This window comes from Trachinotus anak, unplaced genomic scaffold (genome assembly GCF_046630095.1).
Source record: "Trachinotus anak isolate AG129_WGS33_773 ecotype Australia unplaced genomic scaffold, CSIRO_AGI_Tana_v1 ptg000013l, whole genome shotgun sequence".
In the NCBI taxonomy this organism is placed as follows: Eukaryota; Metazoa; Chordata; class Actinopteri; order Carangiformes; family Carangidae; genus Trachinotus; species Trachinotus anak.
Window position 1 is genome coordinate 22,523,849 of NW_027273864.1, and position 144,179 is coordinate 22,668,027.

Sequence of the window (144,179 nt, forward strand, 5' to 3'; positions counted from 1 at the left end):
ATAAGCTATACTTTATTTTGAAATTGGCTATTTACTTTTGGTACTTTAAGTATTTTGATGTTAATACTTTTTTACTTTTCCTAAAGAATAACATTTTGAATTCAGGCCTTTACATGTAACCCCATTTCTTACAGTATGTTATTTAAAATATCTGAGTAAATCTTCCACTGGTGGTTTTATGACATTTCGAGGTATAATTTATCCAATAATCCTGGACCAATTCCTCATTCCTCACTCATCATCATCATTATCATCATCATCATCATCATCATCACCCCCACTGCAGAACCACAACCATCCAGCAGAGGTCACCGAGGCTTCGGCACCACCACCCGAAAGTCTGTTCTCGCTCTCGCGTTAGCTCCGTGCCTGCACCGGCGGCGACATTCAGAGAGGAGATGGCGGCTAGAGGGGGGTTTCAGACAGCACCGACGGGCGGTGGTGGCGGAGCAATGGGACCTGGACCACCAGTACCGGGCGCAGGACCAGGCATGGGGCCCGGGACTCCCTCTGGAAGGATGGGACCGTCGTCGGCCGCGCAGAACCACATGTACCGCTCCCCGATGCCCGGGCCTGGGTACCCGGTGAGATATCGCTCCATCTTGGCTTCTGACGCGTTAGCTTGTCCGCTAGAACAAAGCCTCTTACCGTTGCTTTGTCACTGGGGGGCTAATGTTAACTACCGCCTCCAGTGGGGGCCTCGGCTCGGACAAACTGCAGCCCGGCTGAAAAGTAGTTACCTTTGGGAAACGTTTTAAGTGTCCACTTTGACCGACTATGAGAGTTTGTTCGTTGTTTGAATTCGCTAACCCTCCCGCCCGCTAACAGCAAGAATGGCTGGTTAGTCACGGTAGCCAATTAGCTTAGCCTGCTAACGCCGCTAGCTGGTAGGACCGGTCACTCCTCTCGCTGAAAACACAATATGAGGGCTTCGAGTAGTTTACAAAAGCGTTAAAAAAAAGTAAACATTTAAAAATACTTGTGTTACTAAGAGAGTACAAGCTTTTGCTTAACTAAAAAGTTTGATAGCTGTAAAAGACTGGCAGTCTGTGAATGAACAGGCTGCAATTTGAATCAATGCAAATTCAAAGCAAAGGTGTAAGCAGGGATCACAGGAGAGGCTGAAACTGGGACCAGGCTGCACCGTGTGTTCAACAGATAGGCTTGTTGCACACCAGCTGGTTGTTACCCAACTCGCAGAGCCAACCTCAGTCCCTGCATCTGGTAAACACGCAGTCATCTCGCTGGTAAAGCTGGCACACAACAAAACAAGTGGACCAAGATGGTAACTCCACAGAAAGTTTCAGCTTTCGTTGTACAAACAGGTGCTGCAGCTGTTCTCACGTCGATTACATTATCCAGAGTTTATTGTTAAGAGATGCAATGATTAATCGATTAGTCGTTGGACCGAAAGAATAACGAGCAAGTCTATTGATAAGGATTTATTTTAGTCATTTTGGTATGCAGAGAGGTCAACAATTTGTTGTGCTGTTTCTAACTTCTTGAAATATGAGGGATACACATGACAGTAAAGTGAATATGTTAGATTGTTGGACAGACAAAACAAGACATTTGAATATGTTACCTTGGTCTGAGGGAAATTACAACAAACTTATTTATAGACAAAAGGACTCATTGATAAATTAAAAAATCAATTGGCAGATTAAATTATAATGAAAGTAATTGTTTATTGCAGCCCTATTAGCTATTATATCAGGGACATTAAGACCTTATAATGCAGCTGTCTTTAAAGCCCCTGTTCATATCGGGAGTATGAAGCTTTGTTTTTTGTTGATGCTCATGTTGGACAATAAAGGAATATATTTATTCGGACATAAATAACACAATACACTGTGCAGAATGTGCTCAACAAGTACAGTATTAGATCATTTGAAATTATACAAGTTGATGTTATGTTTATGCAATACAGTCATTACTTTGGTTTCACATGAAATATGTCAAAAGAGATATTCCATGTTAAAATGACAGAAGTGATATGGGTGTGTCAGTCAGTGATCAGGAATTGACTGCGGCTGTGTATGTCTCACTCTCTAAAGTTGTGACATGATGTTGTCCTCTTACAGATACATTAAGAGTAACTGATATTTCTGTTATTTTTCAGATATACTGCTCTGTACATAAAATGTATTGTGATCGATTTCTCGAGAATGTATATAATGTATATAAAACGGCCTGCTTGAGATAGTAATTTGTGTCTGACATGTTTTTTCCATAAAAAAGTTTAATTTTAAAAATCTTCCCCATATCAATTAAAATCAGAAGAAAATCAGAATATATATGCAAATATTGTTCATTCTAAAGTTTAACTGCTGGACACAAGATGTCTCCTACTTTACATGTTCATTTTCAGAGTATGTACACTGCAGGTTTTAGGTTTTCACATCACATTGGTGTAAGCTGCATATTTGTCCATGATTTGCCTCCAGACAGTCTTTTAGTGTCAAACTCTGCATATTCACCATTTTCGCCAAGTGAAGCTTGAACAGCCAAGAGTAACAATAAACCAAACACATTTTTGAATAAGGAGGAATTTAAAGCCACAAGTGTGTCTGAATGCATGATTATTTTAATTATCAAGTAACCTACAGATTATTTTCTCAGTTAATCATTTGGACCACATATTGTCAGAAAATAGTTAGACCATCACAATTCCCTCCAGATCTACGTGACTTCTTCACATCTTTTTAGCCCAAAACCCAAAGATATTCAGTTTACAATGATGTAAAACAAAGAAAAACAGATAATCTAAGACATTGATGAAGGGGCAGATTACAATAGTTGGTTGATTAACTTTATGTCAATTGACTAACTGACTAATTGTTGGATTTCTATTCTCAATGTGCTTATGGATACACTTCGCTTAAAATAGCTAAGTAGTCCTGAGTGGTTGTTGTCTTCCTGTGACACATGCTGCTGCTTCTCTTCCAGCATGTCACACAGAGTCAGTTACTGGATTTGTCCATCTGTAGTATTAGATTATAACTTTTTAGATCCTGATCTGTGGTCCAGTGTTTTTATTGGACAGACACTATTGAATGGGATCATTGGTTGTCTCCGGCTAATATGCTAGTTCTTATAACTGTGATAGAGATGATAAATTCTTAATCTTTATTGATCTACAGGAGTTGAAGTGTTTGCTGCTTAGCTACTGGCTGTTGTGTGTATTTTTTTTTCTCCAACGTCCTTGGCTGCTTTCCCTCATACAAGCAGCCTTTCACAACATAGTCAAAGAGGTTTCATACCGTGAAAACCTCAGAACTCCAGTTGTTCTCAGGTAAACCAAGGTTGTGCTGATTTATAGTGTAAAAAGCACTGAATGTTCGACATACAGTCCCTTTCTGCCCACACTGCGCTTTGTGGAAAAGGCAGAGCACATTCATCTAGCCTCTACTGTTGACGAGTCAATGTCCCTCACTCTTCCACCCAACACCATAGGCTAAGAAGAGAGTACCCTCAACTCTCTCATTTGTTGGAGTGACTGCTGGGGGGAAAGCTGCAATCAGTGGTTTGTCATTTATCTGGTGTTCTCACCTGCACTCATGCCGTCAGATACACGAAGTCGCCTGTTTGAGTTCCTAGCACACGGTTTGGTGAGTTGGCAGTGTTTGTTCTGTATTTGCTTGATTGAAGGAGTTGGCATGCAAGTTGTTGCTACCTCTTGTTGTAAGACTACCATTTGATGATGAAAAGCAGTGTTTGGATTTTCCGTATACAGTGCAGAGCTCTGATGTGCTGCTGATTATGAGCTACGCTTTCCATTTTTTGTGCAGGAATTTGTTTTAGTCAGTTAATAATGAATGCTCTTACATTAGGTAATGTGCTGCTAACGCTTCATTGACACATTTATTTTTACTTTTCAGCACTAATTTGTTTTGTATTTATTTAATTCTATGTCCCAAACATACCATTAGACCATATCCATACAGATTAAAGTGAAAGGATTATAGCTTAATAGATGTTGATTTGCTTTTTCTTTCCCTCAAAACGCATTTCAAAGCTTTCATTGCACACATTGACCTTGGAAATACAGGTTGCTTTGCAATGCTTTTGACATGCTTTGTACTTGTACCATTTCAGGCATTTTAGATAAACAGCAACTCACAGATGTACGAATTAAGCTAAAAAAAAAAAAGCAGATATTAATTCATTAATTTGTTTATTTGCAACCATAATTGTCTTATCTGACCCCCAGTATATGTTAGAAGGTGCGATGATACCCATAGATTTCACTAAATTAGGATTGAGTCATTAAACATGCAGGGTGTTTTCACATCAGTTACAGATATGTAGCCCTATTTTCTTGATGACTCTTTTACACATCTATTCCTCTTTTTGAATAATGTTTTTCATCAGAGATGACAGTCATGTTTCTTATATAACGGTGTTCATGGATACCTAGGTAAAACTGCAGTGCGCTCTAGGTTTGTTCGTTCTTTTAGCTGCAAAAAACATCTAGGGGAGCTGGGGGCTGTGCAAAATTTCATATTCTCTTTCACCAAAGAGTACTTGTTCAGCTGCCAGAAGTTTAGCTCCAGCACAATTAAATGGGATGTTACAATGGGAAACACATTAGGGGTTTTCTTGTGACCTTCTACATTTTTGGTAAGAAAGCCAGTACACAGTTGGAATATGCACAATATGATGAACTTATGTACCTTTGGACTGCAATCAACTGTTACCTATAACCACAAGTTACAGCTCTGCACAGACCAGATACCTGCAGTCTGAGCATATTTGTAGATGAAAATGGCAAACACAAAGGAATACTACCGTATTTCTCATCTGCAAAGCCTCAAAGCAGGTGGTCAGGCGGCTCTGCCCTAAAGATTCAATGGCTGTGAAATGACGTGTGAAATAGAAAACTAATGCCCAGAAAGTATTTTTCTAAATCTTTTCTTAAACTAATAATTTTTACCTTTTCTCTACAGAGACCGGGCATGCCTCCATCCAGCCGTATGACCCCACAGGGACCAGCTATGGGTCCCCCAGGATACGGCGGCAGCCCGGTGTCTCGCCCTGGGATGCCTGGTGTGATGGACCCGTCTCGCAAGAGGCCGGCCCCCCAACAGATTCAGCAGGTTCAGCAGCAGAACCGCAACCAGCAGTAAGTCCCCCTACTGGATCAGCAAATTAATTATTCTGATTATGTTAATGCAGCATTAATTTTCATGTGTGTCACCTAGGTATTGCAGAGTTTAATCTCAGACTGAAGAGTTTAACTGGCTTCTTTGTCCTGTTATGAAGATACACAGAGTTGCTTTGACTAATCTCAAACCTGTCTTGTTTTGGTAATTTGTTTTTCCAGCACAAAGAAGAAGAAGATGGCTGATAAAATTCTACCTCAGAGGGTGAGTATTTGTCAAACAGCAGTGCATGGAAATCCATTCATTCTGTCCTTGAGTGTTTAAGAAAGATTACGTTTGCAAATCTATTCGAATTTTAATTCATGTGGCTCTGAAAAAAGGAGAGCTGGTCTCTAAAGAGATGTGTTAAAAGCCCATAGGATTAAGAGAGCATGCACTTGACATTTTCTTCAGTCTGATGCTTGCCAAGTGGTAGTGTCCATGATGATAGATTGGAAAGTCTGACAGACTGGACCAGAGAAAACTCCTTTAGTCTTAACTTCATTTCCTTGTACTTCTCTCTAACCACAGGGTATCTGCAGGTTTTGAAATGTCAAGCATTGATTTAGGTTTCCTCAAAAGAGGCCATAAAAGGTATTAAAACATGTTAAATTTAATTTACAAAGGTAATGAATAATTTTCGAAGAAGTAATGTTAACGCCATCATCAGCAGACCACTGACTTTAAGTTAATATGGTATTTTTTAATTGATTAAGTCATCTATTCATTCGTTCATCCATCCATTGATCCATTTTCTGGTGCTTATCCAGGTCCACTTTATGTTCAGTAATTATATTATTGGGAATGATTGTGATAGATATGTGGAATAATTGTAAATAAAATGACATTCATTTCTCTGTGCATGTGAGGAATCATTTGCATTATTGTCCCTACTAGTTTTTATTGATAACTTTCATACTTTGGTATGACTGTGAAAGGGGTATCATATTACATTCTATTTTTAAAAAGTGTTAAAATTTACTCTGTGAAGCCTGCAGAAATCTTAAACATCACATTGTCAGGCCCCTTTTAGGCCCCTGACAATTATAATAATCTTTCCTTTAGATTGATAATAATTTAGTATGATTCATTCAAAACAGTGAGTAGCTGTATCTGCTGTGTTAGCATGTAAAGTCACATACATTTAGGGACTATAGGGTCCAAAATATACCTGCTTACCGACATATTTTGTTCCCTATAGTTTTTTAAGCTATGTACAGTTCCTCTTTGAGACACAGTAAGTAGACAAAAATGATGCCATAATGTTTAATGAGAATCAGTATATGAGGATAAACTTGACAGCTGACAGTGAGTTTTTTTGGGATGTATGCTTGTTTTAATGTTGTACCAGTAGTTACCAGTATCTTTTCTTCAATTCCAGATCAGGGAACTGGTCCCAGAGTCTCAGGCTTACATGGATCTGCTGGCTTTTGAGAGGAAGCTGGACCAGACCATCATGCGCAAAAGGCTTGACATTCAGGAGGCCCTCAAGAGGCCCATTAAGGTATAGTTCCCTGTAACTCTACACCACTGGACTCCCTCATTCACTCCTGTTCAAACCTGAAATTAATTTAAAAGTCATTCAGAAGCTCAGGGGCCTCCATGGTCCCTATAACTGGGTGATGCCATTTTGTAAAGGCATGTTAACCAAAAATGTCTTAAGGAGTATTCATACATTTCACAACCTGCCATATAAAAAGTAGGGGGTATTTTTTAGGCTTCAACCCATATGAATTTTTGAAGCAAGGTACTAACTCAATGTTTTCATTTTTATAGAAAGTAAATGTTGGTTTTACATAGACGTGAGCAAAAAGTCATCATTGTGTTGGAGATAAGCATGCCTGGAAGGTGTCTGAATGTCCTTACAGTGACTGCATTCAGCAGAGTGATAAATTGATGTTATCATAAATTAAACCACACAAGGAGCAATTTTGTTGAAAAAAAACCCTGAAGTTTGCTCACCAGTGTTGATTATCTGTTTAGATAAAGCCATTGTTGAGTGATTGACAGGACATGAATTTAAAAAGAGTATGTTTTGACTGGTTGGTTTTAGCAAAAGAGAAAGCTTCGGATCTTTATATCCAACACCTTCAACCCTGCAAAGCCAGATGCAGAGGATGGAGAAGGCACAGTTGCATCGTGGGAGCTGCGTGTTGAGGGGCGTCTGCTGGAGGATGTAAGTTAATTGGAGTACTGTATATTTATTTTATTGCCTTAGACATTACTGTTTTCCTGAATATATTTATTTGTGAAATTCCAATCCAGTATAAGATAGATTTGGCCTGTAGTGTATTTTTATAAGCAAAGTCCTGCCAAAACAACAATTTTTTATAGTTATGCTATCTGTTGCTTCCTATTACAGTTTCTTTATTTAGACAAATTACAGAGATAGAGCACCAAACAGCTCATAGGAACATTATAACTTAGTATTTGTTGTATGATCTTGAATTGGTGAACGAGTGGTGTATTTCAATATTAGGCTATTTTCCCTCGTTTCTCCTTAATATATTTCAGTGTTTATCATTGGTGTTCAGTCCTTGGTACAATGCCAAAATTATTGCTATGTTACTGTCCTTACATGTGTTGATTATGATTTGGATCACACCATTCACTTCCCTGGAGGGAACAGACTTAAATATTTTAAACAAAATTTGATTGCATTCTCATTTCCAACAACAATATGTGCTTTACAGACGGCCGTGTCTAAGTATGAAGCCACCAAACAGAAGAGGAAGTTCTCTTCTTTCTTCAAGTCCCTGGTGATTGAGTTGGACAAGGACCTGTATGGTCCAGATAATCACCTTGTGGAAGTAAGATCATTTAGTTTATCTCTCTCTCTCTCTCTCTCTCTCTCTCTCTCTCTCTCTCTCTCTCTATCTCTATCTCTATCTCTATCTCTATCTCTATCTCTATCTCTATCTATCTCTATCTCTATCTATCTCTCTCTCCCTCCCTATATATATATATATATATATATATATATATATATATATATATATATATATATATATATATATATATATATATATATATATATATATATATATATATATATATATATATATATATATATATATATATATATATATATATATATATATATGAGATATTTGTGAGATATTTACCCAGTCTTCACTTGTAGGCACTTCTAGTCTTTAAGACTAGACTTCAAGACTATTCTGCTAAAAGTAAACTTTATAGCAGAATAGCTGCATTGAATAAAGTCGACACTAAGTTTATTTTGATTACATTAACTTCATTGCTCATGTAATGTGAAGGATGAGTTTTGTGTTCCTACACTGACAAATGAAAAGGTGTTCTGTGAAATGAAGAATTGAAGTTTATAGACTGATCAGTAAATACTAAAATGTCCCTCATGTCATTCTAGTGGCATAGGACCGCCACCACCCAGGAGACCGATGGTTTCCAGGTGAAGAGGCCAGGTGACGTGGGTGTTCGCTGCACCGTCCTGCTCATGCTTGACTACCAGGTAAATGCTCAGGGGTTTATTCTGCCTCTCAGTAGGCCATGTACAAATGCTGCCTTCTGGTGCAGCATTTAGTTTGAGGAAAGTTTAATGGAAGAGACCCTGAGTCATCCTCTAAGAGCAAATCTACCTTCTCTAAACAGCCCCCTCAGTTCAAGCTGGACCCCCGGCTGGCTCGTATGCTGGGTATCCACACCCAGACCAGACCTGTCATAATTCAGGCCCTGTGGCAGTACGTCAAGACCCACAAACTCCAGGACCCTCATGAGCGTGAGTTCATCAACTGTGACAAGTACCTGCAGCAGGTGAGTGGACTCCTGTAATAATGTAAATAGGCTAAAAAAGAAAAGGTGTCTTTAAAATCTAACTGATGAACACAAACTGTAGCTGGTGCATGAAGCTGGGATGATCGACAGTCTCATAGTTGTCCTGGTTAATTCCTGCTCTTGATGTTGCACAGTCACTTTCTCTACCCTTACTCTCTGTCCTTTTATGGCGACTTCCTCTCGCTTTCTGGGTCACTGACTGATTTCACAGTGCATTCTTTTCTACCCTGCCAAGATAAACAGAGAATTGTAGAAGGTTAATGTTGATTTAACGTATGGAATAAATTTCACTTGACAGCTTACAATACCTAGCATGTACCTAACATTTTTTCCTTGTAAATGCATCACTTTGATTTGGGATGAGGAAATTTGGAGTCACAACAGACTCGAACAACAAACAAAGCAACAAACCTTAGGAGAATAAAAAGAGAGTGGAGCAAAGGAGAAAGTTAGGACTGTTAGCTGCACCCAGGGCTGCAATATATAGGTAGCTGAAATAAATTTTAATTAGGAACTTTTTGATATCAGTACAACAATATGGTAAATGGGGAAGGAACCACAACCCAATATTAAATGGGCCCTCGGGCTAAATTATTGAATACTGTAGTATCGATAAGTTCAGATATTATTCGTTCTGCACTTGATGCAGGAAAGTAAGGAAGCTGCTACATAAAATTATCCTTCACATTTAACTCACCAACTCTTGAGACTTTGTCTGTGATGCATTTTCAGTATTCCCAATCCAGAGGAGAGATCTCTCTGAGCCTGTGTTTGAGAGGCAGGGGCAGCTCTCAGTCATGCTGCAGCACACACAAAAACACAGAGGGAATTAAATGTTCAAAAGTGTGGTTACACTTGTTGCCACTAGTGCAACAAGTCTTCTGTACAAAATGGCACAAACACGGGGGTTCTGTCAAAACATTCAGAGGAAGTCCATCACATACAAGTGGAGAAATGCACAGTTTTCGACCGTCGAGCTCGTAGTTCATCTGTCGCTGTCCCAAGTATGTTATGTATGTAAGCACTCATATGTGAGCACACTGCTGCCTACACACTGAGTTATCTAAATTATACGAACATGGGTTAAAAGTAACCATTAGTGATTTATTCAAAACCATATTGCTGAAGTTTACTACTCAAGAATGTTAATTTATATACAGTTTATATAAGAAAATAAATTAATTTGTTTCTTATTTTTTCTTAAAAATAACAAACGATAACAGTACCATTAACAGTACTGGTAAGAGTAGTAGTACCATTTAAATCTTATTGATAGCAATTCCTAATAGTAAATGTACAACTTGATGTTCAGTGCAAAGAATTCTGTTTTTGCCACATTTCAGTATCTTATTCTGTTCGATCATAAAAACAACCTTATGTAATCAATCATTTGAAAGACAGAATTTTGTAAAACAATATTATCATATTATTGCAATTTAATTCCATTGAATCAATATTATGGTTGTTTTCATTTTCCATTAGTCCGTACAATGTCCCAAAAAAGTGAAAAAACTGTCCTTCACAGTTTCGCAAGGTGTCCAAGGAGATGTTTTAAAAACTGCAAACTTTCTCTGACCAAGATCCAAAGATATTAAGTTCATAATGAAATCTGAGAAAATTAGGTGCAATTATTCACATTTGAGAGGCTCAGGTCACCAAACTCTTTGAGTTTTTGCTTGATAAAGTAATACAATGATTAATCAATTATCAAAATAGTTCAGCTGTATGAAAATATTTCCCAGCCCTAGTTCAAACTAAGCAAGAACCAATCTGAGTAAAAAACTCAGTGAACTCCTAATGTGAACTTGTTGACAGGCCTACATTTCATGAATGCTTTTGTCTTAAGAGCTTTACTAAAAGAGAGCACACATATTAAACTTCTTTATTAGTCCCCTTGATGTTGTGTCTAAATTGTACTTGTCCGCATTTGCAGATTTTCGAGACCCAGCGAATGAAGTTCTCTGAGATCCCGCAGCGCTTGCATGCACTCCTGATGCCCCCAGAGCCCATTATCATCAACCATGTGATCAGGTAACTTAATAAAGAGGGTGTACAGGACGCCTACACTAGCTAGTATTCCAACCAAAGGTCGTGCAAGCTTGAACTGGATTTTGAGAAAATTTACCAAAGAAAATCTTAATTAATGCACATTACCACGTTTGCACCAAGTTCCCAGTAAGTCTCATTAAACTATTGCAAAGGATGGTGCAACAAGATGACATAATAATAGTGCACCTGTCAAACCCTGAAATGTGGAAAGCAATGAAGAAAACATAATAGAAAATACATTTTTTTAATCTTGTGTTAATTTAAGGAATGTTACAGTCTGAAGACGGTGTCTTCAAATTCTTTGTTTCATCCGACTGTCGTTTCAATACTCATTACAACATATATGACAAAATCAATTTTTTGCATTTTGCTTGCAAAACATTAAAAGGATTAAACGCTTATTATAATAGTTGCCAGTTTTCTGAATCCATTAACCAGCTGATTGCTCAAACTCTAGTTGTGTGTTTTAATTTTTCAGTCTTGATTCATAGCAAAGACATAAATTAGCATTTACATAATCAACAGATGTTGAAAATTGCTATGAAATTTTACCCCAACATAAGAAGTGGGTTGCTGTTTAAATCCAATCTTACTTGTTAATTTAATCACCTTCTGCCAATGTGATGTGACTACACACAAACTAAACTGAAATTCTATTAATAGTGTGGACCCCAATGACCAAAAGAAGACAGCTTGCTACGACATTGACGTGGAAGTGGACGACACACTGAAGACTCAGATGAACTCCTTCCTGCTCTCCACAGCCAGTCAGCAGGAAATAGCAGGACTGGACAACAAGGTATGAGCAGCCTCCAGCTGTTCTTTTTGCGGATGTAACCAGGTTTTGTGTTTGTCTGTGAGAGTTTTAGACAGAACTGTGTGCACACAGTGGGGAGTTGTTTCCTGTTTCTTGCAGTTTTTTTGTGAGGTTTTGATCTCCTACCAAATCACGCCCTCCTGAAGAACAACTTGAAATGAGAGGAATGGATTTTATTCGTGAGTTTGAGATGGCACTTAATTATTTTCCTACCATTTTGTATCAAGGAGCAGTTGTTTCTAATTGTAACGTCTTGTCTTCTGTTCGCTGTGGAAAAGGCCATTTAAGCACAATCGATTTAAATGTAGTGTGAAAGGACAGGGGCTGTTTTTCCCCTTATGTAACCGCAGGTCATTGAGCCCAAGGTGTCAATTTTGTTCCCATTTTGTGGGGCCTGCTGTGGGCAATTTCATACATATCTGCTCACTCAAATTGTTGCCTGTGTATTATTGCATCTATTCTCTCAAGCCAGTTTTGAGGTCAGTCGGGTCTTCATGACCTCCTGCTAGCAGCCATTACATTGGCTGGGATGGCTGCAATCACATTGATAAGGCATGGAGCCATTCTCTTGAAAGACGTCCCCCTGTGTCGTCTTTGTTCTGAGACGAGTCAACAATATAAATACAGAGAGCTTGTTTACAGTTCACAGGCGCCATTCATTTGCTACAATTGCTGATATACACCCTGTTCCTGCTGGCCTAATATCAGAAATGGTTTGCAGCACAGCCTGTCTTAGTTGTCTCTGCATTTGTAGTTTATTTTGATATTTTACAGTCCCCGGATCCATGTAAAACTAAAGACAAGACCTGGGACCCAGCCATAGAATAGTAAATGTAATATTTCAAGATTTCTCCTGTGTAGACCACTTCTCCTGTGTGTGCCTGACCATGACAATGCACATTTGATGCTGGTCACTGTACTACAGTCCTCTTACCTTAACAGCCAGTATGGCTTACAAGTTTGCTTACAAGTATTAGTTTTAGCAAATACTGAGTTAAGCGAAGCAACCAGCTGTTCAGCTGACTTGACCTTGTTGGCTTGTTACTAAAGTGATGTCTTTTGGTTTGTACGTGTCATTTTTGAAAAAAAGGTTTGATTTATTGAGGCCATTTTTTTGTTGCTAATTACAAAGAAACTGATCAAGCCAGTGAACCAGAGGAATGCTGCATATTGGTATTATATCTAAGACAGTGTTTCCCACAGTGGGCTTCTGTTTACAGCAGTACTAAAACATTACTTGGAGTCTCAAATTATTATCCAAGTGTCATTAGGATGTAAGAAAAACAAACATTTAGCTTTTTAGATTTTCATTGAAAGTTGTATTCTGTTATTTCTCACACCTCCTTTAGACAACTGGTTGTCAGTCTTAGACAGGGTCGTTAATTAGTTTGCCAGGTAATCTTAATTAAAGGCAAACCTACTTGAAGAGGTTGATCCAGATTATCAAGCAAGTCACAGTTGTCAGGCAGTGTGAGGAGGAAGAAGGATGTCTCTGAAGATGAGAAGCGTGGAGTAGTGCAGTGTCTCACAAACAGCACAGAGACCATTAAGAATGAAAAATCAAGAGATGTTAGAGAGCTAGATTACCTGTCATTAGGCAGAAAAGCTATTTGACATATTTGCCTCTCTAAATGGCTGAAATGGAGCGGCTGTTTAATGTTACTGTGACTAAAATGGATTGTTGTGCTTAATTTCTGTTGCATCAGACTTGACTGAGTTGCTGCGCAGCATTTTTCAAACAATAGCATCGGTGCCAACTGACCTGTTATAAGGATGTTATTCATTTTAATTTAGACGTTTGTTTAGATGGAAGCAAAATTTCAAAATTCTCCTAAACATCATTCATCATATTTATAATAGAGCCCAAGGTTGTTTTTGTTTTTGTTACAGTTGTGGAGTTATTACTGATTTTGTGTATGTTTTTTTTTCAGAAAAGTAGCCTTGGGCTTAAGGGATAAAGGAAACCTCAATCTATCCTTCGTGTAGTAATCGAGTGTGATATGCTATTTGATGAATCACTGTCCATTAATATTTAATCAATACCTAGTTAATTACTTAAAATGTATGGTCCCTCTGTGTTTAATTCTCCACAGATCCATGAAACCATTGAGACCATTAACCAGCTGAAGACCCAGAGAGAGTTCATGCTGAGTTTTGCCAGAGATCCTCAGGGCTTTATCAACGACTGGCTGCAGTCCCAGTGCAGAGACCTCAAGGTCAGTCTGCCCGCCATGACCTCAAACTGGATCTTTGAGGAACTTCTGTTTTTGGTCCATTATCACTGTAGATACCATGGTGCTTCTGCCTGAACAAAACCCACCTTCCAACACATATCACAGTTGTTGTCGATGTAGAATGCATCTCTTAATGTTTTTGTGTTTCATGCTTTTAAATAACAGGAAAAGTTCAGTCACCCAAACTTTTAGGCACAAATATGCAGCTGTGGTGTCAGTCATTCAGAAGAGTAAGCACTTTTAAGCCTGAATGTTCAACAGTCATTCAGAAAGACGTCCCATATGGATCAGAAAGATGAAGAAGCAGCAATAACCGGTTCCTCCACTGACAGTAGCCTCAATGGATCAAAATGCAACACAGCAGACCTCTAGTGTTTCAAGTAGGAGGCCTGACTCATCGTTTTCAACTTGAAGCGCATAATTCCCTCGCCATTACTGTCACTACTGTTGTTGCTCCACCTGCCAGCCTAATGTCACCCTGTTCCCCTGTAGTGTAATGTCATAAGGGGAGAAAACTTTGAATCTTGATGATTGAATCACTGTGCTCTTTTTTTAGCTGCATCATCACACAGAGCATGAGCAGCTGTAAACTTCACAAATCAATTTTTGTTTAAAAATTATCAGACCACAAAGCTAACTCATGGACGTAGACGGGTGATGGAGGTCAGTGCAGCTTGTGTCTGCTGGCTGCTCTTAGTTCCAGTGCTGACTATCGGTGAAATTGGCTAAACAATTTCTGACCCTGGTCCCACCTCCTCAGTTGCAGTCCAGTGTGACTGAGTATTCAGCTGTCAGCAACCTGGCAGGAGAGACGCTTCACGGTGTGTGATGATTTTATAACTGTGCTATGACCAGGAAACACACTTTTACTTTTTCTCACCGTGTGGAAATCTGATCTTTCCACATCACAGATGATGAACAGTCATTCAAACGTGACTGATTTAGGACTCTTATACAGGAGATCAGTGTGAGGTGGCTCTTCTGCAGGTGAGCTGAACCAAGACAAACTGTGCAGGGGAGTGACTAATATATTTCTCATATTCATCGGTAAGATGTATTAAAAGAAAGACGTCAGTAATGATGTTGAGTGTTTATAGAAACAATAAATATATGTTAGAAAGACCATGATCCAACAAGCACATGACAAATTAGTATATGAAAAACGATTTCAGTATTATTTCTTTCCACGCTGTACACAACACATAACATGTATCACATGTTTTTGAAAGACCAATCCCTCCTCTGTTACTGCTACTGAGGTTTCTTCTGTTTTTCCTCGTTTTTGATAAAATTTTTCTTTTTTTTTTTCCATGTCCAAATTTAAAGGATAGAGGGTGTTTGATACTGCATAGAATTGTAAAAGCACTTTCAGGCAAACTTTGTGATTTGCACTGTATAGATAAAATTGAGTTGACAACCCGTAAATATGCTTGGGATATTATGTGCCATTAAAGAATGTAGGGATTAGGGAATCACTAACAGATGCCGAATAAGGCGAGGTAATTATGGGAAAGTGGATACAAGATAAAGAAACTCCTGCACTTATAGATTTACATCTAGGAAAATAGTCATTTCTAAGCCTGAGTAATTTTGACATTCAGAAAATGCCTTGCCTTCATTTTGGAGATTATTTGGTCCTGCTGTGGTTTGCTGTGTCACAGTGACATGGATTTAAATCCAAGGGTCAACTGTGGCAAGACAAAAGTTAGTTATCTAACTACATGGACACTGTCCACATGGTCATGCTGCTAACTCAGGTGTAAGACAAGAGCGCTGAGTCAAAATAGAGCATGAAACATTTAATAACATGTCTGACTGGCAGCAAGGCGGCCTACCCTCTGAGCGCTGGGAGAGGCGATTAACTGCTGACCAGCTGTCACCCACCTGCAGTTTTTGTTCAGCCGAATCTCTGTGAAATTGAATGAATTCAGTCCAGACTTTGCTGCCGGCTCCCACAGCAACAGCTTATCAGAAAAAAAGTTGCCCTGTGACAGTATGTTAGTTGCAGTCAGTGTTGGATCCAGTTGCTTCAGTAGATGTTATTCATCGTCCTTCCAGGGTTTTTTGCTCTTTAATTTATCAGCCCTAGGACAAGTTAAGATGCAGTTTTTGTTTAATAATGCATTTTCTGTTAACAGACCATGACAGATGTGGTAGGAAACCCAGAAGAAGAGCGAAGGGCTGAGTTTTACTACCAGCCATGGGCTCAGGAGGCGGTTTGTCGCTACTTCTACTCCAAGGTAATGTGTTTTTCTTTTGCATTTTCTACTCTTATTTTTTAGGCATGCCTGCACCACAGTTCTACCACTTTGTTCTAAACTAAATAATCTCAGCAACTATTAAATGGATTGTTCCATGATCTCCAGATGATGATTCTTAATGACTTTTGTGATCCACTAACTCTGACCACCACAAGGCTGAAATTTTGTGGTGGTGTTTTTTTTTTTTTTTTAAGAAATGTATCAACAACTATTTGATTATTGTTGTGAAATTTAGTACACATAGTGATGGGACCCAGAGGATGAAATGTAATATGGTCCCTTGCTTTAGTTTGGCTTATCCCCATCAACTTCAGACAGATAAAGACAGGAAGAAGGAAGACAAGAACAAACCAGCCCCAAAATTTACTTGATCATAAACAAGTGATGCTTCTTTGTTTTTCCTAATGCAGAACCTTATTAAACCTTTAAAGCTGAGTTGCTCTTCTCTGGGAATCAGAACAATGTACAGTGCCCCTTTAATATTAAGCTCATTGGGATATGAGTTTATGATAAATATTTTGGGTTGTAAAGGAAGATTTATTGAAACCAACTGTAACATCCATATGCATCAGCAATTAATTATGTGTATGGAGTGTATATAATTTTCTATTGTTACATAGATTGTTACTTCTAGTGTTCTCTCTGAGGCGTCTGGAGACCCTCTAACTAGAACATAATGATTGTTTTCTTTATTTGCAGACTATTTTCTTATTCACTTTTTTTTTGTGAAATGGCAAAAAATAGCAAAAGAATAAAATGCTTATTGGAATTTCTCTTGTTGCTACATTTTTTCCTGTAAGAAATCCAAATAAAAGACTGGGCTTCGTCTAAACAGTGAAATTAGTCCAAAAAAAATCAATTGAAATGTTTTCATCCTGTTTGCTGATTTCAGATAGTCAAAGCTACAAATAATTTTATATCCATATTTTTATGTGGGGCTGTAACTATTATTTTTTATCATCAATTAATTTCATTCTGCTGCTTATCTTCTCAATCACTTTTCTTCTTTTCTATTAAAACTCAGACAATAGTGATAAATACCCACCATTTCCAGGGCCCAGGACAACACATTCAGATTGTTTATTGTTTCTGACCAAACAGACCATAACCCAAAGTTAATCACTTTACCTTCATATATGACAAAGAGAAGAGGAAAATCCTTGCATTTGAGAGAATAAATAGCTTTTTTGCTGGAAAATAAAACAAGAAAAATAATAAATTGATCATCAAAATTGTTGCCAGTTTATTTTCTAAGGTCGGGAGGTAACTTTTCTGACACCTCCTGCTTAAAACCCAAAAAGTCAGAAGGAGTGATCATTTGAGCGCTGATGCCAATTAAAAAAGGGTTCTTAATCCTAGTATTGTTGTTTTTATCATGCCCGACTGACACAGTTTTCTAGCATTCTAGCATTTTCTTCTGGAAATTAAATCTGTGTGAAAATGTCTTTCAGGTCCAGCAGAGGCGACAGGAGCTGGAGCAGGCGCTCGGCATCAGAAACACCTAAAGTCATTTGCCTGCAGGCTGCAGATGAGGAGACGTGCTGTTGGAGACGACTAGCGTGTGTGTGAGAGAGAGAGAGCGAGAGAGAGAGAAAGAGACATTCAAACTGACTTCTGACAAAACTTAGAGACATAGATACTAGATGGTTTTGCTGTTAAATAGGATGTTAATTTCTTTTTACTTCACCCTGCAGCTACTGCAGTCTGGTTGCTACTTCCACACTTTTGTATGTTTTCTTTTTTTCCTCACACCCGAGCTCCTTGAGCACAATGTATTTTCTCCTGCATGTCTAAGCCTTGCCTGGAAGCATTCCTTTCCATTTTGACATTTTGCCCACACAAAAAACACAACTGAAAAGCAGAGGGCAGATTGCACCTGGCAACTTTTAATGTATTTTGCCCCGGAGCTAAAAATATCTTAAGTCAGCTGGAATGTGTTGATTCTGCCACAACGCTTTTCCCCCCTTTTTGGAAAGTAAATTTACGTTTCATACTCCTGACCTGGCGGCCAGATGCTTGCCCATTCAGTTAGATATTGATTGTGATTGTGTTTGTAATCAATCAGGCTACTTGTCTGCACATTGCTCATTGTTTTGTTTTGACAGTTTGTGCCACAGTCTGTTGTCAGAAGATACATTGCTGTGGCAAAGCTGTTATTTTTTTGTTAAGAGTGCCATTTAGTATGAAGTTTCTCTTTTTTTGTTATCATCAATGATCAGTTGTTTTTAAAAATATGTATTATATCAGTACTTGTCTTGTTAGCTAGTACAGATTATCAAGGAAGTAGCTAGTATGAGTACCTCTAGTCTATATAGTTTTGTAAATACTGAGCAGAAAAAAACTGAAGATGGATGTGAAGTAAAATTGTATCTCTTATCCTGGCAGATCTTTTTCTTAACTCTTTGTCTACGCTCAGATAGTTGAACTAGTATTTATATCAATCAAGCCTCGCTCTCAGAGCCCAGTGATTGAGCTCTCTACAGCATAAAGACAGCAGTCACATTTGAAGAACCGCTGCTCTGCAGGGCAAAATGCACACAGCACTCATGTTGCCTGCAAGCTGGGAAGAGTTGAATCTTCTGCTTTTAGTTTTGTGTGTTTTAACTATGTGCAGAGAAGCCATAAACGTTTGAACAAGCTCGGTCTCACATGTGGATGAGCAGATGTGAAGAGTCGCAGCTTCTTCATATGCTGCCTGACACAGACCTGACACCTCTTGGGTTTAATGGTTGTTTGCCTGTTGAAGATGAAGATGAGGGTCCTGGCTGAAACTTTTATGTGTGCATTTCATTAACAAATTCCAAGAATACACTAATGTGGGTTTTGAGCAGGTGCATGATTTGAAACGAGTTGTGGGAACCTCTGGGGTGTAAAACACAACACTTGGAGGGGGGTGGGTGGGTGGGGGCTGTAGTATTATTTGAATCTGCAGACTTTTTCATGGACCAAACCTATTTTTCTGTATGTTCTTATTATGTTATAATAAAGGATATGTAAAATGTACCTGTATTTGGGAGGTTCTGTTTCTAGCACTGCTTTTTTAATCTGTGCATAATGAAGATGACTTAAATATTCCTGTATGGATTACAATAGGGCTGCAACCAGTGATTATATTATTATTTTACCTGTCAATTATTTTCTCAATTGATTATTTGTTTTACTCCAAAAAGTGTCGGTATATAGATAAAGATGGTTATACAAAATTCATAAGCCCAAGTGATTTCTTCAAATGTCTTGTTCAACTATAAGTCCAAAACCCAATTAACCCATTAAGTTTACAAGAGAAATTTCACTAGTGTAGAAGTACTCAGGTCCCTCAGTTCAATAAAAGTAAAAATGTACTATAAGTATTACAAATGAAAGTATTAATGCAGTAAAATGTCTCCTGTGACAGATGTGCTATATCTAATGACAGCTATAGAAAATTTGAAAAAAATGCTTTCATTCAAATCTATCTTTAACTTTCTTCATTGTGTGTTTTGTCTCTTTTTTGGCAAATAGATCAGACTCTAATACAAGTGTAGGGAGTTGGAGAGACTGTAACCATAAATGTACAAAAGTGAACAAAAAGAACAATTACATTTAATGGATTGTGAAAAGAACCACATGAACATCTGAAGTAAGGATTCACGGGGCCACAACATCTGCCCTCACCATATTATCATACGTGTATTATTGACACGATATCAATATTTCATTTTTTAAATATCACAGTTGTCGTCAATACCAGTTTATTGATACACTCGTGCTTTGAAACCGTCTGAGACATTCAGAGATGAACTGTTTCTTTGGTGAAACTGCTTACAACTCATTGACACCTTAAACATGACAAGGGACCCAGACCAGACTCTGCTTTTGTGTTAGGACAAAAAAAAGGTCAGGAACCACTGGTTGAATCTGCAACAGCGCATTGTGTTTTATAATCTTATCGTATGTTTTTGTTGTGTTTCTTCTGTCTGTCTCTAAATGTTTCTGGTATCTGCAGCTTTCAGGCAAATGTGGTGGAGTAACAAGCAGAGTCTTTCTCTCTGGAGTGTGGTGCAGTGTTTAAAATGATGAACTGGTTATCAAAATTGTTGCAGACTCATTTTTCAACTGATTATTTCAGCTTTAGTTTATAAAGTGTTTGAGGGACACAATTTATTTCCCACTGTGTCTCACCTTAATTACTAGCAGGCAGTGACCCAGTTCAATAATTTAACCAAGCAGATTAATTGTGTTAATGCAGGTTTGTTACCTTTAAATCATTATCATCATCATCATCACTTTCCCAGTGACTTAAGTTTATAAAATGTTTTTACTTGCAGAAGAAAATGTATTACATAACTGTAAGCCCAATGAAAGGCTGTAATACCATGTTGCTTCTGTGTGTGTGTGTATGTGTGTGTGTGTAAAAGTAAAAAAGAGAGAGAGTTTGTCACTGAGGGGCAACAGAGCAGACCAACCATGAGGAGAGGGTGTGCCTGGGCTTCAGCTGTGCGTCTGGTATAAATACACTTCCTCCCGGCTTCAGTCTGTCTCCGCACCAGCAGCAGCAGCTCCGCCTGGAAGGTCAAACACATGATGGCAGCACCGAAGAAAGTCTGTGTGATTGGCTCTGGTAACTGGTGAGCTGAGGGTTTTAATGTGTTTGAACTTCTGTCATGAACTTTCAGGTGTCTTTCAGTGTGGTGTCATAATACTAAGGGGTACAATAGTGCATTCATAGTCAGCATATCAGTATTTTTGTTCCCTTGATAAGATTTCACAAGTGGCGTTTTTTTTTTTTGTGAATGCTGTCTAAAAGTTGGTAAACTTGGAAGTCAGAAGGTAACTTTAGTCTTTGTTAAAAGCACAGAAATGATTCACAAAGTTCATAAACTCACCTGCCGATTGCAGACTGCAATTTTCTTTGCAGAGGGGAGGTTGTCACTGAATCTCTGAGTATGTACGATGGCCTTTGGTGCTTCAACACTCCAAAACGACACCTGCCTTTTATCATTCGGCAATATTTGTGCTGAGTCAGCCTTCATGAGGTGCTGATGTCCCTCAGCCAGCATGACCTTTAGATTAATCAGTGGTGGAAGAAGTATTTAGAGGCTTTACTTAAGTAAAAGTACCAATACTACACTCCAGCACAAAAGCCCTGCAATCAAAATTGTAATAAAGTAAAAGTAAGCTGCAAAATGTAATGAAAGCAAAAAAAATTCAAAGTACTATTTCTGAGGCAGTAACATGTAAACAGCATTTTAATGCTGTGGCTGATCAAGAGGGGCATCATTTCAACTAATGTGTACACATTTAGGTAGTTTGTCTATGACCATGCATCAAGTTTTAACTCATCTTAACTTTATTTGCAAAGCTGTCAAATATTTGCAGTGGAGTTAAAAGTACAAGAATTCACTGAGAATTTGAAGAAGTAACATGTTGCAGAAAATAGTCCTGTGATACTCTAACTGATATGTGCTAATAAATGCCAACTTACTGATATTTAATATGTGATCTTAAAAAAGGGATTTCTCATGGCTCTCAGCTCATGTTATGTGGATATTCAATAGGCTGTCTTTGAATGAGACTCTCCTTGTGCCAAAATAATGCACCACTGGTATTTATTTTTCACCTGTAGTGCTATTTCTGTCTGGAAAAGCATTTGAAAAAGCTTTAGGTCATGTGACATAATATTTCTCAGACTGATGGTGGTCTGTGTGCCAGCTGATTTTTGTTACTGTCTCTGAATTAATAATTACTATTTAACTAAGTAGCCATTAATGACTTAAAAGCAGTTTAATACTAACTGTTCATGAAGCAATAATCAGTGTACTGCCACCTTAATATCAGAGGTAGTTGATGCTGAGAACAATATTTTATTATTTAAAAGAAAATTGTCATCATGTATGTATGTATGTATGTATGTATATATTTGTGTGTGTATATACATGCAAACACACATAAATAAATGATAGTCAGTATTAGACAGAGCAGTATCATTGAATCAATATCTCTCGAATATGATCATTTTTTTCTCCAATATCACTGCAGCACCACATTACACCTGAAAAAATTCCCAGTGCCTGCTATGAAATCCATTCAAATCCTTGTATGGTTCATATTTCACAGCCAAAAGCACACAGCCATTATCCTGACACCGGAATAATCATCATGTGTCTCTACATGTCCACAGGGGCTCTGCCATTGCCAAGATTGTGGGCGCCAACGCAGCCAAGTATGACAGGTTTGACACCACAGTGAACATGTGGGTGTTTGAGGAAACGGTGAACGGCCGTAAACTCACAGAAATCATCAACACAGACCATGAAAACGTGAAATATCTGCCTGGCCACAAGCTGCCCCCCAATGTGGTGAGCACCTGAAAAACCGTCTCATATGTGTAAACCGTCATCTGGACGAAACTGGCACACGTCATATGCATGTGTGCTGTGTTTTTTTCTGTCGTTTCCATGATCGAAGTCTGATTTTCTCTCTTCCTCAGTTGGCTGTTCCAGACTTGGTCGAGTCTGTGAAAGGAGCCGACATCCTCATCTTCGTGGTCCCTCACCAGTTCATTGTGAGAGTGTGTGACACCATCAAAGACCACATCAAGAAGGACGCCGTGGGAATGTCTCTCATCAAGGTAACTCCTTCCTTCTCAAAATATTTTGCATTCCCACGGCAGCGCGATGGCATACAATGTTCTTTCAGTTAGATTTCACAAAGGAATGGGACGTATGCTGTCAGATTTTCGCATGTGAGTTTTGGGGGTTGTGTGTTTCCTACAGGGTGTCGATGCAGGCCCGGAGGGTCTGAAGCTGATTTCAGAGGTCATCCGAGCGAGGCTGGGCATCACTGTGACTGTCCTCATGGGAGCAAATATCGCCAATGAGGTGGCTGATGAGAAGTTCTGTGAAACAACCATTGGTATGGAGATAAACTCTTGAATAAGAGATCCATTGTATTAGGGTAAAATGGCATCAAACTCATGAAAATGACTCTTTATTTTAAGGTAGGCAGAGTAATATAACGTAACTGATGACAGTGCTTACATGATGCAAAATATGATACATTTCTTTTTTTTTTCACTGGACACAATCATTTGAAGTGAGGCTCCATCTACAGTGGATAACGTGACTACATATTTAATTAAATTATATCAGCCCAAAGCATCAACAAGCGAGTGTAGTGGTCTAACTCCGGACTGAAGACCTTTCTCTTCACATCAAATTTGATATGGTTTTAATTATAGTACTTGAACTGAACAATTGTGACACCCTCCACTTAAAAGCCTCATAAACATGCTGGTGAACAAGTAGAGGTCTAGAATGCAACTCTCCCTTTGTTGCAGTATACTGAGGGACACATCCATGTGTGCTGTACGCAGTATACAACACAAATATTAAGTTTATTGGAATAGTCTTTTCAAAACAGTATGGTTTTTTTTGTTTTTTTTTGCTTTGTCTTGCTCAAAGCACATATTTTATTGACTGTTACAGTATAAATAAAAAGTGTTGCACTATGGCAACTGATAATGATTTATTGTTGGTTATTTTTGGTCACAGGGTGCAAAGACAAAACATGTGGGTCCATTTTGAAGGAGCTGATGCAGACCACAAACTTCCGTGTGACTGTGGTGGAGGAGTCTGATGTCGTGGAGATTTGCGGTGCTCTCAAGGTCGGCTGTAAACCTCCACCAGACTAATCTGATGTTCTTGATATTCACAAGCATCCCGGCACTGGCAGAAATGTCTGTTTTATGTCTCTTTTATTACGCATAAAACAATGCATAAATAGAGAATGAGAAATGCACATTGACAAGATAATATTGTTGTAGTTTGTAATTTGTAGACATCCACTGAACTTTTCACTTTATTCAGTTTTGTGTCTCTGGTCATTCAGACATCTTTTTAAAAAAAAGACTGGACAGTTTAACACCTTTTCAGTGAAAGCTTTAAATTGACATTAAGTTGCTCATCTACTCGCTTTCAAGGTTCAGTATTGGTCCAACGAATTTAATTGTAAATATTACAAACTAATAATCTTCCTTTATTTGGATAATTTGGGAGTTTCTTTACATAAAAATAACATTTAACAGGATGTGTCTATTTGTTAAAAGCAGTAAGTAGATAACAGAATTTGCTGGAAGTCTATAGTGGCCATGGAGCATAAATGATGTCAAAAAGTATATGAATATAATCTAGCTGGAGGTGTTACTGTTAGGTTCCTCATAAGCGTTAACATGTGAATGAGCAAGACAGGAACAGCAGCATCTCCTCTTTATTTGCAGAACATTGTGGCAGTGGGAGCGGGTTTCTGTGATGGCCTGGGGTTCGGCGACAATACCAAGGCAGCGGTGATTCGCCTCGGCCTGATGGAGATGATTGCCTTTGCCAAGGTCTTCTGCACAAACTGCCCCGTCTCCCCCTCCACCTTCCTGGAGAGCTGCGGCATCGCTGACCTCATCACGACCTGCTACGGTGGACGCAACCGCAAGATTGGGGAAGCTTTCGCCAAAACAGGAAAAGTATGTGGAGCATATTTTATCTCCTGTTTCTGTTTTGTTTATCTTTATCACTCACTGCTTATGAAAACCATTATCATGTAACGCCAAGCATCTCTGTGTGTTTAGACCATTGAGCAGTTAGAGAACGAGCTGCTGAACGGTCAGAAGCTTCAAGGTCCAGCTACTGCGACCGAGGTCCACCAAATCTTGAAACAGAAAAAAATGGTGGAAAAGTAAGTCTGTCTCTTATTTTATTTAAACATGGTTCATTAAACTTGTATGTTTTTTTTTTTTTGCAATGACTGATGAGGTTTTGGGTTTTAGGGTTCAACTTTAAAGAAGAAAATGTGATTGAGTTGCATCAGATTATGTAAACATGTACATTGAATTTAAAGGAATAGTTCAACATTTTGGGAAAATGGGTTAGATGATAAGCTCATTTTGTAAAAGCATTAATTGCTATTTTCACACTTTGGTTTTTGCACAAATGAAATAAATAATATTTAATGTGTCGATGAGTGAACCTTTAAGTGCTGAGAGGCCTGTTATGTTATCTTTGGACAGAGCCTCTATTCAGTCTTTATGCTAAGCTAAGCTAATGGGCTGTTTGCTGTAGCTTCATGCTCAACGTACAAGGTGACAGTGGTATAAATCTTCAACTCAAGAGAGTGAATAATCTTGATTTTACTATTAATCTTAATTCCCAAAATGCCGAACTATTCCTTTCATTTTTTCCATCTTTCTAACATCATTCTTTCACCTCTCCAGGTTTCCTCTTTTCACTGCTGTTTACCAGATATGCTTCAACAGCCACCCAGTCAAAGAGTTCATCAGCTGCTTGCAAAACCACCCAGAGCACATGTAAAAGACAGACATGAAGGGGGGACGAATCGATGGAAGTTGGAAAAGGACTTTTACACTAGAACTACTGTATAACCAAGCAGTTTATAGGGCGGTCAGGTTAGGTGAAAATAGTGCTTAATTCTGACTCCTCTCTTGTTTGAGTCCGGCCTCTCATCTACCTGGGCTGCTGTGCTGACCTGCTGCTATGACGTAAGCATAACTTAAAATGTTGAGTTACTCTGCCTTACACAATATACAGACTCTGACCTGAAAACCTGTTTTGAAATGTTTCATCATTTCTTGGGTAAAAGTGCCTTGACTTGTCTTTTCACTGACATGTACAGTATGTTAAACAAAGTACAGAACACACAACAGTCACCGCTCCCAGGGTGTTGCTTTTCTGCTCGATATGTAAACGATTACTTAACAAGATTTATTTTGGAATAAATTATTGAACCCGTTTACTTTGTGTCTGTTTTCAGTGTGTTTTCTTTCTAGCTCGCTGGTGTCTGCCTGTGGGGTACACTCACACACTCTCTGCAGCAGCCTCACTGTAACCTGACCTGAGCTCGACCAGACTGCTACTCTAAACTCTTCACCTTTACCATTTTCTACGGTGTCTGCTTCAACCTTTCTTTAAGTGTGTCTCCTGTTTTAGTCACAGTCCTCATAAGTGATGGCTGTCCTGTTCAGTATGGAGTAAAATTGATAATTAGTTCAGCAAGATTATGCATGACTTCATTTAAAAAAAAAAAAAAAAAATGTTTTCTGGTGTTTTTCAACCCATTTTATTAACAAGAGTTTTGTGTTCTGATGATTCATTTGAACACATCTCTGGGGATTTCTGGATTCTGTTAAAATGCAAGACATCAATGTGTCTTCATCAGCTGCCATCTGTCCATGGCCATATGCCAACGTATTCCATTAATGCTCAGTCCCTGAATGGCATTATGGATAAGGGTGTCAGCTAAAGGCACCATGAAAGACAAGGGGTACAGTAGCATGCATACTCTACTCAGCCAGTTTTCTAATTGATAAAACACTCGAGCATACATACATACTTACATCTATCAGCTCATTTGCTCAGTCATGCCATGGACCGTGAAGTTACATCATTTGACACTCGTTTAATATTGGATTCCCCGCCTGAAATCCCTTGCATAGTTATTGAGTCAACTGCCCTGTGAGATTTCTAATAATAACGGACTCCAAAGGGGCAAATGTCCATCTATAATTAGACAGCGGACAGCACTGCAGCTGCCTCATCCCTACTTAACAACACAGATACACACCATTGTGGTGCCACTGAAATTATAATGTCACTGTGATATTTCAGCTATTTTAAAGCTCTATTTCAAGGTTTGCATCACTTAAATTAACAGATGTTTAGTAGGGTGCAATGTATGTTTGAGCCCTTAAAGATAAAGAATAGCCTGACAATGTATAGTTGTAATACGCCCACTGACCACTTGAGTGTGCCCTCTTATCAATCACAATCCCATCACTTACCGTCATTTTTATCTACCTTTGATTAAGGCACATTTTCAGGTAACCTATCTGTTGGATTACTGAGCGGAAGTTGTTAAAATCTTTCAAAGTATAATACTGCAACTCAAATATTTAAATATGCGACTAAAGTCTGGTTCCAACAGAACAACAGAGCCGGGAGATGGATGCCATGCATGCATGCATTGAACCCATCCCTTCAGCGAGGGAGGAGGGACCCGCTCCACTTCCTCAATCCAGTCCTCATTTCAGGGCGGCAGCCAAGATGTGTAAAGCTACCCAGTGACAGCCACAACAAACAGGAAACGGGGCTGTCTCCCTTTCAAAATTAGCTAGCTAACTACTTTCACCGAGGCTACGTACAACTTACTTACAGAGGTCAGAAAGGATAAATTCAGTTTTTAAAAGGGGGATATGAAAAGTATTCGTTACTTATTGAACCTAATCAGACGTTTGAGTTAATTTTGCTTCGTTTGTTGCCACAAATCATATCGTGGCCGTTATCTTATTTTGAAATCTGTGCCGGAAGTGAGGCTCCTTTTCTGGCAGCTCATCAAACAAGTGGCTCAGGGGCAGGAGAGGCGCTCAACAAGTCCCACACATCCTTTCTTTCGGGTTAAGAAACTAATTTCTTCTAACCGTCCGGGGACAGGACCACTGTGAAACATGGCTGCTCTTTCAGCCTGGTTTTGGAACGAGAGGTTTTGGCTGCCTCACAACGTAACCTGGGCGGATCTGGCAGACCCAGCACCCGGGGTGGAGTATCCTAAAGCCGGGCACTTGCTCGGAGCCTTGCCGCTCGCTGTCGGGATCTTCTTCGTCAGGATGCTCTTCGAGAGGTTCGTAATTACCGCTCATGTCGGATGTTTTCTTGGAAATTTTAACGGATATTTTATTTTTTATTTTTTATTCCCCCCCCCCCCCCCCCCCCACAATGATGGGTTTGGTAGCTGTGTGGGGACCAGTATCTTTAGCTGTGGGTTAACTCAGGGGTTCCCAAACTTTTCTATTAGCGACCACCACCGTTTCATTGTCACTGCTTTCGCTACAAAACTACACTGTTATCTTTCTTCTTCTGCTCCAAATTCCCTTTAAACACCCTGACTTCAGGTGAAAAAAAGAAATATATTCATTTTGACAGGGCACTCCTTCCCAAAACCCTTGTCACAGATGTTTGGCTACCTCCAGGGTAGTTTGCTAATTACTGACTGCCTGCTCATGTGTCTAAGCTGTCCTACACAGATGGATGCATGTGTGTCAGGGAGTGCTGCCACTTCCCTGCCAGCCTGCTGCTTCTGTGAAATTGCCTGAAACATTTATGATCAGGGTATCCATCTAGTCCCGTGTGAAGGGGCAGGCAATAATGTAATGACATGGCATTCAACAAAAACGCACATACACCCTTGATTGGTACACATTTGGATGCCAGCCAGCTGCAGGCCTTGCTATAAGACCAAGTGGAGATGTCCCGGAGGCATTTTGACCTTGACAAACCAGAGCAATATGTTTTCTTTGTACATTTGACTGCTGCTGAAAAGTTGATCTGTTGTTAAGTTACCTTACTCTGGCACAGACTCTCTTTCCCAGATAAGACAAGACAAGACAGATAAGACAAGTCAGAGCTTACTACTATGATACTGATAAGAAAGAAAGCAGTGGAATGCCACATTAGGCAAATTCAGGTCTAGGTGATGGTAGTTGGGTCAGTCTGGTGTCACTCACAGGGGAGGTGTGGCTGTCCCACCAGTAAATCCTGATTCCTCAAAAGATCTCATAATAACTCACTCAGAACAGATTCAGTTTGAGAAGTTTTTGTGTCGTGTCTACCCTGTTGGTATAAGAAGATGAGGGGCGATGGGAGTTGCAAAGATAAAGTTTGACAAACCAATGAGGTCTAGCTAAACAACACCGGGCGTGAAAGAAAAGGCTCCGACACCAACTCTCTCACATTTTCTGGCAGAGCTGCACTCAGCGGCAGCCATCTGCAACTGACAGAGGCGGCAGGAAAACCACTTTCACTCATTCATTGACTGAAACTTTGCTGGTCTTCTGAATGACCTGATACAGTGGTTTCACTGATGTTAACACCATTCAGAATTTCTGTCAAATGTTTGTTTAGCCATTGATGCGTTGAGGGAGGCTTTTCCTTTTTATGAGTGTGATCTGTTTCTAGTTTTTAAATCCTGACAAACCTATAGCCTAATGGAAGCCTGCATTATACACTTAGCTTCAGTATAAAACGTAAGTGAAGAGTGGTGCTAAAACCAATGAAAGCTTATATACATGGCCCTAAACTCATATTCTATTCTTTCATTGCTTTATTAAGCAGTAAACAGTATAGTGTTTTGTTTGCACAGTGTTGAAGCCAGTTTGAGGTCATTTGTAGGGCTTCAGGATATTGAAAAATGTAATGTATAGTATATAGTGTCATATATGTAATGGAGTATTTGAGAAGAAATAGGTTAAAGTATGCAATCTCAGTCAGCATGGGGCAATATGATGACTTATATAGAATGAGGAATCCTTGTAATACTTTTATTGGTATTAGGCCAATTAGTGACTTTATTATATTTACGTGATTTTTGTATTGAAGTAGCTGGATTTGTCAGGTATGAAATTTGCTGGGTTAGAAACAGATGTTCTCATCAACTTGTTTTAGCCTTAAAGGGGCTTTCAATAGGTTTTGATTAAAAAATACTATAAATCATGAGTCATATTGATACAGCGATTATGAAATTACATATACTGTGTTATAAGATTTTATCTGTCTAGCTCACCCCTGATTTCAGCATGTCTGTGATTGTACTAACCTGTACGTAATTAAGATGCATAGACAGTGTTTGGTGCGTAATGCTGCACATGAGCGTTTCAAGATGCACGGTAGCTCTGATCTTTCTAGACTGACTACATTTGTGATTTCATGTCGTATGGTTTTCATCATTGCATATAACATAAGACAGGTGTTATCAGAGACATATCTTGGTGCTGCTATTGTTAGCCAACTACATGGCTATAAAAAGTTATTTGATCAAGGGTCACATAATGATGAAAGAGCACAGGAATCACCATTAGCCAGTTGGCATGGTGTGACCTTTAAGTATACAGCTTTTTGTAGTTGTCTGACAACAAACAGAAAACAGACATCAGGGACTACACCATATTTTTACATGACTTATAGAAAGTAACAATGCTGGCTTCTTAACATTGCTGGAAGGTGAAATTGGCCTGTGTAGTATGAAATATTCCTTTAAAACTGAATTAGGTAGGTACCATTGTCACTTAGGTATGCTTTTCACACTTTGTGCCTATAGGGCTGACTCCACAGTGTCAGACTCTGTCTGTTTGATTCAGACATAGTCAAGTGGCGGCAAATAAGTAGCAATCAGACATTGGAGGTGTCTGAGGGGAGCTGCTGATGTGCTTGATAAAATGCACACAGTGGTGAGCCACCTGTCTGAGCTGCCAAAGCTGACAGGTTGTCCCTCTCTAATGTGAGGCTGTCCTTGAGCAGAGACAGAGCCCAGCTTGATACAGGGTGATGTTATCAGAGAGCGTTTACTCTGTCGCTGCTTGACACTCCGACCAGCTGACGGCCTTATTCATTTATTCATCAGAGAAAAACATCACACCACAGCTTGAGTTCATACTCCTCTTTCTGCAGAGCCTTAACACAGGCTGTGCTGTTAGGCATGCACACAGTTCATTTTATATCACACAAAATACACACATACACATACACACTGCAAAAAGAGGGTCACACAATCGCACACTGTGTGTGATCACACACTGTGTGCGATCACACACTGTGTGTGTGATTGTGGCTGAGTTTTGGTGGTTGAGTTCTCTCGGACACATCCTTATATGTTATAAAGTGGTTTTGATTCGTGACCTAATTCAAGTTATGTTCTCTTTTATTCTTCTTCTTCTGTTTTTTTTTTGTTTGTTTGTTTCCTTTTTTACAAAGAGTTTTAAAGTGGGGGCAGTCTTTTCCCCATTTTTTTAAATGACTGTTTTTATTGTTTCTTCAAACGATATCCTCTATCCTCCTGATATATAATGTTATAATGTTATGGAAACATATGACTCTCCTGGGTGGTGTGACATTCCTATCAGTTTATATTATGGCCACTGGTTTTAATTACTTGAGCTTTGTTTATGAGCAAATCATGTTTTGTCTATGATTTTTTGGTGTAGTCGATGGCTCTAAATACTATAGTACCCATGCTGTCATCATGAAGAAAAAGCCAGTGAATTAAAAATGCTGGCAAATTCAAAATGCTTCATAGTCATAGATGCTGAATTATTCCAAAATTGATCCAGAATTTAAAACTGAATTGTTTTAAGCTGCAGATTGTGTTTTTAGTTTTCTCAACACCATAATTCTTAGCTTTCTCTCACCTTTAGCAGCACACAACAAAATTTTAAGCTCTCTCAGTGGATTTTTCATGCCAAAATGCACCCCGGGAGTCATAGTTAACTTCTACCCAAACTTCTACATGTCAACTGATATTTCAACTGCATGAATCTTTCTCCTCAACTGACATTTCTCCTTTCAGTGCTTACACTGTGACACTTCCACCTAGAGCAGTAATTATTCGATTGACAAACCCTTTCAGGTTTCAGGTCTTAACCTCAACAACCAAAGAAAAAAAAAGGAAACATTTCTTCAGCAGCTTTCCTTACTTCAATGATGTCTACTGTTCATACATATTTTACTCCAACTCACATTGTTTACATTTAATCTGAAACTTAAACTTACAGCACAGAGTTTGGTAACATCACCACCATAGTCCAAAACAAACATGCCCTGTGATTAAATCTGGTAAAACAGTATAAAGCAGTTTCACATGGATCATTGTTTCTGCAGAACAGTTTGGCAGACACAGGACGTTCTGAGGGGGTGGGTGACGAGCTGCTGCTAACATTTGCTCAGCTTGTTTCTCTGATAACTTAAGATCCGGACATCCAATGGCTAAAACCCTTCATCTGGTTAAAAACAACCACAAAATAAAAAATGTAATGAAATGTGCCATAAAAACTGGATTAAAAAAAACAATTTTGACTACTTCTGGCAGACAGCCACAACACTGATGGCTGCACAAAGGGCATATGATGACACTGACTTGTGACCAAATTATATGGATAGTTAAAAAATTTAAATCATGGATTTCTTTAGGTTTGAAAATGGCTGGGAGCATATGGAATAATGTAAATACTCAACTCGAAATATATAACATAGGTGTAGTCATTTTTAGACATTTTAATGCAGAAAAGTTACATATTATACCTGTAAACTGAATCTTCACCACGCAGCACTTGCATTTGAACAATTTTAGTATGTTTCAGGATTTGTACTTCGACTGTCACTTTAACTTCAGCTGCTTCAGCTATTGTAAATGTTTCAGCAGCAAACACTGATGGATTTTCTTCAGAAAATGGTCCTCTTTGAAGGCACAGCAGCTGCTTGTGTATCTACTCTTACTCACTCTCACTCTCACACTAAGACTATAAGACTATCATATGTGATAACGTGCCCTAAATATGAGATAATTCAGTGCTGTCATCAGGGAGAAGCTGGTTTTGTCATAAAAAGGGAACATTTTTGGCTGGACCCCAACACCCAACAATGGGGTTAGCCCTATAATTGTAAATGCTGTTGACTTACTGACTGAGTGACTGAGCGATTGTAATTACACTATTGGTCAGCCGAATGCAATGTAAATGAGTTTGAGTTTCTCCATTGGCTGATCCTCTTTCTTAATGAATTAGCTCAGTTGCTGTTAGGGGGCATTTACAGTCTGTAGTGTCGCCAACATAACGCATTTGAAACTAACCAAACTCAGGCCACCTCCTGAGGAGTTTGGTCTCAGTTGTGCTCGCATGTAGACAGAACCACTGGTAACGACAGAAAGACTGGTGGACGAGGAGTAGTTGGGTCTGAGGAAATAACTACTGTACTTCTCCAGATATAGAAAATCTCTCTCTATCATGTAGTCTTAATGGGCCTCGTTTCAGTCACTACCTCAAACGTGTTCTGTTGTCTGACAACAGAAACGTGTAAATGAGAACAGCTTTATTGGGAACTCAGCTGTATTAAAATACTGTATTCGTGAGTACTGAGAGTAGAAGGGAAGCAAACAGACACTAGGCAGAATGCAAATAGCCTACAACAGTGTCCGGCCACATACTAGGTTTTGACCTAGTCTTGTTAGACGTAATCATCAAGCTTGTCTGCAGGATTCCTCTTTTACCTGTAGGCATTTCCTCTCTCTGACTAATGTGAAGGCTGTCCTCAGCCCAACAGGCCCCCCTTTTCTAGACCAGTTTCTTCTTGTTTGATCGTAATCACTGCTTTGCTGTTGGCACTGACTTTGTCAATGGGAGTAGTCAGGCTGTTTTCTGTGTGAGAGCCTGTGCCCTTGTAAGCCATGTCATGAGTTAAACTGTGTTCAGACTACAAACTGAGATGTGTATGAGATTATGAGCAGGCCAGACTTGCCTTGTAATCTGTTGTTGCCCGTTTTGACTGTTTCCTCATAAACTAACTACAAGCTATTCTCTCTGTCAAAACCCTTAAGGTAGTTGATGTGGCACATTAAACATCCTCCTCACTCAATTTCCTTTTATTGATCACACAGTCTAGCACTGTCAGGCCTTAAAGTCACTTTTCTTCCACTTAACTGACAATTCTGTTTCAAAACAAGTTGTAACAATTCAAATGAAGGCCACAGTCACATCCAATACTGTGCTATGAATAGAGCCGGGCCTGTGCCTCAGACTAGGCCTCGGCAATGGGACGTTTTCACAGTGTCAAGGTTGCATGTAGCTTGCCGTAGGGGCGACTAGCGTCCATGTACACAGACCACACTGAGACTGCCCTTGTTAACAGTGTTGGAGTGTTTGAGTTCTGAGGAGGAACAGGGATGTTTTGACATTTGACATAAATAGATCAGCTTGCATTTTTTGCCTTTTGCGGTCCACTGATTAGCTCTGCAGGCTCGGGCTTGTGTGGGCTAATTCTGTCAGTTCACCCCTTTTGTTTGTCATAAATTTGGCCTATGAGATAGTCTAACTTATCCTATAGCTGTGGCTCATCAGCTCATCTTTTAGCTTACCCATGTGATTGGGAAACAGTTTAATCGAAAGATTGTTAGAGAGCTACTGTAGGCACTTAAAGGTTCACCACTGAGTCAGTTCGGGGTGAATCAGACTCACAGGTTGCGTCACATTCAGCACCGTGCAGCCGCTGAGCTTTTAGCTGATCAAAGTGCCTGACACTGATCGCTACATGTTGGCTTTGCTCGTTAAAAGTGTTTAGTAATGTTTAACCACATCATGCCACATATCCAGTCTAACTTCTCTGCATAAATTAAATTTATGTTTTTTCTTTTGCACCTTAGTTCCACACAGTCATCGGTACACCTTAGTTTTGAAATTCACTAAGTGAAGTGAAGGTCACTTAAAGAACTAAGGTAGAAGTAATCTTAAAAAAAATTTGCTTAAAGAACCAGTTTTCAAGACACTTGTTAGTTTGGATGGTGTTGAAGTTACACAACACAGCCCCTTTAATCCACATACCTGTCATTGCTTGAAACAAAACATCACTTCAGGATAAGGGAACAGAGTGTTGAGAGGTAAATCTGGTTCTTGCAGGAAGGCAATTAAAAAAAAAAAAAAAAAAAAAAAAAAGGGGGGAGGACAAGAAGTGTGAGTGGTTTTACGTCAGACAAAAGGCATTGCTTTTTGTTTATTGAGTTTTTTTCTACTTTGCTCCTAATAGAACACAATGGCTGAGGCTCTTTTGTGGTGAGTGTCAGATTCCCACCACCAGTACACAGCTGAACATAAGGTTTTATCTTTAGGGAATTTTTCTACAGTTCAGTACAGATTCACGATTGCTGGACCAAAACCTGAAGTACCTGATTACATCCGGCTGTTACGCCTAAAGGAGCGTTAGGTGAGACTTGCATGTTGAAATGCAGCCATTTTATCAGCCTTCATCACAAGTGTTTCTGCACCAGTGAGGCATTTGCTGTTACCGGTGTTCAACTGAAGCTAAACACAGGCAAAAGAGCACTTTGTTCATGTAAAGCTGGGCTCACCAGAAACACATCTCTTGTTTATTATCGCTCTGGTCTCTCCTGGTTTGTGTGACTGACTGATCATACAGAAGGAAAGTCATGTGCACATCCCAGTTTATATTTAGTCCAGATTCAGGATAGTAGGCTATATTCATTATTCAAACTCTGGATTATAACTCCGGGATGTTACTAATATGAAGGGAAAGCCCCAAAACATTAAACTCTACCACTTCAGGTGTGATCCAGTCAAACCACATCCAACTCAGGATTCACAGTAGAGCTTTCATTTGTATTTGTTCTTTATGTAATCTGCAAGTTTATGATTTAGTCTGTCTGGACAAATAGACTCCTGGGGAGAATGTTGAATAACAAAGTCACAGCAAAACTGACATTTATGTAGGTTAAATAATAGTAAACTGTAGGTTTTATACTCACTCATGTTTTCATCTATAGCTGTGGACAGAAAATCCCTCCAGCTGCCATGCTGTGGTCTGAGAGCTGTGTGGTCACATGATCAAATACCGTGACATTTCAAATTGTAAGGGGGCGTTTATCTTCACTACTCACTGACTCAATAGTCTACACTTTAGTCAAAGGCATGAACATAGTTTGCATTCCTGTAACACTGTGGGTTACTGCCAAATGACAGTTGACCCCTAACTGCAATTTACAATGCAGTCTTATAAAATTGTCTCATCACTTGCCAGCGAGGCAGATCTGGGGATTTCTGGAACATTACGGAGTGGACCTTTACAGCTTTTTTCATACGCTTTAATTGCATTAGACTTTTTTGCATACTCACAAGTTATTTCTGTACAAACAGGCCTGATGTCTTCTGCTCAGATAAACAGATAACAGATAAAACTTGCTCTGCTTTGCGTTAACAAATTTGCAACTGGCCTTGGTTTGTGCAAGTGAGCTTTATTTCATTTATTTCACTACCAGGTCTGAAGCAGAGGAAGGAAAGAAGCTGTGGTTACAAACCCATTGCTAGTGTCTTCTGACGTCAGCTTTAGAGGAGATCCACATCTTTGTATTTCTTTCTCCTTTTTAGAGAAGCACGTGCATGTTTGCTCAGACTGTAGATTTCACAGGTGAAGACCACAGGAATGTTTTTCCTCAAGAGTTTCTGTGTAATTTTCTGCAGCAGCCACACTGACAGTGCACAAACTTGTAAATGATTTATTGGGCCTTTTTATTCTGCTAGACAATAGAACAGTATTTAAAGAGATAGTTCAGACTTTAATTTTAACATGAGTTGGCACAAAAATTCATACTTATTTAACTACTCTGGTAGTTGGGAGATGTGTGTGGAGATGTCCAGCAGGCACGTGGTCAGATGCAATAATAGTTTTTTGCTTTTTTGTCTTTTTTTAACTACCCACAAGCACAGCACCAAAAGACTTAATCAGATTGAGGGCAAGTCACAGGCTACTGCAGAATTTTCTCACCCATGTCTGACTTAATATTAAAGATAAAGAGGTTTTATGCCTTATTTCGACAGGGAAGAAGGTTTTCTCACAAATGAATATTCATGGCCATAGGCTCACACAGCTATGCAACAGCAGAAAACACAAGTGGCCAATAATGGCTAAAAAGACATTATTTGTGCATGTTTAGTTCCTGGCTAAGCTGTAAGCTAGGACACTGTAAACCATTTATCCGTCTAACCTGTCAGTCACAACACAGCTTTTCTATCTTTAATCAGATAAACGCTCAGGGTAAACTCAGAGCTTCTCTCTCAGCTGAACGTGACAGTTCATTTACCATGCAGAACAGAACTACAGGCCGGGGTCACACAAGGTCATGCTGTTCCCATAATGAAGAAGACATCCCAGAATCACTGGGGATTTTCAGAAGCTCCCCTCCAGCAAGTGTGTGCCATATTTCATCCATTAATAGCCATTAGCTTGCCAGGCTAATGCAACACATTAACCACATCATAACCACACATGTGATGTACACAGACACTCATTGTATTGGCACAGCCAGAGACAGATAGAGAGGGAGAAAATCTTTATAAATTACATTTGAAAACTCCTTAACCAGACATGGAGCTGAAGCTGCGCGTGATAAATTAGAACTGAGACCCGATGTTTTGACTTGAGTAGAACTCTGTTGTACCTGAAGTGTAGTACATTATCTGACAGGTGAAGTGATGTTACTGCATTAACGTGGACTGTAGTAGTAGCAGCAGTAGAAGTAGTAGCACTTTAGATAGATAGATTTTGTTGGCCAATGTTTCCTTCTTCTTAATGCTGTGTAAAACATCACATCATCCAAACAGGTTAGTGTGGAAGTTTGAACAACACCTAGTGGCTTTTATGTTTCTCACATCTTGACCTCTGTCACAGATTTATTGCCAGTACCTGTGCACAGAGTCTCCGCCTTCAGCCAGGTGTTGGAAGAAGAGCTCAGCCCAATGCAGTGCTGGAGAAAGTGTTTACATCCATCACAAAGGTTGGATTTCTTTTTCGACAACTTCTCTTACCTTTTAACTTTTTTTTTTTTTTAAAGAAGCATTTATGTACAGGGAGCTGAGAAAGATTTCTGTGTTAGTGACTTGGAAACATTCACATCGTCAGACAACTCAGGAACTGAATATGATTTTGTTATGGTTGAAAATACTGTGCTCTGACAATGTAAAACTAGATCCACTAAATATTGTTTTAATTACATGAAACTGTGGACTTCAGCTATGTAAGGCGCCCATGTGTGTTTGGTTTTCAAGCCCTTGCCTATTATTAAAGGCTGAGTTGAATATATCAGATGTTACTGAGTTTTCCAGTTGTAATTACGACATGAATGCTGTTTACAAACTCTGGACGTGGCATCAGCTTTCTCTCACTCCAACCAGTTAATTACTAGTGATATTTAGCTGATTGTGCTAATGTTATTTTTATAGAGGTTTGTCAACCTCTAACACTTATTTTCATTATCAATTAATCTATAAAACAGCATAAAATAGTGAAAATTCTGGGTAAATCTTCCCACCCAGCTGGATGATGTCTTATTTGCATTTTAAACGGAAATGCATCATATGATATCTTACAATCTACAGTATACACTCTACATAACCTGTTTGTCATGAAAACACATTTAATGAAAACTCTTTTCCTGGTACTGAATTTGCATTTTTGTGTTCCACTCTCTGGATAACTCCAGAAAACAATGCTTGGGACAGCCATGCATGATGGAACAATTATGCAAATGCACATAACTGTCATATCTGATTTGTAACATTAGCAGAAAATGTCTCACTTCTATTGCTGCATTAGCAACATTGCAATATACGAATGGATGCACTGAATACTGTAAACATAATGGTAAAGTGTCTTTTTCATCCCTGTTGGACTCCTAAATACAAACTTAAGTTTGTTTTTGCTGTTTCTTCTCTCGCTGCACAGAATCCAGACTCCCGCCATCTGGATGGCCTGTCCAAGCAGCTGGACTGGGAAGTGCGAAAGGTCCAGCGTTGGTTCAGACACCGCAGGAACCAAGACAAACCCAGCACACACACTAAGTTCTGCGAGAGCATGTAGGTTAATGCCTATTGTGTTCACCCTTAACCTCTCTGCAGGCTTGATCACACAGTGGTTGTTGTGTTTTCTGTGCAGGTGTGTGTGTATTTTAACACTTCTATCTTAGTGTGGACAGGACTGACTTTCAGACCAGCAGATTAAGAACATTTTTGGCTTTTCCTTCAAACCCTGTTTTCTGTTATGATTTAAATTTAGATTTAAAATAGAATCAGGATCAGTTTATGTTAAGGTTGGGGCATCACATGTTTTGTAATAGCACAGGGGCAAATGGGTGTTTGGTTTTAATGTAGTGTCTCTCAGATATTAGAAATATTTTCTGGATCATAATTTCCTCTCTTGTACTTCTAGGTGGAGGTTTACATTTTATTTGTGCATATTTATATATGGGTTCCAGTTTCTGTGGCAGGTGAGCACACTCAGATTGAGCTTAGAAACTGCAATATCAGAAAAAATTTGTTTGGCTGGTTATATTTTCATGTATATTGACATTATCAATTGTTTGCTGAACTAATGTGTGTTTGTTTTCAGTCCCCTTGGATGTGGGATACACGGCATTGCTGGTACGGTTACCCCTATCAGGTAAAAAGCAGTTCTACTCTCTCTCTATATCATCTATAATGTAATCCTATGCAACAGCTACAGCCTCAGAAATCACCTCCAAGTTGAACCAACAATGTCAAGAACGGACTGTTTATTGCAGGGCTGTTGCACTGGATTGTATGACTTTGTACTTATCACCCTCATGTGCAGTTAACCATAAGCAGAAAAGTACCTTGTGTAACAGCAGAAGCATTGTCAGTGTCTGTTTGCTTTTACTTCACTGCTTTTTCCCTGCTCTTGTATAAATGATAATGTGTCATAAAAAACATATCATTCAGATGTCCTTGTATTCCTGTTGTTTTGCCCATACCATATTTGAGATTAAAACTGTTTAGCATACACTTTATTCAGTTTATAAGAAAGGACAGCTCTGATCCTCAGTTCTGATTGTCTGGCTAGATTATAAAATGTGTCTGAGACTTCTGAGATTCGATGCTTACTCTTGAAATACTTGAATGCATGTGTGTGCTAGCATGTAAAATCAACATTTTTACTCATGCAGGTACTTAGCGGCTGCTTAGAAACCATGTTGCTAAGCAACTATAAGTGTTGCCAGTACTATTATCACTTGTATACATATATTCAAACCTCATATCAGAGCTTTCAACTGTAAAATGTCCTGCTCACTCGAAATCTTGATCACAATTCTAAAAAAAAACAAGGTTCACATTCAAATTTGTTCAGATTACAGCTGCAGAACTCAGATATGTTTCAGGTAGTCACAAAGGCTTCATCTGGGTTAATGCTCCATTCAGGAGCACAGAGATTTAAACCCTTACACACTGCAAGATGCAGACTGCTCATGAATATCTGCTCTGTTTTTGAGAATGAATGTGTGTAAGACTGAACCCAGCCTTAGACACACTGCCAGGCATGACACAGCTCAGTGGACAGCACAGCGTCTCACGTCTTATTGCTTAAGTAATCTGGTGATTCATCGCACCAGGATGTGCGCTGTCATGATTGGTAACAATGCTACACAGTGCTGATCACATGTCACGCTCATCTCTGTGTGATATCCAGTATAGTTTATTTAAAAAAAAGAGAAACACTTCAACATGAGTAAGATTCTTTTTTTAATCTGACTAAACCTGTCTCTCCTCTCTGTCTCTTCAGGTCATGACTCCGGGCCTTTACCACTACTATGTGACAGAATTGGCCTTCTACTGGTCACTCATGTTCTCCCAGTTCACAGACATAAAAAGGAAGGTGAGAGGAACAATACTGGCTCTGGCATTGTTAGTTTAGACCACACTGGATACTCCACAGCTGCCACTCCCTGTTAAACGTCGTTAATACGTCTATTGTCCCTCATTTGGTAGCTGCAGAGAAATGTGTATTATGTGTGTGCATGCGTGACTTTTTCAAATGTGTGCACATATCAAACAGTGCACTAAGACTAAACCTGACTTCTGAGTTTGCTTTTTTACAAACTCTTAACAGTTGTGTTAATTTTGGAGGGGATCACATGTTTTTGTTTTTGGGGAGGGGGTGGGGGTGCAGCCGGTGCTGCTCGGTCTGTGAATGCCTTGTATTTTCAGCGTGAGGGCATCTACAGTCATGTGATTGCAGGATGGAGCAGGCCTAACTCTATTAGAATTACAGAAATTCCACACAATACCAGCGCATTAGAGCTGGAGTTAGTTACAGCCATAGACACTTGCCTTTAATGTTTTAGATGTTTCGCACTGCAAATGTCTGGAATGTGAGACTGGAAAAATGTGTTTTAATTTGACGGCGGGAGGAATCGTGCAGGTCACCAAGAGGCAGCTGGCCTGGATTCATGTTGTAATTTAATGTCATACTTCATGATGTGATATTCAGATGAGGCTGATGAAACTCCTGTGTGTGTTTCTAAAGCCAAAGGCCTTTCTCACTGTTGAATCTTTCTTCAACTCTGCTTAATTGTGATTGCTCGCTCTAAACCACAAAGGTGTTCTGTAAATAAATACACACACTGAAGAGGGTTCCCAAACAGGCAAAGGAGCCAGTATTCGTGCATGTAGTGGTCAATTTCAAATTTGAATAACAGAGGAAGATTGTCAAGCTTAAAGATTCTATAAAGATGAATGCTGGTTTTACAAACTCAGCTTTTGGAGTTGGAATTTTCATATTTATTTAACATCCCACATAAGGAGATCTCAGCCTGGACTTGTAAAATTGCCAGAAATATATTGAAGCAATCAAATAAACAAACCTTAACCCATTCAGTTTAAGAAAATATATATATTCATGACCAAATATATTGTTATTTCATTGTTATTGTTATACACCAAAGCTGTTGCAGACCCCCTTGTGTCCACTCCTGCAGTCTGCTGCTGTCAGTCCAGATGACTTGATAGTCAGATGCACATGTCTCCATCTTAAGCTCAGCTCTTGTGTCTCTGCCTCTTTGTTTGTCTTCGGTTCCTCTGCGCTGTTAATCTTTCACCCGTGTCTTCTCCCTCTCTCCAAGTCTGGCTGCAGAAAAGAAAGCACTACCACGGGGTCAGATTTGAGTTTAGATCAGTGTTAGCCGTGTGTTTACGCGAAAGAGTGAATACTGTTTTGAAATAATGGTGATGAAATGCAGTGTTTATTGGGAGTTCGGTTGACATTGCTACAAATAGTGGACTGTCGTCTCACGTGGGCAGTGACACATATTAGAGTGTTGTGTATGTTTCAGTTTTAACAGTTTTGTGGGCTATTGATGCACAGTCTTGCATTTATTTCCATCTCGTGGCAGTTGAGCTGGTGGTGATACTAACAGGAAACGTGGTCTTTCTTCTGAACTCTGCTGCTGCCAGACACTTAAAAACACATTTATCTTTAATCCACAATCATAGTTACTCTATGCCCTCAATGGCAAAACAAAAGGTGGAAGCTGCTGAACAAGAATTAGAGTCTACAGTTGTTCTAGTTCTAGCTCTGTGATGCTGTATTTAGGCACAGTGGTGCTTGCAGCTACATGCTAACCCAAACCCTAACCACTTGTCTATCTTTAATATGTTAGTAGGCTAACATTTGCCACTTAGCACTAAACTAAATGTAAAGCAGAGGCTGATGAGAATGTCAGTTTTTAGACTGAGTACTCCTAAAATTGCAGTGCAGCTGCCACTTCATATAAATCACAAAAACAGTAAGGCAGGTAAATAATAAAAAATACAATTAAAGGCTTAAATTCTATACAGTGACTAAATAAACTAAATTTAAAAAATATATAAATAAATAAATATAAATAATTGGAAAAAAAAACTAAAGATAAACCCATAGCAATACTGTGTGCTGAATTTACACTGTACAATGGGGGTAATATAATACACTATAATACACTGAATATTAGTGCAAGTATACAGTATAAAGAGCAAACCTTGTAAAATCTAGTTAATACATCTGATTGTAGTTGATCCTAATGGGGACATGAGTGTGTGCACCACATTTCCTGGTGATTTATCCAATAGTTGTTGAGATATTTGAGTCTGAAACAGTCAACAGGTACAGTATGCTAACCTCATTTATTCCTTTATAATTTCAGGACTTCCTGATCATGTTCATCCATCACCTGGCTACAGTCGGCCTGATCAGCTTTTCCTACGTCAATAACATGGCGCGAGTAGGAAGTCTGGTGATGTGTGTCCATGATGCCTCTGACTTCCTGTTAGAGGTCAGTTAGACGTGGTGGTTTATGATGCTCTGAAAATTGTACTGAAAGCACCGCACTGGTGGTTTTGCTTTTTTTTTTTTTTTTTTTAGCAACTAACTACAAATCACTTACACTGTACTTGACTTTACTGCTGGCCATTTTTGAATCATAATATTTGAGATGGGCAGTTTATTACCATTTTTACCTTTGTAACATGCAGTCAAGCTGTAAGTGACTCTCCATACTTAATACCTTATTTACATTTTTCTGATAGCACATCAGATCAGACGTTGAACGTGAATTATCATTAACATGCTGAAGAAGTGATGCCAAACAAAAATTGGAAACATATGAAAGATAGAGGAAGATATGACTGCTGTTGATAACTGTGCAGCTTTGGCTTTCAAATACACTAGTTTCCTTTTAGGATATTTATTGTTCAGTAGCCTTTCTGCTTCACATCAGTTGGTTCCTGAAACAATAGAGATGAATTGTGACTGTTGTTTAGTGTTTCCAGTTGCTTCCACTTGGATGAAATCCAAATAGATTAAGAGTATGAGTCCAGTGTGGAAGGGAAAAAAAATCTTCACTTTGCAAAACTTATCCTAATGCTTAATTTCTGTTGTTTTCTTTTTCAACAGGCAGCCAAGCTGGCCAACTATGCCAAATACCAGCGCCTGTGTGACTTCCTCTTCATTGTGTTTAGTGTGGTTTTCTTTATCACACGACTTCTTATATATCCGATATGGTGAGTGCCCTGTGACACCTGCAGCCTCAGAATGAACACTGTAACTACTCTACCACAATACTTTGATAATCTCTGCAAATATTTTCATGGTGTTTTTCTGGCAAAGTAATATCTAAAAAATTTTTAATCAGGATCAGTAAATTTTTTTATTATATAGCCTATGCCTATAAATATAAGGTGTATAATTTACAAAAATCTTATACTGAAAATATGTACTTGTAATACTTAATATAACTTTAAAATTACATTGTTTATACAATATTTCTTTTTTTTTCTTTATTTCTCTAGAGGATGCTATATGTGCAGTACATATTTCACTGCACATATTAAAAATATAATATAAATCTTTGAATCTTGAATCAGATTGACTTTAGTTTTGAGAGTGACTGAGCTCAGTATGGTAAATGTGTGTATAACGCTTTTCTTTTAGCCTTGTTTTTGCAAACAACTGTTTCAATAGAAAAACATCATAATCATACTCTGCTTTGATTTCTTAAATTACTCTAATTTCAGGCCATATCCTGTTTCTGTAAATGGTAACAGTGGTCAGAAACACACAGCGTGTACTCTCCACTACTTCAGTGTATTTCAAGTGACCCAAGAATGGAAACCACCATGCTCTGGTGTTTAGAAATAATGTGAGGCAACTACCACCAGTTTGTAAATCTGATGAGGCAATTTCCACGATACCCACAGTCTCTGACTAACAGATTCATCATCATTGTACCTCTCATCCAGATCACTGCAGAGATCTGCGCTAACGTCGAGGTTTACGGGAAGTGTGTGGATAGCGGCTGTTCTTCGACAGAGGCCTGGATGTTGAAGCTCAACCTCTAGAGAGGCAGACAATAGAGAGTCTATTGTTACCAAAAGTAACCTGAGCAGCTATATTCAGTGTCTTGGTGTGGATGAGTGATAAAGCTAATGTTGCCGCTGCAGCTACCTGCACTGAAATCCATACCTCTGCAGGGGGAAGAGGGTCTGTTGACAACCTTCTGTCGCTCAGCTGGATTTGAAGGAAGACATGACCTCACGAACCACTCACCTAATATTGCACTAGATCTATGTCCCTCACCTCTTTGGTTGCCATTGACTCCCAAATAGGAATTACAAACTGTGCAGTTGCAAAGAGCCTCATTGGTTAAAAATATGGTTGAAGTGGGGCTTGACGTCTTGATTTAGAAACTATGAAGTAAAACGGACATCTGTGTGTCTCCTTGTTTTCCAGGGTCCTGAACTCCACTATGTTTGAGAGCTGGGCCATAGTTGGGCCCTTCCCGTCGTGGTGGCTCTTCAACTTCTTACTGCTCGTTCTTCAAGTGCTGCATATCATCTGGTCCTACCTCATAGCCCGTATAGCTATCAAAGCCATGCTGCGCGGCAAGGTGGGTCACTTATTAGTCGATTTAATGATGTTGATCGACAGAAAATGAATCACCAGCTATTTTGTGTTAATTTTTAATTAAAAATGAAAACATTTACTTCTCCCAGCTATGTCAGATTTAAAGATTTGCTGCTTTTCATTACAGAAAATTAAATATATTTGGGTTTAGAACTTCTGGTAAAGCATAACAAGAGATTTAAAGATGTCACTTGGACTCTCTGAAAATGGGTTCTGTGCACTACTTCCTGACATTTTCCAGATCAAATGATTCGTTTGTCAATGAATTGAAAAACCTGCTGAGGGGTTTGACATCTTGCACAAGGAACTGTTTTCCCGCTATTACAACATACAATTAATGATCTTGTGACAGGTTATCTTTAGTTTTCTGGTACGAGCTCCTGCTAGTTTCACTTCACTACATTGGAGAAAAAAAAAACGTACCTCTACATGTGTCTAAGGTCAGATTGGCTCACTGTGTCCAGGCTGGTGTTGAGTGCTATACTGTGTAATTTCATGAGGTTTATTGCATCTCAAAAAATTTCACATGATTCTGTACTAATTTTAATAATGTTGTATAAGCAAATATTAATGAAAAAGTCCCAAACACATTGATCCCAAAGCATTTAATCCAGTTATTTGCAGGAACATAAAGGGAGCAGTGTTATAGAGGCAATCGGGCAGTGGAACAAATGGATAACAGTCTCATCCAGGCTGTGATCAGAGAATGCTTATTGAAATACCACCACAGCTATTTCTGATTATAAATTGCCACTTTTACACCTCTTTCCAGTCTGTCCCTGACTCTGTGTCATCTCTCTGCAGACGCAGCTTGTTTCATCTCCCTCTGGAATGAGAGAGGGAGATCCTGTCTTTCTGTCTCTCTTTGTCCAGTGAGCCCTCCTCCACTACTCTTTTGCTTCTCTCCGTCTGCTCTGTCCGCTTGACAACTTTACCTTCTGTTTTTGGCTGTAAGTTTCTGTTCACTCCCTCTGCTGTGATTCATTTCACACATCTCAATTCCATCTGTCCTTTCCATTTCCAGTAGGACTTGTTGTAATTGCAGTGGGTTTAATTGGACAGCTGTTGCGGTAGATCAGCACTTAGATTCAACCCCACGCACAAAGTCAGCAAGTAGGAGGAGAGTTGTAAATGATGAATAATGGGGTAATAGTGTCATGAATGTCAGGTATGTCCAAGTGTTTCTCATTAGTCAGGAGTGTTTTGAAATTGTCCCACACCACCACCCTGTGGTTATGATGAATCACATGGTGATTTACATGAATAGAAAAGGAAGAACGAAGCAAAGCTTATGACCTCCTGATATAAAGCAACCTCTCATCGTAGGTTTGATTCCTATACGTTGTGACGTTGTTCGGTCACAGTGATTTCCCCCAATTCAATTATTTTTATTTTCTTAAAATAATTTTTTTAGAGGCATCAAAAGGCCAAGTGAGAAGCAAACATTATAGAACAGTCAGAAAAGCAAACATAATTTTGTGTATCAGAATGTGTTTTTTTTTCTCCAATTACCCATGAAATAATCTCACGATGGTTGGTGATCTAGTCTAGTTTCACTCAGTTTTACTAAATGAGATTCTGGTGTCGAGTATCCACAGATTTCTGTCCCTTTAACAGAGGACAGGAAGATGGGCTCCCTCCATAGTCGCTTTGGTACTAAGTGATCACAGTCCAGCAGGGTTTATAAAAATGAGCTTGTTCTTTACTCTGCTGGTGTTACTTCTCATGATTAAACGTCCCCCTGGCAGCTATTTGGACACCCCCAGCGTGTGAAATTGCCTGTTGTAGTTTTAAAAATATTGAAGTGGCTCCAGATACAATACATCACTACCCCACAAAGATGACTCACACAGAATGTAGACAAAATACATTTAAAATATTATGGACAAGAACTTAAACTCAGAGGTAACTCAATAACAATTAGACACATGGGCTTCAAGGTGACTCTTGTGAGGTTGATTTCCAGTTGTCAGCATTTGTTGGCAGATAAAAAAGGACAACTAAAAAAATGTTTTAAAATAATACTCCCATCCTTACGTACCCTTAAGAGTTTTTATAATTAATAGTTCCCCTGTATATAATGTTGCTGAAGAGATACTTCTTAGTGTTATCCTGATGTGAGAGATGTGAGGGATAAAATATATATAAATATATATATATATATATATATATATATATATATATATATATAGACATGTCAGTATTTTATTAAGATGACCTTGGAAAAAAAAGATTATAATGATTATATGCAAAGTAAAAGATAAACTATCACTTAAAATGGCTCAAATTATTTAGTTACTTCAAGTAATACATTTTATTTCTGTCTTTAGTGTTAGAAAGAACACACAACTATGTCTGTATTTCCTGTCTATTAGGTGTGCAATGACGTCCGCAGCGACATTGAGAGCAGCTCAGAAGAAGAGGCTGACACGCCCACAAAAGGCCTCAAGACTTCTGCTCATTCTCCCAAGGGAGAAAATGGCACTAACGGCCACTGTGCTGCTGCCAAAGCCCGAGCACAGAACCACAGCAGCTGGTGACATGGAGCCTGGAGCCGGGAGCCCCCTGCAGTTTATACCCCCACAGCGTCTCCAAGAGCTTTGTTTGTCTTAATGACAGTCCTCTGTCGAGCAAGGCTCTTGCCCCCATTCAAACACACACACACACACACACACAGTCTACCATCACACATGACACTGACAGTGAGTGCGCACAGATTCATATGTTGGTGAACTGATGATGGATGTGCTGACACTGACACCGGCTTTGAGGAGCCCTGCAACGACATGTACGACATAACTGAAATGATATGGAAATCAGTTCAAGCGAGTGATTTGCATAGTCTTATTCTACAATTGATGGGATTTACTTTGTGCTAAGTTTAGCTGCAGATGTTGGTTGGTTCAATGTTCTCTCCCAGTTTTATTGGTCAGATGAACTTGATTATTATTTTTGTTTCTAAGGGTTAATTCACACTGGATCAAAGGACAAAACCGCTGCTAGGGTGGGTTTCCAAATTAGACATTTCATAGCAGCTATTTTACATAGAAATAACTGCGTTGCTACGAATGTGGTTTTATTAGCTATTAAAAGAAGGACACTTGCTTCATGTGCGACCTGATGAGCAACACACTTTAAACAGCAGCAGTTTCTGCCCTTTGCAGTTTTGTGTGTATTTGCCCCTTAACCACATTGTTTGGCTACTTTGTGACTTATGGTTTTGTTCTGTTTTAACGTTTTTTTACTTCTTCTGAGACCAAAATGTGTATGAAATTGTTTGATGTCACTGCCTATAGAGGAATCCAGGTATGAGGACCATACTAAATGTCTGGTATCACGTTCTCACTTGAGTGCCTTGTAAAAATGTATTTCCAAATATATTCAATTGTTGAAAGATGTCTCATATTGAAGTCCTTCCTAGAAACACAACATTGCACGGTGTGGTTAAAGGCATTTTAATAGAATATAATACAAATAATTACAGCCATCCTCACTTCTGAAACATAGCCACTCAAAACATGGATTTCATACAGACCACTGATGCATATGTTAATTTTCTTTGTGAAGTTTTCATAATGAAAGAATCTTTGTGAGGGCACAACACCATCACAATGAAATCACACCAACGTCCTGAGAAGAATAAACATCTTCATGGTTTAGCGATGGACAAAAAAAACAAGGAATGGGAAAAAATATCCACATCTGTGCAAAGGTGAGATCAGTCCATCTGACGTCAGTCTTTGATGACTTCAGGATCCTGGTTTTCTGCTGCCAGTTTCAGCTGTTTTTGCCTCTCCATGTAGCGGTATCCTCGCATGACACACAGGTATCCTCCGTACACTGTCAGCAGCATCATTGAGGCAGAAAAAGCCCGATAGCTGAAGTCAGCCAAGCGCTTTCCAGACACCATGATGAGGATCCTGAAGGAACAAGGAACACAATGTCAGAACAGGATCAGCAGTAAAAGTACTTCACAGCAGTGCCAGAAAGAAATGTAAGTTCTTTAGGGTGACCAATAGAAATTGGGGATGTTGCCACACCACTTATAATGTGGTAGCCTCTTTAGATGTATTAAACAAAAAAAAAAAAAAATTAAATTGTGGTTAATTTGCTAGATTAGCCAAAGACCTTTTGTCTGGTCACTGTATCCTGTCCATTAACAGTAAATTCATTTCTCGCCATCTTGTGACACATCAATATTGCAATATAAAATAATATAAACCATGATCTGGCATTTTAGCCACATCACACTGACCTACATAAATAATTTATTAGGTACTCGCATTTTATACTTGCACTTAAAGTTAAGTGCAAGTATAAAGTAGTATAAATGTAAGTAGCTCCCTCTACATTTTAGTGGAACTGGTCTTTTACATTCAACATTTACCTGATAATATATATATTTTTTAATATACAAAACACTAAAATCATGAAAGATGATGTGATATTACATGAAATTAACCAGTAATATGGTTAAAAATAAGTTAAAAGTCAACCAGCGAAAATATTGATCTGCTGCTTACAAATGTATACATACATAATTATAAGCAAGACATATAATTTTCCCTGTACAACAACACTGAAACAAATCACTCTGAGTGCATTGTGCTGATGAAGTATGTTCTTTTACTGAATTGGAAATTTAGAGTTTATGCAAAGATCTAGCCGCCTGAAAAAAAAAAAAAAAAAAAAAAGATAAAAATAAATATGCAATGCTGCTATGAAGGGCGGATGTTTTATTTTCCTTATTTTAATTTCTAGTGTTTCACAACAACTTACGGATCACAATCTGAGCTCTGGCGTGAGTGACTGTGGCTCATTAACTCTCACAAGCAACGCAAAGAGCGACTGCTCATGTGAGGCACATTCATCATTTGATTAAAACCATCGGGTACATCTGGTTTAATGTCAATATACATTTAGTTCCACGTTTCCTCGACATAAAACATTTCACGTGTATCTCTACAAGCTAGCGACAGTCGCACAGCTTTCAGACTTCGCACACTGTTTTATCAAATTCCAAAAATCTCACGGATTTTTCACATCACTCAGACACTTTTGAGTTTGAGTTGTCTTACCTTTTATTTTTTTTTAAAGCACTAACAAACGCAGGTTGTCGCGGTTGTCCTCAATGTCAGCACACCGACATCTGAAGTTAGCACTCAAGCTAACTAACCTTCGCTTTCGTAAGGTACGGAATCTCGGAGGGGACGTATCTGTTCTTCTCACAAACCCATGGGTAAAATGCAGAGCGCCACCTATTGACCCGGAGACGATTCCCCGATTTAAACGTCGTCTTAAAATTCAAACTTTATCCATTAGCTTTCCTGTGAAGCCTCCGTGTGATCTGTGTTTTCTCTGTGTGCGCTAATGTTGTAAAAACTCATTTTAACAGCCCGCTTATAGGAAAAAGTCGAACGAATAGTAGCCCTACGCGTTTCCTATCGGACGCATTTCAGAGGCGCACACGTTACAATGGCAACATGTTCGACGAGTAGCGATCCCGCTGATGAAGTCAATGATCCAGGAGCCGCTCCTTATGGCAACTTCATCAACTATTACACATTTAATCCCCCGGAGAACCGCTTGAGTCTGATTCCGGCCACACTCCTTCAGGATCTAGGTTGCAGCGCCGGCCGCCAGACTACACTGATCCTGGACGTGGGATGTAATTCAGGGGTGTGTGAGACTGAGGTGTAACTGCCTATAAACTGGTTTTCAAATTGAAACTCCAATGTCTTCTGCATGTAAAGTTGGTATATAATATAGGACACATTTTATACAGCAGGATGAAAGAGGTTAAAGGGCCACTCCCGTGATTTCTTACACTTCAGGAATGGTCGGAACTGCAGTGGCAGAGTCTGAGATATCCTGAGTTTTACTCCCTAAAAAACCCTGAGCCGTTCATTTCTTTCATTAAACCTGGATGACATCAGGGTTAATTTGACAAACTTTGCTCATTCACAGAAGACTTTATACAACAATTGTTACAGTAGCACTCTCCATGATGAGTGAACTCAATTGGTGGATTGCCCCTTTAAATTACCATGGTGGTAAGAGCTGTCCTCTTTTTGTTTCCTCTGTGAATGGCAGGAGCTGAGTGTCGCCTTGTACAAGCACCTGGTGCAAGAGCCTGTGTGTGGAGAAGAGTCGGATGGGAGCAAAGTTCATCTCCTGGGCTTCGACCTGGACGAGGCTCTCATCCAACGGGCTCAGCAGACCAACCCTCTGCCCAGCAGCATCTCCTTCATCCCTCTGGACATCACTGCAGACACCAGCCAGCTGCAGGATTACATCAACCAGCACAACTGCTCCCACTTCCACCTGAGTCTGTGCCTGGCTGTCACCATGTGGGTCCATTTAAACCACGGGGACTCTGGCCTGCTGCAGCTTATCTCTCGCCTGGCCTCCATCAGCCAGCACCTCCTGCTGGAGGCCCAGCCTTGGAAGTGCTACCGCTCTGCAGCCCGGCGGCTGAGGAAGCTGGGATGCTCAGACTTTGACCACTTCAAGACACTGAAAATTCGCGGGGACATAGCAGAACATGCCAGGGAGCACCTGGAGAGACACTGCGGCATGGAGCTCATCCGGAGCTTTGGTAGCACTGCATGGGACCGAAAACTGCTGCTCTTCAGGAGGAAATGAGGCAGAGGGACAATGTGACGTTTCCATCTGCTGCTGGGAGATGACAAACCCAAAGAGACAAATATGGGGAATGACAGAAAATAGGATTGGAGTAGCTGACTGACATTATTCAGCATCAATTTGGATAATCAATTTTAATGTAAAATAACTAAAATGTTAAAAAAAAAAAAATCACTGGCTACAGCTTGCAGTTGCATATTATAACCCAACTATTATTATCTGTGTGTCAAGAAAATGAAATTATGACATTTAGGACTTCAACCTGCAATTATTTTCACTAATCTTTTAGTCGACATGTCAGGAAGTTATGAAAAATATCCATTAAAATTTGCAAGAGCCCGAGGTGACATCTTCAAATATCTTGTTTCGTCTGACCAACACCCCAAAGTCCCAAGATATTTATTCATTATTGATATAAAACTGAGAAAAGTAGCAAATCCTCATGGATGGTGAAGAAGCTGGAATCAAACAATGCCTGGGATTTCTGCTTAAAAAAATAATGGAAATCACTTTTTCAGTTATTATAACTATTGTCAAATCAATAGTTATAATAACTATTTACTCTCGAGTTTACTCTCGAGAGTAAATGGAAACTGGCAGCTGTAGCTCATTTAAATTATATTTCTATCTAAAATATGAAATAGTTTGTCATTCATTGCAATTGCTTAAATGTGATTTATCTGCCTCAACATTGAAGTGTTTTATTAATTAAAATAACTGCCAGATTACCTGGATTCACAACTGTTCACTTTATGAATGTGCAGTCAGTACTATGCAGATTAAATGATAAAACATTGTTTTTCATGAGGAAGTGGTGATTACCTTCTGTATCAGAGCTGACTGAAGCACAGTGGTCAAAAAGGAAAATTAACAACACAAAAACTTAAGCACGGCCTTTTAATTTTCATCATTTTAATTACAGAATACTAAAAATAACATTACATAAAATGTCTTTTTAAAAGAAACCATTGAATATTACAAAGGTTGTAAATTTTGTAAAGTTAGGATATAAAATCTTTGAACAATGGTGCATAATTGAAAAGAAAAATAATTTTCATAAAATGTATATATTAACTGTTCTACTACATAAAAAATGAGATGGACACAAATTGCAGACAGATGAGATGAGTAGACACCGCCATTACCGCAGTGATCTCTCCTTTTGAAGAAAGACTTGAGATGCACAGCACACACCACAATCAGCTTAAGTTCTCAAGTTATGTCTATATAAAAAAAAAAAAAAAAAAAAAAAGGGGAGAAAAAAAAGGGAGGGGTGAGAGGGTTTACGTTTTACACATCTTACAGAGGAAAACAAACGAGCTCAAGATACTACAAAAAGTGACTTGGTGACTGCTCCCAATATTCACACATCTCGATAGGTAAAAACCCGACTAAACTGGCCTTGGTTCCATAAACACATACCATTTTCCACAGGTTCAAGCTGTACAAAGAGTAGCAAAATTTTGAGAAACCTCATACTTAAATCATTCCACCAAGACAGGGAATGAATAATCAGTTGTCTTAGTCTCCACATACAGCCATTCCTATATCCTACTGTACAACTGGTCAGTCAGATCCACTGAAAGCTACCATGGTCACATAATTCATATCAGGAGGTCAACCTTAAGGAACTGGAATAGACTATACACAAGGGGAAGGAGGACAGGGTGGGGCATGCATAATCCAACAGTGTGCTTGCTTTCTCACTCTTCTCTCCGAGTTTCACATCATCCTGTGGCACATCGACGTGAGCCCTTGTTAAGATGTTTCAGTCGACACCACAGAATCGCTCCAGAAGAATCACCAATCGAGGACATTCAGCGCCTCTTCGAACCGCAGAAGTCTCTCTACATGTAGGACACACTGGCCAGTCATGTCCAAACAGAGGTATTTCATTAGTCTCCTGCCGTTTGGGAGACGCGTTGTGTCACATTTTTGGTAAACACACACAGATTTGGGGTGGGGGTGGGGGTTGGTCAACAGTTTATTAAGGTGTAGTTTCAAAAATGTCAAAGATATGGTTTTAATCAAGAGTTATGCTGAGTGGCAGAATCACTGTTTCTTCTATGCAGTAGTGGTTTCAGTGGCCCATGAAGCCAGGTGGAGAAATGCAGAGAAAAAGAGTGAACAAGAGAAGGTAGAAGGGAGACAGACAATAACCCAGAGGACATCTCAGAAGACAAAGGATGTCTGAGACAAGAGGCATTTGGGAAGAAATGAGGCGAGACACCAGCAGAGCCACTTGGTTTGGCTGGTCTGTTGCTCAGACAGCTGTAGTTTTGTCACCAGGGATCCAGAAGCTGCTGCTTATCATGTGAGCTAATAATGCTGTTTAGGTTCAGATGAGTCCCCCTGAGTTAGTGCACACATCAGAGTCAGGCAGGCCTCGCCCGCTTGTTCGTTAAGAAATCCACAAAAAGAAGCAATAAGGAATTTAAAAAAACAAAAAAAAACAAAAATCAATTCAGCAATTTCATAATCAAGCTTACAGTGAGCTTTGGAGAGAAAGAGCCCGTAGCAGTTTTACAAGTCTATGATTGGGGAAGGACTGAGTCAATGTCGTTAGTGTGGCGGGTGAGAAAAAGTTCAGGTGAAAATACGGCTCCCACAAAGCGATGCAGCCGACCTCTGAGTCCTGCTCATTTCCTGAAAACTCTTGAGAAGTATGCATTTTGTGTGGTGAATGTAATGTGCGTTTATGTAGTGCCCAACCAGAGACTGGGTTGTGTTTTACTGAGCATGCCCATACTTTTATACTGTAATCTGAACATCTGACATGATTCTCAAGTGGTCGTTGGTGCAGGTCTCCCCAGTAGGTGAGTGGTTGGGGATCTGGTCGGGTGCTGGTGTTGCAGGTTGCGCTAACTGTGCGTCAGTCACACAGACAGGTAGGTAGACAGGCAGGTGGGCTGTAACAGGAGTTGGGTCGCTGAGGCTAGATCAAAGGAGCCGTGTCCATTAAGCCTTTGTTGGGGTCCAGGCTGGCGAAGAAGCGGACGTCCCGGTCCTTGTCGGACTGCAGAGCCATCACTGTCTCTTCCAGATCGTCAGAGTAGGCACAGCCCGGCTCCTTGAAGTACGCTGTAAACCACATACAAGACTCTGTTACAGTAAAAACCAACCAGAACAAAGCTACAGGGTGTGTGTAAGAGAGAAGGGACAGAGTATGTGCTAAAGCAAGAATATGTAACTTTGGTAGTAACTGAGGAAGTAACACTCTCTTTCAGTGATAAACCACACCCTGTTCAGTTCAGCACACTTCCAGGTTACTGTTCCACAGCTTTACCTGGCAGTAAAGCAGTAGCTTATGACGGCTGATGTTAGCAAACTTGAGATTTTATTTTTAGGTAGCTCGCTGACTGTGACTGTTCTCTGCTTGTAGTACACATATACTAAATTTAGTTGCAGTGCAGTTGTGCTTTAAAGGTGTAGTTCAACATTTTGAAAATACACATTAACTTTCTTGCACCGAGTTTGATGAGAAAAGTGATACCACTCTTATGTCTGTATTGAGTATGGACCTAGATCCTGGAGGTAATTAGCTTAGCATAAAGACTAAAAGCACAGGGAAACAGTGCCAACACCTTTAAAGATCACAAATTATCACATTATATATCTCATTGGTATCTCCTAGGAAATCTAACCGACAGGTTGGAGTTTTATGTTCTGTAACCTTCTCAGCACTTTTCCCAAAAAATAAAAATTCCTTTAAATATATCAGTCACTTAATTTGCATTTACCTTTCTCCATGACACTCTGTCGTAGCGCCTTGGCCACCAGCACACGGACATTAGCCACCGGGTCTGAGGAGAGGCTGAGCAGGCTGGGCAGGAGGTGCTGGCTGAACTGCTCCATGGGCATACAATCCTCCTCCACTATGGCCTAAAATGTAAGGAAACATAAAAGTCACTCTTTTCTGTCATTAGGTTCTCTAACATAGTCATTACATACACAGACAGACAGTGTTTTGTCTGTATCCTTTCAGAAATACTGTTGGATAGCATGAAGTAGCACTAAATAAATAAAACTAAATTTTAACTGAACTTATGACAATTTTAAATCTAGAATCTTAAAATGTATGTTTTTAGAGAGAAATTCAAAGGAAATATCATTAAAATTGTTCCATTAGTAGTTCTGCTTCAAGCTCCAGACAATATTTAAACTGTGTTGTTGAAAAACTGGTAGGGAGATTGCACAAAAGCTCAAGTTTCATAATTTCATGCAAAGTTACGAGAGATAAACACGACAGACCTGGCAGATGAAGGCAAAGGCCTGCCTCCCCACCCACTTGGGACAGTGGCAGAACCTGACGGTGAGCTCGTTGATGAAGTTCAGGCCCAGATCATCAGCACCACATGCATACAGCTTCTGGAGGATCTCTACAACCTGATAAAACAGGAGGTCACAGCACAGTTAAAATATAGGTTTCTCAGACCACTGACAAGAGGTAAAACTGCTAATAATATGCAAGAAAAAGTTAATTTGCCTTCAAAGTTATTAGGAATTTGTCAAAAATGTGCATCAAGTTTAAAGTCAGGCAATGGACTTGTTCATGGAGTTGGTCTTTACAGAATATGAGAAAAGAATATGAGATGAAAATATGAGATGCTGTCTGCTTTAACTATAGTGAAAGCTACATAGACTGAAAAGTTTACACTGTCATTTAAAGGACTACTTTAACATTTTAAAGAATATGCTGATTGTCTTTATTAGCGAGAGTTAGTTAAGACTGATGCCATTCGCAGGTCAGTGCAGTTAACATGAAGCTACTGCCAACAGCCTGCTAGCTCAGCTTAGACTGGAAACAAGGGGATATGGCTAGTCTGGCTCTTTCACCCCTAAAGCTCACCGATTAACACACTGTATCTCATTTGCTTAATCCATACAAAAACAAAAGTGTAAAAATACTCTATTGTGCCTTTATTGTTAGTTTGTGCAAGACTTTCATTAAGGGCTGCAGTGCCTTCCTGGAGTCTCAGGGAATATAATGCGAGTCTTTCTCGTCAGGAATACGAGAGTTAACCAAAATGGCAAACTATTCCTTTAACAAGTAAGAATTTAGCAGGTGTATAAGTGCCCTCTAAGTGACTACGTAACTACTCTCTAGTGCCCTCATAGCCAAGCTAAGATGATCAAACACAACCATCTGTCAGGGTATGACTTTATCTCATAACAGCACATACTGATCATAATCCAGCTTTGTGACTCGATTCCCTTTTGTTTTGGTTTTCCAGAGTTTCTGCTGACCCAACCATCTGACACAAGCTGCCAATGTTTCTCCTCCCCAGATGTTCCCTACACCAGCAAAAAACCCAAATCATGCAATTTTTGGTAAACTTACCAGTTTGTATGAGATCCACCTGACCTCAGAGACCTTGTCAGAGCAGAGCGTGAGTGCTATCTGTCTGAGGTAGTCATACACATCGTAATGGCTGTACAACTCTATGATCAAGATCAGCTGCCTGGAAGGAGACATGGAGGGAGCAATTAACATATTAAAATACAAATAACCAAGATAAAATAGATCGCAATATAAAATTGTCTATTTTGCATAAAAATCTGTAAATAAAAATAAATAAATAAAATTGTTTTGTTGAAACTGACTAGTAAATTGACTGCAGAAATAAATTTAACCAATACATTATGTTACAAGAGAAGAATTCAGCCCTGCCATTCTGTCAATCAGCAGGGTACTGATTGGAAGTCAGTCGAGATAAGCTAAAATGTAAATGCAATTATTTCCAAAATCCTTCCTGACTGGAAGAGGAAAAAGAGACGTACTCTGCCAGCTCATATCTGAATCTCCAGTTGCGACTGTTGTCCGTCACCATGAACTCCTGCAGCTGGTACAGATATTCTCTCCTCTTGTCTGCGTGGAGCAGCTGTAGCAAAGAGATGCACATAAACCTGCTTAGTTATCTGCTGTTACTTGTAGACCAACTATTCTATGTCAAATCATAACAGAGCCATCCTTGCACCCGAGTCCTTTTTGTCATCATATTCACAACAGTATTGCTTAAGCGTAATATGAGAAGCTGTATGAAAAATATGACAAAATTACTAATCTTGCCCTCAAAATTATTATCACATTTTGAACAGCTGTAGATCAATCTATGACTCTTACCTTGAGGAAGTCATACAGGTGCTTGAGCACACCAATGCGGACCTCGTCCAGGTCTTTGAGGAAACCATTAAAGATTGGGACCAGATCAGCTGCCGTCAGCTGGTCTCCCAGGATAACTGCCAGCTCATGGATAGAGAAAGCCAGCGTACGCCGCACCTTCCACTAAGAGAGGGGAGGTAGGAGGGAGAGAGACAACAAAGTATTATAGCATCAGCCATGAACAAGCAAGTATAAAATAAGAAGAAAAAAAACTATTGTGTTCTTGTGTTTTTAAAGTTGTTGAAAAGGTAGTAAAATCATTTAGTAAAATAAATGACTGAGAAACGGATCATTTATATGAAGCCCTCAGTAACTGGTAATGGTTCACTGTAATTCTGCCAAGCTAACGCTGACATTCAGTGCTGATAATGAAGAAAAGTGTGACCGAGGACCATCACGCTGTCACTGCTGCTGTTTGAGGTGAAGCAACAGTTCACTCTGTACATTTCCTTTTCTTGCTCACATCCTCAAGAAATGCACTTACACAACAAGAACTGTCATGTTAAGGCCACTGTATACTATTCAACTTTGAACAGTATAAAAAAAAAACAAAACAAAAAAAAATATCTGAATTACTGCCTTGCTGTTGTATGCCTCTGCCACTCAGACTATTCAGATTACATCTGTTTATCCAAAGTCATATAAATATCAACCATTTGTGTGAAATTTTGTCATAATTGCTGTGTGAACTCTTGAGTAATGGCTAAAAAACGTTTTGTGAGGTCACACTGATATTGACTTTGACCAGTAAAATCTAATCAGTTTGTCCTTGAGTCCAAGTGAACGTTTGTACCAAATTTGAAGAAATTCCCTCAAGGTATTATGCTCACAAAGCCAAAACCATCTTTTGTGAGGTCACCGTGATCTTCACCTTTGACCACCAAAATCAGTTCATCCTTGAGTCCAAAAGGACATTTGTGGAAAACACTAACCTCCACTGCTGATGCGGTTTGTTTTAATTGGTAATCAAGACATTACCGATGATCAGCCTACAAAACGACCACATCTTGAAACATTCCATTTTATCAATATATAGACCAAGAGTATATAAGTACAATCTTCTTATGGCAGAAACCCCAGAGCTCCAAAGTCAAAATTACTTATCCTTGAGCTGAGATATTTTAAAATGAGCTTTACTTAGAGCAATCATTCTGTCACAGTATGGCCTATATTTTTCATGCAGTTGAAGCAGCAACTGTAATCCCCCATACCCTCTTGATTTCCCATTTCTCTGCTTACCTGCACATCAGTAGCAAGGGTTTCATATGTGTCCTTGAGGCAGTGCCAATTCTGTCGTCCCAAAGTAAGAGCAACTCCCGGCAGGCTGAAGGCACAGTGTTTGGCTATCTCTGTATCCACTGTCTGGGCCCGGGCTGGGTCCGTCATAGAGAGGTACTGATCCAACAACTGCTGGGGGATGACATTCTGGAGACACAGAGAGAGATTAAAGAGTTCAATGATCGAATCGGAAAAGGGATGTGCAGTGAGAGCTTATTTAATAATCCATATGTGAGCTAATCAATACCAACACTAAGGCGCAGATCAATACTTCCAGGATGTGTGAGAGCAGTGCTTACTAACCTGGATCTTAGGCTTATCCTCAGACACTGGGCTGTGAGCTGAGTCTTCCTTTCCCTCCTCCTCCACACTCTCAATCAGTTCAGACTCCTGAGGAGAATACAAATATCCACACACAGACCATTAGGGAGCAAACAGATACCTGTGTTTACTGGGACACAAAAATCACAATTTATTGGAGCCCAGTAAACAAAATCACAATTTATTGGAATATCTATATTTTTTTTTTATCCAGCCCTAGTTGCTAGCCCACTGTCAGTTAAATCTGATCAAGCCACACACACACAATCCTGATAAAAATAGGCTAGCAGAGTTTTTGAGTGTTAAACACTTGATAAATAATTAGTAACCAAGGTTTTTTTTGTTTTCAAACATAACTTTCAATATTGCTGATTAACCATGCATTCATTGAAAGCAATTTCAGGGTATTTAAAACATGATAAGGCCTGATGATGTAAGATACATCCATTTAATGCAGTGGTGGTGCCATCAACGGGAGAAAACACTCCTTGTATCAAGTATAATTCCACCTTTAGTTCAATAAACGTATGTAGTTATTTCTGCGTAGCCATATAACATACAACAGCTGGCTTAACACACTGCGATAATCTGAATAGTCTCGTACTAGAACAGGGGAGTCAGGGGGAGACTCTTCCTGGTCCTCCAGGGGCTCTGTCTGTGTCTCTTCGTCTCCTTGCTCCTGGATGGGGCTTGACTCCAAAGCTGGAGGAGTTTCCGTTGTTTGCTCCTCTTCTGTGGGGCTCTCCTCACTCTCTGACTGAACCTCCACAGATTTGCTCTCCACAGAAGGGCTCTCAGTGTCACTCTCAGGTTGCACTTCTGGCTCGGGTTCAGTCGGGCTGTTGTCTGTTGGGCTGTTGTCTGCTGGATTGTCGAGCTGGGCTGCCTTTAGAGCTGCTGACAACACCTGGACTTGAGCTGGAGGTAAATTACACATGCACAGCTCAATCTATATGCCATTACAGAGCCAAAATAAATACAGTGACAGCAGGTGATCAAATGTAATTCACAACAATTCTGGCTCCGTATACTCACCTTGCACATCAGGGTCATCCATGTGCGGTTGCAAACAGTCCAAAACCTTCTGGATCTGGTCACTTGTAGCTTTGCCATGGCTTGGCTTGGAATTAGGAAAATTATCTTCAGGTTCCTCCTCTTCCTCTACTTCTTTCTCTTTCCTTTCCTCCTTTTCTGTCACATGCTCTGATGTTTGACAACTCAGCATCTCCAGTTCCCCGCTGATGTCTGGTAAAGGAGGCCTCCAGTAGTGGAAAGAATTAAAGTTCTCATCTGTCTGCTCCGTCTCTCTTGTGTTCTTAGCGTTGTTTGTACTCGTAGGGGTGCCATTGCTGTTTGAGACGGTCAGGGTGAAACTGCTGTGCATCTCTCCAGGAGCCGAAGTGTGGTTGTCATCAAAGTTGTGCATGTCCTCGCTGTCAGCTGCTGACATGTGCTCTGGGGATGGTGTGGCACGTCCATCCTGGTTGGGAGGTGTGTGAGCAATGGTTCTTTCTGTGTGGCAGCCGCTGATGTCGGTGCAGTTTAAGGAGTTTAGGGAGCAGTCGCTGAAATGGGAGCAACAACATTTATAGGAAAACATACATACTTAGATCTAATACAGAATAAAGGAGAGAGAATGTACTAAAACGTGTCATTAACTTCTTTGTAAATGTTCAAAACAGTGCTTCAAAATTGGTCAAATCTAGTCAAAGTGTAGATCGAAGCATTTAGGGTAAATTTCAAACTCTATACAGTAACACTATGCAGGTGAAAATGACAAAAAAAGTGTTCAGTATTCAGTAAAGTATTCAGGGTAAACTCTATGTCAACTTCAATTCATTGTATTTCCGTGTTCTGGAAGAGAAACCTTGAGACAAAAAGGATAAAAACTGGTCTGTCCCGTTTAAAGCCAGTGAATTATGACCGTGATTCACTGGGCTAATGACGCAACACTTTAAGCCGTGTCTGTGCCACCACATTCTCATACTGGCATTGTGCCACAACATATAGTTGTGATTTTTGTCTGAACTGATATATCGAGTTCACTAACTACAACTACAATACAATCTTCAGCTAGCTATGTGTCTCATTTATATCTGTTGTTGCAGCGGTGGTGAGGTTCACGTGGTCTTACCATTCTGATGTACACCTGGGAACCTCTAGTAGGGCACCATCCTCTCTGAAGTGAAGGCCTGTGCTTGAGGGGTTGGCAAATGTGGAAATGAAACGTCCCAGAGACTGAAAGGCAGCCTGGCGCACCTGGAAGTGGAGCAGGAAGGAATCTGTCAGTTTAATTGTGACTACAAGGAAGTTTATTAGGTTTTTAGGCCAATCATCCAAATTTAGTTAAAGTCTTAAAGTATTAACAAACAGGATTGTATGGGTCACCATTGTAGGGGCCACCAGAGCCGGATTTAGTCCAAAATAATACACAGATGTGGACAAAAGAACCAAACGCAGTTCTGTTTCTACTAGGCTGAGTGTAGACAGACAAGATCACACAGGTCAGTCGGAGCAAACTGTCAGCACAGTGATAAATTTTGGCCTGCTTGTGGAACTTAATGGACATGGGTACATGCACACATTTCTATGTGCGGCCACCTGAATACTTAAGGCTTCACTCTGCTGAGACTTTAAGACCAAAACACTGATTAACTGAAACCTAATTTTTTGTGTTTTTTGCACCCAGTTTGAAAGTATGTGAAACTAGCAGTTAAGTGCTGAAAGTTATGAGGATTTTCCCTTTTTCCAGTCAATTCATTCCTATCCTGACACTTCACCTAACAGTACTGAAAAACAGAAATTGTCATCTAAATAGACAAAGTAAAAAGCACAAAATCAGGAACAGGGTGTATACAGTGCTGAGGAAAACAAACTTTCTACATTCAAGAGTTGAGCAACAACTACCCTATTTTCATCATAGTACAGAGAGGTTACACATAAATGTGTTGGTCATTTTATGCAATTGTATGAATTACAATTTTTCCTTTCTGTGTGTGTGTGTTTGAGTGTGTCTTACCCAGCGGGACTGGTCACTGATGAGGCTGATGAACAGGGGGGACAGTTTTGCACGTCGCACCTCTGGAGAGGTGGAATTGGAGACCATCATGAAGCACTCAGCACAGGCCTTCCTGATGCCCCACAGACTGTCTGAGCACAGATCGAAGAACTTGGGCATCTATGTTAGAAGTAAAACCAAGTCAGTACAAGTAAAGCCAAGTCAGTAAACCTTAAAATTAACATTGAGTGTTTGAACTGTGAAGGAATTTGTAAACACCAAGGGTGCAAACAAACAACAACACCTAACTTGACAAATTACATATGATGTGTTATGTGTTAAGTACTGACTCAGGAAAAGCATGAAGGACACCAATGATCACCTTTCATGTTACATAATGATGTAAATAAGTAATGAAAATGGAGTCTCACCAGTAGTTTTTCTGTGGCCTCCTGACCCACAATAGAACAAAACTCTCCAAAATTTGCAGCACAGACCTGTAATAGATGAATAATACAAACATAAGTACAATGACACGGAACTTCAGAGCCAAATCAATAATAATAATAATTTATAACATATATAGACAAAAGCCGAGATAGATTCAATAACACATACTTTCAAAAAGTATGATCATTACATAGACTACTGAGGTTGCTACATTTCTTTTAGCTTAATTACATAGTATTTCTGTAGGATTTTCATTCCTATGTGCTATGGTTAGGTGGCCATCACCTAGCAACATGAGACGGGTTATTGTATAATGTCCTGGGGTTATCTGCATTGTTCACATGCATTATTTACATGAACCCTCCCCACTGTTCTGGCGTCTGGACTGAATGATCTGACTGTTCAGAGAAGCCAAACTGAACTACAGTGATTTGATCGTATCTATGACTTTGTTTTCCACAATTCTCTCACAAAAAGTGCTAAAAAAAATATTCACCATGTCAGACCACCTTTGCAGCACTGAAAAACTTTTCCCCAACTGGCACCAGTTACACCAGAGAATTAACATTCCTCAGACAACAACAGCATAGTGTGGACTAAGTTGATGTGCAAAACCGAATTAAAGCAACCTCACAGAGTTATTGAATTTATCCTCGTGGAACTCCAAAACACAATTAAAGTCTTGCTAAAGTAAGTGCTGGGTCTGTTATGACCACAGTTTGAATCAGAATATCTTGTAGGTTGATAATCATAAAGTAATTTCAGATTGTTAAATATATCTTGATCTTTAAGTTGGAGAATGTAAACAGGGTTTGGAGGTTGTTACCTTGCGGACTTGGAAGAGTCTGGCATCACTGCACAGGTCACAGAAACGTGGCAATAGCAGATGCTCCACTGTGTCTTTGCTCAACATAGTGACAACTTTACACATGATCTGTAAGGGGACACATATGGAGAGCATTTAGTGCCATCACAACTCAGACTGTGCTTCAATGACAGAACCATTTTACATTGATGACTGAAAACTAACCCTTTTAAAGAAAGCCAAAAAATGTGCCACTGAGTATTAAGACTGGACAGTAAGTGTGTGTTAGTGCTGTGCGAGAGCTATATAGGAGATTATGTGTGTCTCTAGAGGCTGAACCTGATTTGAGAAAGCTTGAATTGGGTCAACTGACTAAGAACATAGCTAACACCTAAATACAATATAAATAATAAAATATAAATAGACAGTTAAAGTCTGTGCGTTAAATTCAAAATGATGCATTAGAAATTCATACATTCAGCAAATGCATTTATACTTTGACAGTTCAATAACACATGACACATTTCAATTTATATAATTCATAAACAATCTCTGCTAGCATCAGTCATGCTCCATCAAAAAAAGAGCCTGTTGACTGGATTAGACACAGGCGCTGACTGATCACCATGAAGTAGTAACAGAAACCCACTCTGCTGAGCCTTTACAGTCCAAAGCCAGTTTGTCTTGGACCTCGTGTTTTTTAGTAATATTTCACCATTATTGTTTTTTGCCGTAATAATGAACAACAGACACTTATATATATATACATATACAAATAAATAACACAAGTGGATTTCCTTACAGCAACAGCCTCTATTTTGTAGTCATCGTCACTCCTGGGTTCTGTGAGGTCCAGCAGAACTGGACAAACTTTGGTCTCCATGTCAGCTTTAGAGATGAGGCCCTGCTCCAACAGAACGAGCAGCGCTGCCTGGCTTGTCTTCCTCACCTGGAAAAAGCAGGTTTTTTAAATAAAAAACAAAATGCGCACAAATAAATATGATTGCTTATTTTTTTTAACTTCACTTATTCTTTTGAAGTTAAGAGAAAAACTCACAAAAAACAACATCTAATATGTTGAAAATACAAAATACAAAAAAAAGTATATTCTTATTGGGTAGTGATGTTTCAAATTTTTTAATTGTACAGGTCAGTTAAAAAAAAACCTGTAAATCTGAAACCTACCTGGTTATTTGGGTCAGTCAGATACCGGACTACAATTGGTACCAAGTATCTTGAGAAAGCAGCTGGGAAGTTGGGCCGACTCTCATGTAAAAACATAGCAATGTTGGGAACCTGCTCCATCAGTTCTGCTCGCACTGTTGGCTCTAAGTACACACATCACATTATATGATTAATGAACAAAGATAAAATGCAGGCATTAAGGGGCCACAAGTGTTAATGAACTTTCAGCCATGTGGAGATTAAATCCAAAAAGAGATTAATTATGCTTATCAAAAATACAAATATTAAACTGAAGCCTAATTAGGTTAGGAAGAGACATGACCACTAAAAATGAAGATGAAAAGAAAAATGTATCTACCTCCATCTTCTGACATTCTGGCAACTGTCTCCATGACACTGATAAAGTCATTTTCATTGTCACTGAACTCTCGAAGCACATCAAGCAGGCCACGAGCCACGATTTGCCTAGAAAGCAACAGGAGCTTCAAGTTAGTAAACTGCCGCCAAAACCTACGAGTGCTGGGTGCATACAGTGTAACACGCAGCACTGACATTTCCCACACATGTACTTGGAAATGACAGGAGGGCTTGAACCCTGCAAAGCTGAGTATGAAAAGCATGAAGACAGGAGTTAAACGTGTGTGTGGAGACAGCAGAGCAGTACTAAATGTTTGCAGAGGAGCTGTGATTAAACCGTTCAAAAACCGCATGCCAAGTTTATCTGGAAGGTTTTTACTATTTACAAAGCAGAAAGTATCACATTAAAATCCACACATAACACAAAGTATCCTTTAAACCTATTATAAACAGGGACTACTGTTGTCAACTTAATGCCATGTTCAGACAGACACCATCCACCCAGGGATCTACTTTAAGTCTTTCTGCATTCCTGCACTATAGAGTTAAAACAGGTATGTGATTAGTAAATACACAGGAATGCAGACAGTTGTTCAGATGACTATGAAAAAAACATGTCTAGAGATGACTTGAGATTGTAGCATGTGTCAGTCTGACATCTCAATTTCTGATGTGAGGTTTATGATACAATTCATATCTGAATACAATTAATACAATAAATCTGAAAAAATTGACAAATTACACAAACTTATGCCATTACTTATTTGAGTCACAAAACTTTTCAGCAATGTTTTCACTGCAATTCGTGACCCATCTGACAATCTTTTTTTTTTGTTTTTATTAGTGCAAATAATACATTTTCTTGTTTTCTTTTGGTTAGCATTTATTTGGCTTTCTTAGCAAGCACTCACCTGACAGTGTTTATCTCCTTTACATACATACACTATTTTATCCTTGAAGAAAAATACAAATTGTAAAGTTGCCTCATGTTAGTCTGGGCTGGAGTGACCAAAAAGCATCTACACTGTCAGGAATTATGTTGGGAATCACAGGTTTGTACAATTGAAATAAAGCTATAATCGTCATTATGAGGTAAACTATCCATTTCCGTGACACATGGAAAGACTCAAACAGCAAAATAATTTGACTGATCTAAAAAATATATATTGCTCTTTATTATTTGTCATTTTATTGTGAACTTGTTTGTCCCCGTCAGCATCCTGTAGGAATGATGACTCAGTTTTCCCAGTGATCTGACCAGTGTGTAGTCAGGCTATTAGCAGGTTTTCCTTTGATCCTCTGAAGTTAACCTGTTCTGGAGCAGGTTAGCTTTTCACCATGGTGATCTACTCCAGTTACCATGGTAATCTATCCTTGTTAAAGTGAGTCAGTTTTGTGAACCCAGAAAACCTGAATAAAGTCCAAACATAGCTTGATAACCCACTAATCTTGCTTGTGGCACAGGCCTCTGATTGTCTGATGTTAAGCATTTTGTCTGGTTTTGGATGTTTCCTGTGCACAGGGTTTCACTTACCTGTTGAAAACATTCTCACTGAAGGCATACTTTTCTAGCCTCCCGAGAGGAGTTAGGTTGTCTTGTCCTGCATCAAGGAAGGCTGTGATGCGGATGCCGTCACACTCTGAACCATAGTCATCAAATCCAACTGTGGAAGGGAGAGGAAAGTAATTTTAGAGATACACAAATTGGAGCAATGTCTGAAACACACTTATAATGCCTACAAAAATAAAACATTTATCATAAGGACGCCGACAGATGTACCACAGTAGTTACAGTGTCATGTTGATGATACTGAGTCACGTTAAATGTCAGGAATGAAGAATCTCCAATGAACAGATAAAGCAGAAAGGTTCAAGTCTGACTGATTATTCCATTTAATGGCCCAACTGTATATACACACTGGCTTTGCAGTTGGATATAAACGCTGTTTCATCACCCTGGGTAATGCAGACAACGGGGACCGCTGGTCTGTATAACTGCTAATAATAGCATAGTGTAAAACTCTGAAATACTGTTGACAGCTTTAAATTTCACATGGGTGAATGGGGTTGCCCAGAAAGATGACACTTCCACATACGGCCTTCCATATATTCCATATATGTTTGATGTGATTTTGTAAGCAAATTAAAATAACTGGAGTACTTACAGTCATCCAAATCATCATGGCCATCTTCAAAGTATAAAGATAGACCTGCAAAGCAAGACAATTAGATGGGTGGATGGGTGGAACATACCATCACTGTCTCTATACACCAGTCTACTGAACAAAATAAAAGGAGTTCTGGGTTCGCAGGCTTACAAGCTGTCAATTACTAAGAAGGGACAAAGTCTCCTTCAATAGCACCGACAGTAAGTCACTGTGGTCACGCTGATTAATCACTCTGCAAAACTGAAACATGCTATCACAGGACATTGTCGTAATACTGGTAAGAGAAGAAATCAAACAAGTCAGTAAATATCAAAGTAATGTTTTACCCAGATCCCAAGCAGGAAACCAGAGGCTATTAATACTTGTTTTGGGTTTTTTTTTATCTTTATTTGAATTTAACAACCCTTTTATAGTCCATTGGTGACACAATTGTGAATTGGGGGTTGAATACATGATTATTTTCTTTATTGATTAATCTTTAGATTTTAGTATGATTACTCTTTGGGTTAAAATGGTCAGACAATAGTGAAAAATTACAGTTTTCTCACAGTCAGATTTTTCTAAAGCACAATGTCAAAAACAACATGTTTTTTTGTCTGATAAACAGTCCAAACTCCCCCCCCAAAAAAGTCAGTTAACTTTCATATAATATACAGAAAAGCAGTTCATAATTATATAGTATTGATTATCAAAATAGCTGTTGATTAATTTTCTCTCGAACAACTAACAGATTAATGGAGGACCTGTTCAGCTCTCATGTCAATAAAGGGGAAACATTAAAGCTACGAAAATCAGAATTCTGATCTAGCTGGTTCAAAATTATATTTGTAGTTTGGCTTCCCATTATCATGTAGTCCTATTAGAGAGTTTTATTAAGAGGTGAGTTTCATTTTCATAACGCCTTAACATCATATTTAAGTGATAACATAACATACAGACACTACAGGAAGACTTTGTTTTAGGATTTGTATTCAGTACCACCAAGTCCTCAACACAGGACAATAGTAGGGTAGCGTAGTCAAAAGAAAAGCCCAGAAATAAATCCAAGAAGGCGAAGCATGTGGTGGGATGGCTAATGCCTGTGTTTACAGCTGGGCAAGCAAGGGAATGTGCTCCAAACATGAAAACAACTCCTATCTCGCTGAAAATATACATTAAACGTGTTTTTTCATGAGTGGAGTAAATAACGTTACGAGTGTGTTTAGTAACACCACTAGACCAGGTTGGCAAAGAACAACATTTCTCCTTTGTTGTGGTATAAAGGAGGATTTGGTCAGCTTATGGCTGAAAATGACTTTAGCAACTTGGCTAACGTTAGCTAGGTCACCTCGCTAGCTTTTGCTATGACAACAGTTCGATAATAAACGCCCCAGAAGGCGTGCGATAGTGTCCAAATACAGGAGACAGTGGTGATTTAAATATTTAACTACAGGTACTGAGAAGTTATACGCTTAAATTTGGACTCAAGGCCACCCATTTCGATAACGCTGAGTAGCTTTCGTTAGCTAGCTAGCGGTGCTAAGTTTGCTAACACGGCTAGTCCAGCCCTTTCGCTTGACCTGAAGCTAACACTTCGCCTTGGAATAGCGCAAATGTAGTGAAGCAGGCGCCGCTGTTTTATTAGTTTCAACTCTGATGAGCTTAACGCAGCTTTAAAAGTGCCAGAACTGCGTCAAAGTACATAGGAAAACACTCTTTAAAAAAGTGCCATTACCTGCCATCTTGAGTCTCGGCTCGGCTATGCGGGGCCGCCGTCCCGGTGAGGGCTGTCACCGCACAGCTGTCACTCAAACACGGCAGCAAACTACTTCCTGAGAGCACTTCCTGACGCTGGTGTTCACCGGTGGTTTATTCTGTAACAAGTTCAGCGGATAAACAGTTTCTCAGCTTGGGCACAAACGCGACATAACCGGGCATAAATAACAGCCCATGGGCTTTGTGTGTCTCCTAACACACACACACACACACATACACACATACACACACAAAAAAAAACCGAGCAGAGCAGTCACATGACCACAGAGTTCAAGATGGAGACGGAGCGATTTGGAGGCTTCACTGTTAGCTAGTTAGCTTGTTTACTATAAATCACAATATGGCAAATACGACGGGATACTGGACGTTTTAACGCTAGTAGCACGAATTATTACCTAACCTGAGGCGTGTCTGTGGCAGCTTTTGATCACAACGATGTAAAGTTGTTTGTAAACAAGAGCCACCTGAAGAATACTGAAGATAAGAAGAGGAGAAAACTGTCAATGGTCATCATCACAACAAACTCATTTTGACAGAGTGGACATCGATATGGCACTGAGAGAGCTAAAAGTGTGTCTTCTGGGGGTAAGTCAGTATGGAGGATTTTTATCTAGCCTATGTTTGCCCGTTGTTCATATTTAATATCAAATGAGTCCCATTGCCCCCTCCATCAGGCTGGTTTGTTTACATGGGCTACATTACAGATGCTCATACCTGTGATCAAGAGAGTGAAAAGGACAATACGAATATGAATAAGAATTAGTCACATTCATGCGTGTCAAGACTACATACAACAGCAGCATTAAGCCATCATTTCTTTAGCAGCATCCTATTAATACATCCCTATAATACAGGGCATTCAGAAAGTATTCAGACCCCTTCACTTGTGCTAAAATCATATAAATTAATTTCCCTCATCAATCTACACTCAATTACCCATAATGACAAAGTGAAAACAGGTTTTTAGAAATTCCAAATTTATTAAAAAGGAAAAACTGAAATATCACATTGACATTAAGTATTCAGGCCGTTTGCTATGACACTTGAAATTTAGCTCAGGTTCCTCCCATTTCTATTGATCACCATGTTTCTACACCTTGGTTGGATTTATTCATTTATTGATGTAGCAACACCTTCAAAGCCCTCAATTTCTCCATCTTCTTACAAAATAAAAAATATAACATTTAAATGTAACTACATGTGTCCTGTTTAATTATCGGTAACTAAAAGGGGAGCAGGAAGAAGACACAAAAAGCAATAATGTCTGGGCTTTTTGCCAGAAAATGTGTTTTTATCATTGTGTTTGTATTTCTAGTGACTGTTTCTGACTGTGTTTAGTAAGCATGGTCTTCATTTTGTCTGCAGGATACCGGTGTTGGAAAGTCGAGTATTGTTTGGAGATTTGTGGAGGACAGCTTTGACCCAAACATCAACCCAACAATTGGGTAGGTTCCTGCTCTCTCCCATGCTGGAAGTTAGGTTTAAAACCTCTGTCTCATTTGTTGCGTTTATGGTTGTTGTAGGACATTGTCATATAATTAGTTGATATCTGCCAATCATCAATAATTGATTGCAGTTAGAGCTGAAACAATTAGTTGATTAAATGACAGAATATTAATCTGCAACTATTTTGGTAATATATAATAATGATAACAGTTTGAAATACCGAGCCAACAATACACTGGTCCCCGCTTCCCAAATGTAATGAATTTCTGCTTTTTTTGTCTTCTATGACAGTAAACTGGATAACTTCGACCAATATTATTGACCAGTTTGTGCTTTCACAGACATATCTGTGTCAGCATATGTCCAATAACAAGAAATTCCAGTACAGGATTACAAACATTGTAAAAAGCAAACATAGCCATTACACTGACAAACACTGACAAAGTTATTTTTTAACTGTTAAATATGCATGGAATACAGGCAGATATGTTGTTATTGAATTTTTATAATAAAATCAAAATATAATCTTATTTTATTATTTACTAAAGCTGCCACAGAGTACAAGATATCTCAAATAAACTAATGATCCAAGTGAAGATGTGTGTTTTTGTCACTGTCTCAGACTCTTGAACAAAAGTCAGAAAAAAACCTTTAAGCTTCAGCTGAAGTTCTGTTTTTTGTCTGTATTCTGTAAAACATTTCTCTTCACCAGGGCATCCTTCATGACCAAGACGGTGCAATACCAAAATGAACTACACAAGTTCCTGATCTGGGACACGGCAGGACAGGAGCGGGTTAGTAATCTCCACTGAGGTATTGGATTTTGTTTTTTAATGGGCTGGTGGATAATAAACATCAGGACGATTTATATGTGTTTTGGGCCCAACAGCAAACACCTTTTATACTGTGATAAATGAGTGTGACTTGGCTAATTCAGAAGTCTTCTTCTCAGTGGTTTTAAAGGAAGTGAAAAAGCTTCCTACACGTAAATGAACCACTCCCTGAACTGGCCTGAGGGAACATGAATAGTGCAGTTATTCATTACTTCTGATAGGGGGCAACATTTACCTTTCTATAGGTGCACTTCTGCCCCCTAATCGATATTCTCCTTCTTTTAGTGCTTTTGTTTAAGGTGTCAGTTTTTTCACAGTTTAAATGGCGTGTGGTGTGGTGGATTTTCATCCTTTGAATCAGTGGATGTTTCAGTGTGTTAGTATAGTAGAATAAAAATCAAGAGCCTGTCACGATTTGTCCCTTCTGTCACCTTTAATCTTTGTCCCGCCTCCATCTTATTTCTCCTTTTTCATTACACTCTTATATGTTTAGACGCACAGAAAGCAGTGCTGTTGCTTTCCTTTTGTGTGATTTTTAATGTTGACTACATCCCTGAGAGGTGTCTTTTGTCAGCAATTATCATGTCTATGTGACTGTTCTTATGTAATCTGGTCTCCTGTGTGTCCATAGATGGTTGATTTGAGAAGCTGATATGTGATACAAGAAATGGGATGCATTTTGGTGTCTGAATACAGTTTTTGTGTTAAAGCCAATCGACACCAAGCCCCAGACAGTTGTAGTGTAAGGAACTGCTTTCTCTTTTGACTCACACCCTCTATCCCACATTCCTCTGTATTAGCCCTCCACATCACTTCCTTTTTTCTGTGCATGCCCTTCTCCTTTTCTCATGCACAATTCCCTGCTGCTGTAATGTTTTATTCCTGCTGCTGTCCTCTCCAAAGAGGAGAGATAAGATGCTGCTTGTCTTTATCCCCCTGCCCGGGGAGCCACGGCTCCTTCTTGGCCTTGAGGGGACATCAGTGCAGCCCCGTTTAAGATGAGATGAAAGGAAGAAACCCAAGCTGTCTCAGCCCACTGGCGTGTGCTGCTACTGTGTCTTGTCTGAGAGTCACATCACGTCAGAATGTCCTCCTTTCTCCTCTTTGTGTTTTCTCCTGTGCGATAATTCTCTTCTTGGCAAACCTCTATTTTTCTGTGATTCTTTTGTTTTCTTTTCCATATTTCTCCACCTTTTTTTTATTCCCACAAATCCACTTCTTTCACTCCCATGTGGACTCTTGGTCTCCCAAGTGGTTCACATCTGTGAGTGAAAAAGTAACAACATTCCTTTGGTAGGTTTTGCATGTGTCTGTGTGAATGTGTGTGTGTGTGTTTTCCGACAAATCTGCTGTGGTATTTTGAATCCTTTCATGGCTTGTTGTCTAACCTCTGTTGAACTTTGGCCTATCAAAATCTGTTGAGTTGAGAAAGGGGAATACAGAGCCAGCCAATTCACATGGAAGGAGAGACCAGGGCAGAAAGGAAAAGCTCTGTGATTTCCACACTCCACAGTCCGTATCTCAAGACCACATGAGGCCTTACGAGTACGTCTGAGCCCAGCTGTCAACAGTCCATCCAGGCCCCCCCCCCTTGCTGCTCCTTCTCACTGAAAACAAGCAAAGCAAACCTTGCATCCTACTGGTATAGTAGGGTTCCTTTCATTACGCACCCAGCTCATAGTTTCAGCAATTAATCAGCACTCACAGGGCATCACTGGGGCTGTTTTCTGGGCTGCTGTGTTGTGGCCAGATGTCTGGCCTTGCTGTGATTGCTCTCTGGGTTAAGGCACACATAGACCACACAGGACTGGCGGTGGTGCAGCCCGACACTGGCCAATGAAACAGACAGCACTCTTCTCAGTGCCTCTGCCAAATATCCCAAGTTGGATACCCGTTGGTGAACTTGGGGCCAGTAACAACTATAATTATGTGGAATGTGTGCTTTCCTGAGGTAACAGTGTCACTCCAAGACGGATAGTTTATTCCATCGTATTGTAAAGGAAAATGAAATTGGCGGGAAGGCAGGGTCATTCCAAGTGAAGGTCTTTTTGATGGGTTGTTTCTTTTAAAATAAATGTCATTAGTTAACACGTGACATATGGTTAAGAGCCCCAGTTCAGCCTATATTACGAAAGGGCTTAAAAATATTCTCACAGGTTAGGAGTTGTAGATAGAAAATAATCCTCTTTTAACTGAAATGCATTCAGTTGTCAGTTTATTAGATACACCTAGCTAAAGTCAATGCAGTCTAATACAAAAGCCCTACAATGAATCATCCTTTCATGAAGGTTGTAGTGTTCATATTTTCTTGAATTACTTTTCGAGAGTTGTTGATTCCACTATATGGTCACTTTGGAGGCTGTAGTTCATAGTGCTGTTGAATAAGAGTAGGCTAAGTAACAAAAACACCTCCCTATAAAGCAATACAATTCAATAGCACATACTTAAGGTCCATTTAAGCTGAAACCCTAACAGTAACAACCTCAAAATCCTTTTGACAGTATGTTTATCAAGAGGCAATAGTTGCTATTTGTTTCAGTATTGTGCAGCAGAATGGCTCCTATATAGAAGTTATTTTTTTCAGTTGTATATAACTACTGACAAAAACATATAAGTGGCATTTTGTTGATGAGGTTGGTTACAGTGGAGCAAATTTTGATAATTGTATATACTCTTGGGTAGATTAATCTGAAACTGCTTCATTTATAATAATATTATTTATATGCAGATCAAATGTTTTGTCTGTAAACTGTAAGACAGGAGAATAACCAGTAACTATAACAGTTAGAAGTATAAAGTTGCAGAAATTGTAAATAATGCCTCAGAATTGTTCTTAAATATAATACTTAAGTGAAGGTACTTAGTTATTTTCCATCAGTGCTGTTAACACAATGTTCTGGTCAATTGAGCAGCTCAGACACTTTAAAATGATACTGTGGTTGGGTTTAACCTTTTTATTCCCTCTGCATGAGGTAAAAAGGCCAAGAAGTTTAAAATATTATTTCAGCAGGCTAATTGTTGAAGTAAGCTTTCACTGTGCACTGGAAAGTATTTTACCAGGAAAAGACCAAAACCTGGCTAAGAAATAGAAGGAAGCCCTAGCCTTCCAGGCAGCTATGGACTTAGAAGATTTGCACATGTTTTTCTGATTATGCAGGGCTTTGTGATGTATTGGGCTGAGATCAAATGTATATTCTTCCATAAACATCAAAACGCTAACAGATCTTGACACATTCTGCTCATCTTTCTCTTGATGGCTCCCACATGTGTGAGGTCTTGGTGGAAAGATTCTACTTCCATTTTAAATAAAACTGCTAGGCTTATAGGCTCAGAACACGCTTTTGTAAAATGGTGCTTGGTGTCTTTTTTGCTTATTTTTAGTTTTTCTTATTTTCAGGCAGTGTTATTGAGTCTAATGAAACACACACTGAGTGTAATCTTTGTGGCTACGTAATGGATTCGCCTCATTCTATGAAAAGCCTAGACACTGTTCCTTGATCTAAGGGCTGTGAAAATATATAATAGTGCAATTACACAGAGGTGATATTTTTAGTATTCTTTTCATCTCCAAAAATGAAAAATTGGAAGCAAATCAAGGTAAACAGTCTAAAGAGATGAGTCATGATTGGTCGTCTCTGAGGAAGATCTTTTAAAATTCTTGACGTCCCTTTTCCTTTGCAGAATTGCTACAGGGAATAACTCATCACTGCTTTCTTTCTCTGCCTTAGTTTCGTGCACTGGCGCCGATGTACTACAGAGGTTCAGCAGCAGCCATCATTGTTTATGACATCACAAAAGAGGTATTGTTTACTTTTTCTCCTCAACCAGTAATCCACTAATTGCTCCCTTTGTAGTTTCACTGTTTTATTGTATGGCTTCCCGGACTTTTTAATTAATGTGCACATTAAAAGAATTGTTTGAAAATTCATTGTCTCGCTGAGAGTTAGCAAGTTGGGCTTTTAGGGGAGGTTATGTGCCAGACTATTTCATGGATTGGCCAAGAAATATTCCACACATTGCTTACTTGTATCACCAGGAATCCTTCCAGACACTGAAGAACTGGGTAAAGGAGCTCCGCCAGCATGGTCCTCCTAACATAGTGGTTGCCATCGCTGGCAACAAATGTGACCTGTCAGATGCCAGGTGAGTTAGAGATGATTTGTGTAATGAAAGTCGACAGTATAATCTGGCCTCCTCATTTACAACTTGAGAGTGATGATGGGACTTCAGATGTTTGTTTTAGATGGTGAAGTTGTTGAAAAGGTTTTAGCAACAAAATGGTTTAAAATACCACTGGAACTGACTGTGTGTGGAGCTGAAGTGCATTCTGCTCTGGAGGAATGCTGGCTGATTGGTAATGATACTGGATGGTATTCTGTCAAATTTCTTTGTTGTTAAATATAAGGTGATCAGACCTTCGCTTGTTTTTTTGTTGTTCATCTTAATTATGGTGATTAAGTTTATGAAGATTTTTAGTAGGAAAGTTGTAGTTATTTAAAGTGGAAAAAAATTAATTTTCACATGTCAGTGTATAAGAAGGAAAAGTGAAATAATTTTTTGTTGTTACTCAATATTTTCCACAAAGTTTAAAAACTCCCAGACTCAGATACACTTTTGGTATCGAATATCATCTGTGAAATTGGGAAATCTTCCTCATAATAACTATAGAAAAGCAACCTGACTATCAGGTCATGGATGAAATTGGAGAATCTGTATGCATATTACAACATAATTAATTTTGACCTATCTCTTGTATTTACAGGGAGGTAACAGAGAAGGATGCCAAGGACTATGCTGACTCCATCCATGCCATCTTCGTAGAAACCAGTGCCAAGAATGCCATTAACATCAATGAGGTGTTTATAGAGATAAGTGAGTGTGTTCCTCGAATATTTAGTGCCACTGACCCACACATCTGCAGGCTCCTATTGAGCTGTGTAATACTTCAACGAATTAAGCTCTGTACAGAATTGTCTTTTTCCTTTTGCATTTTTAGGCAGGGACAGTATGTTTTGGCCAGTATTGCCAATTAGAGGTATAACTACAGATAATCTTGGATAATCTTGGAGGCAAATCATGTAACACTGACATTGAATTTTGAAACAAAAATCTGTAGAGTCAAGTGGCTGAGGGAGCAGTCAATTCAGTTCTGTCAGTGCCAACAACAAAAAATGAGACATAGACAGTAGCTGTGTCTTTCTATACTACACAATACTTGAATATAGTGTGTGCTTTATGCTAATCTTTATAGTATCTATTTAGTAAGTTTAGTTTTATGTTTAGTTTTATGCTTAGTTTAGTAAGTTAGAATACATGAATCAACATACTTTACAATGTTATGTATCTGTCTCACTACCATTCACAACTTATTAACATTTTTTCAGACATGAGTAGCGAGAACATACTGAAAAATGTATGCATTTACTATGCATTATGACATTGTCAGTATGCTTGGTTTTGTCGCCCACAACTACAAACACATCGTTTGGCTCGTGGTTTTTGGCAGACAAAAGTTGTGGTGTCACTTAGCATGTCGTCTTTGAGCTGTATTATCTCATATATAAATGACTTGAAAGATGACTGCTGCCTTTTTGTACATCAGTGGAAAGTGTGGAACTTGGACACAGCTACAGTATCACTGTCAGTTACTGGCAAGCAGTGCTACCATGACAAATGGTATCATTTTAAAATAGATGTTAAAAACCAAAATATCAAATACCAAAATTTGTGTCTCACAGGTAAGCGCATCCCCGTTGCAGACGCAGCAGGAGGAGTTTCAGGAAAAGGTTTCAAGCTGGGACGCCAGGCCTCAGAGTCTCGCAGGACGTGTTGCTGATGGCGATGGTGACTGTCCCCACATGACCTGTGACCTGACCTTTGCTTACTCTCTGTGTACCTGGCCTGCTTCAGCTTACAGCTCTACACACCCCTTCTCAAACACCCTGCTGTCAGTGATGCCCGGGTGCAGCAGTTGATCGTAGCAAATGATTTTTATAGCACGTCTAAAAATTGCAGGCAGGAGAAATCCTTCCTGTTCACTGAGCATTGACAAAAATTGTTACATTAATATGTTCATGTGTCAGTAAAAGATACCCATACATGCAATTAGTCTGGCTTCTATAATGGACACCTCTCTCTGTCCCCTCCGATGTTGATCAGAGAAACCTATACCTACAGATTCATTGTACAAATCTATCTTTCAACCAAAAATGGACTTAAAATGGTTAAATCTCACCAAATTATTTTGATAATACCCCAAACATTCTGAACTTGATGAAGGATCCATCTTTATAGTTTGTGTGTATAATCATTTATCATGCATTTTTGATGAAGGAGATTATCAGTGTTTGTTCCAAACCCTCATCTCAATGTTGCCTGAAGGATAAACTCGTGAAGGACGGTGCACACTTAATTTAAATTTTATTGTGCAATTGCTCTTCTCATCAATGCAAAATAACAAATGGGGGTTTTGATGTAAACCACAATCACACGGTCAAATATGCAGAAATGAAAGTGTGTGGGCACCTACTTCCTTTTATAATCAAGGAATAGTTCAACATTTTGGAAAATATACTTATTTGTGTTCTTGCCGAGAGTGGGATGAGAAAATTGATACCTCTCTTGTGTCTGTATGGTGAATATGAAGCTGGATTCAGCAGCTGGTTAGTATAGCTCAACATTAAGACAGAGTGAGGCGAGCTGTTTCCCCCCAATTTCTAGCCTTGTCTAAGTTAAGCTAAGCGAACTAGCTGCTGGCTGTTATCTTATGTTTTATCGTCAGATATGAGAGTGGTTTTGTTCTTACCTAACTCTCCACCACAAAGCGAAAAAGCATATCAACCAAACTATTCCTTCAATTGTAAACTTTGCTGTTGTTCTCTCTTTGGCCTGAACGATATTTTGATCATCACTTGTCACTGAATGAGAAGCACGACTTAAAATTGTTATAAAATGTCATTTCTGTGACAAGAACAACCTCACTGTCCATGTCTCCCAACAGCCGTGCTTTAATCAAGGCAGAAAATGCTGACTCTGTTGGTATTCTTGAAGTTGATTATATAAGAGTAGATCCAGCTGCTCACATGTGTTCCACATTTCCACTTGTAATTGCTGAAGATCTTTGAACAGACTTGTGTATATATAGTACCCCATAGTACACAGAGCATCCTGCCAGTTGTTTCCAAATATTACTTGAACGTTATTTTTCTCTAATCTAATTTTAACAGCTCACTGGTGAGCTTGCATGTCCTCAGTCCTTTGCTGCTACTTAACAGCAGTTTTAAAGGGGAGGCCGATTTTTGTGAGGTATTGCCAAATTCTTTAATTCTTCCATAAATATTTTTCGCCTTTTCTTTCTTTCCCCCTTCATATAATCAGCACTGGCTCACACATCCAAAGTTATTTTACAACCTGGCCTGTGATGAAAACAATTTGATTTGGAAACTAGACCTCGTTCAAAGGAAACTCAGACTTTAGGGCTTTAATCTCCCTTCAGCAGAAGGTCATAGGTGACGATTGAAACGTGGCACTGTGTCGACATTCTGACCCCTTAATGAACCTTTGTCTCCATTCTGCCTTGAATTACTCTATTCACTTTGTTCCAAAATCCGTTTTCTGACTTTCCTTTCGTGCACTTCTTCTGTCTTGTTCCTTTAAATTCCAGGCTCTTACCATAGGGCCAGATTTCAATTATGATATAGCATATTATAGCTTGCACAGAGCCCTATCATCACCTCTTACATTCAAAAAACTGTTATTTATCTGTGATGCTTAGGCCATGTTAGAGCAGTCTCATTTACCTCTTAGAATGGATTAATTGAACTTTAGTAGCAGTTTATCCATGAGCCTGAACAGATTTAATAATTCTGTGTAATTTCATGCTATATATCATGAGCTCATTCAGCCACAAAATCTCTTTTTAAATTTGCCAAAAAAAATACAGATGTGGTCTTAGTTAGACTGCATCTGCACATTTATAAATATGAACTGTGTCCTTTTCTGTCAGCGCAAGAAACTTTATTTGCCTTAAAGCATCTTAAATGTAGCTGTTACTGATGAGTTCTGTGCTAAGCAACGCTGCCTATTTTTCGGGATTTTTCCTATGGAGTGCAATAGTTGTTATTATGACAAAGGTAAAATGTGACCTTATCCGAGAAATCAGTTACATTCTTATACGTTCACGCAGCAGCGCTTCCAATGATGCAAACAGTCTCCATCAGAAGATAATGATGGGTTCCTATTGACCTCATTTTATGTTTATTTGATGACAGTTTTGCTCATACATAGTTGATCAAATGAGCAGTGCAATGCGGCCGACCAAATCCCTTGAAAACCAGAGGGGCATTCTAGTTCAAAACCTAAACTTTTAATTCACTCTGCTGTCTTTGATAATTCACCCAGCACTACATCATAATGCCAGCCCTAGCTAGTATTTACTAAAGCTTAAGTAACCATATTAAAAAGGGAATCACTCTGGTACTCTGAAAGCTGCACTTTTGACTGACTGTTTGTATTAATTGGCTCTTATTTCTAACTAACACGCCATCTGCAGTCTGTTAATATCTCTGTGAAATCACTTGATGAAACATTCTTGTAAAGGTGTCAGACCTTCTTAATGTCCCATGATGTTATTTTAGGTTGACTGTTTGCTCAGTTCTTATTGCTACGGAGAACATGGTGCCAAATAATGTCAAAACCAATTTACCACATCATGCATAATTAACCTTTTTTATTGTTGATGTAATGTAATGATTTAAAGTATTAATCACATAAAATGCTTAAAAATATTTGAAGTTTGATAACGATGATACATGTTTTTCCCTTATTTGGAAACTGTAGGCATGGATAGTGTGTGACAGTTTTGCATTGAAAAATACCATTAGTCTTGGGCTGGCCCTGGGAATGTGATTAATCTATATTATGTATATTTTTCAGTGTAGATAAGTACCATCAAATTGCACACAAATCAATGACTATTTTCTGTTCTATTCTGAGACAGTTATGTGACCACAATAGACTTGTTCACCACTTGCAGTAATACCATCAGCACTGTAGTTACCATATTTAGCTTTTTACTACGTTTCATATTGATTGTAAGAAAATTCCTGAAAACACTTGTTTGCAGTGTATTTCTGAATGTGTAAAAAGGGAATTGTCAATTGTTTACTAATAAAAGATTGACAAAAATATCACCTCTCTTGGTCCTGCATGCATCCTGTGTGTGCCTGTCTGTGTGTAGTTTTGTACTCCCTTGAGTTAGGCCCATAAGAGATGTGTGCATCAACTTCCTCCTTGGGGATACAGTGACAGTGTTGTTGGTGATTGGTTGTGTTGTTCAGTTGGCAGCCAGCCACCTGGCTATATATATATATATATATATATATATGAATTTGACACTTGAGATGTGCATTTGACTGGCAGATGGATTTTCACTGCACTTTGAATAGTGCCGAGAGGGCAGAACACTTTTTTATTTGACAACCTCTCCACTCCCCTTATAAACACCAGCAAAGTTGTATCTACTCTACATAATACTGTGCAAAAGATTTAAGAACTAGAGGTGAGGATGCTTTCAAAAACTTCACGCCTTGTTTTTAATTTATCTATGAACTTCATACAAAGTGCAGTAAGTGGAAAAAACCTAAATGAAATCAATATCCACTTTTTCTTTAAACAACACCAATTCTCCCCTGTACACTTAGGTTTTCAAGGTAGTTGACAGGTAGGTTGCTCAAAGCATCTTGGAGAACTTTCCACAGTTTTTCTGTGGATTTTGTCCCTTCATATGATCCCAGACTGATTCCATGAGATCAGGGCTCTGTGGGTGCCAGACCATCTGTTGCAGGACTCCTTGTTCTTCTTGCTTTTTTTTTTTATAATGCATGTAAAAGCATGTGGTTGATGGGAAATATGGCTGTAAACCATTACACCTGTAATAAGTAAGGGCAAACTTTTCTTTGAGGTATCAATATTATAATTAAACCTTAGATGTGGGAGCTTGTATAAATGGGTACCTGACTGTTGTTGAACAACTGGGGACCTAAAGGATCTGACCTCTTTAATCATTGAGTGCCTTTACAAGGGCTGTAAAAGTTATAATAGTTATAATAATATTAATAATAATAATTGTTATTATTATTATTATTATTATTATTATTTATTCCACTATAATAATGTTTGGTTAACCTAGCTGCTGAAGTCTTTGTGCAGTAGTGACAACCTTAATGTTTTAACGACTTCCTTTCACTCAAAAATCACAAAGTAAGGTTTCCTAAGAACTGAGGTGGTGGTCTCCCACTATCCCTGGGTGCACCCTGGCATCACCCATCATCACCCTGCTTCACCCCCCCCCCCCCCCCCCCCTCTCTGCAGAGGCAGTGACGTCACCGGGCTGTCTCTCACTCCCTTCCTGCTGCATCACAACAGCCGTTAGCAGCTCGAGTAGCACCAGTGACCGGGGGGGGACAGGACCAGGATATCCACCGTTAATTCATTGATAAAATAACTCCGTGGACGTTGCAGCACTCAACAACATCCTAATACGGGGGTAACCGACAGGAACTGGTTGCAGTGCGATAACCCCGCTCCAGCTGTTGGGATATGGCCAGGCCGGAACAGGTTCTGCTCTTGGAGCCTCAGCACGAACTGAAATTCAGAGGTAAGAGAGGGGAGGGCCCGGCTTTGGACAGGAGAGGGGGGGAACCGCCTCTGCCAGCAGGGTTAGGCGCAGGGGCGGAAGGGGGGGCAGGCCAATATTACGATAACCAAAATGGGGAGAAGCTGCAGTACACATTTGGATGATATTGCGCTCGTATGAAAAGAGTAAGACTGCTCTGAGAGGACGGCAGGTCAACTGACAGCTAGCTAGCTGGATTAGCTTCCGACGGCTAAGCTAGCCAGGCCCTGTCAAGTATTCATTCTGCAGCCTCTAACACAGGCTTTAAGTGCAAGACAAGGGACGTATGTCCACTGGGAAATAGTAATAATAATAAATATGTCACAGTAGAATTGCCATCCAAATTCATAACCTTTCGGTGTCCATGAGCTGCAACATCCTTAGCAGGTCTAGCTAGCTGGTAATAGCTCTTTGCTCTATTAGAGAGCCAGCTGTCATTTAATAACTCGACATCTGATAACTCTGCAACCTTTGCTGTTTAATATATTATAGCCACAGGTCATCAGCATGCTCATCGTTTGGCCTCTACAGTCGCAATAGACATTTGAGTGAGGCTTGGTATTTGGCTGCAAGATGACACGTTGCTTTAGGCCCAAATAATGTTACATAAACACATATGGTACTATTGTATTTGTAACAGATTACAGACATCCTGACACAATTTGAATGATTGTACCTTGCACTTAGGAGTAAGAAGCAACATAGTTTAATAGAATTATTAATAGTTTTGTGGACAGCCTCAAAGCACAGTCTAACTTAATCAGGAGTGAGTTTTGGGGACATATCAAAGCTGCAACTATTGATTGTGAATCTGCAGATTATATTTTAGATTAATCGTTTGGTTGTTTTGTTTATAAAATGTCAGAAAAATAATTGCTGTTATGTTTTCCCGAAGACAAAGCTGACACCTTCAGATGTCTTTTTTTTGTAGCTGTTTTGGATACTTATTGCCTTCAATTTGACAGACACGGTGAGATAGAGACAGGATAGTCAGGGAGCGAGCAAGGGGATGACATGCAGCAAAGAGCCACAGGTCAGACTTGAACCAGGGCCGCTGTGATTAGGACTAAGCTTTTGTGGTACACACGATACCAGGTGAGCCATTGGGGCACCCCAAGATGTCTTGTATTGTTTGCCCAACAGTCCAAAATCTACACATATTCAGTTAACTAAAATAATTAACAGAAATCATCACATCCTCAAACCAGAAACAGCACAATACTGGACATTTTTGCTTAAGTAGTTGCTAAAACTATTATTTGATTATCAATTACCAGTTTTCAATGATATCTAGCTCTTGCACATACATGGTTTGGTTTATCACTTTGGACAAATGTGCTCGCCAGATTAATGTAATGTAGTATTAGTATAATATCAGCTGTCTCCCAAAAGCAATGCATCACTGGAGTTTGGAAGAGGTAAAACAAAAACAAAATTTGGTTTTGATAGATAATGAGGCTTTCTTTTAGTATTCTCTGTTAGTTATGTAATCACATGCATCGTTAGAAACCAAACAAGTTTTAATTTTAATAAAAAATGTTCAAAATGCAAATACTCCAAACTAAAGAGGTCATCACTGGAGACCTCCACACAATAGGATGCATGTTGACACAAGTATCAATGCTCAAAACTTTGTAATATTCATGCTTTGGGTATTCATCTGCCCACCCCTAGAGTTTGGGTTGTGAAGCTCAAAGCACTCAAAAATTACACTTCCAACAAATCTATCAACACCTAAATGTGGTTCCTCTGTTTGTCCCAAAAGCCAGTGAGCTTCACTGTAGTTGAATGAGCATCAGGGATCAGCTTCAGAGCTCAGTAATTCACACCAAAACTGACTTGATTGATCACGCTATGAATAAGATGACAAGTTAGTTATATTTCTATATGTGTAAATTACGTCCACTGTGCATATAGTGCTCAAATGTACAGCAAAAGCATTATCTTTATAACTATTGGAAATGAAATATGTAAACAATGATCTGGTTCTGGTTTGCGTAATCTTCTATGAAGGGAAATACATGGTTTCCCCCATTTACAAACAATTTAGGATGGCTGTGCAGCATTTGGGTAGAAAACACATTTCCACAATGTCACATCTCATAGACATCTGTCAACTTTGGCAGCTAGCCTGATATATATTCCAGCGGGAAACAGCAGCTAGTAGCAGTGATAACGCTACATGAGGCTATTCACAAAATTAGCTCCACAGATAAAGAGGAAATGACCTGTTTGTGTCCAAAAACATCAACTGACAGCATGGTGCTGACAAGCACGATGTCGTGCTGTTTTCTTACTGCACAAGGTAGGAGCACTGGCGTGACCATTCTGTTATTATATATATTTGTCACATTCGCATGTATGAAAATCCTGCTTTTTCCTCAAAATATATCAGACACTGGATATATGCCAGATTAACACAAAAACTCACATTAGAGATGACTGCAGGGTAAGCAGGCAGAGCATCACTCCTGACAAACTGACTCACTCTGATCTTCTATTAGTTGTCAATGATTCCCAAACTGAAACTCTAAATACACATCATAGACAGGCAAAATAGAGCCTGAGCAATATTCATGACACAGCCTTAAACACACAGTAACAGTGTGTGCTATCTTACCTTAAAACTGGTGTTAATTCCTGCAGTTTACAGTGTAAAACCATCTACAGCCTTTATAAAATCCAGAGCTGTGGCCAGATCACTGGAGCTAACAGCTAATTCTGCATTCTGAGCTAACCAGCAGGTTTCCTTCTTGAGATGAAGAACATTTTCCACTCATTACCTTTGGGATTTGTGCAGTTCAGGCACAAAAACAGCCTTTCATGTTGATCTCCTCATAAGCTCTTAGTCATTTTGAGTCCTTTTCTACCACATGCCTGTGTGCACATCTTACTGATGATGTTGCTTATAAACCCTATATGTCTATATGTTTGGGTTTTTGGACAGTTTATTGGAATAACAAGACATTAAAAGACATCACCCTGGGCTTTGTAAAATTGGGATGAATATCATTCACAATTTTCTGAAATTTTATTAACCAGACGACTCATAGATTAATTGAGGAAATAACTGACAGATTAATCAATAATAAAATGAATTGTTAGTTGCAGCCCTGTTAAAGCACTTTATAACTGTATTCAACGCATTGATTAAGGTTTTGTTCTACTAAAGCTGCCTGTGTGTTGATGATATGAAGTATCTGAGTTGCATTAGTGTCAGTCCACTATGAGCTTGTGTATTATGTAATATACAAGTCATCCTATGGACGTTGTCCTGTGGCAGTAACAGACGAAGCAGACCTGACCCAAGCCATAATACTGTAGGATTGACTGGTGTAATGTGTGGCTCATTTATATATTTTAAAGCTATGTCAATGGGGTGTAAGCTCCAGTATATCAGGTGTTGAATACACAGGCAGTACTTTTTAAAGTGATCAGTTTATTTTTGGTTTTGGCCTTTTCATGGGTTTTGTTGAAAAGAGGGAAAAAATAGCAGCTAACTATGAAGCGGAATCACTGTTGCTACGGTTACCTGTAGTTTAAGATATCTTGACTTGACTCCACTGACTTGTGATGAAACTGTTGACTGCTAGCATGTTTGAGGTGTCCTGTTGTATGAGTTTAATGGAAACATCAGTTGAATAACTATTAGTCTTTCTGGGAAACTCACATGTGATATATTCACATGTGTTTATGAGCTATTGTTCACTTACCTACTACATAATTTCCTTGTTTTTTCTCTAAAATAACTCAAATATAACCAGTGGGTCCTTAATAACTGCAGCAACTAACACTTTCTGCATTTCCCTTATAATTAGGACCAAATTGCAAGAAATTTCTTGGAAACAACTAAATAAATTTATGGCTAAATGCAAGCTAGTTTTTAGGAAATTATGAGGAAATTAGCTGGACAATGTGGGACTTGAACCGTTACCAGCGTGTTACATAGACAGAGATAAAGTGTCAAATCAGATGTGTTGTGTGTCAGACAGACAGAAGGAACTATGTGTTTTACTCTATATAGGAGACAATACCACAAATCACATGCCTGCACTCAGGCCCCAAGTAATATGTAGGCATGCAGTGTGAAATAGGCACTAGCAACTTGTAGCGACTTGTTAGGCCTTGGCTCAGACCATCTGTGGACCTAATACTCTCAAATGTTAGGCAGTGGACTTTTTCATTTTTTATTAATTTTCATCTACGTCAGGGGTCATATTAACAAATCTTTACAAAAATCTCCCAGCTCCCCACTTTTTATGTGCTATTTATAAAATCCAACCTTAAAAGATGACAGTTTCGAATATTGGCTCTTCGTAATAGTTTTTTACTGCCATTTGTGGTTTTCACGAGTTGGACAGCGTCCCAAGAAACTTTCAGGAAGTAGTAGATCAGGTGTACAGTAGTCGGTGGCATGAGTCCCTTTCATTTAAGGCCTTTAGATGTCAAGCCAAGCTTGTGAGAGTCTGAATTTCCTCTCTGTTTTTGCTCAACGGGTAAGGGAAGTGTCAGTTGCTCTGGATGTTTGCTGAGCTGAAACTTTATCTTCAATCTGGTGTATGTGCTAATTCTGAAATAGCTCAATTTTTTATGCAGCACAAATGTGCTTCTCTCAACTGCAAACTTTATTCTCACTATAGTGGCTACTGTAGTGGCCTTATTTGTTGTTTCATTAGCAAACTATACTTGATTGGCCTAACTTTGTAATACTGAATAAGACCACAAGTTAAAATGTTATTTGGATAAATGGAAGTTGGTCAACAAACGCTTGGTTCCCTGTCAACACTTTAAGAAGTCAGGAGTTGTGCTTTTCCTAAAAATAATTTCACTGCTTGAGCAGCTTGAAAAACATCACCAGACGAACAGTGTCTCAAAATCCAAACCAGCCAATACTCATGTGTCCATTCACAATGTGTATGATAATTACAGATCTTAACATCCAGCAACAACGTAACAAAAAACATTGGCTGCAAATAATTTTGGACGCCCTTCAGGAACGTAGCATAATTTATGAATAATATTTGTTTTATATGGTTTTTAGCAATACTGTAAAGTTCTAAAATGAAACTTGGTTTCCGTAAGTCAGACTGATGTAAAATGTGTGGTATTGGCACTGTATCCTCTAAGTTTGGGAAGTCAGACATTCATTCGTCATTGCCTCTCACTTGAATATGAATTAGCTTGGCTCTCACCAGAGGTATTGGAAAAACACAGCACTGACTAACACTTGCCAGTTAGCTACCTGGATACATTTCACTGTGCAGTTTCTGGAGTGACCTGTCAATAAAGAAACTGATGTCAGTAATAACAGGAATACATTAATGACATCTAACACTGGTTTTGTGAGGGAGCATTTAAGTAATATGCAGAATGGGATTTATTGGAATTTAACCATGAATATCTGACCGGTGAGGGTACACTCACTCCAATATGTGTAATGTATAGATAATGTCAGAGAAGACTCATTAGAGTCTGGGTTTTCTCCAGGGTCAGTGCATTAGCCAGATTAGGTTTGCATGTTTTGGTACTTTTCTTACCGTACTCATACTAGAGCTCTCATCCAACACATTTGACTTTTCTGTTAATGTCATTACCAGTAAAGTGAAGAGAAAACCTTACATCAAAGTGGAAATTCAGTCACTTCATTCATCATTTTCGGATGAATCAGAGTGTGAGGTGCGGCTTTCTCTTGTGGCGGGTATTACATGTGAATGCAATAACTATACTTCTTAATCTATCTGGTGCCTCTGGACCTCTGAATCACTGCCCACATCTAATATCTTTTTTCAGCAATTCAAATGGAGAATTGCAGACACATGTGGATGAGATTGAAATCAGCTGCACAGATTGTATTAAATCAGCTTATAGAAATAAAATCTTAAATGTGCATATTTATTCAACTGACCTGAAAAACATGAACTATTCCTAGCAACTGCAACTGCTAGCCTTAAACTTCTGCAAAAACTAAATTAGAGTTCCCTCCATTAAGTCAAATGTTCTGTTGTATCAAGACACTGCCACTGACGTTATCACCACAATAGTCACTTGACAAAGGGGAGGCTGTTGACACTAGACAAATAATTATTCAATATTCATTGAGGACTGTGTCTGCTCGACTGAGTTTGTGTATTATCCATTTAGCAGCTAACTTGAACAGCACAAGCTAACAAAATGCCAAAAAGCAGCTATCACTTAGAAATTATCTACATGTGTGTGAGAAGGATCATGGTTTTGGTTAAAATATACACGTGTCTGAATTCAATGTGAACTTTTTCTCTATTAAACCAGACCTCAAACTGTCCCTCACCAAGTGCTGTGAGTGCTTGAATATAACAGTAAAACAGTGTAATAATGCTGCTGTCACTTCAAGTTAATATAGTACTGAATCTTATCTTATCAGCTACCATCCATCCCGCTCCCTCTCTGAATCTGCTGCTGTGTTTCTGGAACAAACATGTAACAAATTATTTGTTTTGAGTGATAATAGTAAGTAGTAATAATAAAACAGTATAGCTGAGGCTGAAGGGAATTTCAGAAGTTTTCAGGCTTTCATGATTTCACACTTTCACATTCCTCTGGGACTCTGAGGGATTTCCAGCAAACTCTAATTTGCTGTCTGATCATAGACATATCTCTCCTTGCTAATTTCTCAGCTTCTTTATGTAGTGATCAACCATTTCGGGTTTAACCATCAAATATCCCATTACGGACATTGTCAAAACTGGATCCCAGAGAGCATATTGCCAACAAATGCACTAAGTTGGCAGTTTATTAGTAACACCTTATTAAAATGAACGCAGTCTAATTTAACTGTCCTGCAATAAAGCCTACCTTCGTGAAGGTTGTAATGCTCAGTTTTTGTTCGGTCCTGTTTTTAGAGAGGTGGTGATAGAACAGTATCTTAATGGTTGTTTTGATGGCTGGAATACGATGCAGATTATGTTGCATCATACTTAAAAAACAGTTCCTAATATTATGTCCAACCTATTTATATTAGAGTGAATATTAAAATGATAAAAACTTCTTTCATAATACAGGCCAACAGCACCACAAACAGCAGCCTTCATTCAATTGAATCAGTATCCCTCTAAAACAGTTTGAACAAAAACTGAATATTATAACCTTCGTGAAGGGAGGATATATTTCATGGCTAGTGCATTTGACCACATAAGTTTTGCCTAGCTGTACCCTATAAACTGACTATGTGTGTCCTATATCTCTTACATTCTCTAAGTCTGAGAGATCCTCCACTTTAATATAGTTATGAATGGCAGAGCTAAATGAATTGTATGATTTGACACAGCTACTGTATGTGAACTCGCTGGTTATTCCCCGGCCTCCCCCACTTTCCCCTCCTTCATGTCCTCATTTCTCTTTACTCCCTCAACCTCAGGACATTACTCAAAATCGAGCATTGCCTTGACCACCATATAATTTTCAAAACCAATAGAAATAATTAGATACTAATTGGACATAGCTGCTGTCCATGAAGGTTTATAGCTTTTTAAGGACTTTAAGACCAGAAAAATATGTCAAAACATAGACTTAAAGGCACGGTTGAAATGACCCCCTTTTGAAAATGAACTTAAAGCTATTGTCTTAACTTACCCTATTAAAAAATACGCTGAAAGTCTAATCATGCCTCATGGATGGATAAGATTTGGCACAGTGTTACTTTGCTGTGGCTTTTGTTGTAAAGGTTTTCTGCATTATCGACGAATCTGTGCAGCAGCCTAATGCATCTGGCCTTGTGAGAGCCTCCGAGAGATGTGGCCTGCATCAACAATGATAGCTGTAATTAGCTGAAGCCAATCTGCATCAGCTGCTGCGCTCATGATAGTGCAGTAGTTAATGTCTGTGATTTATAGATTTGTGCACACAGTTTTTTTCTTTAAAGCTTAATGTAAATTGATACAAAAGGATAGATTAGACATCAGTAGTCTACGTCAATCTAGAGAGAGTAAAGTTAAAGAAAAAGAAAAAACAGATGGCTTTGCATCCTTCATATATTTACGATAGCCCAGTTCTCACTGGGCTGTGTTACTGAGACATAATATTTGGGACTTTAATGTGAGAAACAGACTGGAAATATTTATCTCGAGGACAGCTTCAAGTCAAATGTATTAAAGGCCTGCAGTAGTTGAATTGGCAATAAAACCATGTTTATACAAATGTCAGATCAAATAAAGAAAATATGTAGAAGAATATCCAAACTCTGGGCAGCAGACAGAATTTGTTATAATTAAATTCACATCCAGTAAAGCTTTGTTAGATCACATTTAAATGTGGTAACATACATGTCACATATTTTAATAGTCTTTGCCCACTGGTATTTCAGTAAGCTAATTTATCTGGACATTCCCATTGTTTAAAAATCTCTGAATAGCCTGTTTCTGCTTTGGACACACAGTTTAACAGTGTGTTTTTGGTTAAATCAATCCTAAATATTTAGTAAATGTTTCTAAATTTGTTTTTTTATTGTGACAGAAAGTGTTTCAATATTAGTGCTACCATATATTAACAGCTGCAACAATGATTACACAGTTAGTCGCTTAGTTGATCAGCAAAAAAATGATCTCAAACAATTTTGATCAATAAAAGCCAAAATTCACATTTCTGTTTCTTAAGTAGCACAGTTTGATACTTTTCTTTGTAGAACTGGATATCTTCAGGTTTTGGACTATTACCAAAAATGACATCTGAAGTCATTACCTTGGGCTTTGGGAAATTTGTTTGAAAGAATAAACCATAAATAGATAAATTGAGTAAATAATCAATAGATTAATTGATAATGAAAATAATTATTAGTTGCAGCCCTACATAGATTACATCTACTCAATAAAATGAAGCTCCTACTCTAGGTTTATCTTTGTTATGTCATGATGTTGAAAATAAAATATGAAGAGCCATGTGTGCCTGAGACGAGCTGTTTACTTTGCTTTTCCTTTCAGCTGCTGTCACTGTTTTTTCTTGGTGCTTCCGCTGCAGCAGCGTATAATGGATTTGCATTTTGATGTATTTTGATCAGTTCACTCAGGGAAACTCATTTGTTTTGATTACTATGTCATTTTCTCACTGCGCAGGTTACACACATTATGTGTTGTTTGAGTTTGTATGCCAGCGGCAGTTTCATACTCCATTAGTCATTTGCATGTGTCATTTTTTTTTTCTTTGACATTCAGACAATTGTGTCTTAGAGCTATTGCTAATATCAACATTAAAATGGATCTCTGTCCAGTTTTAAGTGTGATAATTTGTTGCCATTTTCTGTGGCTTGTATAGTTTTGGTTTTGTCTGCATTTTTTCTTTTTCAGTCATTGATGAGCCTTTTCTGTTTTCATTTCTGTTAAAGGTTGCACTCTTTAGAAGACATAAAGATGTTTTCCATAACTACCCTAAGACAGCCTTGTCAAAAACAGACTTTTAAAGTGTCCACCTTGTCTCCCTTCTTCACAGGTCCATTCTCAGACGTGGTCACCACAAATCTCAAGCTCTCCAACCCTACAGACAGGAATGTGTGTTTCAAGGTTAAGACGACAGCACCGCGTCGGTACTGTGTGCGGCCAAACAGTGGAATCATCGATGCAGGCACCTCAATCAACGTATCAGGTAATACATGAGGAAACTGAGGGATGAAAGCAGTGTAGGGCAATGTAGCATGCCAGTTCATTTACTTACTTATTTACCTGTGTGTAACTATGCTGAAACAAAAGCCAGTCACTGGAAAATTTATTTGACAGGTTACTTTGTCTTTTTTATAAGTCTTTTATTGCATTAAATACAAAATATTTTCTTGTTACAGCTTATCAGTGTCTTACAGGGTCTTCTCCCTTTTTCTGTAAATATCTGGGTTTTTTGACTGTAGGTCAGACAGATTCTGCAATTTGAGAGTATTTGTTGTTTTTGTTGAGGCTTTCTAGACTACAAGATTGATAATGAAAATAATTGCTTGCAGCCTTAGTTACTACACCAGGGACCTGTGAGACTGACTATCTGAGTATATCTGACTGGTTTTATGTGTATCTTAATTCAAATAAAAACAAGCATATGAGAGAATTACTCAGTTTAAGCAACGAAGGCAAGCTATTATCTCTCTAGTATCCTAAATGGATTTATTATTACTATATGAACACTCATACAGCTACTTTCCCATAACGAAGTATTCCCTTGTTCTGTTGCCCCATGTCCCTCCTGGCAGGCCTTATTCTCAGTCATACACTTGGAGGGAGACAGGTACAGTATAATGTTTCCAGCCTGTGCCTCCTCTGCCATTTACAGCCACAGACTCAATTTACAACCTCTCCTATCTGATGTCAACAACTGCAAACTATGTCACTGGAGCCTGCTGTCAGTAGTGGGCGACAAATCAGCAGAGTCCACTCTGTCAGCTACACCCGCATTTTTCGCCCGGATTAGTCTGAGAAAGGTCACAGATTTGAGTCCCAGATGACAGCTTTTCTGAGAATGTAGTCAAATGTATTCAGCGAGCATTTAGACATGGTCTGTAACCTCCTTTCTGTCCAATCTGTCTCCTGGGCAAACTGAAGTTTACATGGTGTTATCAAAGCAGTGCACTTAACAGGGTAACAAGTGGTTGGGGGTTCTTATCTTGCAGGCACTGTGTGCTTTTAAAATTGAACACACAGATTATGATACTTTGATGGAAAAACTCAAGTTTCATGGTAAACCTGCACCATTGATTTGACCTATTTTGGTTCACTGAGGAGTGTGTGGGTGTGTACAGCACTGACTGACATCTTCCTGACTCTCCTGTTAGCTTTGTTGCACCTTCATTGATGGGGTGCTCCAAACCCTGTGCCGGTTGCCTGTTTTTTCCACTCATTTCAGTTCAATATTCAAATTATACCATCTAGAATCAATGGCTCTGTGCTGCACATAAACAAAGCATCATCAGCATTGCAAACAGTACAGATTAATAAACACATATTTCACATGACGCGTCGTGGCAGCATCTCCACTACCTGTTGCTGTTTGATTAGCAGCTGACAGAGAGTTAATGCCATACTGCCACCTTGTTTGCAGTCCATTTAACTGTTTCCCCAGTTTTGTTGCTATGAAACAAGCACCACACTGACACGGCCAAACGGAGTCTATATTTGCATGTGCATATTTGTCCTTGACCACGTTCAACCTGAGTAGAGGTCTGATGTACCAGAATGAATGGTTGAGTGTGCAGGGCCTTTCAATCATAACATAAGACTCACATGAACTCGTCACTATATCAGTTATATGATATAGAAATAAATATTGGTTCATGTTTGTTTTTTCTGTTATTTTTGGACTACGAGTAGTGCAGTGGAGCAATTTTTTTTTTTTTTTATGAGTGGGCCCCCATTTCGCAGGTGATGCCATACCCAGTCCTGTCAGTATATTCCCACCCTCCCACTAATCATCAGGTGGTGGTAAAATACAGCAATGCACCAGGAAAATCAGTAAAGAAGAAGACTGCAAGCAGATAAATACACAGCTTTCAAAATGCACTGTTCAAGTATCGGATTTGCTACTGTTTTTAGCAAGAAGGAAATGTTAGACCTCAAGGATACACACAATGTTTTTTGTGCAACACTGCACAAAAAACACTGACCATAAACACATCTTTGGTTTATTTTCAAGACATCTCCATAGGGTAGAGTTGCCTTGTTTTTTCTTCCTGGCCTTAGAAGCTGCATTACTGCTAATTTGTAAAAATCTCGAACACATCAGACAGTTTTAGCTGAGTGAAATAAACCTTTCTTTGTTGTCTTACCGATGTTATAAATAAAAATGTTCTTGTGTAAAGATACTCTGAAAGTACAAATAGTCCTTCCCAAAATAACATAATCCATATTGAGGTATTCAGGCAAAAGTATTGTTTTACTCAGTTGTTGTTAGCACAGGATCTGTAATTTGGTGTGGTCCAGTTTGTCTCATTTTTGACCTGTAATTTTTTAACTGAACAGCACAAAAGCTATATAGACGTGCACTCTCATCGAGGTGAGAGGGAACTGTCTGCCACGGGATACCTACAAACCCAACATGTGTCATCTACTGGCTTAGCTGAGGATAGACACAGGGCTTTTGAAGCTCAACCCAGCTGTAACTGTATACGTTGAATGTAGCCACGACCACAGGAATGTTGCTGAGCTAGATTGGTGTTATGTAGCAGCATCCAGTGGAAAAATATGTGGCGTGAAAGTTTCAAAAATCCTTGTGTCCACAAATATTGAGCTTCTTCTGGGAACATGTCAAAGTTTGTCTGACATGTTTGGGACGTTTTATCATTCCAAGGGAGTCAGAAAGCAAAAGAGCATACCGCATTAAAAAATAACAATTCTTTTGTTGCAGTTATCAGAATAAGCTTCTTTAGCTTGTACATATTCATGTCCATATGCCACACAAATGCTCTTGGTCTGTTCCAATATACACAAGTAGTTATGTGCTGCTTTCTCAGTTTCAATGTACAATTATTGTGGCCAGAATCATCACAGTAAACTGGATTATCATAGTAATGATCAAACTTCCCTAACATACTACTGTTAGTGCTAAAATGTTGTAAAATTACTTCATACCATGATGTCATGATGTCTTTGGATTTTATTCAACCCGAATAAACTGAACAGTGAAATGTATATTGCAGCTTTGTTGAACTCTGCTAATGAACTAATATCAAATACACTAAAAACACCATGAACAAAAGCAGGTTTTTTGTTTAAAGTTTAAGAATTTTGATTGGAAATAGCTTCAAATGCACAATCTGTGTCTCTTAGATTCTATACATGCACCTACTCATGTTTTCATACATGTTAATAGTTGGAAAAGAGCCCTGTAAAGAATCCTGTACACTGTACATTTGTATTTTATTTACACTGTTTCGGTCCTCAGACCTTCATAAGTCCAAATGCCTTATGATTGTGACAGACCACATTTTATGAAGAAAACACATACCACAGCCAGAGACGAAGCTTGCATGTGAGGAAGAACATCATTTGCACACATTTTGAGGCTGGGAGTTTCCTCTTTGTCAGTCACGTAAGATGCAGCTCTCTCTCAGTGATCATCGATCAATAAGGAAATGTTAGCATGGCAAGTGATGGGGAGAGAAGCTAGAGCTAGATAGACAAGAACCCTGGGTCTCTCTGGTCATGCTGTTTGACTGATTAAAAACACACTAAACAAAAAAAAAACTTTTAATAAAAGGCAGGCGCCTGCTGAAAATGAAAATAATTAGTTATGGTTAAAAGACATTGTTGGTGGCATTGTCCCTGCAAATATGTTAAACCATGGTGTAGTAAAACTGGTGTATTATCACATCTCTATTCACAAGCTTCATTAGCTGTTTTACCCACCAACTACATTCTTATTGGAAATGACCTCTGAGTAGTAGCAGATTTGTTCAAAAGTTTGGTGGATTGAAGTGCTGGTGAATGGTGGGTTATTTCCCACCCTGGTGGTATGTAGTCAGTACCTTTTTCATTTTGAATTATATTGAATAAGAGGACATCCAGGAGAACACAGCCAGGAGTGTGAGACCTTGCTACTCTGAGAAGCCTGAATATAAATACGTTTTATGAGTGTTTGCTCTTACATGTCGGTGAGTTTTCCCTCCAGGCCTGTATCTCGACAGCTATGGTTGACTTCACTCTCTTCCCTGCTCCCACGCTATATTGTCTCGGTAGGTTTGTTGATCTTTGACCAAGTTTTTGTGTTGAGTAATACAGAACAAAGTGGACAGGAAACACCCTCCTACACATAAGGCTTCTCTGAAAATTGTGAAAAGGTCACTGATACTGAGCCATATGGTGTCATGTGTCATATCATATCTTATTTCATATTATGTTGTGTGGTAATGTTCAAACTAAGGCTGACAGGTAGTGAATTTATGTCATATTATTATATGTATATTATCACACACAGCTTTAGTTTTCTGTTATACTGTACAATGCTGAGAATGTACTTTAAATGGGTCAAAAATGCTCATCTCATTTACACTTTTACTGAAGCTAAGTGACTGTTTAAAAACTGAAATGAAAAGCAGTGTTTTTTTCCAATAGGAAGGACATATGAAACCTCTACAAATCAACAATTCAACGGACAAAGCAAAAAAAAATTCAGCCACTATTTTGTTGACTGATTAATCATTTCAATCATTTTCCAAGTAAAAACTTAAAATATTCACCTATTTCAGCTTCTTCACTTTTGAGGAGTTGCTCCTTTTCTATGTTTTATATTAGTGTAAACTGAACATTTTTGGATTTTGGACTGTTGTTCAGACGGAACAAGACATTTGAAGACATCATCTTGGACTCTTGGAAACTGATGGACAATTTTCATTATTACTATTTGTTGTTATTTTACAAACAAAGCAATCAATTGATAAATAAAAAAAACTAAGTTGCAGCACTCCATGGCACCATGGTGTTTGAACAGAACTGAGCCATGATTGTTGTTACGTGTTACACCCATAGCTCCAGAGTAGCACTGAAACATAAACTTGATTAATCAATTAATCACTCAGTTGACTGATAGAAGATTAATCCACAACTATTCTGATAATTGATTGATTATTTAAGTAATTTTTCAAGCAAAAAAATAAATAGTTCTTGCTTGTTAAATGTGAAGACTTTCTGCTTTTGTCTGTTTTTATAAAACTGTAAATCAAATACCTTTGTGTTTGTTTGTTTTTAATGTTGGCATTTTTATCACCTTGGGCTCTAGGAAATTGCTCTGGATATTTTTAATGATTTCCTGAAATTTTATAGATGAAAAAGTCAATCAATAAAGAAAACAGCAGTGTTGTTTTTTTTTTTTTCAATTCATATTAATCAATAATATAAACCATACCATTAATAATCTTTTGCAGGCTCTGTAAGCCCTTCAAGTTAAACAGTTGGTGATAATTCTGTTGTGAGCGTCATGTCTCATGTGACAAAGTTAATTAGTGACAGGAAAGGAAAGTTTTCTTACCCCCCTCCCTCACCCTTCATTCCATTCATCATCGACAAGCAGCCGATTACCATCCTGCTTGACCGTCATGTTGACTACAATTAGCCTTTGTGAGTGTTATTAATGATTGCCCTGTATGAAGTAAGAATACTAAGTCACACCATTAGCAGAAGTAGCTTTTTGTAAAGGTGAGTTCAAAGGCTGTAAATCAAAGATAATTTACATCATTTTTCCCCTACCGTGGCTATGTTTTTTCATCTCAGGCTTTGGCTCAGGAGCTTTTCATGTTGCTCTAAGAACTTATATGCTTTCCTGCCTCCAATCTCTATTATTGTCCCCTTGGACCCTAAGGTAGATGGCCGTGCAAATTGGGTCTGACTGAAACAGGACGTTCTCAATCTGTTCGTGCCGTCTGTTTCTGGTTTGCGATATTGAACTGCCCTGATTGCTGTAATGGTGCACTACATCTCTGAGGTTTTCCACTCTAGGGAGAATTGGCATGTGCCATATATGAAAACCATCCTGATAGCTACACCGGCTTTGAAATTAGGAGGTCATTTGTTTCTAGTCAAAGCCAAAGAAACATGCCGGCATCGCAGACATAGTTGGCACTGATGTCAAAATATGCCTTTGAATTACAGAATCATTAAAAAGAGGACAAAAAGATCAGCCATCAATAGACATTTTCATCTGATCTGCACTTCGAGCCCACTTAACTTGAACACTGACATAAAAAAGTGATTGTAAATCATTGTTGCAGCCCCAAAATACCTTCTCCGTCATTGGAATGACATCAAATAACAAACCATGGGCTAAAGCGACTGATGTGGTGATGGGTTAAAGTAGTATTCCAACTCCACACCTGCTTTTTGTTAGAGTGATATGTAATGTTAAAAAAAAAAAAAAAGGCAGGGTTGGAAGCTGTTAGCAAGATTACCCCCATGGGAATTTGTAGATCTGTCAGTGTTTCGCCGTCATGGTAACATGAACGTAGAAATAAATCATCTCCACTACTTTTTTTCTGAGCAGCAGGGGCAAGCCCAGATTCTTGAACACGTGAAGGCCCTAGTTTACTGTTTAACAAATACATGGGTATTTGATACTCACTAATTCCTCTTTAATCTGAGGAGCAAACAGTAGAGTTGAGAAAGGGAAAGAGATGGAAAGTTGCTGACATAGAAGAAGTAAGGGCCTAATTGCTGGCACTCCACAAATGTTTGTTCTTGGGACAGAAGATTTTGTATTTTTTTTCCTGAGCTTCACCCACAAATCATGTTGTGTTTCTGTGTGTCCGATGCAGTTTGGATGATACTAACAAGACACTTTGACATGTTTTCCTGAGCCTCCTGATTATGAGGTTTAAAAAAGGGGGAAATAAAACTGGAGAAGTCATTACGAAACAAAATGATTATACTCATTCTGTATTGGGACGTTCTGGTCACACAGAGCACTGGTGCGTAACTTCTGTCGCTTATCATCCCCATGCATTCTCCCAATTTTTTAGCTGTTAACCGCAGACAAATAAATAAGGATTTTCTCCACAAACATGTCCACAAAAATAAGCAAAAAGTAGAGAAGAGTTTGAAAAAAACAAAGAACAATAAAGCAGAACAATATAGTCAGATTTATCATGTGAGCCCTTGGAGAGGTCCCAACCCCAGAACCACTGCCCTAAGGTATCATTTTAATAATCCTACAGAGCCTACAGATTGGCTGTGATTTTATAGCGTGCTCTTAACATTTCTTTTCATAATGGCAAAGAGGAAAATCTGTGCAGGAAAAATGTTTTCTTTCCTATGCTGACGCTGATCATTTTTCTATTTCAGTTATGCTGCAGCCTTTTGACTACGACCCCAATGAGAAGAGCAAACACAAGTTCATGGTCCAGTCCATGTTAGCACCTCCTGACATGACTGACATGGAGGGAGTGGTGAGTTTGTCTAATCTTCTTGAAATCATTTTTCACCAACATTCACTGTATCTGCAAGTCTTGCAAAGTCTTGAAAAGCATTGAAAAGCAAGAAGGTATTAAAAAGTAATTTATAATGATTTTGAATACTTTTTCTTGTCTACCAGAGACAGTAACATTAGCTGTAACTTCTTTTTTCGTATGTGATTGTGGTTGTCAGGAGATATTATACTTCTGTTCACAACCAGTGAGACTGGTTTGACAGTGGATTATGCATGCAAGAGGCATTTTAATCATATTTTATCTGTGCACAAGAGTCTCTCATCAACTTTGCCCTTAACAGCAGAGGAAATACATCTAATGAATTTAACTGTAAGGAAAGAGGCAGTTGATAGACATCTCCCCACCTGGATGAGAGCTTGCACAATGACAAACATAATGAATGTAGTTTAGTCATACCGGCATGTGTGGTCTCACAGTCATCTTTGCAGTCACTGGCCAACATACAAAAAGTAAATCATCACTAATATGCTTATAATGGTCTTAAGAATTTGGTATGCTATTGTGACACACACACACACACACAAACACACACACAAACAAACAAAATGAGCAGCAGTTACAAAAGAGATACTGTACTGAGGCAGAGCCTGAACCCCAGTGGAGTGTTGTGCAAGCCTGTGATAATAACAGAAGTTAGACTTGAAAGCAGATTTTTGAAGTTGGTTTTAAGAGCAGCACAACAGAGAGGCTCTGCAGTCCTGCTGGTAAATTTCTGTTGTTGTTTCACACAGGATGTGGAGCTGAGGGAACAATGGACAGAGCAGATCTCCCTGATAATAGTCCAGCTGTTCATGAAAATGTTAAAAATGCAGGTTGACTAGAAGCACAGTCACATTTACAGCCACAGCCTGAAGAGTAGTAATTACAAGTATTTAAATGGTATTTTGCAGTTGTGGTGTATGTTTACTGCCTAATTCCAATTCCAAGGGAGGGAGTTTAACTTTACCACTTTTCCTCTGTAGAAATGTTCATCTGGTGTGGGATTCAAACAGGCAACCTTGAGATTACAAGCCTGTAAGGCATTTTTCTCAACATTTGGCTTCTGCCCCCTAGTTTGAACAACAGCGAGATCAGAAACTTTACGTTTAACCCCTTGGACAGTCTTATACGGACTAACATATTCTACACAATTAATCAAGAAATGCTTTCTTTCCCCTCTTTTTGAGAAACAAAACATGTATAGGCTATCATTATCTAAAACTGACCTTTGGCTATCTTAGAAAACATCCATACCACATTTAGTGTCTTACAATTAATGAATCCAAAAAGTGTTAGTTAAACTGAATGCTTCAGAGTTCAGAGTCCAAATTAATGCTTTTTCTAAACTATAAAAATAGACACTAGAGTTGGTGAATTGCTGACAAGAATTGTAAAAATAAGGAGTTCAGAAAGAAATGTTTTCATCTGGTTGCTCTTAAAGAGAGAAATTAATGTTGGTCATTTATTAATACAATTCTGTGAATATTGTCTCAGACAGTACAGAAACTTTATCTTTAAAGTAATTAAATTAATGCTCCCCGACATATAATTTGCGGGATTATATGTTCATTCATTTAATCAATTGATAGGTCTGTTACTTTTGAACAAATAGACATCTAAACAGACGATTTATAACTGTATATATGAATTTATCTATATAGCACTTTATTATAACCAAGACTCAAAGAACTAATAAACAGAAAAAACTGAATAAAGGAGGCAGGAATAAAAACATCTTAATCCCACTAATTCAAAATAAAACGACAACATTATAGGGTACTGGTACTGATTTCAGTTTCCTCAAAGACAAGGCTTCAATACTTTTTCTAGGCAGTAACGTTAGCTATAAAATGTTTTTGTATGCTATTTTAGCACATACTGGCTGTAAAATCCCTTTTACACCTTATGTAAAATTTAAGTGGACCTTAAATAAATAATTTATTTTTTAGTTGGTTAATCTATCCATCCATCTTTCGCTGCTTACCCAGTTCAAGGCCGTGTTAAATTATTAAATGATGATATTATGAGGAACTATTGTCATATACAGCAGGGAAATACTTCATGTTTATGTGATATAAATGTCAATAAATTAATGCACTTTGTAAATAATTCTCGGCCTTCTCATACCTACTGCTTTTCACTGATATTTTTCATACTTTGGCCAGTATGAAACGGGTGTTAAATTGCATTCTTCTGTATGTGGTATTAAAAATGTCTTTAAAATATTTAACTTGGTTTATTCAGCATAAGTGTTTTGGCTCATTAGCCTCAGACCCAGTAACAGCAGGAGAGTTATCTGAGCTTTCTGTTCTCCTGTAAAGTGCCATTATCAGCAGTGTGCTACCTTCTTACAGTCCCTTTGTTGCTCTTACTCTGTTGTACTCCAAACCATTTCCATTTAGTCTTATTGTCTTATTTTAAATAGTCTCCACAGCAAATGGCTCAGAGGCCATATCAATAACATGTTTTTTAACAGGGTATCAACAGATTTTGAAAGGTCTTAAAAAGCAGTTCACTTCCCTCAAAAAAAGTTTTTGGTTTCATTAATAGATGTCTTGAACATTTTGTCTCCTGTAAACTTTAACATTGGTGATAGGGCCTAGCTTTTTTTGTATGTGATGGCCTCTGAAGAGACGCTATACACCTAAAAACTAAACTAAAGTGAGATTGTTGTGACAGTGGATTGTGCTGCAGGAGGCTGTTAAATCCTTTTTTGTGGAGCTTCAGTCAGACCTGTAACCAACCATTTTACTACTGCTAGCTAGAGCAGCTAGGAAGCCTTGTTGTGGACAAGTGTCAATTTCGGTAAAAACTTAAGTGAACTTAGAAAATCAAGTTCAAGACCAGCTGTTCTGGGTCCAGGTCATGTTATTTGAAATCAATTATAATACTGGGAATTATTGTCATATATGACTGGTAAGTACAAAAAAAAGTCAATACATTTTTGACCATAATAAGTAATTGTCAGCCTTAGTGTCCCTACTGGTTTTCTGTCAGTCTTTGTTCAGACTGTGAACACCATGTACTGAAAATGCATTCCATAAAAAAAATCTTAAAATGTGGGACCACTACAGAAAAACCCCGTTCAAACATGTGATGTTGAAAGATAGGTTTACATTTTGGATATTTCACTAAGCATTGCAATCTTTCCCTTTTACCTTGATCACATGAATCCAGTGGAAGGAGGCCAAGCCAGAGGAGCTGATGGACTCCAAGCTGAGATGTGTTTTTGAGATGCCAGTAGAGAATGAAAAAACGGTAAGCACATGCTCTTGCTCCTCTCTTTGTCTCATCGTGTTGGTTTCTGATGTCACTACAGATTGGAGGTCAAAGAGACTCCATCTCATTTCAAACCTAATTCTAATTTTGAGTGTGTCTTTCTTAACAGAATTATTTTATTGCTTCTTTCTGTACAGTACAGCATTTCATATTTGAGGTGCTACATTATTTATAGGGCACAATGTTTATTATTGTTTTTCAGCACTGTACCTTTTTACTGCTCTGCTGTATCCACGTGTGTCTCTGTCTCCTCTGTCCCATCCCATCCTCTTCTTTTTGCTCTTTCTCATTCTTAATATTTCCATCTTGTCTATGCTATCTCTCTTTCTCCCTGTCCTACTTTCCTCCACCTCCACCTTTCTCTTCTTGCTTCACCCACACTCTCAGGCATCAGCAGCCCTTAAGAGGGCCACTTTGTTCAGTCTCACACGCACTTTATTATTGTTTCAATTCCTCTCAGACCCCACACAACTGTAGAGGCACTATCTCGTCTTGTTATGAGCCGAGTCTACCGGCGTCATGAACACCAGGAGGGAAAAGGTCCTGTAGTAGTTGTTTTCAATTCATTATGAGCTGTGCAATACATACACATGGCTCCCAGTCAGCACTGTGGTCCACAGAGTCCGTTAGACAGAGATAATGCTGATAGAAACTAGCTTGATCCACTTATGAAAGGCACCCCTGGGTGAACTCTTCTACAAACAGAGAGATAGGAGGTACGGAACAAGCATAAAACCTTGCAAAGAGGCTGGAGCACATTTGATGGTTATGCAGCACAGACTTTCTTCCATAAGCTGATGTTGTGGCACAAACAGGCCTTCTTCAGGGTTTAAAGACTAAATTAAATTAAATCATATTTAAAGCTTCTGAGGCAATGAATCAAATCTTACAGAGATGTATACACACTGTGTAGGAACCACAGCACATATATCCTTCAACATTACATATAGTTAACAGTATATCTGGGTAGATTTCATAACAACGGATGACTGTTATTGATATTATTATTATATAAAGAACATAACCCAATATAGATACACGTAATAAGTATAAATATATAAGGAATATAGAAAGTAGATCAATAGATAAATACTTTCTCAGTACAATTTGACAGTAGAAAATTCAGAAAATTTGATGTTGTGAAGAATGTTATAAATAAAATTGTGGTACAAAATGTAAATGAGAGGAGCAATGCATAAACACAATGTCACTAACCCTGACTATATAAAAGTATAAAGACAAACAACAGGGTTACCCAAGTAGCACATGACAAAAAGCAGTGCCAGCTATGAAAGGTGCAATATGCATACAGTGGGGTCCATATAAGGCTGGGCTAAGGTGAAAACAGAAATCATAAATATTATGTAACCGCATCTAGTCTTATTATATGAATGTTTAAATAATGAAACTCTGCGAATGGTGGACGATAAATATAGTCATAATATATTAAACAGGTCATATAATGAAATAAAATAACACTAAACAAGGCCCATCTATAAATGCTCTGCCACATATAAAAATAAATCACAATGAGCTCATCATCTAGTGCATACCGTATGTATATATGGTATGTGCATAGCTATATATCGTCTAGTGTGTATAGGCAATAGGCTTCTCTCTGTTTGAGTCTGGCTATGATATCTTGTCTTTCGGAGAGATTTTGACATGTTCGGTAGCTGTAAAACATGACGTAGCTACTGATCTGTGGTTTACTTTCATATAATGACGGGCAATAGCATAGTCCTCCTTATGCCAAAAGGCTGGTTTATGTTCTGCAGCATGTAATTCAAAGCTCTCTTTGTTTGGCCTACATAAGCCATGCCACATGATCATCTCAGCAAATAAATTGCACTAGTAGTATTCCAATTTATGAAGCTATTAATCTCCTTTTATTTTTCCCCTGAGGGGTAAAAGATGACTTTGCTGTTGAAGGTATTATCACAGTGCACACTGATAGTTTTTATGCTTGTTCACTGCCTAAGGTTTTTTAGACGTCTTGTGCAGTTGAACAAACCTCCCTATACTTTTGAGCGTGCTGGCTTCACAATGGACTGTAGAGCTAGAAAGCTCCAGATGAGGCTCCGTGTTCCTGTGGGCTTCTGTGTTCCATAAATGCTGTACATGAAAGTCTGCAAGCCCCAAAATCTAAACTATGCCTGTGTGCCAGCCAAGCCATTGCACAGAATTACCACAGAAACATTTCAGCCACAACAGTCTACATATTGCGTTATAACTCATGCCTCTGTAACCCACTTACAGCATGACATGGAGTCCAACAAGATGATGTCGTCCAGCTTGCTGAAGTCAGAGTCATCTGCGCTGCCTGCAAAGTCAATGAGCTCCACCCTTGATGATGGGGAAGTAAAGAAGATCATGGAGGAGTGTAAGAGGCTGCAGATGGAGGCTCAGAGGCTACGGGAAGAAAACAAACAGATCAGGGTGAGTGAGATAAGTCGAGGACCATAGTCAGTTAATTTTTTTACCGTTCATTTTGCTTTATTTTTCTTTTCAGTGGTTCACTAAAGATACAGGTACCCCTTTAGTGTCCCTGTCAGAGATAATAAAAGGTGTGCTGGGTTTCCCCAAGAAATTTTTGTTAAGTGGAGGTGGTGAACCACTGATCATACAAATCAGCTGTTCAATGTGAACTTTAAACTATGTTCAAATGGGTGCAGAGTCTTTTAGATAAAACCGTTTGTCCACCAGGTAATTATCAAACCAACTTTTCTTTTTTAATTGCTACAATCAATCACCTGCTGAGCTGAATAAGCCAGATTCTGATTCATCTTGTTATCTGTGTTCGACGACGGTTTAAACAATCAGCTCATTCATTAAATCTGTGATCTTTGCTGTACCATGTAGTGCCACTGCTCGTGTTCCTTTTGATTAATCAACCAATCATTTGGTCTAGAAAACATCAGAAACATGTGCAGATGCCTTTTATATATTTAAAATACACCGTTCCACCCAATGGACCTATACTGGACTCAGTCTTCACAAACCTTGACAAATTATTCATTGTCTGGAAGCTCTAAGTCAACTGATTCTGTTTGTGCAAAGTATTTTAGGATCCCGCATCACTGCAACAGCTGTCAGAGGAAAACTGGCTCAGACTTGTGGCTAGAGTTGAAGAACAGTAACCTTTTTAATTTTATGCACTGTTTTTAAATGTTGAGTTTACTATCCTAGGAGGATGCTAAAACCAGTGTGTTTTTGGTATTTTGGTATTGCAAAAAATGAGTGAAATTACTCAATTATCAAAAATCTTAATAAATAATTAACAAATAATCAACTAGAGCTACAACTATGGACCATTTCAATTTTAAATACATTGAAAAAATGTTAAAAAATAGCGGGAAAATGTTCATTGGTCGCAAAGAAAAGCAGCAAATCTTCATATTAGAAACGTTGGAACTAATCGTTTGAGTTTTGCTTCAAAAAAATTACTAAAACGATTAATAGATTATCAAAATATTTGTCATTTAATTTTCTGATTCCCCCACTAATATGTGCTGTACTTTTAATCTTGTAACATCTGGTTTAGTTCAAACAATCAGTGTAGCTTCAGGCTTGGATCAAAGACAGGAGGGAAGTGTTACTCCAATGAATGAACAAAAACAAAAACCTCCCTTCATTTCAATCATCAAAATTTGCAGATGACATCACTGAACAACCAGAGGCTAATTTGTGTTTCTTGATTATTTTTGTACTGATTGATGTTCACAATCAAGATAAGCAAATTAAGGGGAAATTTGAGTCACACAAAGTTGTTCTTCCAAACGCTCTGCAGTGTCCTCCACCCTTTGCAGTATTTCTTTGAACAGACAGTAACTCAAGATTGAGGTTTGCATTAAGTGAAACTGCTCATATCTATAATCACTGTCAGACCTCAGGGTTCGATGCTCGTAAAGCAGTTGTGCAGATCAATGGGTGTGCCATCAATCACACCGATCAATAAAGTAAAGTTTCAAATTGGGCTTTGTTAAGGTTTGGTTGGAAATCACAGACAGCCCCTCAAACACCACCACCACCTCCTCCCCTTTGAGTTCTTGCCAGAGGCAGAACGACTGTTGGCTGCTCCTGCGGCTTAGATTAAACTAACAGAGAGCCCCCCTCACCCGCTGCTGGGAAATGAAGTGTGTTAAAGCTTGGCGCCTTCTGCAGTCCTCAGGGGATTGGGTCAGATGAAGATCTGGATAAAAGATCCTATTTCTTTGAGCTAATAAATAAATACTGCCTCATCGCGTTGACTGATTGACAAACTGACCGTCTCTTTTCCCCATGTTGTCTTTTTTCATCTCCATTTGCTATTTCACTCTCCCACCACCACCACCCCTCTTCCTCTTCCCACACACTTCCCCTCTTTCATCTTTTCCCAATTATTTCCTCTCCACTCCTCCCCGTTTCAGGAGGACGATGGTCTGCGGATGAGGAAGAGTAACATGATGTCATCTCAGCACCCCTCAGTTGGCATGAAGAAAGAGGAAGGGTTGAGCGCTCGCACGGTGGCCCTCATCATGCTTTTCTTTGTGGTGGGCGTCATCGTGGGCAAGTTGGTCTTGTAGAGCACAGAGAAGTTCGGTTGGCCGCAGCATGCTTTCGGGGGATGAAAACAAATCACAGAATGTGGTATTTTGGATCAGAAAACGCCATATCCGCTGGGTGGGGGGTGGTACAAGTTTTGATTCAGTCTAATTTATGTAAAAAAAAATTTCAAAGGTAATGTATGAGGAAAAAAGAAAAAATAATCTTATGAACAAACCTACTGTTACAGGTCTTGCCTCTACGTAATCATCACATAATCATTCTGGCCCTCTTCCCAAAGTTTCATGTATACAGATGACTGGTTCTGTGGGTGGGGGGTAATGGAAACATGACTTAATGCTAGTGATTCAGACCAATGGATTTTCTAACACTGGCGAGGTAGTGTTGGTGCGACTGAGTCAGTTTGCAATTGTGTGAATGTCATTTTAGTGTATCGGTGTTTCTTTTTCTAAATGACAGAGGCCAGATCTTATGTATATGTATACGTAATCCCCCCCACTGTACAGTATATCCAGGTGTTCCTTCCAGCTAAACCCCCTTTAAGGAAGGGATTTACCAGAGAGATGATCCACAAAGTCGGGGTTTCACACAGGGCTATCAAACTGACTCCTCCAATCAGAGGCTTTGTAAAATCGGCTTGTCTTTGATTGTAGAACCTTGATCGGTGTATGAAACACTATACCATAGGTATTTTCTTTCCTTGTGTCCTTTTGATTTTCAGTCTACCTTATTCCTGCCACCTGTCACTAGATATTCACCACATCCCTGGTTGTCAGAGGGGGATGTTTGATTGCATGCGTTCACACTGAGTGTTGCATCTGGACTTTTGAATCTAATTTAATTGCTTTTATAATGGTGATAATAATAATATGTCATTCGGCTGTAGGTTTGCACAACTACATTTTTCGGATTTTCTTTTTCTCTCTTTTCTGTTTTCTTGCATTTTTATGATTTCAAGAAATTTTTTTGTTGTTAGGGTTGATGAATTTAAGAATATTGCAGCTACCTGAAATGAGATGTGTAGGATAAGATCGTTTCTGTAACTGTTCTCCAGATGAAAGCCTTGCCTTGTGACCTGTTTGGGCAAGTTATTCTCAGGCCAAGACGGAAGTATATATAAAGTACATTAACATATATATACATACATAAACACACGGAAAGCATGCATACATATAGTGAGAAACCACAAATGGACAGAAGGTGCACGTAGAAGCGAATGCTTTTTGTTTTTTCCTGAACATCAACACCACCAAGGTCCTGTTACTGTGTCCTAACAAAGGGACCTTGTTTTCCTCTGTTTTCCTACTGAGCCATACATTTGTCGACGTTCTGTTTTGTTTGGGCAAATGTATGTCAGAGATCAACTCAGTTGCTGTGTCTCAAATCACATACTTCCATACTCACACTCATTCTACTACATAGTGGAGGGGGAGGGACCACCAATGTATTTTCAAGTTTGTGGAAATGGTCGCTGTGGAAGGAGGACACGTTGTCTGCGCCAATCAGGGGTCATGTTAAACAAATATTTTTCAATCACTGACCTAATTTTTTTAAACAGTGACGGAAAATCTGAAGTCTCATTATGTGGGTGCTGACAGTGTGCTGAAGAGGCCGTATATGGACCGTATATGTGACTACTACAGGTCACAGGAGTGCGGGTGCAGAAGGAGCACGTGCTGCAGGATTTCCTCCTGGTGAAGTGATTGCTTGCAGGATCAAAAAATTCCACATTCAGAGAGTCTTGCCTACTTCTGATCAATTCCCTGGGAAAAACATTCCCCAACTTCAAAAATCTGTCTGAAGTGTTGCTGGTAATTCTAGTCTCCAGTGTGGCAGCAGAGTGCACATTTGGCCTTCAGAATAAAATTATTGCCATGACAAATTCATCTGTCCGAGGCAAAGATGCAAAACCTATTGACAGTGGCTTTTGCAGCAGTCTCCCTAGATACATTTTGTTGCGCTTAAATGAGCACCCAGTTTAAGTCCATGGTTCAGGTTCTTTTTACAACCCTGATGGACAATGAAAAAGTCTAACGCAACCTCTGGAGCTGATGGCCGGCTGCTTCATGTGACACACATCCATGTTGCATGAAACAGTGGCCACACACAGGAAAGTAAAAAGTAAATTCTTAAATCATGTGCAAAGAAGCCGGCTGAAATTTTGGTGGGGTGATAATCGCGATCAAATGATGTGATCATCATCTCCGCAAAATGCACAATGGCAGTGTTTGATTTGAGACAACACTACCCTGTCCAAATTCACGCACTACGCCAGTGAGTATAGTATACTACATGTGAGTGTATTGTGAGTGTCCAATTTGAGACACAGCAAGTTGTTTAAGCTGGCTGCTGCAGTTCTCAACTGCTGTTCATTTTGCTGTTTTTTTTTTTTCTGTTTTTCTTTCACTCCACTGCAGGCCTTTGCTCGGTTTTTGGTGTTTGTTCAGCATTTATCTGTTGCTTATTTATGTTATATCCTCACTGCATTTGAAGTTGTGTTAATTTTTAATGCACTAAGGTTAAGAGTGTTTCTCCTATGATCTTCCTGCAGCTTATAATTTTTTTTTTCTCAAGCAAGAGAAAAAAAGAATACAGCCTAACTATAACCTTGAGGGGATCACATGATGGCATTGTACTGTTCCAGAGCCAATCGTTATTTTTGTGTCAAAAATAAACAAAAGAAAAACATACTCAAATTGTTTCATCTACAAATTTGCATATTGAAGAAAAAAAGCAGTGGAGAGTGTCTTTGCATTATTTGAAGAAAATTTATCCCAGTGTATCCACATAAGATGAGTAAGCAGGAGTGTATTCCCCTTTACTAAACTGAAATAAAAAAAAAAAAATTGCAAAACTCCACCATCTTTTCATTTCAAGCAAAGATGATGATAGATTTGGCTGGCAGGTAAGAGCTGAAAATGAACATGAACGTGTGTTTCTTCTGTATCTCTGTAAAGTTGTTGGGTTGAGGATGACTTGCTGCTTAGAGGGAGGGCAGAGCAGACCTGAGCTACAGTCCCATTTTGGGTTGTCGGGGCCTGGGTCACACGGTACTTACAGGAAATTCTTCTTGTTCAGTGAATCCTGGTTGGAGTATCAGAACATTTTACACAAGGAAAATACTTCCAAGTACCAGAATATACTGGCACATCACTGTTGATACTCCAAGTAGGATTAAAGAAACAAAAATAATGACATGTAAATACTAATGGATCCAGACCCAGTTGTAAAACACACTACACTGACCTGTCCTGGAGTCTCTGACCATCACCGTGATCTATTTAAGCAGTCGGGAAACTGTTTTGTATGTATATAAATAAATAAATAAGTCTATCTGAGAAGATTAATATTCCTCGTCAAATAGTCTCTCTGGTGTATAAAAACAACCCAACCTGGTTGGACTATGTAGCATCTTAATAAATTAAATGAATAAAGCCCATACCTAATTGTGTGAAGTCATTTCCTGTTAGGCACTCAGGGTGCAAGGTGTTTTTTTCCATTACTACAATGGTGACCCCAAAAATCGTGGAAAGAAGTGAAAGAAATTGAGGTTTTCATTTTGATACATCTTGTGCAGCGCTTCTTAAAGTTCAGGTCATTTCACACACATTGTTGTGTGATCTCACATTTGCACAGAGGTTGAGTACATGTGTTCTCAGGATGAACAAAGTATTCTGAATAAGAACAGTTATAGAAAAGGCTGTTTGTGTCCAATTGTGAAAAAAAAAAAGCTTGAAGGAAAGATGAAGAAAGTAAAGGCAGCTCAGGTCCATCTGGCTGCAGTGTTGCACTTATAAATTACTCCAGGTCATTAATGGTGTGAAATGTGTTCAGGATCAAATTAGTTGCAGCAGAACTGGAGATGTTTCTATTCCATGCATTCCTCTTCCTGGTCATGGCCTACATTACCCACAATGCAGCTTGACCACTTACAGTTCAGTTAAAGATGTGGTTGTGCTAATGATAGTAGCAGCTAATGTAGATCTGAGTCTTTAGCCTCAAGCCGAGACGAGGAGCAGGCTCCAGAGGTTTGGTAAGCTCACTTCTTTCTGACTCCACCCCCCTAGATTTTTTTATTTTCAAACTTGATGTCTTGTCAGCCCCAACCAGCTCTGACTCAAGTGACATCACAAGAGGCAACTTTTTTCACATGTACAGGACGACTCCCCCAAGACCTGCACACAGGCTTTAATGTATAAAAATTGGGTTCCCCTTTAATACCAAAGACCACAGAGGCATACATTTCACTTTAATCCTTGTGCAACTTAATTCTAAAAAGATTTAATAATCCTATCAGGGCGCCCCGGTGGCTCACCTGGTTGGCAGATACCACAGGTCCTAACTGCAGCGGCCCAGATTTGAGTCTAACCTGTGGCTTTTTTCTGCATGTCATCTCCTCTCTCTCCCTTACTTTCCTGGCTCTCTTTCACTGCCACTATCACAATAAAGGCAAAATATGCCTGAAAAAATAACTTGAGCCTCACTGATGAATAAGGGGAGAAGTAAGATACAAGCAGTCTCTGCCACTTCAATGCAATTAGATAAAAATGACTTGTCTTATGGTCCAAGGCCAGGGCACACCCAGCATTCAAACGTCTGTAAAACCACCTGTCATAGCCTTTCATGTTTTAGCGTCACATTAAAGTCATGGTGGCAAGTATCTGTTATATGCACAAAATATGCAGGGATATTTGAAAAACCAAATTAACAATACTTCCCGCTGCTCTGAAGGTATCTCCAGAAACCTCTAAGACTCCCCTATCCATCTGGGTGAAAAACATTTCTGCCCACTGTACAATAAAAAATATTTTTTAAGATATTTCCCAGTTGCAACTGTATTTTCTTTGCTTTGTCTGGATTAAGAACAGATTAGGAAACAGGTCAAAAATCTTTTTTAAGGAGCAGATGGACTGTTTTTAATATGAAATCCTTAAGAGATTTTTTGAGTGTTCTGGACATACCTTCAGAATAGTGTTTTTAAAACAACCTTCTGGGTAAATATGGCAGCTTGTCTACCTTTAAGCAAAACAGATACTCTGACTGGGGCTATATTCAGCACTTCTCTTGGCTCCCTAGTTGCTTTTGGTCTGTGAGCTCATGTTTGGGTGCTTTGACCCTGTTATACTTGGCTTGCAAATCCAGTATATACAGTATATATATGCAGAAATGAATAAGTTATCATTTATTTTTTGTCACATCAGCTTGTCAGAGTGTTTGCCAGGCTGATTATGAGGTGAAAAGATTCTAAGGCCTGCACACGCCCCGTCACATAAAGAATAACACTGACTAAGAGACAGAAAACCGACATGCTGTATGATTACGACTTTCCTCACAGCCAGACCTGCTGCCACTGACATCCAGGGCCAAGCTGGTTTGCTAGTACTTGGCAGTACCACAATTTGCAGTGGGATAAGAGTGTTAAAATATATAGCTACAGGGATAATTAATTACTCCTTGGTTTTCTACATTTGTAGTTGTGATGTCTAATAAAATAAACTCCTGGTGATTCATCCAGTGTTATTGTATCGGTAACAACCAGACAGTGTTTCTGTCTGCACCTCGTGGTTGGAGGCAGTGCAGTGAAGTTTGTGTCAGGAACCCCCTGGTGTGCACCTGGGCCTGGTAGCTCCCCAGCTGTTTGGCTTGGCCACAGCAAAACACAGCTGCGAACTCAATGGTGGAAAACAACAAATATTAATTTACGTTTTTACATCCAGTTGGGAAATAATCCATTTCCAAGGTAAATCACAGAGGAATGTTTCAAAAATACTGAGAAGATGAAAATAACAAGAGGGCTCGAGGTTTGCTGCTAACCTTAAGAAAAGGTTGTGATTGTAATGCTGTCAGGTAACCTTGCCAAGACATAATCTGGCACATAATCCTCCATAAAACCAAAATTTATTGTTTTAACATTTTGGTTTTGGTTTTGGGTAAACAAATGAGTTCCTACATATTAATTAGTGAGATTTGGAAGTTTTGTTTTCCTTGGACAGGGCCAGTCTAGCTATTTCCGCCTCTTTCCAGGTTTTATGTTAACATTAAGCTGTCCAGCTGCAAGCTAAGGGCTTATATTTAAAGGACAGACATGAGAGTGATATCAATCTTTTTGTTGACCTCTTGACAAGAAAGCAAATAAGTTTCCAAAAGTGTCAAATTATTGCTTTAAGAAAAACTGTTATGTCAAGAGTGCAAAGTGCAGCGTAAACCCTGCACCTCTGCCTGATATATTTAAAAAATAATGACAATAATGATAATAATAAGAATTGTAAAATCAACCAATTTTTTTATTCTTTAAATACATATTCTGCATGTTTGCCAAAAAGTCATTCACAGATGAGACATGTATGTTGTCCTACATATGTGAGAGTAAGATCTCTTGAAAAAGGACAATGGCATTGTTCCAGTCTCAAGCTTTCGGGGTTTTACTGAGGAAAAGCAGCTATTACATGAGATGTTCAATGAGGGAAAGTGTATTCACAAATTACAAAACACAATTTTGACTTCTTGCCATCCATAGGAGAAACATTGCAAAGGGCTAAAATGTGCATTAGAAAACTGGCTAGAAGAGACCTAACTAGAGTTAATGATATAATATCCCCACAATACAGGCTAATGATGACTTAAATTAACTTTTCTTTGATATCTTATTATCCATTTTGACCATAAGGAAACCACATCAGATGTTGATCTCTGACCCTCAGACTCGATGTCTTCTAGAGGACACAGATTCTTTTGGAGTCTGTGACTGATCTTTAACCATTCGGCCTCACCCCCGCCCTGTTTATGTGAATCTGGTCTTCATTGAGGTCTCAACAATAAACCTGATGTCTGGAGGCACTTCAGAGTTTAAAAACATTCAGTTATGCATTGGACTGACACAGTCCTACTCTTGGTGTTAACTGTGTTATTACTTTTGGCAGCATGATAAGTATTGTTTTACATTGTTATTAAAGTACAGAGAGAAAACAATCCATCTCTTGCTTTATCAACAAGTTTTACATATTTGGCATGTTTATACATACCCTTAATTTATTTTCCTTCTCCAAGTTGCACAAGTGAAACAGAATACTCGTCACGGCATTGTTGCTTGGCACATAAATAAGCCAATTTTCATGTAAATTTTCTACTTACAAGAGGTCCCTGTAAGAGTTTTGGAGCCATAACAGTTTGAAAAGGACCTGCAGCTTGCCAGAGAAGTTGGAGGCAGGACAACTGGCAGCGAGTGGTGCAGTCTGGAGGAGTCGGCCTGTGGCAAATCTCTCCAGCAATAACCTTTTCAATCATTTGTGTGATCTTAACCTTAGAGCAGAAACATGACCTGATTTTACAAGCCACCAGAACTGACAGATCGCTTTCAGGGGAACACTTCTGTCAGAATGAATCCCAAAGGCAACAAGTATGTTAAAAAGGTTGTCTCATACTAAACGTTGTAAGTTACTGTCCATCTGTTATGTTTTTATGTGTGTAGAGTAGATCAGATGTTTATTTCCTCATTTTGTCACTTTCTGGGATCTGTTGTGTCCTGCAGTGGTGGAAAGTAACAAAGTACATTTACTCAAGTTCTTCCGAGTATTTCCATTTTCTAGTGCTTTATTTTTCTACTCCACATCTTCTCATATGGAAATATTGTACTTTTTACTCCACTTTCTTTATTTAACAGCTATAGTTACCTGGTTAATTTCAGACTTTACAAAAACAAACGCTGAACTTTTTGATTATAAATTAAACCAGTGGTTTCCAGCCTTTTCCATTTGTCTGTTTGGGGCCCCTTGTCACATTTAAGTTGTCTTTGAGATGTTAGGGATTGTATGAAAATTAAGACCTTCCCTAGCAATGGCAAATGTAACAAAGCCACTTTCCGTATAGAATTGATAAGTGATACTGCCAGGAAATAAACTGTAAGACTCTGCTCTGCTCCCACAAAAAAGTCAGACTAAAAATCTTTATAAATTCCCTCAGCAGTTCCACCAGACAGACATTTCCCTCTCAAATTCTGTGATGATTTAATTCAGATAATTGAGGCCTCTAGAGGTAAATCTCTCCAATATTTCACAAAAAGGCAAAGATTCTGATTTTGTTGTTTTTTCCTTCCTCATTAATCATTTCATGAACCCTCAGATTTATCTGGTGATTGTCTGGAGGGGCCCGACCCTTATGCAGGAAACCAATGGGTGAAATGGGCAATTAAAACCAGCGCCACCTCCTCCAGCTACAATCGTAAAATACTACTTATACATCATTACATTAGTAGTATTAATCCAGTAATGTAATATATTGTGCTACAACACTCACGCGGGCCACTTTTCTATATGTACTGAATGAATATTTGCTTTGCTATACTTTTGCTTTGAGTTCATTTTGCCTATTATACTTCTGTGTGCTTTTACTTAAGTGACATTTTCATGCAGGAATTTTACTTGTAACAGAGTATTTTTACATTGTTTAACTGGAAGTGTTGCTTAAGAAAAGGATGTGAACACCTATTCCACCACTGTTTAACAATTATAGTTACCAGTTACTTTTCAGAGTAATATGTAACATAAGATGTACATACATTATTATAGATTACCCTAGTCGTTCCCAACCTTTTTAGCTTGTGACCACCCAGATTTGTGACCTTTAAAAGGAGTCCCACCCTGAGGTTGGAAACCACTGGACTAAACTGGCTCAAAAAAGCTGCTTACACATCATTATGAGCAATCTAATACACAGAATAAGCTTTACTTGCATGCATGACTTTTACCTGTAATGTATTTACATTTTTGTATTGATACTTGAACTTGAGTAAAAGATCAGAATATTTCTGCCACCACTGTTGTCCTGATAGATGAGGGGTTTGCGTTAACAAAGTAGAAAAAGAAAACCAGGGGCTTGTATGTGGTGTTGGATCTGTTCAGTAGTTGGTTAAGTATATGAGCATGAGGTCATGACAGAAAGGAGCCCGTTTTTCATCTGGCATGAGATCAAGTAGGAAAGTGTAGTTGCTGCCCTGCACTGAAGCTCTGTGGGCAAAACACGCAACACTTTGTTAATTTGTCCCAGAGCCAAAAAGACACATTTTTCAATAGAAGCTAATTTGTTTCAACTGAGTCTGCCAACTTATGGCTGATGTTATCTTTTATGGGGCAGCTGCAGCTCATACTCTTGTAGAAATAATGGGATTTTCTTAACAGAGCCTGAAATTTGAATGAGCGAGAGAGGTTGGAAGTTACCCGTACTACTGCACTGATGTCATCTCTGTGATGTGTGTGTGATTGGTGACTGCATATGCAAGATTTTTATGAGACGGCAGGAGATGGAAGAGAAAGAAAAACATACCTCTGCTGTATTTTTATTGAGTCTCTGTCCAAAAGCAGCACTGTCTTTCTTTTACCAGAACATTTATCAGACTAAACCACCAAACTGTTTGTGGTTTGGAAAATTGGTTTAGCTGAAAGGAAACTCCTTAGGGCCTGTTTTGTTTTCTTTGTTTTTTACAGTCTATAGGAACATTCTCAGTCATATGAAAAGTCATATGAAAAGATTGGGTCTTTCAAAGTCCCGGCTCAGGGAAGCCTGCAGAAAGTCAAACAACAAACTCAAGAGATTTATTTTCAAAATGTCAGCTAAAACCTTACATGTGGTGCAGAGACCCCTGTGAGCAATCTGAACTGCACCGGGGACAACTTGGCCATTTTTGCTTTCCCTCTTGTATTTGTGGCCCTGAAGAGTTTCCTCATCACATTTGTTGCTGGATTGACATCATTTTGGATGTGATTTCTAGTCTGGAGGATTTCAACTGCTTGTTCAGTGAAGGAATTTTGGCCGGTTTGCTCATGACCACACGTGTCCCCTAATTCTCGTGTTACTTGGTTTACTACCAAAATATTAAGTAATTCAAAGTTTCATAAATTGCAACAGCATTTTTATTTTGTTTTAACATACTAGTTTGAGAAATATCTGTTACTGTCTGTTAAATATTAAGCAACTAGTATACTAGCTATAACTAGTAGACAGTTAGCTTAGCATAAAAACTGGGTGACTTTCAGATCCAGGCTGTTTCCTCTGGGACTATAGACTGTGTACAGATGGACGAAGCTTCTGTGACATCACCCATAGGTTTCTGAAGTTGAGCTTGAGTGGGACACAGATACTTGAGATGGTTTTAAAAACCCACTACGGGCATATAACATAAACCTCACGGTATTTTTAAAGTAAATTAAACCACCCAACAGTATATGAAGTAGTTACAATTAGCTCCACTGGAGCCAGCTGTGACATTAAAATGCTGCTTTCAATGCGTCATATTTATAAAACTTTTGCTGATGCTACTGTCACTTAAGTAACATTTTGAATTTAGTATTTTTACATAATGATCTGAATATATACATTATACCAGTGGTTCCAAACTTTTCTGGGTTGTGACCACCCAGATTTATCTTGTGACCCTTTGGAAGGCGCCCAATAAACTACCTCACTGTAATAACTATTATCTAACTCTTCCCACCCCAGCTACATGTTTAGAGAGCGGTATCAATCTTCTTGTCCAACTCTTGGCAAGAAAGCAAACAAGCATGTTTCCCAACATTCTCCAAGAATTACATAAAGACTGATCAACTTGGCTTCAGGAGCTTAACTGTGTTACTACCATTATTTTAGGTAATGGCTGAAATTAATCTGGTGCAAACACCCACAAATGCATCCAGAATGCAATCATGCTTGCTTTTTACTTTACTAACTAAATTGGGTCCATGTTTTTTGTAGGTTTTTTTTTGTTTAATGGATGTATTCAATAAGCCACTGAGCCTGATTACTAACAGGTTTGGTCTGCGCTTCTCTCTGGCTTGACAGTCTCTGTACTTTGTGGCGCACAACAGAAACCACAAACAGACTATGAAAAACTGTGCTGCCCCCGGCCGTGCTCATAGTCATCATCACCACCCAGCCATCCCCAGCACACAACATGCTGGGTGGATCTATGTGGTTACTGCTGGATTCACTGGTTTCAACAGAGATTTATCCAGGTTCAGAGTCCATTCAATGACAGATTGTACAGATAAATACCATTCATCCACCCTCAGTTTTTCTTTCAATCAGTCTCTGTTCTTTTTTGTGTTGGCGTGTGGGGGTTACAGACCTATATCCTCCATCCAAGCCTGAAGGATGACCTCACGGGGCTAGCAGCTGCCATCACCATTCTCGCAGGAGTTAATAGGAACAGTATGTAGCCTCTGGAACAGACTACCTCGCTCTTTCTTTCTTCCTTTGTCCCCACTAGTTCAACACTAAAGAGCCAACTAACATAGTTTAATCCTTCTACATTATTTATTTATATATTGATTTTTACTTTTCTCAGAAACCACTCTTTTTTTATTCCCTACTATTTCCTCATTTTATAGATGCATCACAATTAAAAGCCTGCAAGGACGAATGATGCAATGATACAGCCCCTGAAAAGTTGGTTTCATAGTTCCTTGATGCATCTATATTCTTATATTAACTATGCATCACTGCTCAACTGAGCTTTTTATGGTGTCTTTTATCTATTTTTCTCTTTCTGCTTGGTTCAGTTGCATCGCTCTCATAGCGTCATTTTAAGCTGCAGCATACAGGCAACTGTTTTCAGAGATAAACCTATAAAAAAAACCAACTAGTCTACCTGCCCACAGAGGTGTTGTTAGGATCTTCAAACGGTGGGGGCTTAGTCCAGCCCAGAAATGTTTTGATTTTCTCTTGATAATTGCAACATTTTCAAGTTATTTCAGAGTAACATGAATTGACACTGTGCTTGCATGGTATGCTTTATATATATACTTTAAGGGGAAACAGCTTTAAGATATTAATTGGATTCTACAAAGGCAAAGTAAGGTCACCCAATTACTTTCTATGCTTAGCCCACGTAACTCATTAATATCACAGTGAGTGCAGGCTCACTACACCAGTGGTTCTCCAACTGTGTACCATGGTGTGGGAGCGGGCCAGGTGTTAAATTTATGATGATTTACACAGGTGTGCCTTGAAAATCCTTTTCCATAAATGGTGCACCTTTAGTCAAAAACATTTGAGAACCATTGAGCTGGACTAGCTAGTTAGCTAAAGTCCCCTCTTCTTCACCAACCTGAGCTTGTAGATGAGAAGCAGTGACACTCACGTCCTGACTCACCTGCTGCTGCAGCAACAGCAGGAGATAACTCTTCCTCCACCTGACGCAGGCTCATCCCCCCCTCGTTGCCTTCATCTTTTTTTTCTTTTTGGGAAAAAAAACTTCTTATATCCATAGTCCTGCCTTAGTGAATTAGCTAACAAGCTACAATTTGCACATGTGCAACGTAGTGTGACGTAGAGCGGCTGCTGTCATCACACGACGTACGACCCAAAACCAGGGTGCCCAAAACGTACTTGCATTTTTGATTAAATATATATTATTTTCTAGGGCTCTAATGCATGAGCGACATTTGAATTAGCCCGGGACCATTCATTTATTACTTGTGAAAAAACAAAACTTTTATTTATTTATTTATTATTATTATTATTATTATTATTATTATTATTATTATTATTATTATTATTATTTAAAAGATTCTAGGACAATATTAATATAACCTTTGGTGCTGCAGCCTTGGGCGCCCAGGCCTAAGGACAGCACTGCCTGCCCATTACCAAACATTTGACAGACAAAGTTAGCAATTCGCTGGTGAACATGTTGGAGCATTTAGCAGCTAAAGAGCCAGATATTTAACTAACGAGGTGGTGGAGATAATCAACAGAGCTAAAGAGAGTCAATATTAGACTTTAAATTTCAATTATTTATTTCTAAACTGTTTTCCACTGCCATTGGTGGCAATGTAATCACTGGCTGGAGTCTTCAGGAGGCGTATGGTGCACATGCCCGTCTGTGGTTAGGTTTAGGCAACAGAGGCACTTTGGTTAAGGTTAGGGAAGATTGTGGGATTTTGCTTTCACTCTTCATTTGTTCAAAACTCCATCTTATTTTCATATGAATTCAAAATGTCCTTTATTATAAAGGTGGACACACACACATTTCTCTGATATTTTGAATTGAGTTGAACTGAAATGCCTGCTGTTATTTCAGAGAAGCAGGGGTAAGGACTTTTCAAATGGAGGACATCTCCACATGGAGCACAACGCTTCCCTTGCTTCAGTCATAACACCGAAAATCTGGGGCTATATATATATATATATATATATATATATTCCTCTGTTGCCTCCTAACTGCTGCTTCTCTTGGCTTATTTATTATCAGAGCGACTGCAAAATATATATTTTGTTGGCTGATGGCTGCGTGTTCTCGTGATACACCATGAATCCGATCTGATATCCTTCTGTGTGTTTTCACCAGTTGGATCTGCACAGGAATGTCTTGTGTAATGTGTGAGCCATATGACAGTTATTTATCAAACAGCTTACCCACTATCTGGGCTTTGAATCAGACCACAGTACGAACACTGGAGAGATGACAAAATCCAGCTGATGCTACAGTCCCAAATTCTCTGTTTGCTTTTTGAAACAAAACAGCAGCTTTCGGACACACCACAAGTAAACTTTCATATTAGTTATGTCGCTTGGTTGGTGCAAACTGAGATATTTCAACAAGTGCCTGCGTGGCCATGAAATTTTGTGCAGATTATCTGGGTAACCGTGATCTGACATGGGTGAACCCTGGATTTTTCTTTTAGCGTGACCGTAAAGCTAATTAGCATCATGTTTTGACTGACTTATTTCTCTCATCTCCCTCTCAGGACACACTTTAAAGATCTTAATTTGTCCAATTCTTAATGGTTTATATCTGCAAAACTAACCTAACAACTTAACATGCTCACACACAAAAGTAAGATGGTGCAGATAATAACATTATATAGTTATGTTAAGATTGTGATTACAAGTCGGAAGAATTCTCCATGTCAGCATCCGTGGAGTATTTCCGGGTTGAAGATATTGGGAATGTCAGTCAAATGACAACAAAACACCGGTAAAGGGCTGCAGTATCACTGGCAGTTACATTTAATTGAATCAGAGATAAAAATGAATTAAGCTACTTTTGAAGGAGCTATACACAGTTTGTTTGTATCTGACTTTACTTATATATATACATATAAATACATAACTCCACAAAAGTAGATTTTAGGCTGTTTAAATGATATGACAGCAGGGATAGCAGTGGGGCTAACCATCTTGGAATAATGTGCGAACATTCCCACATTGGAAAAACAGCAGGTTTTCCTGTTTTTCCTGGTCTGCTGACACTGGGTGAATTCTGCATTATGTTTTTGACGTTAGAATTTAGCTTGAAGACTGGTGCCTCACAGAGCATCTAGCATAGTTGTAGACTCTTAGTCTTGTTTTAAACACTAACTGGACACAAAATGTCATGAAAAGCCTTTTTTAATGCACATACAAAATCATCACTTATTCCATGGCAAAACTAACTAAAATATTTGACCAACATCTTCTTTTTTTTATCAAAAAGTACAGTATAAATGGTTAAAATAAATATTCCTCTGATTTGTTTAGATTGACTGCTGATAGAAAAGCAGACTAATGCACCTGCTTTGAAGGAAGACGGAGATAAAGCAACATTTCACACCACAGTGGCATTAGACCAATGAAGACGGGAGCTGTTAAGAGTGCAGACAACACATTTTCTACTTTCTAGCTTCTTTTCTTTTCAGTATATTGCTAAAAATGTTCTGTACAAAGTGCATTAGTTATACTGCATCTTGGGGGAAAGTCCACTGGAATGTCCATGGCTTTCATTTTGATGTGGAAATAAGTGATCCACATTTCAACACTGCTTTGTTATTTGTCATTTGTCATTACAAGAAAACAGCTTTTACCCAGAAATGTGAAAAACGAACTGAGCTGTGAAGTGAGGACATCCGTTTGATCGTTATAAACAAGGAAGATGGTTTAAAAGAATATAGTTTTACATACTGAAATGACGGCACTTGTATATATTGGTGGTTTATATACAGATTAGTTTTAGGCAGAAAAGTAGCTGAAGTTAAGAGTCAAAGTGAAGTGAACCTACGGGCAGCATCACTCTCCTGAATGTCTCATGATTTTTCTTGACCATCACACATGTGGTCATCATCATATGGAGGAAGAGTGAACGAAAGCTGCCAGATAACAATGTCCATCACTGACTTCAGCTGTGTAACAGACTTGATTTGTGAACAATGTCTCTAATAAACACAGAACAAGCTGCACAGCACAGATCCAAGCACCAGTAACACCAGCTGTGCCAGTCTCTCTGTCCCATTGGCTGCTAACTGGATTTGCTTGCTGTTAAAACCTGATCCATAGCGATGTGAGGGCTGTGTCTCCCCTCCACTGCAAAGTACCATGGGAGCTTGAAAGGAAGTGGGTCTCCTCTGCAGTCGGTCAGGACTGGACCCATCAGTTGGCCTCTCCCCAATGAACAGCAGTGGGTGTTTCCTGTGGTCCAGATCAGTCTTGAAGAGCTCGTATTCCTTATGTGGCAGCTTGATCCCCAGTACAGTGCATCCATCTGTGGGGGTCAAGTCCTGCTCCACCCCGACCTTCCAGCCCCCAGCCCGACCACACTTTCCTGGTCTCGTCCCGTTCAGCAGCTTGGCTGTGGGCTCCTCCATTGCTGTGACTCTCACCTGGGTGACCTTGAAGACAAACTCAGTAGCTCCTGAGATCTTGGCCGAGGGGTTTCCCTGAGCGTAGTGGCCTGAGGCTCTCAAGGTGAACGTGGGCTGAGAGCAGGCAGGGTCTGAGTAGTGCCTATAGATGCCCTCCCATGCATGCTGGTCAGGATCAAAGGTGAAGTCTCGGGTGAGGAAGAGGACAGTGGGACGGGTTTCACAGCGCTGGCTGACCCAGCGGCCGGCCAGAGACAGAGGGGCAGCAGGGCTGCGGGGCAACACCGGGGGGCGCTGCTCTGAGGAGCGGTACACCATCGCACACACAGGGCAGGGGTGGATATGATGCTGCAGAAAAGAAGGTGAGGAGGAGAGGTGAGATACTGTGTTTTAGGGCTGCATCTAATGATTATTTTCATTATTACTTAATTTATTCATTTACATTAATATTTGTATTCACAGCTCGAGGCACTGTCTCTAAATGGCTTGTTCAGGGAAATACCCCAAAAATAATATTTTTTAAAAATTTAAAGCTGAAATGATCAATCAAATGATTAATCAATAGGTGAAGTGACAGAAACGTTATCAGCAACAATTTTGATAATTATTTATGTAGCTTATGTAGCTTTTTGAGCAAACATTTGATGGTTTCAACCTTTCAAATATGAGGTTTATATTTCATTAACTAAACAATTAACTGATTAATCAAGAAAATAACCACCTTGTGAATTGGTAAAGATATTAATCATTAGTTGTAGTCTTAATTTAATTTCCAAAGAGATCAAACATAAAATGAATAAAATCTTGAATTGGGAGGACACAGTACAAGGTGTTGTTGGTACCTCTGCTGGTCCCTGTACTCAGTCTTTCAGACAAATAACTACAAAAGTAAAAAACCAAAATACATTATAATGTCTCACCATGGCGTTCTGCAGTGGCTGCTGGTACCCTGTTGGTCTGTATTGAGTTCTCTGAGTCCAGTCAGTATGGATATCCCCTAAAAACAGCTCCTGGATCTTCCCTCCATGGTTGTGGTGTTGTGTCTCCACACGAATCAGACCCAACTCTATCATGGAGAAGCCCAGTGCTGCCAGACACCCCCTCCCTGCCCGGGTGTTGTAGAGCTCATACAGCTTCCCCGGCACCACCCGACCTAGTGTCAGACTCACGCAGGTCGGAGGCAGCCTGGACGCCAGCCTCTGCTTGGCTGCCAGGCTGTGGACCACAATGCCCACCTTACTGAGGTGATGTTCTGCTTCGGTGCCTCCGCGGGTGATCCAGGAGGCCTGGCGCAGACGAAGCTTTCCCCTGATCATCAGGGAGTAGGCCGGCTCCTCACAGCTGCTGTCTGTGTAGTAGTGCTGCAAGGCCTGGAAGTGACGGCTGGGGTGAAAGGTGTAGGAGCGGGTGAGGAACTCTGGACCGGGCCGAACTTCACATCTGAATACAGAGGGATAGAAATGGTTAGATAGTTTAGTTTTTGATTTAGTTCCTGCTGTTTTCAGAGCTGTTTTTAGATCTGCAGGGACAAGTCCAAGTCAAGTCGCAAGACTTCATAAGCAAAAAGCAACTTATTATCTTATCTTCTCACACAGTCCTCCTGGTGGTATAAGTTCATAACTAAGAGTTTCCTCTTAAGAACCATTTACAAACCTGCTGAGAACAACTTTTACTGAAGATCAGAGGGAACTCCTGTGCTAAGAGCGGCTAATTGAGTTAGATATTGGCATGGTGATATTTTTTCAGTGCACTTCTAAAGAGTGTGGACTGAAGAGTGCACTTTGGTTTGATTAATAATTCTGACAGACAGCTGAGATATTCCAAGTTCATCAGCACTTCAACCTAATTTTTTTCCAGAGTAGTGCAGAGTTGTGTTTCTGGATTGTTTTGAACCATTGGTGAGCTGATAGGATCTTTATCAACTCATCACCATCAAAATATGCTTTTCAACGTTCTTTATTGTTGTTTTATTGCAAAACTGGCACTGCAAGCCACATTACCTGCAGCAGCTGACTGATTGTGAGCAGGTGATTCAGGAGTCCTCTGGACATCCTCTAACTTCTCTCAGACATAGGAGCTACTTTTAGCTTTAAAGCTTTTAGCTTTAGCTTTGAGAATAAAAAAATGAAAAGAGATTAATGAAAAATTGAGGAGTCCGAAAGGTAGGCCTGGGTGTTTCTCCTCTGCCAGTTAGTATCTGCTTTTATCCCTACAATGTTTTGTGAAAAACAGCCCCAGGTCTGTAAATGCTGACCATCAAAATTACATGGTAGTTGAACATTTTCCAAAAAATGGGTTAGCATTCTTAAGCAAGACCAGGTAAGTGATGTTTTGACCTAACATTAGGCACTTCTCCATGCAAAAAAAAACAAAAACAAAAAAAAAAAAAAACAGGAACACCCCGTCAATAACAATAACTTTTTGTTGGGCCCAAGACATCAGTCAATTCATCAAATGGTAGATTGACAGAAACTTAACCAGCAAATACTTTAATAGTTGAATAATTGTTTTGGTAATCTTTTAAGCAAAAATGAAACTGAAACTTTGTTTGTTCCAGCTTTTTAAATGTGAAGATTTGATGCTTTTCTTTGTCATATATGATTGTAAACTGAATATCTTTGAGTTTTAAACTGCTGGTTTGACAAAACAAGACATCTGTATATGTCAGCTTGTACTGTGGGAAATTATTGTGAGCGTTTTGCATCATTTTTTGACATTTAATACAGAAAATGGTTAATTGATTAATTGAGAAAATGATTGCTAGTTGCACTTGCAGCTCTACTCAGCACAGCCCTCTGAAGCAAAATAACTCTCTTTGGCTAACATTTTGGAAATACATATTACCTGTGCCAACAAAATGCTTCTCCTTGCCAGTTATCAAAGCACTTTCATATCAAGCCAACATCACCAAGCACGTGTTAGCCAGGGACTGAGCTTTGCTTGGCCACCATGACATAGTTTAGACGTGCCTAAGCAAACACCCTATGACAGCTGCTCAGATTTAATCCAAAACATTTAAAAGTGTTTGTAACTGAAACCAAATCCTCTAAATTTTTTGGGCCTGATAATTAAGGGTTGTGGCAGTGCACTTTTTATTTATTTACTTTTGCCACTTCAAAACTATGTCAAAATATATGGCTCCAAGTCTCAAGTCAAGTCACGTCCTTAAGGAAATCAATTCCAAATTGAAAAAAGTGTTGTGTCCTCATTTCTGTGACCTAAGTCTAACTCGTGTCCAAGTCTAAAGCTCTGGCCACATCTGCCTCAATTCAAATTCTGGAAAATAATGACTTTTATGCAATTTACTAAAGATTTAATGGTTAAAAGAGACACTATATATGAAAAGATGAAATGACGCTAGCTAAAATAAAGTGTCTTATGAAGCTTCAGTGCTAATTGGCATAGATCCTCCAAATCTCTGGAAGTGGAGGAATGAAAATATTTTCCCCGTGTTTGATGATGGTGGAGGAGAGTTATGTCGAACCCGTCTGTCCAAATTCCCTGATTTAGGTTAACATCTGGTATTTGTGAAGGTCATAGAATATGATTCACATAATTTTCATGAGTGACCCCTCATGCTTTGTATGGAAACATCTGCACTAATCTAATCAGCTTCATACTTTACTTATTCACCCCTCTGCTTCTAAGACTGCATAAATTGTAAATGAATCTAATCGTGTTTAAATGAATCATTGCTACAAAGACTCCATGAGGCCTCACCTTGTTGACACCCATGTGCTGTCCAGTCTTGGGGGGACGTCTGCTGTGATTCTCACTCTGTCCTGTAGGTGGCGGTACTGACAGTGGGGATCCCACTGCAGGCTCTCACTGAGGTTGGAGGAGGAAGTGAAGGAGGCTGTGGGCACCTCCCATAGTTTACTTCCTGTCCCAGCCACAAACACAACTACAGAGGAAGGGAAACGTAGAAAAAACAGTGAGTGAATAATCAGAGGATCATTTAGATTTCCAGACTGATTTTGTTTGGACGTGGGAAACGGCAAAACCCAATAACATTCAGTTCAGAGATGATTATCGGCCTCCATCAGAAAATGATAGGAACAAGTGAAAACCCATAGGGGAACATTCACATCTTCTCTCTGTTACATCTAAACACAATTCTGGTTGACTGCAGGCTGTAATTTTGGTAAATTTTCCATGTAATGAGCGTTGAGTGTGCGCTATAGGAACCATACTGGCTATGAATCAGGACGTTGGCCACAGCGCAGACAGTTTTGGCTTGTCACTTCAATTGGCCTGCAGCTGCAACACACAGCCTTTTGCTTGAAGGCAGGAGGTGTGTATGTGTAGGTGATTGTGAATGAGTGTACACTCTTTGTACAGTAAATATGCATCTCTATCACTGAGAAGACTCAAACTGTGGGTCACTGACAGCAGCAGCTGGCCAAGCCAAACACATCTGTTGATGATATGACTCAAAAAACACTTATAATGATGAATGTTCTCGCCTGAGTATAACATTTATTGATCTGACGTTTGCACATCTGCAGCCTTTCTGCCTGTCATTGGTCAAAACCAGCTGCTCTATCCACTTGCTGTTGGACAGAGATGTGTGCGTTGGCAACATGGCAAGGCCAAACACTCCGATCTGGTTCCAGACCAGGAAAAGGCGAGAGGATTTTCTGATTGCATTCATGGTTGCAACACCAGGAAACTCACTGGGGTCTGTGTGAGCAATTTCTTTGTGCATTTTTGTGTGTGTGTCAAAATTATGGCTTCAATTTCATCCTCCAAAAACAAATGTCAAAAAGCAAAGGGGGATGAGTTTTCACAGATGCCTCCATCTCCTGTTTTCTCTCTGACTTTTTCTCTTGTTTTCATCTCACACACGTCCACTCGCTTTCTTTCTGCTTTATGGTGAATTGTTGTCTTTAAACTTTGGTTTTTGTATGGATTAAACAAATCAAATATAATGTATTGAACAGTGAGCTTTCGAGGCGCTTGTAGACACAAAACCAGGCAAGCTATTTCCACCTGCTTACAGTCTTCCTGCTAAACTAAGCTCAACTAACTCTCTGCCATAAGAGTGTTTCTTAAAATGTCAAACTGTTGCTTTAAATCAGCTACAGCTGTGAGAATCTGTTGATCAACATTTTAATAATCAATTAATTATCTAATTTTTAAGGGAAAAATAACAAATGTCTGATTCCAGCTTCTCTGATGGGATGATAATCCATTTATTCAGTATTTTCAATTAACCAATCATGAAAAAAATCAGTAGATTAATCAATAGTGAAATTAACTGTTAGTTACAACCCTATAAAATGAGTATATCCAACTTGCTTTTCCTCTATTTCCTTCTCCCTTATCCCCTTATGTTCCCTCTTATCCCCATAGCTCTTGCATTCTTTCTCTCACTTTCTAAACTTTCCCGGGACAGACAGCTTTATGGGTGTAATCTCACTCCACTTCTCTCCCTCTTGACTTTTAGATGCACATGGGGAGCACATCACCTGTCGAGCCTGCAGTTGAGCGGGGAGTGAACTGTGGAGGCGTCAGACGAGCGGATCAGTTTGCTCTCTTATGACTGGGCAGATGGAGCTGAGGGAAAATGAGGACTCTTGAATGGAAAGTGTGTGACGCTGACTTGCCGTTGGATTTTTCTGGAAAAGGCTCCAAAATGGTGGCTGACTGATCGGCGTTTATTAACCTTGTTAGTGTCAGATGGAGGATATTTTTTGTTCCCCTCAATCTTGGAATGCGTCCCATGTGCTGGCCACAACCACAGACATGTGTGCAGCTCAGTCATTTCCTAGCATCCTTCCACCTGATACACACACGCACAAGCACACACACGCACACCAGCACATATGTACGGTTTGGATTGTTTGAACTATACAGTCACAGACCACAAAACCAGATTCAGAGTCAAGGCACATCTCCCCTCCTTTGAGTCTATTTGTTGATATGATTAATACCTCTTTGTCCTGTCACTGGCACTGAAACATGTTTGCAATTTTCCTCACGCAGTGATGCGTTTGTTTATGCTCCATGTCACTGCAGCTGGTGAGGGAACCCGGTCACTCGGACCCAGCTGCGCTCCCACAGGAAAACTCAGAGCAGAAATACTAATCAGGATTAATTAATTTCCACCGCTCCTTGCAAGTCATTCAGTCAGTCTGTTTTGTGTTATCCCGCCTTTGTAGCTGCATGCAACATGTTGCCTAAGTGGTTACAATGAATGAACAGAGAGGCTTGAGTCACAGTATGAGATGTGGAGTCGTTTTGGTTGCTATATTTGAGTTTGTGTTTTTGCCAGAGCATTTCTATAGAGTGATTCTTGAGGTCACTTGTCATTCAGCCCCTCTCCCTCTCTTGGATCTCATTCCAGTTGGGCATATGGTTGCATTTACTAAAAGGGTTCTCATAAAAGCAGAGCTTAGTAAAACAAAATTGCTCATCGTGGGGTTTTAACTATTCCTCTACAAAAGCGCCTATTCCAACCACAAGTGAGGCGATGTTGTAATACATATGATAATATCCAACCCCCATCTCAATTTGGAGGAGTTGGGGGACTATTTTAGTTGATTCACTTCCTACATAGGCAGTCAAATATCATTAGTTTTAACCTGAAATGGTTCCCACTGATTTATTTTTCCACTATAGCCCCTAAAATGTTCCTCTGATGCAGTGCGCACCTCCCTGTCACTTTATAACGCTCGGTGGATCTTACAAAACAGGTTTGTTTTTTCTAATGAAACTTAGTGGAAGACTCATTCAACCCTGATATGAATAGTAGCATTCCACTTTATGATGCAATATTATACAATATGTGTAGTTTACCTACAAAATATTATTACAAAATGCATTTTATCATAAATATGAAAGCAGTAATGCTCACAGTGATATCTGTGAGGTTCATGGTGAAATGACATCAACTTTGGCCTGCACATGGCCTCGTGACTAATATATTTACTCAAATTAGAGCTACAACAATTAGTTGCAAGTAACAATCAATGAATGTATTAGTCAATAGTAATTAATCACCACTTTATTTTCATAAAAAATTAATTGTGACCTGATGGTCACAGCTTCTTAAATGCCAGAATTTGCTGCTTTTTCTAGTTTACATTACATTCCAGTAAATTGTTCAGCTTTCAAACAAAACCAGACAATAGAGTTGAGTAGTTTTGGGCTATAAAAAAGTGTGATAGGACTTTTACACTTTTTAAAAAAGTTTTATTGACCAAACAATTGACTTATTTATTGCGAAATCATAGTAGGTGAGAAATAGTTGACAGCTTAAGTAATATAAAAACAATTGCTGGTACTTTTTTTTTAACTCTTTTTACCAATATCAGACCATGCCAGTAATCTCTCTCAACAGCTTGGATGCAAATAGTTTACTAAAACATTATAACCAATAAATCTTTACAAGCTAATCCCCACTTCACTAGAATGGGACACAACCAAACTTTGATGTGCACATAACATCACTGATGGGGTTAAAACATCTTTTTCTCTCCTTGTCATTCTGCTCTTTTTGCAGCTGAACTACACACTACAGATCATGAATTACAGACCCCCCCCCCCCCCCATTTGTCTTCATGCAGTGTCACAATTCTCCCACAAGGGGTCAGTGCAGCAGCCTGTGACCTGTGTGTGGTCTGGGCGGTCAGTCTGTCATCATCACCAGCTTTGCCACAGCCACTGGCCTTCGCTTCTTCTGACTGATGACCAGCCAAAGTAATCTACCTGCCTTTGAGTTCCCATATTCATCCTGTTTCCACACACACACACACACATGCAAGGCACGCACGTTCAACAAAAACACACTGCACACATTGATTTACAGTAGACTGCAGAAGGGATACCATTTAGAAAGGACCTCCAGGCTGCACCCTGTTTGTTTGTTTGCATTTGTGATTACGGTCTGGCAGTCTTTGCTCTCCTCTCTCATGTCTCATCCGCAGCGCCAAAGTCAAAATACAGTTTTATGTACTTCTTTATTTGGAGCTATCCTGTAAAAACAAGAACCAGATCCGGGCACTTTTGATTCTGGGCTTGCAGAGGGGATCAAGCATTTGACGTTTAAGTCAACCCAGTGCCTCATTCATTAGAGAGAGACGCCTTTGTCTGCTTCATAGCTGCTTCTATTGAGGCCTTTAATGGAGAATAACTAAATCTGCCAAAGTGGAGGCAGTGGAGGTGAAAGAAAATCTATTTTGTCCCAGGGAAAATGTTGTTGGTCCACTGAATTGATGGCAAAGCCCTTCATGTTCCAGTATTTTAACTACTTCCTCATGTGTTTCCTACTTTTTTTTACTGCATCCTCATCCCATTTCTTTCAGTGTGGCTACCCCCTGTGTACTGTAAAGCTGCTCTCATCTCTCTTTGCCTCAGTGGTGCAGGACAAAACCCTCCAAACTGTCCCCAAATTGCCCGTGCCCTCCTGGCCCACCTCCCCCTCCCCTGATGAAACAGCCATGATGTTTACGGCTCATTTCTCCTGGATGGATTTCAGATTCCTCCGTTCTTTTTTCTAAGTTCTCTCTCTCTCTCTCTCTCTCTCTCTCTCTCTCTCTCTCTCTCTCTCCATCTGACTGCCTGTTAGTGGTTGATGAGGTGAATGAAGTTGGTCAGGAGGATGAGGGGGGGGGAGCAGGGAGGGAGTGTGAGGCGTCTTCATGTGCTGCAATGACAAGATTAGTGAAGTGCACAAGCGTGTTTTTGTGTGTGCGGGCAGAAATATTAAATGCTACAGGAGCTCAGAGGTTTCACATATTTAGGTGACTGCTGGATATTATTCACAGTTCACAGCTGCTTTTTCAGGCTCGCTGAGTCGTTGAGCTGTCCTCCAGATCTTGGATAGGTGTTATATCAGTGATTCCCAACTCCTTTTGGCTTGTGACTCATTACAATGAAGGAGTGTCTCTTTGCTACCTCTCGACACAAGTTGCATATTTGTATGAATTATGGGCAGAGAGTGACAAAGAGTATTTTGTTCTCTAAACGTCTCATATTGTTTCACTTCAATAGCCGCTGAAGGCCAAAAGAGGCAAGACTAGTCAACATTTTTCAAGAAAACAGCAGAAAAAAGTTTGGGGAAGGTCCAGATAAAAAAGACTATTAAAAAAATCATTTGTGAGACAAAGCTTTTTCTTCTTTATATCATATTCATCATCTCACAATCCCTCATTTATCTTGTGACCCCATTTAATTTGAATAATTGTCACAGGCCAAAAGAGGCAAAACTATTCAACAGTTTGCAAGAAAAAAGAGCAAAGTTTAGAAAAAAGTGTGTGAGTGTGAGTGTGTTTTTTCCTATTTTATCCATTTTGTCCCATCTTCATCTACCTCTCAACTTCATCTTGTGGCTGTGTAGACAGGTCCTGAGTCAGTGTTGAGAACCACCAGATACCTTGATTGGTTTTCCCCACTCACATATAAATGGATACAATTATTTCCTATCATGAATTATCCCTCATCCCTCCTGAAATATGGCCAGCTGCATATCCTTGTCTGATTGTCTGAGGTTTAGTATGCACAAACACAGGGTTTAAGTATCTCACTGCTGACCACAGCAAGAAACAACTGTTTTTGTTTTTCATTTAGACAGTGGAAACCACACTCCACTGCGCAACTACTGCAAATTCTTCTTTGTCTCTTTTGTTTTTGTTTTATCAAGATAGAAGAAAGTTAACCGCAATGGGACTATTCAAATAACTTCCCTCGTCTTCAGGCCCTTTTTTATTGCCGTATATATATTAAAGAACACCTATCAGGAATCAGAGTTGGTAATGTTTCTTGAAAAAGTCATTGAAAATGTTACAACGTTACAGAGCCCAGCTCCATCAAAGTGCCTTGAAAAAACTCCAAATCCCACTCATCACATCTTCTACTTAACGTGAAGAAACAGAAAACAAGATGATATGATTTAACAAGCAGCCTGTCTGCTGTTTGAAGGTATGTCGTGTTCATTCAACTCAGTGGCTGACCATATGCAGCTCATCATCAACAGTTTTACCAACCAAACCCCCAGCCCCTGTCTCACAGCAGGCATGGTTGATGTCCCCCTTTCAGCAAACTTCCAGTAAAGACCCCTTTACATTTTGGGCTTTCTGTGGCAAAGTTTACAAGCATGGTAAAATCTCTGTTCGGGTCACAGATCACACTGTGAGAAATGTCCACTGATTGGCTACTTTGAAGCTTTGGCAACCAATGGCAGCCTGGCAGTGGCCCAATTAGAGCTGAAACAATTAGTCATTTAATCAATTAACTGAAAAACAGAAAAATAATCAGCAACTGTTATGATAATTCATTAATCATTGCAGGCATTTTAAGATTTTCTGACATTTCTTAAACTAAGTGATTAGTTGAAAATTCAACACTGAAGAAAAAAAATCGTTATCTAGCTGTTGTTGCTGCAGTGCCCTGCCTCTCTCTCTCTCCCTTCCCTCCACTCTTATTGTCAAAGTCAGCCGAAGGTCAGGTTGATTTAGAGGTTTTTCAAAGAACATGAGGGCTGTTGTGTTTTTCTAACCCTCACTCCCCCTTCCCTTTTCATACTTTAACCTCCATGTCTCGTAGCGGTCTCCTGGACGAGGAGTATCCCTCCGTCCCCAGGGCAATGTATGGACGACTGCTGTTGTCTTTTCATCACAGCGTAAGCTGGTTAATCCAGCGGCCTTGTTTATTTAGACAAGGGATCTACAGGAGTTTGCCCAGTGGACGCTGCTGCCAGTTCCACTGTGGTTAGCAAACTCTGGCTTCTGCTCACAAAGTAACAACGCGCATATCGTCCCGCTGCATTTCACACCCTCACCATGAAGCAAACAGCTGCGACACCAAGCCAACACATCCAAATATGCCACCATTTTCTGATGTTTGAGCTGTCAGACACCAGAGAGGATCCCTTGTTCTAATAGCACCTGACATGCAGTGTGGTGTCTCTTCTCGGTGGACAGCCATTGAAGTCGAGATGTAGATAGCGGGCAAGAGAAATTGATGGTCCATTGATGTTTAGGAGCTGAGATGACATCAATTCCACCTTAATCCAAAAGCTCGGTTTGGAGACGTTTATGGAGATCCGGTCATCTTATATTTTGAATAGCTTCAAGTTTGAACGGGACTGTTATTGGCCAAAACAGGAATATTGCATCCAAGGTTTAATTTAAATGAATAGGATCTGGGTTTGGATCAGAAATTATTCCCATCCAGTTCAGTTTGGTTTCAATCTGTATTGACACATGAGAGGAAATTCCTCTTTCCAAGGATCCTCCAGACCATATCAAAATAATTACTGTAAAGTCTCTTCCATGCAGCATATTGGTCACTTTAATCTTGAACATGCGAGACAGCAGTTTAAGAGACCTGTTTGTAGCTTTAAAGTCAGAGTTTGGGCTCATCAAAATTTCTCAAAGGTGGGAAGTTTTTTTTTTTTGCAGAGGAATGACGTTACACCTGTCAAAACTCACCTGAACCCTAATCTTGTGGTCCAAACAGTTCCACTTTGATATCAGTGGCCCCTTAAATTAATTTCAAATCAGTTTTCAGCTCTGAACTGTCTTTTTGGCGCCAGCGACTGAACCTCTCCTGTCTCCTCTACTACACTTAAGCGGTGAAAGAGTTCACAGATACCAGTCTGCCACTGAAGCAGCTACAGGGATGGAGGGAGGGGAGGAGGTTGGCACTGGTTTGCTGGAGGATGATTATAACCAGGCAGATGCCTCTTCCTGTCTGTCTCCTGCTGCTCATCACCCTAACCAGCGCTGATGGGCAAAACACTGGGCTTCCGCGATCGAGGCCGTGGCGGCTGGACAATCAGCTCTGCACAGCAGCCTGAGGTAGGGTCAGTAATGGCTGTCTCCTGTTATTCTAACCATTAACATAATGGCAACATTAGTTCCAGGGACACGCTTCCCTGCTCCTAGGGAACCATTGTTTAAAGGCACCAGCCAGAGCTGCTTTTTAAGACTCCTCCACTGGCCACTGACACTTTGAAGACACTCAGAGGAGCGGGGGGGGACAGACTGGCTATTCATAATGTCAGCACAGGTTGTGTTTTTATTTTTCAAAGTGCTGATCCACATGTTAAACTTTGGAAATTGTTTGAATTGTGACAAATTACATAATAACTTCCTTGTAATTTTAAGTTTGTCTGTTATAATCTCTTCCTTTTTGTCTCTGTGTCCTGCCATGTTTTTCTTTAAGCTAAATCCCCAAGTGTTCAGCTGATTTCTCACATGAGAGAGCATTTATCTCATTGTTTTCATACTGGAAAAGCTTTGGAGCACAGGGGGGAAATCTGCTGCAATCTTTTGTCTTAGTCTAAAAAAATAACAACTCAAAAAGTAACACCAGCATCAATTTAAGATTTTCTTAAACTTATCTTTTTAAAAACATAAAAAAATTTGATCAAAATCAGGGTAAAAAACAAGGCTTTATACAACTGCAATCAGACAAAATCTACACCAGTTCACTGGATTGAAGTCTGTAGATTCATGGCAGGAGAAACACAAATTATATATTCAAAAAGCTGTTTAGACAGGTGGAATACACGTTGCCATCCAGCAGACAGCGGCTGAACTCACCTTGCCACAGCAGCCAGGCTCCTCTCAACAGGTGACAGAAACGTCCGTTTGACATGTTTCCTGCTTCCGCACACTTCATTCACAAGCTCTGCTCCTAAAACAAACTTTGATCCCTGGGAAATCCAAGAAAAAGAGAGGCTCCTGTCAACAAGAGACGATCAGGTAGGATATCACCATGACAGGAGCGCATATATATATATATATATATATATATAATATGTCCAGTTATCCTTGAGATGGAACTCTGGTCTCCTGTTCAGCCAGCAGGGACTTTTTATTTCTTCTTTTCTTCTCTTTCTACCTCCACCTCTTGGCTTCCATGGTCTGATAAGAAAGTCCTCAGTTGGAACCACTCGCTTCATGCAACTTCTCCACACTGGTGCTTCCCTTCAGTTGGCGAGAGGGAGAGTAAATGCTCTCTCTCTCTCTCTCTGTCTCGCTGTCTCTCCCTTTCTCCACCCCCCCACCTCTCTCTCAATCACACACCGCTGGGTCACTACTGTGCAGCACTGTGGATCTGTTCCACTCACTGCATATGCAGCCAGTGTGTGTCTGTGTCTGTGTGTGTCTGTGTGTGTTCATAAGAGCAGGAGTGTTTTGTGTGTGTGCCGTCTTGTCTGGCTCTTATAGTTGTGAGCTAAGAGGAGGGAGTAGAGTGAATGAGAGAGAGAGAGAGAGAGAGAGAGAGAGATGGAGGGAGGGCAGAGATGGAGAAAGTTTTAGTGTGTGTGTGTGTGTGTGTGTGTGTTTGTGCATGTGTGTGGAGGAGGGGGTTTGAGCTCCAAACTTCCTAAAGTGAATGCTCTGGGGAGCTTTTAGAGCAAGGTGCAAAAGGGCAGTGGTGGATAAGAATTAACGCTGCAGCCACTAAATAAAACATTTTTCCTCACTGACTGTACCTCTCTAGTTGTGCCTCTCCATGTTGACAGGCTTGTTTTTAATGGGCCCAGCTTTAAGATATTTGTCTCTGACATTTCTTCCTCCACCCCGACATAATGGAGGTGAATGGAATTAGAATACGAAATAACAACCACAAATCTGGGCGCACATAGTGGCTAATCCAAGTAAAATAAGTAGAAGCAATAAAATGAGAAAAAAAGAACAAAAAGGAGGCACAGTATAAATAAAACATTAATGAGACCAAACATCATAAAACTTCCCTTGGTAATTTTAACCAATCAGCAAAAACAGGCTTTGTGTCTTTCAGTGAAGGAGAACGATGATTTTTTTTTTTTTTCTCAAACTTGTAGTCTTCAGCCCTCACAGACTTCACACAGCTCCTTCCACAGCCACAAAAGGCTTCATGCAACTTTTTTCACATATGCAGTAAAACTCCTGACCTGTAAACAGACTTTCATGTTTAAAATTGGAGGCGTTCCCTTTTAATTATCCCGACATATCCATACTGACTATGAAGATATTCCAATGAAAGCCATAGGGGGCAAAATCCACAGTCCTTACTCTGACAATTTAGACAATTTAGACCATTCAAGTGGGTGTTTTTCAAAGACAGAATCATTTCAGTACCAAATTTGTGTTTTGTGTTACAATCACAGCCAGAATTGGCAGTCAAATGGAAATATTTCCTGTCTTGTTCATCACTTCATACACATTTTCCCAAAATTCAATATGACTTATTGGGTCCTTGGAAACTCTGGGATCTTCTCTAGTATTTAAAATAAACTTCTCTTGGAGTGAACAATGCTTGGATTCACAGTGTGAGTTTGTATTGGGGCTGAAGAAGCTAGAAAGAGTCAACAGCAACATGTTTAAATGTCCCAGTTTCTGTGAATAATACACAAACCTCACTGTGAACAGTTTTCTTTGGATTTACATTCTACTAAAGAAATAGTCCCAGTGAAAGCTCTTCACAGTCAGGTCTGTGGCTTATTGAGAGTAATGGGAACCCTGTTTCTTGGAAGAGATGTTACTATTGAAGTTTTAAACGACAAATGAAATTCCATTCCCCTATATTTCATGTGGTGGAGGCTAAAATCTCATTGATGGATATCTCAAACCCTTTGCACATAACATCAAAACTCTCTTCATGGTAAGGTACCACTACAGGTGAGTGGGAAAGTATGTGTCAAGTATTTTGGGTAAACTGACCTCTTAAACTGAGGGAAATTCAGCATCAGAAAACATCTAAAATTCAAACTTGCAGCAGCTGCACACACACAGTTTGTGCAAACCCATATCACACCCCATTAGAAAAGACACATGAACACACAAATGCTCCAGTCACACTGATTCATAGGCTCCGCGTACACATGTGGTCTGTCGGAGTTGTTGACACTGTTGACCGCTGCAGAGGTAAAGAAGGGTTTCAAAGTGCCTGCCAAGTGAGAGCTGGCAGCACATGTACGACGGGTGGGCTGACCAGAGCCCTGGCACACAGTCAGGGGTGCGTACGCTCCCGACACCATTACACACACACACAGCAAATGACCGATGCAATTGGGCTGAGTAGTTTCACCGTGGCTACAGTGTTTTATATGGCAGATTTGTAATGCATCATCTTGCTTATATCAACATTTCTTTGCCAATCGTTGGACTACCTACATCTGTTCCTCCTGAACCGTACGTTCAAAGCACTAACAGCTTTATGCCACGTTCTCAAGGTCATGACGCTCCACATGGGCGAGTATTAAAGGATAATTCTGTTCTATCATAACAGGTTAGTCAAACCTCTTACCAAAACAGTTCTCAAACCGACCTCCTAGGCATGACATATTTGGTGTAGTGATGGACACCAACAGTTTTTCTGTGCTATGAGGAGTTCTTACAAAATTCTTGCCTTCAGTTTTACCTCTGAAGGAGGTGGTTTAGACCAGTGGTTATCTATGTGGGGGACTTAAGGATGGGCCAAAGGTACCACAACATACAGCAACATACAACCAACCATGTCTCCAACAAACTGTGTTTATTTGTGAATTAATAATGTAATTTAACAATGTTTTTTAAATGTAATTTTATTACATTATGGCAAAAAATTTTACTGCAGCCTGCATTTTGTTCACAGGCCACATTTTTACAAGTTAAGGAAACACCACATTTTGCAGAAACTGTAGGGCGAGGGTCCATGTGGGTGGTTGTTGGGAATATAAAATGCCAGAGTTTGACATCAAAGTCCTGGGTTCTTATCCTGAGTTGTGGTTTTGGTTGAATGTCAGCACAATAAACATGTAGTGTCTCATGTTTCAGGTCACTGTGGACCGTTTTTATATTGAACCAAAAATCACAATCGGAATCTAAACATATAACCAAGAGCTGTGAGTGAACATCTACGTTTAGTATTCAGACATGTTAATTGTATATTGTATAATTGTATATTCATGCAAAACCTAATCTGGGTGGCATTATGCTTCATTTGTGATGGCTGTAGCAAATCAGGAATATTTAAAGGCAATTCTTAGAAGGCAGGGTCGCATGAAAACTATATATATATATATATATATATATATATATATATATATATATATATATATATATATATATATATAATATTTACTTGATTGTGATGCATCACTTGACTTCTCTAGATGCACAGCTGTTAGAAAAAGCAACTAATAGAGCAAGAAATGTAAATATTTTAAAGAAAAAAATTAAAGGGGTACCTGATTTAAAGTTTCAGTGTTTGGTTTAGATAATTTCGCTAAACTGTTGGTTTGTTTACAACCTGTCTGATTGTCTGGCTTCTCATGTCGTTTGCCTTGTCTCAAAATGTAGTAAAAAATCAAAATTAAGAAGCGACCGCACACCCTCTCTGGCTGCTCTTTCTTTGGACAGTCCCATCCTTGCTGCCTTGTCGTCACAGCTACTACTTCAGGGGAGCCTAATCTGATTGTTGATCAGTGCCTATGGCTAAGTGCTAACTTGCTGTGACAGACCCCACAGAGAGCGAAGAGGAGGGAGGACAGACGCCGCTGATCTCTGATCCCAGATCTGACAGCTGGCTCCCTCAGGACACTGCCTGGGGTGTCAGTGGCTTTGATCCATTCAGGGTCCTCTCAGGAATGCACGCACGCACACACACACACACACACACAGAGCACTGCACTCTGATGTTTATGTAAATGCATGCATACACAATTTTTTAATCTCACCCTCACTCCCATTTTTCCCTTTCCTGTCTCTAATATACAAACTCATACATCCATCCACCCACACACACACACACACACACAAACTACTGGGCCTGGCCTGCTGGCACACACACAGAGCTGGCATGAGTTGCCTAAGAACACACAGTCTACACTATTTTATAATCAAATAATTTCTCAATCCTGTAACTAATACCCCTCCACCAAGCACGAGCTATCAACTGTGGTGGGCTATGTGTGTGGTGTGTGTTTGCTTAGGCACATATCCTGCACGTTGACACACACACATGCACACACACACACATGCACACATGAATAATCACATACACGTACACATGGACTGTATATTCACACAGAACTTTAGAGTGAGTTCATTCATGCTGGTCATTTTTTGTTCTGGCTGTTTGGACCGTGGCCCTTTATCAGGTCCCTCTACGAGCTAGTGGCGCCCCCCGTAGGACTGAGAGTCAATAAGCATCAAAGCATCTGAGCAGAGGACAACAAGGAAGAGAATAAAACAGAATAGACCATACAAGAGAAAAAACATCTATGTAGTAATCAACTACTGTTTTTGGCGAACTTGCTGATCCTCTTGTAATTTAGATCCCGTCTGGTGCCACGTTGTTGTATTTTAAACTGGATATCTGAGTTTTTTCCTCAGGAAAAATTACATGTTCTACTACTTTTTTTTCAAGACCTTAGTGTGAAATTTGACTTTTGTGTGAAAATGGAAGTCATACTGTATAGGTCAATTAGAAAGCCAATATGATGGCAGAAAACACTAAAGCCATCAGGAGAGCAAGACCTTTAAAAATTCATCAGTTTGTTCTGCTACAGATACAGTTTGTAGATGCCTGTAATTCTTTTCACCATGTTGGAGATATCGGTGACAGAAATTCATATCTCCAACTCTGAGTTTCAAGTTGGAGACTGACATGAACACTTTAACCTACTTGGCTGCTTGTAATTAAGGTTTTAACAATATGACATGAACACATCGCAACGTGACTCAATGGTGTAGGTTACTACTCTCTGTAAAATCTATTTCCCTTCTTATTACTTGCTCCACAATATTCTTAACAAATCACAAATTATGTTTTCTTCTTTTTGGTCATTTGGTGTCGGTGGTCAAGAGGGAGAACTGGGTATCATATTCAAAGATTGGGAATGCCCAACTTTAATTCCTAAGAAAGACATATAGAAAGACAAACATACACTTAAAAAGCCTCGACGGGCTTCCTCATGTTTCCACAGTTTTTGGCCCAAAGAGCATGCTCAGCAGAGTCCTTCTCTTAAAACAGTTTAATCACACATTGTTGGACCAAATGGATCAAATTCTGGCAATAGAACGAGCAATTTCGGTGTGTTTGTGACACTTCTGAAAAATGCATTCATCATTTTACAGCCGCTTCTTTTCCAATGAATGTATGTCGTAAAATTCTTTCGGCCAGTCTGTGTAATGTGATCCAGCCAGAAGTTGCAATATACAGCTTTGACCACTACATAACAAATGCTTTGACAGTCACATGAAGCATATTTATGTCTTTGAGAGCCCCTGTGTGGGGACCTGTGTTGTACTGGACCTATGGCAAAACACTCTCCAGTGTCTGTGTCTGTGCGGCAGTGTCAGTACATAGCCCTGCTGTTTATTGTGTTTGACGCTACTGTTCATCAGCCCTAACCTGTTTTTTATCAGAATATATCACAGTTTTCAAAGGGCCCCTGTGTTGTGTTTACTGCCACTGCAGCTGAACAAATCATGCATGATGTTGCTTTTCCACCACAAACTGGGGCTACAGTCAGGTCTAACACTTCAGACTAGACTGTAAAGTGTAGTGTGGTGTATGTGTGTGTGTGGGTGTGTATCTGTGTGTTATCAAATAGGATATACACACACCTTGCCAACACACACAGCCCCACAGATGCTAAGCCTGCTGCAGACAGGACCCAGCTCTTTAATCATCGCACATTCACATCCCTGCCTCTTGGATGCATAAACATGCAGCCACAAAAAGAAAGACACCCACATCTCTTGCACAATATACTTTGCCCTTTGTCCACAAAATTTCACTGTGAAGAAACTAAACCAAAACCTCTTTGTGCCAGCCAGGGTTTGATCCAGCTGACACGCACAGCTAAACAGTACAGACCACATTCAAGGACCTTGGGTTTGTTGACAGTCCTGGGTGGTGTAACCAGTGAGGTCTGAGATACTGTGATGTTTTGATGTTTCTTAAATGCGCTGATGATAAGATAGGCACTGAGTCCGATGTTGTAATCCCACACTGCTGCAGATGTCTAAACATGTTACAGTGCAAGCAAGTGGAGGAATGCCATCATGTCTGCCATCACTACTGCGACTTAGTAGCACACAGGTACTCTGGTCAAGTTGTTTTTTTCACAGTGATCAACATCTATCTGCTATACTGTGATAATACTAGGTGTAAAAACCTGTGACAAAGTTGGTTTTTAAAGGGTAATTTCTTTTTTATTACACCTAGAATTTAATTTTCTGTTGGTTATGATAAAATTAGTATAAAAATACTCATTCAACTAATTTGTAAATTCTAGGAAGACGAGTTACTAAGCACATTTACTCAAGCACTGCATTGAAGTTTTAATTTCCATTTCATACAACTTTATATTTCTACCTCACAACATTTCAGCTATAGTTACTAGTTGCTTTGCACTATAAGAATTTGCATGCAAAACATATGATCTCCTTATAAAATATAATACATCGTTAAGTACACAAAATCTCCATTTCAAATCATTTTAGTCTATAACAGACTCACTTAATTTTCATTCTTTTTATTAAAAATGAAAGAAATCTTTAACAGGACATATTATGGACATTTTAAGTGTTCATTATTTTAATCTTGGCATCTACTGAAATAGATTTACATGCTTCAATGTTCCAAAAAGATGTTATTTTTCTTTCTGAAATGCTTTGTTACAGTTCAGGGGTCTTTAAGCCCCCCGCCCCCGAAGTTGATTGGTCAACTTGCAGACAACTGCAAGTTCCACCCATGTTTTGCTTTCTGCACAGATATAACGAACAGTTATGGCTATTAAAATGGCATCGGTTGTGGCTTATCATTTTGAGCCCAGGTCCGATCTGCAACAAGAAGCTGATACAATGGTTCCACCTTTGCAAGCTAGACTGGAGCAGGAAAACAAGAATACCCACTGCCAGGCAGTTGGAAGAGGGAAATGGCAGAAATGTGTTGAGAAGTGCTGCAAATGAAGTAGCCCTACAGTCTGCGATGGACTTCACTTGACAATATTTATAATTCTGAACACTTTTTTGAAAAACCTTTTTGATTTTTTTTTGTATCTGTGAACACTTACAGACTTAAGGAATATGAATAATCAAAGAATGGATGGACAGTCGGACTTCATGACTGCTTCAAAGTTAGGTAGTCGCCACTGCTTCTGACTGCTTCGCCATGTTGCTGGTTTATGGTGCTGGTAAATCTGAATTAATTAATTTTGTGCTAATGGTAACTGAAAACATTAAGTAAATGGTTAAATTGTGGATAATTTATGCTATACCTCGTTAACAAGCTATACCTTGTTAGTGAGGTACAGCCTGTCAATATTGAGAAATGTTTATTTATATTTGTATGTGTTGCTACACTGCTTTGCACTGGCCTGGCAACATGATCAGGTTGCAACCCAGTTAAACATCACAAATCCATAGATATGCAGACTTACACGTTATGAGCGTCAGTCTCATTGTATCATTGTAAAGATCCAGCTTCAAACTGTGCATGTTCATGAAACAGTCCTCCTTGAAGTGCACCCAGCAAAATGTTGAATAGTGGAGGGAACCATGGTGAAAATCACTAGCCATTTAGTTCTGTGTGGTTCTGTCGTTAGCAAAGCAAAGTAGTCTTCTCCAGGCAATGGAGAACGGTGTAATTTCGGCATGGCTGAAAAACTAAAAAAAAAAACAAAAAACCTTTGGCTTTTATTTTAAGTAGCCATGTATTGCACTGCATGCCAAGCTTGCAGAGAGTGTCCAGCTTGCAGGTGGGCGGGACTGAGGGACATCCTGATGTCAATAGGCCTTTCTTCCTAGACCTTTTGTGAGACATCAAACAACCCTACCTCTTCCAAACTCAATATACTGTATGGCATTTGAAGTATTATGCTTCACACTGGAGCTGTAAAGACATATCAGATAACGCCTGCTTTTATAAATACAACTGTGATGGCTCAGAGTAGTTAAAGAGGAACCTTGATCATTATCCAAAACCACTCAGAAAATCCTTTCCTCCACAGACATAACCTACACACCACTGAGATTCTAGATGTTGGCATATGAAGCAGGTGTGGAGCTGTGTGATGGTTTTTAACACTGATCTGTCATCACATTGATTTGGAGGTCATGGTCAATCCTGGTTGTTGACATCCTTTTAGTTTACACAAAAGGCACAGAAACTGCATTAAGACTAGTGCACAGATCAATAGTTTCACAAGAGTTTGTAACACACACACACACACACACACACACACACACACCACAAACACAGACTCAAAAAGGAGCACAGGCAGCTGAGACACAAATAGAGCTGTGTCTCCTGACAGTGACAGTGTGAGCCAGATGGAGTTTCTCTGGTAGATATTTACACTCAGGGAAAAGTTCAGCAGATATTTAGAGGCACTGATTGCTAACAGATCGCTAACAGCTAACAGCCACCAGCTACAGGCTGGTCCCGGGCTGCAGGTTGCCACAGCTGCTTCCCTGTCACTCCAATTCTGCAAAGTTTCCATCTCCATTAGTCAAATGAAACGTATCAGAATGCGTTCGCACCATTAGCATGTTGGCAGAGTTTTGCTTTTAACATTTGAACCAGCATGAGGTCAAAAGAGAATGATTTGTTTGTGTTTCTCTAAATCAATAATTGAGCCCCCATTCCTAAGCTGCAATTGTCCAATCATATCCTAGCATCTGTAACAAAGCACAGCAGGCCTGTCAA

General features: G+C 39.3%; 9 protein-coding genes across 10 annotated transcripts; 6 read left to right on the plus strand and 3 right to left on the minus strand.

The window, feature by feature from the left end:
• Window positions 1–340: 340 nt before the first annotated feature.
• smarcd1 (SWI/SNF related BAF chromatin remodeling complex subunit D1) lies at window positions 341–19,321 on the plus strand. The gene is made up of 13 exons (XM_071494412.1): window positions 341–584; window positions 4,950–5,125; window positions 5,327–5,369; window positions 6,526–6,648; window positions 7,198–7,320; window positions 7,838–7,954; window positions 8,533–8,634; window positions 8,775–8,936; window positions 10,891–10,988; window positions 11,670–11,805; window positions 13,917–14,039; window positions 16,196–16,297; window positions 17,770–19,321. Exons 1-13 carry the CDS (start codon window positions 399–401, stop codon window positions 17,821–17,823), a joined length of 1,545 nt encoding a protein of 514 aa, XP_071350513.1. The 5' UTR covers window positions 341–398; the 3' UTR covers window positions 17,824–19,321.
• Window positions 19,322–20,770: 1,449 nt separating this feature from the next.
• On the plus strand, window positions 20,771–26,103 carry gpd1b (glycerol-3-phosphate dehydrogenase 1b). The gene is made up of 8 exons (XM_071494414.1): window positions 20,771–20,925; window positions 22,479–22,656; window positions 22,788–22,928; window positions 23,074–23,212; window positions 23,851–23,963; window positions 24,576–24,812; window positions 24,918–25,024; window positions 25,560–26,103. Exons 1-8 carry the CDS (start codon window positions 20,879–20,881, stop codon window positions 25,654–25,656), a joined length of 1,059 nt encoding a protein of 352 aa, XP_071350515.1. The 5' UTR covers window positions 20,771–20,878; the 3' UTR covers window positions 25,657–26,103.
• Window positions 26,104–27,676: 1,573 nt separating this feature from the next.
• Window positions 27,677–48,529, plus strand: cers5 (ceramide synthase 5). The gene is made up of 10 exons (XM_071494413.1): window positions 27,677–27,979; window positions 37,576–37,681; window positions 38,629–38,759; window positions 39,112–39,169; window positions 39,292–39,342; window positions 40,480–40,572; window positions 42,878–43,006; window positions 43,627–43,733; window positions 44,962–45,118; window positions 47,511–48,529. The coding sequence occupies exons 1-10, from the start codon at window positions 27,807–27,809 to the stop codon at window positions 47,673–47,675; spliced, it is 1,170 nt and encodes a 389-aa protein (XP_071350514.1). The 5' UTR covers window positions 27,677–27,806; the 3' UTR covers window positions 47,676–48,529.
• Window positions 48,530–48,728: 199 nt separating this feature from the next.
• Window positions 48,729–50,348, minus strand: cox14 (cytochrome c oxidase assembly factor COX14). Its single transcript, XM_071494419.1, has 2 exons — window positions 50,214–50,348; window positions 48,729–49,055 (listed from the first exon to the last, which is right to left on the minus strand). Exon 2 carries the CDS (start codon window positions 49,043–49,045, stop codon window positions 48,869–48,871), a length of 177 nt encoding a protein of 58 aa, XP_071350520.1. The 5' UTR covers window positions 49,046–49,055; window positions 50,214–50,348; the 3' UTR covers window positions 48,729–48,868.
• A 135-nt stretch (window positions 50,349–50,483) lies between these two features.
• bcdin3d (BCDIN3 domain containing) lies at window positions 50,484–51,935 on the plus strand. Of its 2 annotated transcripts, none has more exons than XM_071494416.1 (2): window positions 50,484–50,829; window positions 51,229–51,918. In XM_071494416.1, exons 1-2 carry the CDS (start codon window positions 50,611–50,613, stop codon window positions 51,778–51,780), a joined length of 771 nt encoding a protein of 256 aa, XP_071350517.1. In that variant the 5' UTR covers window positions 50,484–50,610; the 3' UTR covers window positions 51,781–51,918. The 2 variants fall into 2 exon arrangements, with proteins under 2 accessions (XP_071350517.1, XP_071350518.1); XM_071494417.1 differs by having other exon boundaries at window positions 50,491–50,814; window positions 51,229–51,935.
• A 727-nt stretch (window positions 51,936–52,662) lies between these two features.
• Window positions 52,663–69,463, minus strand: ppp4r1l (protein phosphatase 4, regulatory subunit 1-like). The gene is made up of 20 exons (XM_071494411.1): window positions 69,220–69,463; window positions 67,503–67,547; window positions 66,872–67,001; window positions 65,339–65,445; window positions 64,981–65,123; window positions 64,598–64,744; window positions 63,817–63,924; window positions 62,972–63,037; window positions 62,562–62,720; window positions 61,677–61,801; window positions 60,578–61,107; window positions 60,147–60,460; window positions 59,525–59,611; window positions 59,183–59,368; window positions 57,905–58,066; window positions 57,562–57,662; window positions 57,122–57,242; window positions 56,032–56,166; window positions 55,521–55,662; window positions 52,663–54,861 (listed from the first exon to the last, which is right to left on the minus strand). Exons 1-20 carry the CDS (start codon window positions 69,224–69,226, stop codon window positions 54,716–54,718), a joined length of 2,961 nt encoding a protein of 986 aa, XP_071350512.1. The 5' UTR covers window positions 69,227–69,463; the 3' UTR covers window positions 52,663–54,715.
• A 203-nt stretch (window positions 69,464–69,666) lies between these two features.
• rab22a (RAB22A, member RAS oncogene family) lies at window positions 69,667–77,513 on the plus strand. Its single transcript, XM_071494418.1, has 7 exons — window positions 69,667–69,845; window positions 70,626–70,705; window positions 71,419–71,500; window positions 75,268–75,339; window positions 75,576–75,682; window positions 76,302–76,411; window positions 77,278–77,513. The coding sequence occupies exons 1-7, from the start codon at window positions 69,810–69,812 to the stop codon at window positions 77,373–77,375; spliced, it is 585 nt and encodes a 194-aa protein (XP_071350519.1). The 5' UTR covers window positions 69,667–69,809; the 3' UTR covers window positions 77,376–77,513.
• A 4,434-nt stretch (window positions 77,514–81,947) lies between these two features.
• On the plus strand, window positions 81,948–110,371 carry LOC139630443 (vesicle-associated membrane protein-associated protein B-like). The gene is made up of 6 exons (XM_071493898.1): window positions 81,948–82,196; window positions 91,671–91,823; window positions 98,984–99,087; window positions 102,286–102,366; window positions 104,647–104,826; window positions 106,797–110,371. The coding sequence occupies exons 1-6, from the start codon at window positions 82,139–82,141 to the stop codon at window positions 106,950–106,952; spliced, it is 732 nt and encodes a 243-aa protein (XP_071349999.1). The 5' UTR covers window positions 81,948–82,138; the 3' UTR covers window positions 106,953–110,371.
• Window positions 110,372–121,298: 10,927 nt separating this feature from the next.
• Window positions 121,299–135,692, minus strand: apcdd1l (adenomatosis polyposis coli down-regulated 1-like). Its single transcript, XM_071495068.1, has 4 exons — window positions 135,092–135,692; window positions 126,261–126,444; window positions 123,461–123,980; window positions 121,299–122,888 (listed from the first exon to the last, which is right to left on the minus strand). Exons 1-4 carry the CDS (start codon window positions 135,168–135,170, stop codon window positions 122,115–122,117), a joined length of 1,557 nt encoding a protein of 518 aa, XP_071351169.1. The 5' UTR covers window positions 135,171–135,692; the 3' UTR covers window positions 121,299–122,114.
• Between the last annotated feature and the right edge of the window lie 8,487 nt (window positions 135,693–144,179).

Coding starts and splice junctions, on each gene's coding strand:
- rab22a (XM_071494418.1), top strand. CDS start 69,810: ATGGCACTGAGAGAGCTAAAAGTGTGTCTTCTGGGG. Junction 75,683..76,301: donor TGTGACCTGTCAGATGCCAG/GTGAGTTAGAGA, acceptor TTGTATTTACAG/GGAGGTAACAGAGAAGGATG. Junction 76,412..77,277: donor TGAGGTGTTTATAGAGATAA/GTGAGTGTGTTC, acceptor TGTGTCTCACAG/GTAAGCGCATCCCCGTTGCA.
- smarcd1 (XM_071494412.1), top strand. CDS start 399: ATGGCGGCTAGAGGGGGGTTTCAGACAGCACCGACGGGCGGTGGTGGC. Junction 585..4,949: donor TGCCCGGGCCTGGGTACCCG/GTGAGATATCGC, acceptor TTTTCTCTACAG/AGACCGGGCATGCCTCCATC. Junction 5,126..5,326: donor CAGCAGAACCGCAACCAGCA/GTAAGTCCCCCT, acceptor TTGTTTTTCCAG/CACAAAGAAGAAGAAGATGG.
- bcdin3d (XM_071494416.1), top strand. CDS start 50,611: ATGGCAACATGTTCGACGAGTAGCGATCCCGCTGATGAAGTCAATGAT. Junction 50,830..51,228: donor CAGGGGTGTGTGAGACTGAG/GTGTAACTGCCT, acceptor TGTGAATGGCAG/GAGCTGAGTGTCGCCTTGTA.
- gpd1b (XM_071494414.1), top strand. CDS start 20,879: ATGATGGCAGCACCGAAGAAAGTCTGTGTGATTGGCTCTGGTAACTG. Junction 20,926..22,478: donor GTGATTGGCTCTGGTAACTG/GTGAGCTGAGGG, acceptor ACATGTCCACAG/GGGCTCTGCCATTGCCAAGA. Junction 25,025..25,559: donor CAGAAAAAAATGGTGGAAAA/GTAAGTCTGTCT, acceptor TCACCTCTCCAG/GTTTCCTCTTTTCACTGCTG.
- cers5 (XM_071494413.1), top strand. CDS start 27,807: ATGGCTGCTCTTTCAGCCTGGTTTTGGAACGAGAGGTTTTGGCTGCCT. Junction 37,682..38,628: donor TGTTTACATCCATCACAAAG/GTTGGATTTCTT, acceptor CTCGCTGCACAG/AATCCAGACTCCCGCCATCT. Junction 45,119..47,510: donor AAGCCATGCTGCGCGGCAAG/GTGGGTCACTTA, acceptor CCTGTCTATTAG/GTGTGCAATGACGTCCGCAG.
- ppp4r1l (XM_071494411.1), bottom strand. Junction 60,461..60,577: donor GGATGACCCTGATGTGCAAG/GTGAGTATACGG, acceptor ATTTACCTCCAG/CTCAAGTCCAGGTGTTGTCA. Junction 56,167..57,121: donor GGTGGATCTCATACAAACTG/GTAAGTTTACCA, acceptor CTGTTTTATCAG/GTTGTAGAGATCCTCCAGAA.
- cox14 (XM_071494419.1), bottom strand. CDS start 49,045: ATGGTGTCTGGAAAGCGCTTGGCTGACTTCAGCTATCGGGCTTTTTCT.
- apcdd1l (XM_071495068.1), bottom strand. CDS start 135,170: ATGAAGTGTGCGGAAGCAGGAAACATGTCAAACGGACGTTTCTGTCAC. Junction 126,445..135,091: donor AGCCTGGCTGCTGTGGCAAG/GTGAGTTCAGCC, acceptor CTTCCTCTGTAG/TTGTGTTTGTGGCTGGGACA. Junction 123,981..126,260: donor AGCACATGGGTGTCAACAAG/GTGAGGCCTCAT, acceptor CTCTGTATTCAG/ATGTGAAGTTCGGCCCGGTC.
- LOC139630443 (XM_071493898.1), top strand. CDS start 82,139: ATGGCCAGGCCGGAACAGGTTCTGCTCTTGGAGCCTCAGCACGAACTG. Junction 99,088..102,285: donor TGACTGACATGGAGGGAGTG/GTGAGTTTGTCT, acceptor ACATGAATCCAG/TGGAAGGAGGCCAAGCCAGA. Junction 102,367..104,646: donor CAGTAGAGAATGAAAAAACG/GTAAGCACATGC, acceptor ACCCACTTACAG/CATGACATGGAGTCCAACAA.